At 40.9% G+C, this 103,958-nt stretch overlaps 5 protein-coding genes across 14 annotated transcripts; all 5 read right to left on the bottom strand.

Annotated features, from left to right (window-relative positions):
• Positions 1 to 422: 422 nt before the first annotated feature.
• On the bottom strand, positions 423 to 20,440 carry ZNF684 (zinc finger protein 684). 5 transcript variants are annotated; one of them, XM_054691724.1, is made up of 6 exons: positions 20,400 to 20,440; positions 12,551 to 12,638; positions 9,606 to 9,643; positions 6,039 to 6,165; positions 5,481 to 5,576; positions 423 to 2,087 (listed from the first exon to the last, which is right to left on the bottom strand). In XM_054691724.1, the coding sequence occupies exons 3-6, from the start codon at positions 9,636 to 9,638 to the stop codon at positions 1,183 to 1,185; spliced, it is 1,161 nt and encodes a 386-aa protein (XP_054547699.1). In that variant the 5' UTR covers positions 9,639 to 9,643; positions 12,551 to 12,638; positions 20,400 to 20,440; the 3' UTR covers positions 423 to 1,182. The 5 variants fall into 5 exon arrangements, with proteins under 5 accessions (XP_054547699.1, XP_037356030.1, XP_054547701.1 ...); XM_037500133.2 differs by lacking the exons at positions 12,551 to 12,638; positions 20,400 to 20,440 and adding exons at positions 10,731 to 10,771; positions 11,202 to 11,317; XM_054691726.1 differs by lacking the exon at positions 12,551 to 12,638 and having other exon boundaries at positions 20,400 to 20,431.
• Positions 15,592 to 20,438, bottom strand: EXO5 (exonuclease 5). The gene is made up of 2 exons (XM_037500074.2): positions 20,400 to 20,438; positions 15,592 to 17,736 (listed from the first exon to the last, which is right to left on the bottom strand). The coding sequence occupies exon 2, from the start codon at positions 17,707 to 17,709 to the stop codon at positions 16,588 to 16,590; it is 1,122 nt and encodes a 373-aa protein (XP_037355971.1). The 5' UTR covers positions 17,710 to 17,736; positions 20,400 to 20,438; the 3' UTR covers positions 15,592 to 16,587.
• Positions 20,441 to 24,919: 4,479 nt separating the features above from the next.
• On the bottom strand, positions 24,920 to 37,544 carry ZFP69 (ZFP69 zinc finger protein). 2 transcript variants are annotated; one of them, XM_037500328.2, is made up of 7 exons: positions 37,147 to 37,544; positions 36,157 to 36,261; positions 35,525 to 35,999; positions 34,448 to 34,533; positions 30,099 to 30,225; positions 29,669 to 29,764; positions 24,920 to 26,281 (listed from the first exon to the last, which is right to left on the bottom strand). In XM_037500328.2, exons 3-7 carry the CDS (start codon positions 35,649 to 35,651, stop codon positions 25,149 to 25,151), a joined length of 1,569 nt encoding a protein of 522 aa, XP_037356225.1. In that variant the 5' UTR covers positions 35,652 to 35,999; positions 36,157 to 36,261; positions 37,147 to 37,544; the 3' UTR covers positions 24,920 to 25,148. The 2 variants fall into 2 exon arrangements, with proteins under 2 accessions (XP_037356225.1, XP_037356224.1); XM_037500327.2 differs by lacking the exon at positions 36,157 to 36,261.
• Positions 37,545 to 43,012: 5,468 nt separating this feature from the next.
• Positions 43,013 to 57,048, bottom strand: ZFP69B (ZFP69 zinc finger protein B). Of its 4 annotated transcripts, none has more exons than XM_037500162.2 (6): positions 57,019 to 57,048; positions 55,542 to 55,977; positions 53,010 to 53,095; positions 51,363 to 51,489; positions 51,035 to 51,130; positions 43,013 to 45,900 (listed from the first exon to the last, which is right to left on the bottom strand). In XM_037500162.2, exons 2-6 carry the CDS (start codon positions 55,666 to 55,668, stop codon positions 44,732 to 44,734), a joined length of 1,605 nt encoding a protein of 534 aa, XP_037356059.1. In that variant the 5' UTR covers positions 55,669 to 55,977; positions 57,019 to 57,048; the 3' UTR covers positions 43,013 to 44,731. The 4 variants fall into 4 exon arrangements, with proteins under 4 accessions (XP_037356059.1, XP_054547697.1, XP_054547698.1 ...); XM_054691722.1 differs by having other exon boundaries at positions 55,813 to 55,977; XM_054691723.1 differs by having other exon boundaries at positions 55,859 to 55,977.
• Positions 57,049 to 63,007: 5,959 nt separating this feature from the next.
• SMAP2 (small ArfGAP2) lies at positions 63,008 to 101,976 on the bottom strand. 2 transcript variants are annotated; one of them, XM_037498644.2, is made up of 10 exons: positions 101,489 to 101,976; positions 78,476 to 78,609; positions 76,527 to 76,612; positions 75,145 to 75,223; positions 71,998 to 72,084; positions 70,876 to 70,957; positions 69,765 to 69,874; positions 68,800 to 68,965; positions 68,040 to 68,356; positions 63,008 to 64,392 (listed from the first exon to the last, which is right to left on the bottom strand). In XM_037498644.2, exons 1-10 carry the CDS (start codon positions 101,589 to 101,591, stop codon positions 64,267 to 64,269), a joined length of 1,290 nt encoding a protein of 429 aa, XP_037354541.1. In that variant the 5' UTR covers positions 101,592 to 101,976; the 3' UTR covers positions 63,008 to 64,266. The 2 variants fall into 2 exon arrangements, with proteins under 2 accessions (XP_037354541.1, XP_037354542.1); XM_037498645.2 differs by lacking the exon at positions 101,489 to 101,976 and adding an exon at positions 95,956 to 96,082.
• Positions 101,977 to 103,958: the final 1,982 nt, after the last annotated feature.

The raw sequence follows: 103,958 nt of genomic DNA, 5'->3' as shown, positions 1-103,958 counted from the left end.
GCTTATGCAGACATACCTATGAAAAAGAGGAATATTTGAAGTGCAAATGTTTTATTTACATTTTAATTTAAATATTTTTTTAAAGATTTATTTATTTATACAAGAACTGGGGTACAGGTCAGAGGCACAGGAGGGTGAGAGAATTCACCAAAGAGAGCAGGGAGCAGAACAGGCAGATGGATCGAAGACACTGCTGAGGGGAGCAGAAGGCGAGATAGTAGAGGTCTGCCACGCCATGTGGGTTTCTCACCGGCCGGGAATTGAACCTGCGCCCTCGCTGCAGAGGCTGCGGGAGGTCTTTAATTTAAATACTTCTTTTCCTCAACTCAATATAGTTGCTTTCCCCGCCCCCATTGTTAGCTTGTTAAATTTTTATTTTTGGTGTTTATATACATAGGAAAATATCCTTTTTTTTAAAGATTTATTTATTTATTTATACAAGCACTGGGTACAGTCAGAAGCGCGGGAGGGTGAGAGGATTCACCAGAGACAGAGCAGGGAACAGAGCAGGCAGACTGATGAAATACACTGCTGAGGGGAGCAGAGGGCGTGACAGGAGAGGTCTGGGCGCCATGTGGGACCCTCACCGGCGGCTGGGGATCGAACCGGCACAGCAGAGGCTGCCATCAGCTTCGCAGCCCAGCGCTCAACCGCTGCGCCACTGGGGAGGCCCAGGAAAATATCTTTATTAGCATTTTATCATTAAAGAGGAGACTGCCATGCCCATTAAAAGTGCCAGCAAATTATTATAATATTTAAATGCACACTATATATTAAACCAGATTTACTCATTGCACATTGCTAGGATGGGTAGAAAAAATGGTGATATTTATTTCAGAAATCTATTAGATGTACTTTAATGTATACAATTTAATGTATAGATGAAACACACACTTGCATAATTGTATAATTTATTATATAAATTTAAAAAATCAGGCTTGGTATAGTTTTGCTTGCTTGATTTAATTTGTTTACTTTCCAAGGACTTATTACTTATAATTCAATGTTTTCTGTGATCTTTCCTGTGAAAACTTGGTTACCATTTCCAGAATGACTGGCATTTTATTTTATAAGCATCTACTCTTCCAAATTCATCTAAACTGTTGGATTTTTCCCCACTGTGAGTTATCTGCTATTTAATAAGATTTCTCTAATATTTAAGGCTTTCTCATAAAGTGAATATTATATATGAATTTTCTGATGTACAAGAAGGTTTGACTTTTGGGAAAATCCTTTACCACATTTGTTACATTCATAGGGCTTTTCTCCTGTATGAGTTATCTGATGTCTGAGGAGATGAGACTTCTTGATGAAGGCTTTGCCACATTCCATACATCCATGAGGCTTCTCTCCTGTATGAATTCTTTGATGTGTAACAAGCACAGATGTGTTGCCAAAGGCTTTGCCACACACAATACATTGGTAGGGTTTCTCTCCTGTATGAAATCTAGAATGTTTATAAAGCGATGAACTGTACCTGAAGGTTTTCCCACATTCCTTACATTTAAATGAGTTCTCAAGTGTATGAGATTTCACATGTTGCGAGAAGGAGGAGTGCCAAGTGAATGACCTCCCGCACTCACTGCATTCATAAGGTTTCTCTCCAGTGTGAAGTCTCTGGTGGACCATGAGTTGTGCTTTATGCATAAAATCTTTCCCACATTCGTTGCACACAAAGGGTCTCCGGCCATTATGAATTTTCTGATGAGTTTCAAGGTGTACCCTTCTGCTGTAGGCTTTCCCACAGTCATTGCATTCAAAGGGTTTTTTTCTCGTATGATTTTTTTCATGCCTAATGAAATGAAACTTCTTTTTGAAGGCTTTCCCACATTCATTGCATTTATAAGCATTTCCCCCAGTTAAATCTCTATCATAATTAAGTACATCTAAAGTAGGTTGCAAAGTCTTCCCATATGACTTATATATACATGATTTTTTTCTTGCAGGATTAAGAATTGTGTTCATATTATAACCATGGAGTTGCTCCATAGTCAGAATTTTACTGAATGTGAACAAAACTGATTTTAAAAAATTGCCTTTGTTTTCCTGGTGCTGCTCTGATTCATCAATATGTGGACAGTCAGCTTCTAAAAAGAAGTAAAATAAAATATTCCTGGTTAATTTTTCCATCAACATATTATAGAAAGAAACTTAAATGATTTCAAATCTAGTGTCTTATTCTGAAACAAATCTTGTATTTGCTCCAAGCCTAAGCTTTAAATATAATACTGCTAAAGAGGAAATATAAGCAAATGAATGACAATGAGAACAGATGCTTAACTTGTGATCTGTGGAAAGACAGTAAAATAGGCATAAGGCACAATGAGCAGGGTACGGAGAATGTCAAAAGGATGCTCAAAACAGTTGTGTGGCTAGCTCATAGAATGAAGAGAGTCCATTGTAGAAGTCTGATTATTGGATAGGAGAACAGGAGTCAGGGGAGAATATCAGAGGATAGTCTAGGTTTGAAGAAGGCTTATCAGACTCAGAGTCCGCATTACCTATTTCCTAGATTACCCAGGTAGAGTACCTCATTTTCCTCATTCATATCCTTTTTTTTTTTCTTTTAATCATCTAAGGAAAATGTCTATTCCACTCAGGAACATTCTTTTATTTCCAGTCTTTTAACCCCATCCAAACCACAGCTGAGACATATCTGTAGACAAGACTCCAACTCAACTATAGCTAAGTTTCAGTCTTACCAATAAGTCCAGGAACACAAATGCCTAGCAGGTCACTCAAGGGAAGTTCATCCTTAGCCCAGGCACAGATTCGTCTGCTCATTTTCATTCTGGCTAGGTCTCTATATGTCACACTAGTTGTCATATTTGTATTTGACAAACACTATTCTTACATACTAAACTAGTCCCCAGAAAGCTGCTTTGCTCCTGAAGTCACTTTTTTTTTTAATTCTAGCCTTAAAATCCTATAAATTGCAAATCTGTTGCTCCATTAAAAAAATTAGGAAGAAGTGGTTACAATTCCTGAGTTTTTTTCCATGTGGAGTATTAATACAACATCCCTAGTCTCTTGCTCCATACCTTATCCTTCTCTGCAAAGCTGCACTGAGTAGTTTGCTACAGCCATTAGTAAACATTTCTTTATAGAGTGATTCTAAGTATGGAGATTTGGTTTGTTTCTTCTTTCCTCTCTATTACAACCAGCTGGAAGCAGCACTCTGCTACCTCAACCAATAACAACCAAATGAAAAATCCAGAATGATCAGCCTGGTAAACAAAGCTAGGCGATATGATGAACTCACTCATGGTTCTTAAGCATGCATTTCACTAGTCCTCAACAAATACCCTCTGTTCCAAGGATTCTAGCCTCTACGTAACTACAATCTCTGGCTCATGTTCCTTTTGCACCTTAACTTGCCCTCCTCCAACCCCTCTCATTCTATCTAGTATGTATATATTCTCTAGGAAGGAGATCTTAAGATCTCAAAAAAAAAAAGGTAAGAATCTTTGCATACCCATACCTTAAACTTAAAGTTCCATTTTCTCTGACTTCTAAGCTAGTCACTGCTGTTGCCTAAACCATTCATTTTGACTATTAACTAGAACAAAATTAAAATGTTATCGTACTTTGAACAAATGTTCCATGCTCATCAAATTTTAAAATACTTTATAAACTGCAATTTACATACATGGAAATGGAATCATTTTCATTTTTTGCATTCCTTGAATTCTTCTCAGGAAACATATTTAACAGCATATTGGTTTTTTTTTTTTTAAAAAAGCTTTATTTATCTATTTATACAAGTACTGGGTACAGTCAGAAGCGCGGGAGGGTGAGAGAATTCACCAGAGCCAGGGCAGGGAGCAGAGCAGGCAGAAGGACCAAAGTACACTGCTGAGGGGAACAGCGGGCAGCAGGAGAGGTCTGCGCGCCATGTGGGACCCTCGCCTAGTGCCAGGGATTGAACCGGCGCTGCAGAGGCTGCGGGCAGCTTCGCAACCCAGTGCTCAACCACTGTGCCACCAGGGAGGCCCAGGAAGATTTTATTTTAAATTGGTTTAACAGTAGAAATCAAAGGCATTAAGTCACAACAGTATTTAAGGAGAAACTCATGAGAGTTAAAACAAACTGCTTACCACAATGATTTTGAGACTGCAAAGCAGTCATTATGATTCATTGTAACATAAAGATAAACGGGAAGCTTAAAGAATATTGGTTACTATGAAAAAACAAACAATAAGGCTAAGTGAGGTAAAATTCTTGCAATGGAAAGTGGAGGGAGGCAAAGATGCTGGTGAAAGCATAAAGCAAGTAAGTTTAGTATTCAGAGCAATGAAATTTCTGAGGAAGTTGCTGTGAAGAGTTCTGGAGAGGACAGAGAAGCAAGAAGCAAAAAGTAAATAAGCAGTAACAAAGGGTGAGGACAGATATGCAAGGAACCAACTCAAAGTTAGAAGGACCTTCTAAAACATATCAACAATATCAAGTGAAGCAGAAAGATGCACTAGAAGGCAAATAACTCATTAGCTATGAACTAAAGATGAGCAAGGTGGGGTATGTGATTCAAGAAAAGGAATGAGTTGGGTTTTTTAATTTTTAATTTTTTTTAAAGATTTATTTATTTTTTTTTATACAAGAACCAGGGTACCAGCAAATACCAAGGATGGATACACAGGAGGGTGAGAGGACTCACTTGAGACGGAGCGGGGAACAGAACAGGCAGACCAACCAAAATACACTGCTGAGGGGAGCAGCGGGCGCGACAGGAGAGGTCTGCTGCACCACATGGGCATCTCCACGGTCGGTGGGGATAGAACCAGCACTGCAGAGGCTGCGGACAGCTTCACAGAGCTGCACTTAACCACCTGTGCCATCAGGGTGGCCCCCAGTTGGGTTTTTTAAAAAAGGAAAACAATTACAGCATGTTACTAAAAGTTTGGGTGTGGGGGAAACAACATATGCTGAAAAGTTAGTATTTGCCAACTATTTGAAGGGTTTTGCATGTATTAACTCATTATAATCTTTATAATAAGCCTGAGGTAAGGGTTAATACTATGCTTTTTTTTATAAAAGAAGTTTGTATAATTTGCCCAAGGTTAGATAGTGATTGTTGGAGTGAGACTTCAAATCCACACGATCTGACCACATTGTAAGAACTAGCTGTATAGAAAAGAGCTACGATCACCCTAAGGTGTAAAGCAGAATGAGGGTTTTAGGAACAGAACAAAGCAAGAACCTAAATGAAACAGGCCGTGTGAGGAGCCAGAGCAGAGAGGAAGGGGATATCCCTTCACACAAGAACTGAGCAAATACCAAGAGCAGCTATCTGAGGAGAGTGAAAGTGGAAGTGTCATCTGGGGTTCTGAGGATGTTATGTCAGGTGTACCCCATCATTTCTAAAGGCGTTCATGGCTTTTAAGAGGTGCTTCTTGAAAAATATTCAAAGATGCCTGTCTTTCATGGACCAATTGTGAACTCTATTCCAAATACTCCCATCTACCTGGTTTTCTCTCGCTCACCTGGATAGCTCCAACATGCGTTCTCTCCCTGCACCGTCCATGGCTCTTGTCCTTGCTCCACCTTCAAGATCACTTCTGTTTTAGTAACTGGGGCCCCTGTTTATGGGAAACAACACAAAACTGGAAGACAAAAGTGCCAAAGACGAATAACTACCTCACAACTCAGCTCTGCCTCCTTGACTCTCAGGGCCTCGAAAGGATGACAGATGGAACTTTATTTTTATTTATTTATTTATTTTGGTGGGACCCTCGCCGGTGGCCGGGGATTGAACTGGCGTTGCAGAGGCTGCGGCAGCCTCGCAACCCAGCGCTCAACCGCTGTGCCACCAGGGGAGGCCCGACAGATGGAACTTTAGAAAAGATCCTTTGCCTCCAGTTTGGAAGCAGAAGCATAAACTGATCCCTAAATGGGATTAAGAGTTTGACCACTAGGATTCAGGGCCAAATTCAGGACCAAACTTAATGCTTCAGAAAGTTCACAGCTTTCAAAAGTCTTATAGGGAGAGCACTACTGGTACAATCTGTTATACTGAGAAGTTAACCATCCACTATCCTTACCCACTGAGATGAGGTTTCTGAAGTTTTCCAGCATCACATCCCAATACAAGGTCCTCTGGTCACAGTCAAGCAGCTGCCACTCCTCTGGGGTGAAGGCCACTGCCACATCCTGGAACGCCACTGATTCCTGTAATAGCACATTCATCTTCAAACTAAAGAGTGCATCATTTGGGGACTTGCAGGAGAATCAAGGCAATCGAGACATGATATTATAATATGTTCACTGTTGAGTTTTCAGAAAGTCATAGGTGATAACTCTTGTACATTTGGTTCAGAAATATACCTTATGATAGAAACACAAATGATATTAAAATTTTCAACTAGCAACAGGACAATTCAGTGATGGAAAGAACATTCTTTTTAACAAATGGTGTTGGGAAAACTGGATAGCCACACGCAAAAAAATGAAGTTTGGTTCCCTCTGCCTCACCTCATGTACAAAAATGAACTTAAAATGGATTAGAGACCAAAATGTAAGAGCTAGAACTATAAAATTCTTAGAATGAAACATAGGCATAAGTCTCTGTGACCTTGGATTAGGCAATGGTTTCTTTTTTTTTTTTTTAATTTTTAAGATTTCTTTATTTATTTTATACAAGCATTGGATACAGTCAGAAGCGTGGGAGGGTGAAAGAATTCACCAGAGCCAGAGCAGAGAGCAGAACAGGCAGAAGGACTGAAGTACACTGCTGAGGGGAGCAGCGGGCGGCAGGAGAGGTCTGCGCGCCACATGGGACCCTCCTCTGGTGGCCGGGGAGCAGCCGGGGATCGAACTGGCACTGCAGAGGCTGCTGGGCACCTTTGCAACCCAGCGCTCAACCACTGCGCCACCGGGGAGGCCCTATGGTTTCTTGTATTTGACAAAAAGTGTGACAAGATAAAGTAGATAAATTTGAATTCATTAAAATTTTTGTCTTCAGGGCCTCCCTGGTGGCGCAGCGGGTAAAGTGCTGCACCGTGAAGCTGTCCGCAGCCTCTGCAGCATGAGTTCAATCCCCAGCTGGCCAGGGAGAAACCCACATGGCGTGGCAGACCTCTCCTGTCTCACCCGCTGCTCCCCTCAGCAGTGTCTTTGGTCCTTCTGCCTGTTCTGCTCCCCGCTCTCTGGTGAATTCTCTCACCCTCCTGTGCCTCTGACCTGTACCCTAGTTCTTGTATAAATAAATAAATCTTTAAAAAAAATTTTTGGCTTCAAAAGACACCATAAGAAAGTGAAAATACACAGTCTGCAGAGTGGGAGGAAATATTTGCAGATCATATATCAGATAAGAGAGTTGTTTTTGTATCTAGCATATAAAAAGAACACTTACAACTCAACAATAAGACAACTTAATTTAAAAATCAGCAATAGATTTGATCAGATATTTCTCCAAAGACATCAAAGGTCAATCAACACACAGAAAATAAGTTCAACATCATTAGTCATTAGGAAAATGAAAATTAAAATCACAATGAGGTATCACTTCACACGAAGATGATTAAAGTTAAAGACAAATAGTGACAAGTGTTGGTAAGGATGCGAAGAAACTGAAAATCTTGTAAATTGCTGGTAGGACTGTAAATGGTACAGCAAGTATCGAAAACAGTTTGTCATGTTATCAAAATGTTTAACAGAGTCACCCAACAATTCCTCTGAGATATGTACCCAAGAGAGTAGAAAACATATGTCCACACAAATGTCTATACACAAATGGACTTTTTTAAAACGTGATAAGATATACCCTCTCAACCACAAAGCCAAAATCAAATTAAATTTTAATTACCTTAAACTGAAGTCAAAACACGGAACTGAAAGGCATGTGGCTATGTGTCTATCACAGAGAAATAGTTAAGACAATATAGAATAGGGTCAGCAAACCAAAATCCAAAGGTTGACCTCCTATTTTTGTAAATCAAATGTCACTGGAACATAGTTACACCCATTTGGTTTTTTCCACTGGAAGGGCAGAGCTGAGTAGTCACCATAGAAGTTCTATAGTCTTCAAGTCTAAAATATTTACTATCTGGCACTTTAAAAAGTTAAGAGAGTGGGTACAGCTTATCTCAGGAATGCAAAGACAGCTCACTATTGGGAAATATAATAGACAATATATGATTTTTGACAGGTATAAAAAGGAAGAACATGAGAAAAATGTTCCCAACTTATGAAAACAGTCTTCATAAGCTAAAAATCCTTAAGTTGACTAAAAACAAAATCAAAAACGAAAAGGCAACAGTGAAACACCAGGAGCATTCCTATTAAAATTGGAACAACAAAAAAGGATATTTGCCTAGTTATTATAATAAAAATGTAATTATTAAAATCCCTGGTCACAGCAACAAGACAAGGTAAAAAACAGACATAAAAACTTGGCAGTGGGCCTCCCCTGCTGGCGCAGGTGGTTGAGTGCAGTGCGGTGAAGCCGTCCGCAGCCTCTGCAGCGCCGGTTTGATTCCTGGCTGGCTATGGAGATTCCCACATGGCGTGGCAGACCTCTCCTGTCACGCCCATTGCTCCCCTCAGCAGTGTATTTCAGTCAGTCTGCCTGTTCTTTTCCCCATGCTGTCTCTGGTGAATCCTCTCACCCTCCCGCACATCTGGCCTGTACACTGGTTCTTGTATGCATGAATAAATAAATCTTAAAAAACAAAACAAAACTGGGCAGTAACTGACAAAGCACCATTTGAAGAATATGTGAAGAACACTTGCACTTAATAATAGCTCTCTAAGTTGATATAAATTCAAATAGGTAAATTCATACTTTCCCATTAGAACAGCCAATTAGAAATTAAAAAGAATCCATCCCATTATCAACAGCAAGTTAAAACATGTTAGAATCAAGGTAATAAAAATGTACAGAATTATATAAAATGATATAACTGTAATGAAGGACCTATAAAAGTTTAATAAATAGAAAACTTATTGAAAATGTATGAATTCTCTCCAAATTAATCTAAAGTTTAATGGAATCAAATAAAAATACCTAACACCCTCCTTTATGGACCCTGACAAGCTGATTTTAAAACTGTTAAAGAACAGTTGGAGACACTAGAAAAAGTCTAAGGTGTACTTATGGTTCCAGATGAACATTAAAAAGGCTATGTATCTGCACCTACAAATTGAGTTCATACAGTTCTGGCTGGCACTATGTTTCCTGATTACCCTAGGGAACACTCTAAGAAAGTCATAGGAACTCTGATGTTCTATCTATCACAGGTTGTTGCTGTAAATATTATTTCTAACATTATGGAACTCCAGTAGAAGATATTTTCTTCTAAGAATTGTGCCAGGAAAAAAATTACTTATCTAGAAAAATATTTTGCTTTATGCTCGTGGACAATGCCAATACTTTAATTGGGTTGTTACCTACTTTCTATATCATCAGAAAGACTGGCCATACATTTATTGTTCAAATTTACTCCAACTATATGGAGACTTTATAACCTGTCTAATAACTTAACAATTTTACAATTTTCTAAACTTTCCTTTTGGACATCATCTCTTCAATGTACATTTCCCCTGACCATACATTTCCTTTTTATGTGGATTTTGAGAAATTAAAATGACTGTACAAATGGATGCCTTACCTGGGAGTTGATCATTTTCTGCACCTCTTGCATAGAATCTATGAATAGATGGAGAGCAGTAAGACATGAAAAACCAGGTCTGAAAAGTAGAACCCTGCTGTATCAGAACAGAGGCACCCACATGTCAGACTCAGAACATACCACTTAGGAGAATGCTTGAAGCAAGTCAGAAAAGTCCATAATGTTTTATAAGCATCAATCCTTCTCTGCTTGTGATTGTTACGATTAGATAAAATTTAGGTAAGGATGCACATTTCTGTCCTGCTGGCATAACAAGTTGTTAACCTTTGAATCAGTGATATTAATTTTTCTCCCAGCAATGTATTTTTGTATCCTTACATTAAAAATGAGTTAAAAGCCTTGATTCTGAAGCTCAGTATCTCTAGAAGTAATTCCTTCCTGTAATTCTCTAGTATCTGCTCTGAAGCTAAGGAAAGAAATCTCAAACTAGCATGGGTTTTCTTAAGAATACTGGATCCAAGGATGCAGATACACCTTTTTTTTTTTGGTGGTGGTGGTAGGGTTTTTTTGTTTATTTGTTTGTTTGGTAAGATAGAGTGTTCTTTTTAGACTCCACCTCTGTCTCTGTCTTTAGAAACTTACTATCTCCTATAAGCCAGGTCTGGGCTTTTTGAAATGATAACTAGCACGGCTGTGTGGTTCCTGGAAAGGTTAAGATGTGCAAGAGAGATTTACAGCTTTATTTACAGTTTTCACTGGGATGATCTGCAGACTCACCAAGATCTTTAAAAATAAAATCACAAAACTTTAGAAAACCCAAATAAAGGACCAGGAAAAAGACTAATTATAATAAAGTAAAAATCAAAATCAACAAGCAACTAGAAACCACAGACACACTAGAGAGGGAGGGAGTAGGATCAAAACAAGGGGGATGGGAATTGTATGGGGACTATAACCAAGATGAAAATGCATACATTGTGCAAAAATGAAAAATGATTTAAAAATATATAAAAGGAAAAAAATAAAATCACAAAACTTAGCATTCATTGCTCAAATATTTCAAAAGGAGAAGAAATCCAGTTTCTTTCTTTTTATAAGGTGCTATCTTGCAAATAAAATTTGAACACAACTCATCTAGGTGTGAGTTTCAGCTCTTCCACTTACGAAGCGGTGTGTGTCTAGGCAAGTAACTTCATGTCTGTCAGCTTCAGTTAATTCGCGTGCAAAACAGAGAACATACTTATTTCAGAGGATTGCTGTCAGAATTCCGAGAATGCAAAGCAGTTTCTCTAAAATGCTTTCTCCCTGGTCTCTGGAAAAGGCTTAAAATTCCCCGCTGCAGCCTCTGGTCGAGGCAAGGGTGCTCTTGAAGCAGGACAGCAGAGTCGGATGCACAGACTCCCACAGGGACCTGCACGGAGACTGCGCCCGGCCCAGCCTCACCGCGATCTGGGAACCCACCGAGTGGCAACTCCTTTCTCGGGACAGCCCCGGGTCGGAAAGGGCCCACAAACCCAAACACAAAGCCAGCGCACGTGGGGGCCGTGAAGTTTTTATCTTCGGTGGGCTAAACCAACAGACTGGCACCTACCTTTCTAGCCTTCCCTCACGTCCCCCCATCCCAGAGGGTCCTACCTGCCACCCTTTCACTGCCACGCTCCTAGTCTGCCTCTACACCGAAGATCAGGTTACAGAGCCAGCCACCAGCTCCGCGGCCGGCCCCGCCCACACCTCACGCGGCGCTCGGGGGAGGACGGCAGCAGCCAGGCTAGAGACGCACTGCGCATGTGCGGAAGTAACTGCCCACCCAGAATCCCCAGGCCTCCCCGCGGTGAAGGGAATTTACCGGGACTACATTTCCCACAAGCCTTGTGGAGCCTGTTTCCGGAACCCGTCAGAGGGGCTGCCTCTTTTTTTTTTTTTTTTTTTAAGTTTTATTTATTTTTGCATACAAGAGCTGGGGCACAGGCCAGGGGTGTGGGGGTGAGAGGATTCACCAGAGACAGAGCGGGGAGCAGAACAGGCAGACTGACTGAAATACACTGCTGAGGGGAGAAGTGGGTGAGTCAGGAGAGGTCTGCTGTGCCATGTGGGTTGCTCCCTGGCTGGCTGGGAATCGAACTCGTGCTGCAGAGGCTGCGGACAGCCTCATAGGTGGCATCTTAATCCTTTGCGCCACCAGGGAGGCCCTGTGCTGCCTCTTTTGGAGGAGAGCCCCTCAGTGGTATGGGTGGGGCTACCCTGAGATCGATGCTCATTTTGAAAAGGGTAGTGTAGATATCATTTTCGTTTAAAAAGATAAACATCCGAATTTTTGATACTAGAAAATCTAATCCTTAATGCTAAGAGAATAATTTACTTAGTGGGATTTCTTTTAGAAATATACTAGTTTAGGTCAGGGGGATGAGAGCAACCAACAAGGAAGACTGAGAAAGAATAACCTGGGGGGATTATGGAAAAGTAGGAGACCTTGGATCGTCAAAATCAAGAGGCGATAGAGTTTCCAGAAGGTGGAAGTGAAGTGATCCACTATGTTAAGTACTGTTGATAGGTCAAGTAACATGAGAATTTAAGACTTGACCATTGTATTCAGCAACGTGAAGTTTGTTGGAACATGCAGTTTTGTCAAGTGTGTCAAGTGTGGAAGTCTGATAAGTGGGATGAAGTAGGAGAGGAAGTGGAGAAAGCAAATATAGGCAGTACTTTTTTTTTAAGTTTTGCGTTTTAAAGATAGCAAAAGAGAAATCTGTCATTGCATGTGGATTTTGGGTCCAGAATTCTTTTAAGATTTGGAAGAAATTACAGTATATTTATATCGTTAAATGATACAGTAGAGAGGGGGAAATTGACAATACAGGGGAGACAGTACAGTTGCAGGAGGAAAGTTCTTGAGAAAAATGAAATCCAATACATAACTGGAACGATCATTTCTAAGTAAGTGTAGACAATGCATTCATTGAAATAAAAGGGTATGCAGAATTTACAGGCACAGATGCAGATAGGCACACGTATTTGGTGGTGGTGAAAGGATGATGTGCTTTTCTAAGGACTTCTGTTTTCTCAGACGGAAAGCTGAAAGTAAAGATAGGGAGAGGTTTCAGAAGTGAAAATAAGGAATACATCATTACATTGACACTTTTTCCCATATTTCAACACCTGTGAAGTTGCTTTTACAAATGATGGTTTACCAGTTCAATTGGCAGCATTTTTTCCCCTCTTAGTATGTAAAATAATGATGTATCTTACAATCAAAGTCATGTGAGATTCTAATGTTACTTAGGACTGTGGGAGAGTGAGTGGATTAAGGAAATGGACTACTGTCCAGCAGCATTAAGAATTCAATTGTTACTAGGAACCATTGACTTTACCGGCATTATCAGGGACATAAAGACATTTGTCTATCTCATGCTTTAAAAAAATCATTTCTTGGGACCTCCCTGGTGGTGCAGGGGGCTAAGTCTTAGCACTATCAAGCTATCCGCAGCCACTACAGCAGAAGCTCCATCCCCAGCCAGGGAGGTGATCCACATGGTACAGCAGACCTCTCCTGACTCACCTGCCGCTCTCCTCAGCAGTGCATTTCACTAGATCTGCCTGTTCTGCTCCCCATTCTGTCTCGGGTGAATCTTCTCACCAACCCCCCTCACACCTCTGGCTTCCACCCAAGTTCTTGTCCAATCTGGATACCTTTTTATGTTTTCCTTGACTCAATGCATGAAATATATTCACCACTACAATGAATAAAAATGGTAATAGGCAACATAACTGCCCTTTTCCTGAACTTACGGGGAAAATATTGTCTTTCACCATTGAGTGTGATGTTGACTGTAGGGTTTTTTGTAGATGCCCTTCATGAAGTTGAAGTTCTCTTTTAATTTTCCAGTAGTTTTTTATGAAGAATGAATTAATGTTTTATCAAAACATTTTTTCATCATAGAACTATATGGCTTTTCACTTGTGAATTATGCTGATTTTAAAAATGTTAAGCCAATCTTGCAGTCCTTGGGTAAATTTCGCTTGGGGATGGTATATTGCCCTTTTTATGTATTGTTGGACTGTATTTACTAAAACTAAAAATTTTTTTGCATCTATCTTCATGGGGTATACTGGTCTACGGGTTTTGTGTGTGTGTGTAATATCTGGTCTGGCATTATAATATATATACTATCTGCCAAAATCTCATTGGCATTATACAATGAGTAGAGAAGTTTCCTCCTCTTTTTCTGGAAGTTTGTGAGCCTTTGGTATTACTTCTTCCTTAAAGAATTCAGCCGAGAAGTCATCTGGGACTGGAGTTTTCTTTGAGGAAAGGTCTTTAGCCAATTTCTTTATTAGATATATTACTTAGGTTTCTTTTTGAGTAAGCTTTGGTGGTTTGTATCTTTTTTTTTTTTAAAAGATTTATTTTTATTTATTTATACAAGCACTGGGTACAGTCAGAAGCGCAAGAGGGTGAGAGAAATCACCAGAGCCAGAGCGGGGAACAGAACAGGCAGACTGACAAAACACACTGCTGAGGGGAGCAGCGGGCAGCAGGAGAGGTCTGCGCGCCATGTGGGACCCTTGCCCCATGGCTGGGGATAGAACCGGTGCTGCAGAGGCTGCAACCCAGCGCTCAACTGCTGCGCCACCAGGGGAGGCCCGGTGGTTTGTATCTTTTAAGGAATTTGCCTGTGTCATCTAAGTTGTCAAATATATTGGCAAAAAATTGTTCATATTTCCTTATTAGTCCTTATTAATCTATCTGTAATAATTGTAGTGATGTCACCTCTGTCATTGCTGGTACTGGTCATGTGCCTGTACTTTTTTTTCCCTGAGTGGTCTAGCTACAACTTTTCAATTTTATTGATCTCTAAGAATCATCTTTTGATTTCATCAATTTTCTCTTTATCTGTTTTCTATCTCATTTGTTTCAGTAATGGTATTTCATTTTTAATGTTTCCTTTGGGTTTCATTTTCTTTTTTAGTTTTAGGTTGACACTGAGGTCAGTAATTTGAGAGCTTTCTTCAATTCATAAAATACAAATTACCAATAAAGGATAAATATTCATCTTCTGAGGTTAATCTAAATAGTGCAAATTAATATAATACTAAATATATTAATTATTCATATTGGCATTATTTAAGAATTATTATAATACTAGAGTCAGGGTGTGGAAGAACATACTTTTATATACTATTCTCTGAAAAATGATGAGTTAAGTTATCCAACACTATGACAAGTACAAAAGATTCTTGCTAGGTACACTTCTGCAGGGTAATCTGGATGAAGATGTATTCTAAATGTAAACATCTTCTATCCCAAAATTTCTAGGCCTAAGGAGGAAAATCAGAAAATATTTAGAATATCTTATCTATCTATCTGGGCTATATACATTTATGTCTCTATATCCAACCCTTTAAGTATGCTTAACAGAGAAGAATTAATTAAATGATGAATTATATTATACATGTACATGGAAACAATGTATTATCAGCTGTTAATATATGAAAATATATCCACTATAAAACTTGACTGATACCAGAATGTTAGAGGATTTGTGTCCAATCATATACACTCCAACACACACATATTTGTTTTATGCTTTGTTTATATAACCATAAAAACATTTTGAAGAACCTTATTGATTTCCTATAAATGGTTATCTTGGGGTTCAGATTTAGTGGGTGTGTCTATGAGAGTTAACATTTAGTTTCTACTGAATATATATAGTGTTTGCAGTAGAAAAAGATAGAAAATAACCTAAGTACATAGAGACCTGGTTAGATACACAACAGTCTATTTTTACAAGGGAATACTTTCCCGTTGCTGAAAGGAATGAGGGGTGATGTCAACGTCATTCTTTCCTCTGGCCTCTTTGTTGATATTTGCAGATGGCTCCACTGCCTTCTCAGATGACCAAGATTCCCATTACCTTTACATTTTTCTGAATGTTATTTTTTACTTTATAAAAAGAGTATTATACTATATATAACTTTTGGGGATTACTTTTTCACTTACTATTGTGGTAAGATTTATCCACATTGTTGAATGTCTTCGTAGCCCATCTGTTTTGGCTGCCATAACACATCATGCCCTTTTCTAATGATGGGCACCTGGATAGTTTCTAGGTGTGGTTTTGCTATTGTGAAAGAGCTATAAAGTATATTCTTGTTCCTATTTCCTGTTGTAATATGTATGATATTATGCATATACATGTATAATATGTATAAGAATTTCCTGTTCTATTTGTGTAAGAAATGGTATTACTGGATTACAGTATATAAATGTCCTAAGTTATTCGTATATTGTATTCTCATAGCTAATACTTTCATGTTTTAGGACTTCCTGTTGCTATTTTATTTTCCTTTATTTCTTTGTACACATTTATTATGTTTAAATTCTTGGTCACTCATTCCACTAATTCTGCTTTAGAAATATGTTTATGTATATACTTAAAAGCTTGCAATAACATATATGCAACTATTCATAGTGGGTGTCTTTGAAGGTGTAAAGTCATTAAAAAAGCCATCAGTTTAAATGACCTGGGCAGCATTTTATTTTGTGTAATTATATAAAACAAAGACTTGATTAAGAAAAAATAGGAAAGAGACTTCTCAGAAACCGAGAATCTTCTTAGGAAAACAATGATTGCTGAAGGATACCTTTTCTCCAGTCATGATGATCATCTTGGGATGGTCGTCTTGGGAACTGATGGTGAAGTTCCAGAGACAGTAGAATTCCAGATCTTCCCCCTTATCCCTCTTTTTTTTTTTTTTGTGGAACCCTCGCCGGCAGCTGGGGAACGAACCGGAGCTGCAGAGGCTGCGGGCAGCCTCGCAGCCCAGCGCTCAACTCCTGCGCCACCAGGGGAGGCCCCTTTATCCCTGACTCTTGGTCCTGGATTTGTGTGGTTAAAGGTGAGGAAATATGAAATGAACTAAAATGAGAACACTCTGAATGCCAAGCTCAGAAATTGGTCCCCTTTACTTCTGCTGAGTACATAAGAGAGATCTAAATCTCTGAAGGCCTACCTTCTGTTCATTTGGCTTTTTTGGCTTGAGGCTCGAGCATGGAGCTGCGCATCCAGCCACCCTTCTTCCATTCACAGATATCTGCATAGCTACATGTCTGGCACTTCCAAGCCTCTTCCACATCAATTCCTTGAGGTTCTCGGTGGCCCATCCAATAGGCCATATAGTGCTGCACCTTGCTTCTCACCTCCTTCTCTTCAAAGGCCACAATCTCTGTACCCAGCAGAGTGGCAGTTTCTTGATGGATATACTCAATCTTTAGGTTATCAATAACTGGGAGGTCAGACAATGTTAGAGACAAAAAGACCAGCTCCATGAGGTCACCTAAGGACTTCACAGAAAAGCCTCCCTGCCTGGCATGTCTCAGCACCGAAGATCCCAGTGGTTTTTCTGGATGCAATTTTGCATGGTGGACTAGGCTGGCAGTGGTCACTTTCCCTTGTACCATGGCATCAAAGATATATTTGTATAGGCTGACCTGGAAACAATCTTTTTTTTTCTGAGCTTCTACAGGGAGCACAGGGCGCCTCCGTGTCTTGAGCTCAGCCAGTTCCAGCTCCCCCTTGTCTGTATAGTGCAGCTCATCAATCACTCCAACAAGAAGCACACCCTCTACTTCTCCAAACACTGGGAACTCTCTGATGCGTCCTCCTGACTGCAGCGTAGGAATCATTGATAATATGTTCAGAAACTTAACCGCCCAAGAATCTTCTTTACTGGTGATAGAGATAGTCACAAGATCATGAACTTCTAGTTCTTTGGCTAGGTGGATGCTGGCACCAGTGTTTAAGACAGTGGCCTTCTCGGGTGTCAAGAAATCAGGAAGTTGCTTCTTATATACTATTTGCTGTTCACACCAATCCTGAGTAGACAGATCAGTGACATACAAACATTTAAGGTGAAATAGCTCCAGGGGTGATGAGATGCCCAATTCTCTTTTCCTCTTTGGTAAGTCTGTGAACCTGTCATCTTTCCCAGGGAGTTCAGAAGAAGGGCCAGGTTTGCTAAGCGAAGAACTTGACTCTTGGGTATCTTCCAGGTCCAGAAAGTCTAGAAATTCTGAATCACTAAAGTCTGAGAACCCTGAGGCCTCTGCTGACACTGATTCCTCTTCCCCAGTCTCAGTCATAGCACAGATGTGGGTCAGAAGAGAGTCCTGCATATCATATCATGTTAAAGAAATTATCCAAATAAAATAAAATAAATTAAGTATTTCCCAAATGCACTTTCAAATTCCAATAAGAATCATGACTCATTATTTATTCTTTAAAGAAGCTTACTTATTACCAATTAGTAATGTTACAGTGATGTAGTACAGGTACAATTTATAATAGCTTTTGTGTGAACACTGGGCAAAATTTTCAAAGTGAAAAATAGTTTTATTCCTGAATCTGGCACTAAAATATTATGTACAATTTTAAGCATGTCACCTTCCTTGACCTCAATTTCTTCAGATTCAAAATGCAACTGGATATTATTTATTGTTTTAAGGGAATATAGATCGTAGATCTTTATAAATGTTGGAGCAATGTTTGGCAGTTTTCCATGGGCCACTTCTACAATTCCTTTGATAAAAAGTCCTTGACTGGAAAAATAAATCTCAATGACAAACTGTTCCTTGAGAAAATCAGCTCTACAATGATTGTTTTTAAATGTAGTTCACATCTTTTTCTTTCTCCTTTTCTTAATAAACTTGTCCTTTTAAAATGTAAAAAAAAATTAAATGTAGTTCTCAAGAAGATATTATGGCAAAATTCAGACCTATATACATACATAAAGACCTACTTATGTAGATCTTATATACATAGTCATAGCATGAAGTAATGAGAGAGGATGTTCAAAGTAATACATGAAAATCAGCTGCCTTCCATACTTGATATACATGATGGAAAAAGCAGCAGCTCTTAGTAGGTATTAATTTACCCTAACCAACTTTATAAATGATCTTCCTAACATTCTAGAAATTAGTATTCACCACTAAGTTATTTTTTTGTTGTTGTTCGACACCAGGAATTCAAACCACTAAATTTATTTTCTCCCTCAAAAAATTATTTTAGGATGGAAAGAAAATATAGATAGAGGGCCTCCCCAGTGGAGCAGCGGTTGAGCGCTGGGTTGCGAAGCTGCCCGCGGCCCCTGCGGCGCCGGTTCAATCCCCGGCTGCTCCCCGGCCACCGGAGGAGGGTCCCACATGGCGCGCAGACCTCTCCTGCTGCCCGCTGCTCCCCTCAGCAGTGTACTTCGGTCCTTCTGCCTGCTCTGCTCCCTGCTCTGGCTCTGGTGGATTCTCTCACCCTCCCGCGCTTCTGACTGTACCCAGTGCATGTATAAACAAACAAACAAACAAATAAAACATGCCTCTATTAAAAAAAAATTAAAAAAAAAAAAGAAAATATAGATAGCTAGTAAAAAAGTTATTTGCAATGAACAAAAATAATATGGTGCTAAGATTTTTGCTCATACCTATATTGTTTTGTAGGCGACTACGGTAGCAACAAAACACAGAATTGTACTTTTACACAGGGGTCTTAAATTGTAAATGTACCATAAATGATGACAATTTCAAAATAAGAAATTTTATTTGAACTATAAAATCCCTGAATGTTGGCGAATCTTTAGCCTCCACCAACAAACTAAAGCTAAATGGTGGGCCTCCCTGGTGGCGCAGGTGGTTGAGCGCTGTGCCTGAGGCTCTCCGCAGCCTCTGCAGCGCAAGTTCTATCCCAGCCAGCCCGCGAGGGTCCCACTTGGCAAAGCGGACCTCTCCTGTTGCCCCTGCTGCTCCCCTCAGCAGTGTATTTCGTTAGTCTGCCTGTTCTGTTCCCCACTCTGTCTCTGGTGAATCCTCTCACCCTCCTGTGCATCTGGCCTGTACCCCGGTTCTTGTATAAATATATAAATCATTAAAAAAAATAAAGCTAAATGGTAATTAACATGTATACTTTTGCTTTTTGTTTTTTCCATGGGGGGGGGATTAAATCCAAATGAGTTGATTTTGAAAATATTTTATATCAAATATCTATATCTGGGCTGTTCAAATATAGCCACTACCCACATGGGACTTAACTAAAATTAAATCAAACTTAAAATTCTTTTTCTCAGTTGCATTAGCCACATTTCAATTGTTCAGTAGCTACATGTAGCTAGGAGGTACATAGTAAGGCAAAGACATAGAACATTTCCCTGAACAGAGAAAGCTCTATTTAACAGTAATGATTTAGATCATTTCATATGTATGCATTAACTCTTGTAAACTCTTACAAGATATGGACTTTCTACTTGTTGTATACGTAAGATTGAGAACATGAAAGCCCTAATCAGGTAAGTGAAATGTCTTGTAGAGAAGATACAAAAGTAGGGCATTCCCTGGGGAAATAGTCATCTAAAAGAAGAAAATAATATACTAGGGACGCGTAATTTTTATTCAGTCACCTGGACTTTCTTGTGCAGACAAAATCCAAACTAGAGCATGACGCAGTTCATTATCCAAATTGCAGTGTATCTTTGTGATACAAAATGATTTAACATGGTACATGGGCCAACATTTTTAGTAATATTTTGGAATAAATATATAGCTGTTTAACATGTCCATCACACACATAATTTCATAAATGGTGTTTCTGAGATGTTTTCTTTTTAAATAAATGTGAGAAAATAAAAATAAAAGAATAACAATATAGGTAATACATAAGAGCAAAAATCATTAAGTGGTAAGTGAATAAGATGTTTGGGAAACACCAGCATACTAGGAAGAGATAAGACATGTATCTAATTCCTCTGCTAAATAAGATCAAGTTTTAGGAGAAGAAACTTACACACCTGGAATGTGGCTGGTCTTCCTCTTCACAGGGACAGGCAGAATACTGAAATGATAAGACTGGGGGAGGAGAAAGGAGCTCTGAAAGACGAGGTCTGCATAGAAGAATCCAGATGAGCAGCTTTGGGCCTTGCTGTGATAGAATGAGAGGGGAGACTTTTGGTCCTTTCTCACCTACCAGGCCTCACATTGTGGCGCTTCCTCCTCTCTGATCCACACAGCACAGACTGTTGCCCACCCTAGAGCCTAGGTAACGCTTGCCTTTCTCCTGGGGCAAATTCTCCATGATTTCTTCATTTTCCCCATACCCTGGATGCAGTTACTTGATCCAAACCCCTGCTCCCTGAAAGTAAAAGGATCAAAAATATCCAAGGTCCCCCAAGAGTTCTTTTTTTTGTTTTAATTAATTAATTTATTTATACAAGCACTGGGTATAGCCAGAAGCGAGGGAGGGTGAGAGAATTCACCAGAGCAGGCAGAAGGACCTAAGTACACTGCTGAGGGGAGCAGGGGGTGGCAGGAGAGGTCTGCGCGCCATGTGGGACCCTCCTCCGGTGGCCGGGGAGCAGCCGGGGATCGAACCCGGCAAAAGAGTTCTGAGATCAGTTCCCTCTTCCAGAACCAACCTCAGCCCAGAAGTTCGTGCAGAGCCCTGGATGCAGAAGCAACCATCTCTGCAGGGTTGCTACCACCTGCAGAACTGCCACTACCTTCACCCTTAACATCCGATGTCTTCGGTACAGCCAGGACTCGCGGGTTCCGAGTACTGCCGTGGGCGGGGACTTCCCCACGGTCTCCAAACCACCCTCACTTTCTAGTTCCTCGAAAGCCCTAAGTTTACTGAGCACTTTCTACAATGCCCTGGAGGAGCCAGGAATGAGAACAAGGGGTCGCCGGGCTCGGGATGAGGTCCCAGCTTACCGCAGGGTCTTCCAAGGATGAAAAATCCAGAAGCTACAGGGCCCGGGTCTGCTGCGGGCCGCTCTCACCGCGGGAAGGGGCTGGACGCGGCAGGCGCAGGCCCGAACCCTGGGCTGGGAAGCGCAGGCCCGAACCCTGGGCTGGGAAGCGCAGGCCCTCGCCTCGGCGGTGCCACTCTCCGGCCTCCCCCTGACCTTGGGCACGCCCGCGAACCCCGGGCTCCAGCCCGCGCCTCCACGCTCTCGGAGCTGCTCCCGGACTCTTCCCGGACCAGGGGGTGCAGGATGCGGAGACGCTCTCCCCGCGCCGACTCACCACGCAGACGCCGCAAGACCCAGCCCAGAAAGCAAAGCGGCCCCCCAAGTCCCGCCCCCCAGCCCCTGCGGCGCCGCCCAGTCCTCGCGCACTTGCGCCTTCCTGCTACGGGTCGAACCCGGGTCCGCCTCCGGGCGCGCTCGCCCAGCGCCCCTGCGCCCCTGCGCCCCTGCGCCCCTGCGCCCCTGCGCCCCTGCGCCCCTGCGCCCTGCGCCCCTGCGCCCCTGCGCTGCCTGCGCGCTTGGGCTAAGCCCCGAGGGCACCGCGCTACCAGCTGACCCGCCCCGAAGGGCTGTCTCGGCTACCCCCAGGCCTGCCCGGGTATGGTCTGGGCTTCTCTTTTCCCCGATGCACCCGGCCTCTGCGCCGTCAGTGCTGCATCTTGGCTTTTCCGCTTTGGGTTCGGTATCCCGCTCTTGCACCTGCGTCCGCTTTCTCAGCTGAGAGAACAACCATGTACTCATCCTTCAAAGAGCCCTCACCTCGTCGGTGCATTATTTTTTCCTACTTGCTTATTGTTGAGAAATCTAACACAATTATATACCCAAGTATAAAATATAGTAAGTATTGACTAGACTTGTCACTGGCGCGTAGAAAAGTATCAGGCCCTTCCGTGCTTTATTTTAGTTTTATCACATACTGGGTGATAGAAACTGAAATCTGGAGCTGATGTAACCATAATTTGCAATGAGGTATTTAAAACAAACAGAAAAGCCAAAATGAAGAAAACACAAGTAGAGGTGAGAGATGGAGAGAAAACTGCCTAGGTTTTCCAAAGTGCATCAGGTTCTGGTCACAGTCCTTGAAAAATCACAAAGGACCTTAAATACTGGAGTAGGGCTGGGCGGCGGGGAAATGCATCAATTATTTCACAGAATCACTAATAAAATATTACCAGATCAAAAAAGAAACATGGACTAAATCATTGTGGTCCTGGTGTTCAGTTTTTGCCACACAATATGCATTAACTAATAAATGCTCATTCATTCATGTTTATTAATTAGATCATGCTCCTCCTCTTTCCTGCCTCCCTCTGTGTGTTAACTGTTACACACTGGCATAACCATCCTCTAAAATGTTATGATTAGTTGGCTATTTAATGCAGTACCATGATTCAACTGTCAGTTTCCCTTTGCTCCAATCAAAAGGGTTGCAGTCAAAATGATATTTGCTAAGGCAGTTGGATCAGCCTCCTTAAAAGACTGTCAGTCATCAGAGTTCCACCCTCAGAAATTAGGGACTAGAGCAATTGGTGGAAAAGTGTCACTTCTAGAATTCTCCAGCTGAAATTTTGGTGGGCCTGGCTATTTGATAAAATTCAGATTCTTTTCTGGCTCTGGGGATGGCAACTGCTGTTTCTGGGATGTACGGCAGTAGGTATTTCTAAGTTGTCATTAAAACAAGCTGATCCTTCCTTCATGGTTGATTGGGCTGCTGGTCCAGGAGACACTTCAGCCCCAGATTCAGCTCTTAGTTTTGTATCTTTCTGGTGGGAAAATAAATTGCTCCAGCCATTGAGGGCCAATTTGGTAATATCCACCATACACATGTTTATACCCTCTAGCTGAGAAATTCTAGTTCCAGGAATTTACCCTACGTATTACTTACATGTATGAGAAATGAAAATGTATAAGACTATTTATGAAAACATTGTATCAACAGAAGATTGGAATGCCAAAAGTCCTTCCACAGTGAACTGGCTAAATGAAGTACATTCAAACCAAGGAATACTCCACAGCTATTATAAAGAAGTGAATAGGAAATCAAAATCAACAAAAAAAACTATGAACCAGAGACACTTTTTGGGGGGTGGGGGGCGTTAGGGGAAGGATTGGGGTCAGAATGGGGCGTTTGCAATTGTATGGGGATATATAAAAATAAAATTTAATATTTAAAAAAAAAAAAAAAAAAAAAAAAAAAAGACATTTCTCCAAAGAAGAAATGCAAATGGCCAACAGGCATATGAAAAAATGTTCAACATCCCTATAACCAGGCAAATGCATATTAAAACCACATTGAGATGCCACCTTACACCAGTAAGAATGGCACATATCAATAAAACCAGCAATAACAAATGTCGGTGAGGATGTGGTGAAAAAGGAACTCTCCTGCATTTGCTGGTGGGGGTGCAGACTGGTCCAACCACTATGGAAAGCTGTCTTGAGGTTCCTCAGTCTACTAAAATGGAGCTACCATACGACCGGCAATCCACTACTAGGGATCTATGCAAGGGACACAGAAACATTGATTCAAAGAACACTTGTACCCTATGTTTATTGCAACACTATTTACAATAGGAAAAACCTGGAAACAACCCAAATGCCCAAAAGTAGATGACTGGATCAAGAAGATGTGGTATATGTACACAATGGAATATTATTCAGCAATCAAAAAAGATAAACTAATGCCATTTGAGCAATGCAGCAGAAGGAATTATGTTCAGTGAAATAAGCCAGAAGGAAAAAGAAAAATATCGGATAGTTTCACTTATAGGAGGAACATAGGGAACCCAATAAGACATCAGTGTAAAAAAAATAACAGTACAAAACACAACAAAGCAAAAACAGACAATTATAAATCAGAGACATCCGGCAGGGGAGGAGGAGGGGAGGACCAGGGGGAGGGAGGGAGGATCACAGGGGACTGAGGTGAGGGTGCACAGGTGCACTGGTGAAGGAAACTCTATGGGGACTACACCTGAGGGGGTAGGGGGAAGCAGATATTATTTAAAAATGAACAATGATGTGAAAAAAATTAAAAAATAAATCTAAGGTGTGTCTTTTGTAAAATAAAAAAAAAAAAAAAAAAAAAAAAAAAAAAAAAGAAGTGAATAGGAAAAAAAAAAGTGAATAGGCACTTTATCAACTGATGCTGGGAAGACCTCCATGATATATTATAGCATTAATTGGCAAAAGTAATATGCAGATGCACTTGTGTAGGAAACTGTCATTTATAGTTAAAAAGAAAAACTCTGTGTTTGTATTATCTTAGCTACAAATACAAAAATCTCCGAAAGGGTACACCAAAAAATAGTTATAAAAAATGATTGTATCGCTCTTTCATAGGTTTTCTGGTGATATGGAAAACAGTAAGGGTGCTTTTTACTTACACAACTGCCTTTTGAACAATATACCACATGACAGTTTTGCGCATTAAAATTTTTTTCACTTAAGAAAATAGAGGTGGTGATATTTTAAACAGCAATTCCCAAAATGCTAGCCTGTAAATCAATGAATGCCCCTGAAGAATAATTTAGTAATCCACCAAGAAAACAGAAGAAAAATACGTGAATTTTTCACATTGTTGAATTTAATGTGATGAACCATCCTTTATTTTTTATTAAGTACTTCATAGGGGTTAAGCGAGAGTAATTATAAATGCAATGGTTATTTACACAATGGGCAAAATTTTAAGTTGGGATTATATCACTTCCTCAAATTTAGAGTGCTTAAAATTTAAAGCCCAAGAGCCCTAATTTAGACTTGGCTTTTGCTTTCATGTTGAAAAATCTGTCCTCACACATTGTTTCGGAAGGGGTTCCTCCTGTGTATTTCATGGTGTCGACTAAGTGATGAATTATAGCTGAAAGATTTTCCACATTCATTACACTCATAAGGTTTCTCTCCAGTGTGATGTCGCTGATGTTTCTTAAAGGATGAATCATGCCTATAGGCTTTCCCACAGCGGTTGCATTCATATGCTTTCACACCAGTATGCACAGTTTTGTGGTTGCTGAGGTGTATCCTCTGCCTAAAGGCCTTGCCACATTCCTTACATTTGTAGGGTCTCTCCCCAGTATGGATCCTCTGGTGATGTGTTAGGTACGCCCTGTGACTAAAAGTCTTGCAACATGCACTGCACGCATAGGGCTTCTCCCCAGTGTGAATTCTTATATGTTCACTAAGGTGTCTAATCTGCCGAAAGGTTTTCCCACATTCATTGCACGTAAAGGGTTTCTCTCCAGAATGAGTTCTCAAATGTTGGATCAAGCTAATGTTCTGGCTGAAAGCTTTCTGACATTTATCACACACATAGGGTTTCTCCCCAGTGTGGGTTCTATGATGCTGATTGAGAGAGGAGCGATGTCTGAAGGCTTTGCCACATTCTTCACATTCAAAGGGTTTCTCCCCAGTATGGATCCTCTGGTGAGTAGTAAGGGATGCACTTTGACTAAAAGCCCTTCCACATTCCTTACATCTGAAAGGCTTCTCACCAGTATGTATTCTCATGTGTTCAGTAAGGTGAATGGGTTGTTTGAAAATTTTTTCACATATAGTACATTCATAGGTTTTTGTTCTTATGTAACTTGTTGCATGATTAATAAAGCCTAGTTTGTATTTGTTCCTCTTTTTAGGTGTGTTACACTTATGGTGCCTTTGTTCTAGAATAAGATTTGAACTCACAATATCGTCTTCAAATTCGTTACTTTCTTGGTCTCTCCTGTTGTGGGTCAAGATGGCTTGTCCTACGTCTCTCCCATGGGTCTCCTGGTGCCTTTCTAACTCATTGTCAAATTTGGAGATTTCTCTCAATGTGGAGTAAATGACATTATCCTTTACGAATCTCTCCATCATATCATGATAGAACTGCTCCTGTAAGATGCCACTCGTTGCAGCTGATGCATTTGTTTCTGTTTTACTCTTCAAGTCTGAAAGAAATGGAAAAAAAATACAAATAACTCATTCATATGCTTTCAAAAATATTGTTGTGAATATGGAATAGAGATTTAGAGAACAATACACATAAAATATACAACATTTCTTACTATATTTACACATGGGTATTCAGTCTGGAGAGAAAATAGTAAATCAAATTAAGAAATAATAAACTGTAAAAACATGATATTTTATAGAGAGTAAAATTTGAGTATTTTAGTACTATTTCTCATAATACTAAATAATGAAATTCAAAACTATAACTCAAGAATATGTCTTTTTAAATTCACAATTACTTTTGGAAAACAAACTTGGCAAAATTAACAGATGTTCCTCTCCCCACTCCAGCAGCAGCAAGAGAGAGAACTTAGAATAAATCATAAGAAAATTAATCTTATTTTATTTTATTTATTTTTTACATCATTTTTCATTTTTGCACAATGTATGCATTTTCATCTTGGTTATAGTCCCCGTACAATTCCCACCCCCCTTGTTTTGACCCTACTCCCTTCTCCCTCCTGTCTTTGGTTTATAGTTGCCTATTGATTTTGATTTTTACTTTATTATAATTAGTCTTTTTCCTGATCCCTTATTTGGGTTTTCTAAATACCTGCTATGAGTGAGACCATCCGGTATTTTTCTTAATCTGTCTTTTACTGAAAATTGTACAAATATTTGTGCATTTTTCTGTTTCTATACTTAATAGTTTATCCCTGGAAGTATAATTTATGCAATAATCCAGATGGTGATGCTACTATTGATATGCTCTATGGAAAGATCCTTAAACCTTTAAACTTCTAATTCATTGTACAATTACTAGTATCTCAACTGACAACTCCATATTCCTGAAAGTTTAAAACCTCTTGTAAGATTATTTTTTGTCAACAAAGAAGGATCATTAGAACATCCAAAAATTCAAATTCTTAACAAATATACATAGGCGATAATGAAGTCTGTGTTCTGCAGGCCCCTAATTCTGATCTTAAATAGGGGAGGAGGAATTAAAGAAGACAGGGGAAAGAGAAGCCTTCTCAGCCCTCCTTCCCTTTCAGTGTCCAAGTCCATGGCAGGCCCACACTAGGGCCTGAACTTTGAGTGAAGTCAGCAGTTTTTATTTTGGCACTAAAATAAACATTTGATTAAAATTATACTATTATTATTTAAAAGGACTAGAACACTATGGGATAGTTTAGATATTTCCTCCAGAGGCAGAGAAAGAACAAGACAGCTTTGTTATTTTCATTACTCTAAGCTGAAAAAGAGAAACACAAGAATATACAAATTATTGGAATGAATAAGAGTGAAAGAGGTGGCTGGCTACTAAATCAATATGTACCATACCAAGGGTGTTATTACATATCAGCAACAAACAAAATACCTAATTTAAAAATATATACCATCTAAAATAACAACAAAATATAAGTCTTTAGGGTGAATCTAACAAAAGATATACAATATAGGGGCCTCCCCAGTGGCACAGCGGTTGAGCGCTGGGTTGCAAAGCTGCCCGCAGCCTCTGCAGCACCAGTTCGATCCCCTGTTGCTCCCCGGCCACCGGAGGAGGGTCCCACATGGCGCGCAGACCTCTCCTGCCACCCGCTGCTCCCCTCAGCAGTGTACTTCGGTCCTTCTGCCTGCTCTGCTCCCCGCTCTGGCTCTGGTGAATTCTCTCACCCTCCCACGCTTCTGACTGTACCCAGTGCTTGTATAAATAAATAAATAAATCTTGGGCCTCCCCGGTGGCGCAGCGGTTGAACGCTGGGTTGTGAAACTGCCCGTGACCTCTGCGGCGCCGGTTCGATCCCCGGCTGCTCCCCGGCCACCGGAGGAGGGTCCCACATGGCGCGCAGACCTCTCCTGCCGCCCGCTGCTCCCCTCAGCAGTGTACTTCGGTCCTTCTGCCTGCTCTGCACCCCGCTCTGGCTCTGGTGAATTCTCTCACCCTCCCGCGCTTCTGACTGTACCCAGTGCATGTATAAAAACAAAACAAACAAACAAGTAAAATAAATAAATAAAGCATGCCTCTATAAAAAAAAAAAAAAAAAATAAAAAAAAAATAAATCTTAAAAAAAAAAAAAAGATATACAACATGTGTAAGATTTTTATGGGGACAAATCCTAAAACTTCTTTGTTTCTAAAAAAAAAAGGAAATATCAACACATGGAGCAATATACCATATTCCTGGACATTGAGACTCAGCCTAACAGTAATTCCCCCAGAAATTGATCTGTAAATTCAATTCTATTCCAATTAAAATGCCACCAGAGGGGGTTGTGTGTGTGTGTGTGTGTGTGTGTGTGTGTAATTTGATGCACTCATGTATTTTGTATGGTAAAGTAAGAGGCTAAGAATAGACAGGACAAATTTGAAGAATTAAGTCGAAGAACTACCTCTACCAGATATTGCGTGTCACTATGAAACACAGTAGTTAAGCCAGCGTGGCACTGGAGTATGAAGAGAAAAATAAAAACATGGAATAGAGAAAGACCAGAAACAGACTCATGCATACAAGGAAGTCTGACAGGGGACAGAGTAGCATTAACTGCTAAATAAATGCTTCCTGGTTGGTTATACTCATGGACAGAGTTAAACTAGATCCTCACTTCACAGATTCCAGGTAGATTAAACATAAATATGAAAAGCAAAATTATAAAATATAGGATAATTTGTTATTTTTGCCTATAAATCTTTAAAAAGAAAAATAAGCAAGCAACGAATATGAATTTATAGAAGAGGAATCCTGGATATATGGTTGATAAACATGAAAAATAAGATACTATGTACACCCAGTGAATTTTCAAATGTTTAAAATTTGACAATGCCAAGTGTTGACAAAGACACCGAGTTCTGGAAACTCTCAAAACCTCTTGATGACAGTGTACAAACTGGTGCAACTGATCTGAAAAGCAATTTGCTAATACCATGCAAAATGACAGTTCATATACTCCATGCACAATTTTGCTTCAACCAAATATCTCAGAGAAACACTCATATATATATACAAGATTAATACACAAAGATTTACTGCGGCACCTTTGTAGCCCCCGAATTAGAAACTGGAAAATAGATAAATAAATTGCGGTCTATTAATTCAATGGAAATGCATGAACTAGAACAACATGGATAAGTATCAACAGCATGGAATGAGAAAAGCAAGTGAAGAAGGATATATACCACTTATGTAAAGAGTAAGAGCACACAAAGCAAAGCTATACAGTGTTTAAAAACATACACTTATCATAAAAGTATGAAGACACACATGGGAATAACATTTAAACACAGAAAAGTTGTTCATTTCAAAAGTTAAGAGGCGAACAGAAGGAAAGACTTTGGGCATCCCGGTCTAGGTTACCTACGAAAGCACTCTGTCTCAGTCTCACCTGCACTGGAATCTCCCGGGCCTTCTTTCTCCATCATCCATGGCTCTTCTCCTTTCTCCAACTGGGAAATCACACTAGGTTTGGAAAGTTGATATCCTGCATAAGAAGTTAAAAAAAAAAAAAAAAGGAATATGAATGTTTCTGTTGAGGTATAGGAACCATCATCAGAATTTAGTTCCAGCTCTCTGGTATTTAGGGTCCCTGGAAATGGGAAGGGACACCACAGAGTGTCTTTCTATTCTAGCTCCACAATGTAAAGTTGTCCCCCAGGAAGGAGAATCAGATATGCCCCGTTTTGGTTTTCAAAGGAATGAGACATCTCTAATATGGAACCCAAGACAAGCTACAGGGAATCCACATTTCATCACTGGTAAATAATGACTCTCCAGCAATGGGCAGGTTTCTGGATGTATGCTCAGCCCCTCCTTACCCACTGACACCAGGTTCCCGTAGTTCTCCAGCATCACCTCCCGGTACAGATTCCGGTGGGCAGGGGCTAGCTGCCCCCACTCCTCCTGGGTAAAATCCACAGATATGTCCTGGAAGGTCAACAGTTCCTACAACAGCAGATATATCCCGGGTCAGCCAGAGACTGCCTCTATCAAGGTACAAGGAGTTCTTACTGTATTCTAAATACTGGGACAATCTAAGCTAGGTTGACTAGGAGTCTCCTCTGAATCTGTTTGGAAATTCTCTGGAGATGTAATACTTTATTTTTATTTTATTTATTTATTTATTTATTTTTGTGGGACCTTTGCCGGTGGCCGGGGAACAAACCGGCACTGCAGAGGCTGTGGGCAGCCTCGCAGCCCAGCGCTCAACCGCTGCGCCACCAGGGGAGGCCCATGGAGATGTAATACTTTAATATATAGAAAGAAATATGGTAGTAAGTACCTTAGGAAAAAAATTAAGCAGGATAAGGGAAATAGTAAGGACAGGGAGTATATTTTATGTAGGTGATGAGGAAAAGTCTTTCTAAAACAGACCAGAGACATGAATACATGAATTCAGTGAGCCAAAGGCAAGAGCTTCCTTGGCTTCTCTGAGGCACAGAAGGCTAAGCAGCTTGGCTGGAGGCAGGTTAGAGAACCGCAGAGGGAGGATGATGATATCAGAGAGGCTGGGAAGGTGGGGAGAGAGGGAGAGGCCTTTAGCACTCATTGTCATAAAAACCATTCATTCTCGCTGAGCTTAAATTCTGGGGCCCTACTGGAATTGAATGCAAAGATTAGTAAAACTGTCTGAAACTATAGCTTAACACTTTCCTAGCTGAAACATCAAAAATATTTAAAAAAAAAAAAAAACAGTCCTGAGCAATAGTGGCACAGGAAGTTGGCAGGTGGATTAATCAAAACTCGTAGGTATTTACCCAAAGGACACAGAAACATTAATTCCAAAGAGCACCTGTACCCCTATGTTTATAGCAGCACTATTTACAATAGCTAAGCTTTGGAAACAACCCAAATGCCCAAAAATAGATGACTGGATCAAGAAGATGTGGTACATATACACCATGAAATATTACTCAGCAATCAAAAAAGATAAACACATGCAATTTGCAGCAACATGGATGGAGCTGGAAGGGATCATGCTCAGCGAAATAAGCCAGAAAGAAAAAGAAAAATGCCAGATGGTCTCACTCATAGCAGGAATTTAGAAAACCTAAATAAGGGACTAGGAAAAAGACTAATTATAATAAAGTAAAAATCAAAATCAACAAGCAACTATAAACCAGAGACACACTACAGGGGGGGAGGAGGGAGTAGGATCAAAACAAGAGTGGTGGGAATTGTATGGGGACTATAACCAAGATGAAAATGCATACATTGTGCAAAAATGAAAAATGATGTAAAAAATATATAAAATAAAAAAATAAAGAGTTTTGAAAAAAATAAATTCAATCAAATTAAAGATGTAGTTCAGCCAAAGGTCAGCCACACCTTCAGAAACAATGTGAATAACCAGTCCCTCACTTTAAACCATCAGACAGAGGAGAGTGCTTGGAAATAAACAGAATAAAACTAAAGAAACAAACAATATCTAGATATAGACACACACTTCATCTTCCACTGTTCTTTATACACTATATATAAACTACATTGAAAAATTACTATCCATGTGATGCAGGAAAATGTAACCTATAACCAAGGAAATAAAAATCAATAGAAGCAGACCCACAAGTGACCAAGTCACTGGAATTAGCAGCCAGAAAATGAAAGCAACAACTAAAATATAAGTTCAAGAATTTATAAGAAGTAATGGATAAGATGGATGAAAACATATGTAGAAATACTTAAAAAGAATTAAATGAACATCTACAAATGAAAAATATAGAATCTGAAAATTCATTGCCTGGAATTAACAGCAGATTGGACCCTGAAAAAGACAAGATCAGTGAAACTTAAGGTAGGGCAATAAACACTATTGAATTAAAGTACCAGGAAAAAAAATATGCAAAAAAATCTGGGAGAATATCAAGTGACCTAATGTAAAAGTAATCAGAATCTCAAAAAAGATTCTCTCAGAAGAAAGAATGGGTAGAAAAAATATTTGAAAAATTAAAGGTAGTAAATGTTTAAATTTGATGAAAAACAAAATGAACGCACAGATCCAAGAAGCTCAGCAAATCCCTCAAAATACAAATTTAAAAGAAAAACACACCTACACAAATTATAGGAAAACTGCTGAAGAGCAAAGATAAAAGGGAAGACAGCAAAAGGAGCCAAAGGAGGAACAAAAAAAAAAAAAAAATACCCAGAAAGACACATCACGTAGGTAAAGAATAATAGCTGATTTCTCATCAAAAACAATAAAAGGTAATGGACCATCTTTATTTTTTTTTAAAGATTTATTTATTCATGTATACAAGAGCTGGAGCACAGGCCAGATGTGCAGGAGGGTGAGAGGATTCACCAGAGACAAAGCAGAGAACAGAACAGGCAGACTGACAAAATACACTGCTGAGGGGAGCAGCGGGCAAGACAGGAGAGGTCTGCCTTGCCATGTGGGTATCTCTCCAGCCAGCCGGGATCGAACCTGCGCTGCAGGGCCTGCATACAGCTTCACAGTGCTGCACTCAACTGCCTGTACCACCAGGGAGGCCCAATGGACCACTGTTAAAGTGATTAAAAGAAAAAAAGGCAACCTAAGAGTCTATATTTTATAAAAGATCCTAAACAGGAATACAATAAAAAGACATTTTTAGATCAACAAAAGCTGTGAGAATTTGTCATCAGAACACATACACTATCAAAAAAGTTAAATGGCCAAAGGGAAATGATACCAGATAGAAATGTAGAACTAAAGGAGAGAATTAAAGTGCCTAAATTGGAAAATATGAGTAAATATGAAAAACTCATTTTTAATGAGACAATTTACTATTAAAAGCAAAAATAGGGCCTCCCTGGTGGTGCAACAGGTTAAGACACAGCACAATGAAGCAATCCGCAGCCACTGCAGCACGAGTTTGAGCCCCAGCCAGGGAGGTGACCCACATGGTGCAGCAGACCTCTCCTGACTTGCCTACTGCTCCCCTCAGCAGTGTATTTCAGTAAATCTGCCTGTTCTGCTCCCCACTCTGTGTCTGGTGAATCCTCTCAACTCTGGCCTATACCCCAGTTCTTGTATGCATAAATAAATAAATATTGAAAAGAAAAAAAATCATAAAAAAATAAAAGCAAAAATAAAAGTGGTGCATTATGGGGTTTATAGTATGTAAAGTGAAATGTATGATGACAATACAAAAAAGCAAAGGTTCTCATACCAATTCAAAGCAACTGTGATTATGTCAAAACTGCATATTGTAGGGCCTCCCCTGGAGGCGCAGATGGTTAAGCGCTGTGCTGTGAAGCTGTCCATAGCCTCGGCGCCAGTTTGATCCCACCTGCCCGGGGAGGGTCCCACATGGCGCTGCAGACCTCTCATGCCTCACCCGCTGCTCCCCTCAGCAGTTTATTTCGTCCATCTGCCTGTACTGTTCCCCACTCTGTCTCTGGTGACCCTCCCTCGCATCTGTCCTGTACCTCAGTTCTTGTATAAATAAAAAAATAAAATCTTTTTTAAAAATGCATATTGTATAGACAGGAGCAACCACTAAAATCAAAGAAGTACATTACTAAGAATGTCTGAACTCTCGTCTCAATTACAAACTTTCTTTTTGAGTTAAAAATACTCCAAAAACTGGGGCCTCCCTGGTGGTGTAAGGGGTTAAGACACAACCTATGAAGCTTGATGCAGCCACTGCAGCATGAGTTCAATCCCCGGCCAGGGAGTTACCCACATGGTGCAGCAGACCTCTCCTGTCTTGCCCACTGCTCCCCTGAGCAGTATATTTCAGCCAGTCCGCCTGTTCTATTCCCCACTCTGGTGAATCCTCTCACCTCCCACAACTCTGGCCTATACCCCAGTTCTTGTATGTATAAATAAATAAATCTTTTTAAAAAATACTCCAAAAACTCAGGTAAGGCTTATCTTAGATCCCAAGAGGTATCTGTTGGTTTTTAGGGGTTAGAATTATATCACTTACTTTGCTTTTTCTATAGAAATTAGCACAATGTTAGATCCAGAGGCTGGTTGAAAACAAGAGTGATGTGGAGACTGGTCATAATGAGCAGGGTAATTATCACCACTTACAGCCTAGTTTTTTGTAGTACATCAACCTGTCCTCAGCTCCCTAGGTTGAATTTGTTAGTCTCAACATCCACCCTCCCCTAAAAGGGCAAGCTGTAGCCTTAAAAACCAAGGAGTATGCCAAGAAGATAAGAGGAAATTTCAACCCACCTCAGGTTCTGCTATTAGAGGTCCAGGAATTACTTCACCCTCTAAACTTTCTCCTTGGGCCTCATCAGCATCCTTAGATAGCAGAGCTGGAGAAGGAAGAGTCATGAGATTTGCATTTCCCCAAGTCCCCAATAGGAAAACAGCCTGCTCCTCTCTCTTAACATTCACCTCGAGAGGCATTTAGAGGGACGCAAGAGTCTGAAGCTCTTGAAGAGCGACAGTGCACTGTCTGGGTGTTACCATTTCCCAAGGGTCACTGCTGGTCCAAAAGCATAGCTATACCAGATCACTCCTTTGTTCAAAGGTTCCAGAAAAAAAAGAGAATCTCAACACTTGCCATAGACTTCAAGGCATCTACAATCCACCTGCAGTATAGTTCCCATCACTAGTGTCCTCTAACCAGCATCCTTTGTATGTGGGACACCTGCCCCCACCACATTCTTCAGTTAGATTAGAAAAACCCACATTCTTTGGACCACTCTTCAATGTATCCCAGGTAAAGAACATTACTACAGCATTTTTTTAGGTTGCCTTCTACTATTTTGATCTGGGTTATAGCCAGCTGTCTTTCCTGACCTGACCACTACAAAGTGTGTTATCTTCGACTTGTTTCCCACTGAACTGCCATATTTCAAGGTAAAATGAGAGTCATCAAGCATGTCAGTCCTTCCTCTCAGCAGAAGATGAAAAGAATGAACTACTACTTGTGAGAAATATTGGTTTGGAGCTAAAATGACTGAAACTTGTGAAGGGAAACCATTGGAGGGCTTAAGGAGACAGAAATCGCTGACGCCCCGTCTGTGAACTGCACTCACATCCTCAGGAGCGGCTGGTGGAGACACCCTGAATCCTGTCTTCCTGCCCTGTTTTATCAGAGGACCAGAGGGGGAACAGTACTCAGCACATGCAGCCAGGAGCCCAGGCCAAGAGCCCAACATTTTCTCTCTCAGCTTTCCCTTCCAAAGGCACAAGCATGGGTCCCAAAACCCTGCTTTCCCCCACCTTTCTCCCTAAAGAACACACACAAAAGAGACCTTCTTTTCCCCCACCCCTCACCTGATATCAGTCTGTTCTCACCTTTTCCTTCAAACATCTTAGTCACATCCTCCCACAGAGGGGCCCCCTCCTCGGCCTTGTTTGGATGGTGCAACTTCACCCAGGTGCTGGCCTCAGCGGGCAGGGTGATGAGGAGCTGTTGCAGCATGATGCCCGCCTGGCTGGGCTGGTCCACTTCTAGCGAGGCAATGGCCAGCACCTCGATGAGAGTCTTCACTGTTGTATGGAACTCCTCTGTCCATAGACCTAGGCCCGCAGGACTCTGGGGCGCTGTTGAGGCACCAGAAGCAGGGGGCTCCTAGAGGATGGTGTGACTTTAACCACTCTGAAAAACTGGCTCCCCTCTTAAAAGAAGAGCTGCCTCCTTGGAAGATGGTCCTTGAGTAGTATGGAGGACACGCCTCTATGTCCTAGAAGAGCAGAAGGCAGGAGAGGAGGGAACCAGACGCACCGCCATACCATCAGAACTCCAGAACTTGCAGAAATAGATTTAAAACTGCGAAAGATCCAGAAACAAAGATTTGACATCAGTGTGAGCATAAGTATAATCAATGCTCTTGAAAGTGGCTCATTTTCCCAGTTCCACATGTGCAAACAGCCAAAGGCACACACTCACAAGGACACACATGCACAGATGTTGCCTTGATGCCCACCTTGCAGGCTGCATGCAACATCTGTCAGCCAGCCGCATTAGAGTCCTGACAGTTGCACTTCAAATGTCTAAGGCATGTCAGTTCGCTGAGCTTCAGTTTCTTCGTCTATTAAATGGGGATAATAATTGTACTTCATAGGGTTGTAGTGTTGGTTAAGACAGTGATGGGCATGAAATGAACTCTTAGAGTAAATACTCTTTTAATCTCGTGCTGCATCATAATCTTTTAAAATTATTGTAAAAGCAATTGGAGATTTGCATTTCCCCAAATCCCCAATAGGAAAACAGCCTGCTCCTCTCTCAAAACATTCACCTCGAGAGGCATTTAGAAGGACGCAAGAGTCTGAAGCTCTTGAAGAGCCACAGTGCTCTTCACATAGATGTGTTTTCACACAGGCAAGTGAGAGACAGTCACCCACGTGGATGCCCAGCAGCTAGCAAGTTCTTTTAATCTCTTTTAGGATGCTTTCTGGCTTCAGAAATGTTAAAGTGGGGGGAAATATGGTCCTTTGAATACAAAGAGGACTACTGCAGAGCTGTTTTGTAACAGGCAAATTTGGAAACAATTCAAATCCATTCTCTCATCCAATCCCCTTGCATCTGAGCTGGTGCCCTCCACTGCCACCAGGTCAGTGTATCCGGACCCCCAAAACAGTCCTAGCTTCTGGAAGGGAGTCAGTCACCATTAAGTTTGTGGGTGAGGGTAAGTGGCTTAGAGGCTTCTCCTCTGCCCCTCCCTCCCCCCAACTCTGACAATTCCAGGGAAAGGAACTGCATCCAGTGGCTTGCAGCATGTGGAAAACAGTCTGGCCCTGAACATACAAAAAGTAAAAGTCTTGTTACCGAAGTGGAGAAACTTTCGAATCTGACATAGGAAACATTGAATGAATGACCGAGAAGCTTTAAGTCCACGATGCCCCTTCTCACAGCTCCCTGACATGCCTCCCTCGGCCTCAGCGACTAGACACAGGCAGACTCGCCTCCTACTCACCAGCTCGGCCTTGGACGAAGGTGAGCCCAGAGATGGGGGCGTGAGCGCGCTTGCTTGAGGCTTGCAGCTCCAGAGGGTGTCCCTTTGGAGAAGGACTGGGTGCTAATAGATTTTGTTCTCTCCCAGCCTTTTACAGGCAGACCACGTCCCGGTCACTCAACACAAAGCATCCTCCTAAAACGCCTCCCCAGCGTCTCCGCAGCCCAGAGGACCCCCAGCCTCCCAACCGGGTCTTTTCCAACAGCCAGCGAGAGGGGCCTAGGGTGGGGGCTGCTGCCACCATCAACCCGCCCAGCCCATGACCGCGGCCTTTCCAGACGCACCCAAGGGAGCGGGGCTTTGGAGGCCGCAACGGCCCCCCGAAGAGTGCCCTGAACCGGCTGCCCGCAGACCCGGGCGAGGAGGCTGCACCTCGCTGGCGGCGGCCGGCCACAGCCCCGGGCGGAGGGAGCGGCCAAGCCCACCCCGCGCCGCGCCTCCTGGGCCGCAGCCCCGCGCCCCCCCGCGCCCCTGCCCTGCGGACGCGCCCTGGCAGAGCCCGCGCGCCGACTGCCCCGGCACCCCCGGGTGCGGTCCACCCCCGCGGCCCGGCGGCTCCCGGGCCCGGACGTCTTCCCGCCGGCTCCTCACACCCGCGGCCGGCTCCGCCCACGGGGGGCGGTCGGGGGGCCTGTCCTCTCGGGGGAAGCCGGGTGCTCCCGAAAACCCGGAGCCCGGAAGCCGCGGACCTTCTCCCCTTCCGCGTCCATCCCCCCAACCCCCACCAGACCCGCAGGACGCGGCCACCCGCGCACCCCCCGCGCGGCCCGGGGAGCGCCGGCCCTTCCAGGGGGGACGCCTTTCCTGCTGTGCGTTCCCTCACCTCACCTGCCTCCCCTGGGCCTGCCTCTGCGCCCGCTGCTCCAGGCTGGGGAAGCAGCAGTTGTCAAAGCGCAGTTCTGCTTTTTAATTTCGGTGAAATTAAATGGACAAGGATAAGTAGGAAAATAAATAGGTTACACCTCAGGTGATGGTCGTGGCTCTGAGGAGAAAGGAAGCAGCCTGTGAAGGTGGGGAGAGAGGCTGACCAGTTCCCCTTTCTCATAATAGTGAACTAGGATATTTATTTTAGCCCCTTGGAAGACAACAATAAAACTTTAAAATTTGAAGTCATTATTTTCAATGTTCTCAAAGGAGCAACTAGCTTGCTAGGGCTGTCATTACGAAATACCATGAACGGGGTGACTTAGAAATTTATCCTATCCCAGTTGTGAAGGCTGAAAATCCAGGCACCAGGTCTCAGGAGGGTTTGTCCTGAGGTCTTTCTCCTTGACTGGCAAGTGGCTGCCTTCTCTCTAAGGCTTAGTCTTTTCTCTGTGTATTTGCATGCTCCTGGTGTCTGTGTGTTCAAATTTCCTCTTCATCTGTCAAATTGGAATAGGGCATACTCTAATGCCTGCTTTTAACTTCGTCACATCTTAAAAGTGATTAGACTTACTTCAAGATGTGATTAAATACAGTCACATACTGAGATACTGGGGGGTCTAGGGTTTGACATATATTTGCAGGGAGGCAGGTGTGTGTGGGGAGGCGGGAGAGGGGTAGGGAGTTGCAATTCAGCCTGTAACAAGGTGTCTAAGATAAGATAGTAGGAAATTACCATACCAAAAGTAGGGAAGTAATTGTTCAGGAAGGTAGTTCAACTTGGAAGATGCTTCTGCCCATTTGCCAGTTACCTAGCTTGAAACAATCTTCCTTTTAAACCTCAAAGAAGAAAAAAATGAATAAAACACTATGTTAAGGAGTGAAATAGAAGGCCTCCAAACAAAAACTGGTACCCAAAGGACTACACTCCCAAGATGAAATGGAGAGCTTTAGAAGAATTTAAAGACTGTGGTCAAATTGCCTATCTCAAGTCTTGATCTTGGTTTAAGCTGGTCTCTGTTCTGCCACCAGATGCCTGGCAAAAGCAAATACAAATCCTCTCTGGATTAAAGCAGCATAATTGTAGGCCTTAAAATGTTCCTATACTTAAGTTTTCATAGAAATATTAAGTACAGAATTAAAGGCAACCAGATACACAAGGAAACCAGATCTTTTAGTGAGTGTTTCACCAGAAATACAAACAGAAATAGACCTGAAAGACCATTGCTGTGGAATTAATCAGATGCAAATGATAAGATAATTTGTTTTCTTTGTTCAAAGAAGTAAAAGGTAACAGTTTGGGCAGGTACCTGGAAACTATAAAAAGTGATAGAATAAATATTTTTTAAAGAACTAATAGAAATTCTGACTGAGAAATACAGTAACAAAATTAAGAATTCAGTCCGTGCAATAACAGCAGATTAAACACAGATGAATAGAACTCAGCATTCAAAAAAGATAAACACATGCAATTTGCAGCAACATGGATGGCGCTGGAAGGGATCATGCTCAGCGAAATAAGCCAGAAAGAAAAAGAAAAATACCGGATGGTCTCACTCATAGCAGGAATCTAGAAAACTTAAATAAGGGACCAGGAAAAATAATAACTATAAGAAAGAAAATATCAAAATCAACAAATAACTATGAACAAGAGACTCTCTATGGGGGTGGGGGGCGGGGAAAGGACGGCTTGGGGTAAAAATAAGGGGGTTGTAATTGTATGGGGAATATAAAAATAAAATTTATTTTAAAAAAAAGATGTCATGGCTAAAAAAAAATAAAAAAATAAATTTACCACAGCAGCATAAAAAAAAAAAAAAACCACAGATGAATAGAGAATAAATGAAATGGAAGGTAAGATGATCTAAAATAAAGAAACAAAAAGACAAAATATATAAGAGGAAAAGAGACATAGATGATACAGAGAGAAGATATAACATAAGTTTAAGAGGAGAGAAACATACAGTATTTGAAGAGAAAATGGCTGAATATTTTTTCAGTGCCTATGAAGGAACCAGATCACAGATATAAGAAGCCAATAGCTCTCTAAAGGGGTAAATAAAAAGAAATTTACACCTAGACACATCATAGTGCAAATGAAAAAATCTTAAAAGTGACTGTGGTGGTTTTAAAACATGCCTATTCCTCCCTCCAATAGGCAGAGACTTAATCCTCTCCTTTTGGAGGTGAGGCAAACTCACTTCTGCAGAATGTGGTAGGAGTGTGTGATTTCAGGAGTTAAGTCATAAAAGACACAGCCATTTCTGCTTTGCACACTCTTGACTGCCTGCTCTGAGGAAAACCAGCAGAATAACCAGCGCTGACTTGCCATTGTGTCTTCTAACCCCAGTCAAGCCTTTGGATGACTACAGTTTTGGCTTGTGTCTTAAATGCACCCTCAAATGGACTGCATCCCAAGCCAGCACTTTCATCTAAGCAGTTTCTGAATTATTGTCCCAAGAAAAATGTGAGATTGAAAAAATGTCTTTCTTAAGTCATGACAGTTTGAATTTATCATGTGACAATCACTAATGACAACTCACTTGTCATCAACAATAATGGCAGTCAGAAGATAGTGGAGTGAAATCTTCAATGCAGTGTGAAGAAATAATTGAGAACCTAGAATTCAATGCAAATTTTTAAAAATCCTTTAAGAATAACAGCAAAATAAAGATATTTTCAGGCAAACAAAAAAATGAGTTTACCACAACCTGACAACATATGAGGAAATTCTGAAGACTGAAACTCAGGTAGAAAGAAAATGATTTCATAAAAAAAGAACAATGATGCCAAAAAGGAAAGACCAACACAGAAAATATGTGACTAAATCTAAATAGTCATTCACACTATAGATTAAAATTTTTAATAATTAATGAAGTTATTTCCTACCCTTCATTTTCTTTTCTTTCTGGAGATTGGAAGCTCAGTCTACATGGGCCTGACATTTGGGCCACTGACCTTGATTTTCGCTGACAAATGTGCCCTCTTATTGGGCCATCCATTTTCTCCTCAGGTAACTCCTCCAAACTCCTTATGGGGTTGGAGGTCACATCTGTTGAGGGGGTAGAACCTGGATTTCACTGGCAAAGTGGTCTGAGGGTCCCATAGGTCAGTATCAATCTTGCATGAGTTTCCATTTTACCTTCACTTCTTACCCCGAGTCTCTGCTGTTTGTGGTTTTGACCCCAGAGCAACTCTGACCCTTCCCAGATAATAGACCTATAGTCTCCTTTGGGGTGAGGGAAGGTGGTGATGGGACAGAGAAAGGCATGAGAGGGAGGAATGTGTGGAGTAGGTGTGAGGACCTTAGGATCTAACTACAGAATTTCAGCCAATCTGAGTTTTCAGTCCCGGATCTTCCTGATGCCCAGATGTCCCCAAAGCATCAACCTTCCCAGGACCTTCTCTACTTTTCTGTAGTCTCTGCTAAATTATTAGCCACTTTATTTTTTTCACGCCTAAAATGTGTTGACGTTTCCAATGTGCTGCCATATTCTGCTCTTGCTCCACTTGCTGCTGTATGGTGTTTTGTTCTCCCTAATTTTAAAAATAAATTTGCCTCTCATAAAACAAAGATAAAATTGTTAATCAGCCACATTGAACTTTACTTGTAGCAAATTAATTTAAAATTAGGTCTTCTATCTTAAAAGTATGTCTGTTATGATTCACAGTTCCTAAATGCCTATGCAGTCTCATCTATTTCCAAAGATTAAAAAAAGCAGATAAACAAAAAAAAGATTTTCCCATTTATGAAATATAGGAAGGAAAGTGTAGGGATTGCCTTTCTCTATTTTCATCATAGGTACATAATTCAATTCAGTTGAAATAAAAACAATTCAACAAATATTTATCGAAGCCCCACTGTGTGCCAGGCACTGTTCTAGGCACTTGTGATACATCAGTGAACAAAATGACCCATGCCTTCATGGAGCTTACATGCTGGTGGGGGAAACAATAACAATAAGCATAATAGATATGTAAAGTATCTACTAGGTTAGGTGATATATGGAAAAAGTAGAGCAAATTAAGGGAGCTTAATCATAGGTAAAGGGCAGGTTATAGGATTAACTAGCACTGTTCGCAGGCTTCAGTGGAAAAGCAAAGTGAACAAAGATCAGAAGGTAAGGGTGTAGGAAATCTGAAGGAACCGCTAGTGCAAAGACCCCATGGCAGGAATAAGACAGGGGTTCAGGAGGGAAGCGGGGCTAGAGACACAAATTTGGCAGTTAGGTACAGACAGTATTTTTAAGCCACAGACCATGTAGGATCACTAAGGCTGGGGTTGTATATAAAAAGTGATAGTTATGCCTTTTGCTGTAAGAATCAATTAGACATGGTTTCACTTACCTGGGAAATATAAAAAAACCAAACCAACGGTCAGGGAAAAAGACAAAACTTGCAAGCTGACCATAGATCTGAGGCATACAGCAAGGGACAGGGAGGGAGAGGAGTCAAAACAGGGGAGAGGAGAACATAAGGACTGTGATGATGGATCACAGGGGCTAAGGTGGTGGGAGAACTACAGGGGTTACACCTGAGGGGAAAAATCAAGTATTGTCTAAAAATTAACCAAAGATGTAAGAAAATAATCAAGTAAAAAAAAAAATCAGAGAAACCCAAGTTCATGGGAAATCTAAGGCATAGAACATATTTAAGGTACAGTGTATATATCCCTGGTCTTTCTGCCCATCAAAGTTATACAAGAACTTAAGAGTGTGAAACCAGTTTTGTTTTGTTAAAGAAAGGGGAAAAGTCCAGATGATAACGATACACACACACTCACACTCAGACACAGACACACGCACACACACACATAAGTGGATTTACAGCATATAAATGGATTTACACACATATAAATGGATTTAAATCCATATAAATGGATTTACTTTTGGTAGTTTGCACAATGATCAGACAATTTAAATTTTCTGCACATGAGAGTAAGCAGTTGACCTTGACCTATGTCCAGCTTTGCCTGGAAGGATGGAGTACCTCTAAAGTACAGTGAAGTGCTAAGGTCAATTCTGACACTTCCTCTCATATTTCCCTGCCTCAATATGGCCTCTGTAGTTACCTTCTACTTGGTCCTCTTTGGTGGGGCTCTACATGTATTGTTCTGGGGTTATCTCAAAGAGCCTTCCACTCAACATAAAGCACATTTTCTAACCTACAACTGCATGCTTGGCAAACGGAAATTTAAAAACAATCAAAATGATAGCCACCAATATTTATTAAGAAATTATGGACTAATTTTTAGGTATAATATTAGCATTGAGGGTATGTTTTAAAAGTGCTGACCTTTTAGAGCTATATCCCAGAGTATTTATAAACAAAAAAAGCATTAGGGACTGAAGTTTGTATAAATATCTCCACAAAAAATTCCTAGGTTTCCAGAACAGCATATACATGTGCTTTTTTTTTTTTTAATTCTTGCAACAAAATACCAAAAGAATTGATAAGGAATTACAGACAGACTTGACTTATAAATACAAACATACCAGTAACAAGAAATGATACTCTATTGCCATTACTAATCATTTTACATACTGTGTAGCAGGAGTGGCAAACTATAGCCCTGAGGTTAAATGTAATTAACATCTGCTTTTAAATGACTTTTATAGGAACACAGCTACATCCATTTATTTATATCAGTGGTTCTCAACTAGACAAAATGTTGCTGTCTAGGGGATATCTGAACATGTCTAGAGACAGTTCTGGCTGTCACAATGATTGGGGTTAATACTGATGTTCTGTTGCAAGGGATGCTCGTAAACATCGTACTATGCACAAAACAGCTGCTCATTACTGAGTATCAGGCCAAATATCAGCAGTACCAAGGCTGAGAGACCCTAGTTTATGTATTGTCTGGACTTCTTTGCACTAAAATGGCAGAGTTGAGTGGTTCTGACAGAAAACATATTATAGACAACACCTAATATATTTACTATCTGGCCCTTTACAGAAGAAGTTTGCTAATTCTTCTCTACAGGAAGCCATAAAAATAAATGTTATATATAATAAACAATTTTTGAAAACTCCCTTTAACATGTCTCCTAGAAATGAGTCAATGGATATTTTATTTATACCTCTCCTAGCAATATAAAGGGCTATAGCAAAAGATTACATTTTATTCTGATTCATTGAAGGGGAATTTAAAACAGTGATTCTCAAAAATGAATCCATAGATCACTGACCTGTCATGACGAAGTTTTCACTGGCCCTTAGTGAAATGAGAAAAATAAAGGCAAATTTAGGAGATTTTCAAAGAGCTGACTTAATTCAAAGTAAAGAGCTATCTTTTGATTATATCCCTTCTCTATTTTTAAGTATCAAAATATCCTTTCTTTTAAAATATGGTAAAATTAGGGCCTCCCTGGTGGTGCAGTGGGTTGAGTGCAGTGCTATGAAGCTGTCCACAGCCTCTGCAGTGCAGGTTCAATTCCCGGCCAGCCAGGGAGAGTCCCACATGGCGGGGCAAACCCCTCCTGTACCCTGGCCTGTACCCCAGCTCTTGTATGCATAAATAAATAAATCTTTTAAAAAATAAAATAAAATATGGTAAAATTAATAGTTTTAACATTTGGTCAAGCCATTAAAAATTATTGACTCTTGAAATCTAAGTCAAAATATCACAGATTAAGAGGCTTTTGCTTAAATATGGGGATTCTTTGCTGTTGAACACAGTTTATGTGTCATTGCTGAAGGTATTTCTTAAATGTGTTTTGCAATGTCTAATAAGTGATGAACTACAGCTGAAGGCTTTTCCACATTCATTACAATCATAAGGTTTTTCTCCAGTATGAATTCTCTGATGTTTAGCAAAGGATGAATCATGTCTAAAGGCTTTCCCACAATGACTGCATTCATAAGGTTTTACTCCAGTGTGGACTCTCTGATGGATAGAAAGATGTATTCTCTGGCTAAAGGCTTTCCCACATTCCTTACATTTATAAGGTCTTTCCCCAGTATGAATTCTCTGGTGTTGAGTTAGGTATGTGCTATGGCTGAAGGTTTTACTGCACACATTACAAATATAGGGTTTCAAACCAGAATGAATGATCTCATGTTGCCTAAGGTGTCTAATCTGGAAAAATGCTTTCCCACAGTCTTTGCACGTAAAAGGTTTCTCTCTAACATGAGTTCTCAAATGCTGGATCAACCCAATGCTCTGGCTGAATGCCTTCTCACATACACCACATTCATAGGGCTTCTCCCCAGTATGAATTCTAACATGCTGAGTTAGAGATGATGGATGTCTGAAGGCTTTCCCACATTCCTTACATTCATAGGGTTTCTCACCAGTATGGATTCTCTGATGTGGAATAAGTGATGAACTTTGGCTAAAGGCTTTTCCACATTCTTTACATCTGAAAGGTTTCTCTCCAGTATGAATTCTCATATGTTCTGTAAGGTGAATGAGTTGTTTGAATATTTTTTCACAAATACTACATTCAAAGGTTTTCATTCTTCTGTAACTCCTTGAATGATTAATCAAATCTAGGTTGTATCTACCTCTCTTTCCATGTATGTCATATTTATGGTCTCTTTTTCTTGAAGAACCTACTGGTCCTGGAATAACTTTTGAGCTCACATTAATACTTTTCTCAAATCTGTTAGATTCTCGGCCACTTTCCTGAGTGAGCATTTTCTGGCCAATCAAGGGGACGTGCTCTTCACCCATGTCTTGGTTTTCCTGGTGGTTTTCTAAGTTGTCATGTTTGGTAATTCTTCCCAATGTGGAATACAAGGTGCTTCCTCTTGTGGACCTTTCCATTATCAGGCCATGATGTAATTCATCCCAAGAAATGTCATTCTTTAAGGTTGATTCTTTGGTTTCTATTTTGTCTCCCACTTCTGAAAAAAAAAAAGTATATATAAATAACCCATATTCACTCTACTTTAAAAAATAAATGGCCACAGTATGAACAGAAGGGGGAAAACAACATATACCAGGTATAGTATATGTTGGAGTGTCTTCAAAGGTGATCTTGAGACTTAGCTGATATAAAAGGAAATGAAGAAATGCTCAAAAGAAAGAAGCTGTTAAAAGTATGTGAAGTGACTAAGAAATTGGGAGAAGCTCATCTAAGTAAATTTCAAGAGTAAATAGTCTATGAAGTGAGCATGGATTGTAAAGGCAAATATCAAGCTGTAACATTAAGACAAGATTCTAACACGGTATCATCTCAAGCCCCTATTTCTATTACAAAACTTTAAAATGTTTGAAATATTTATCTCAAATACTTTTTAAACATTAAAATAAAACATTAAATTAGCATGAATTCACTAAAAAGAGACAGCCTCTCTTCATCTCATCCATATTCTCTCTAGCACCAATATTTTAGAAGGCATCCATTCAGATATTTCCTGTCTGTCTACCTATCTGCATTTATATAATGACAAACATCTATACCTAAAAAAGGGATCATAGTGTGTATATATGTAGTTCTGCATCTATTGTGTTAACTTCACAGTATCTTTTGGGTCCCCTTCTCTGTCTATACATTTAGATTTATCTCATTCTTTAACAACTGCATTAGATTCCATTTTATGGATATTTAATTATTTGAATTTTCCCTGATGAAAAACAGATAGATTTTTCACCTTATCATTATACATCACTTTAGTACACACCTATCGGTACTTCAGAGGATTTACTAAAGAGGAATATTGGGTTATGGGTATGTGTGCTTTCGTGAATGTGGGTTTCCCTGTAAACTCCTCGGATTTTTATCATTCTTTATAATTTTTCCCTCTAAATGAGGTAGAAAATGGTTTCCTAATTTGTGACAAACAGTAACTATACTGTAAAGTCTTAAAGGATAGAGGCTATGTAAATTATTTATTGTATATATGGCATATTTTTGGATGAGAGATTTTTCCTTATTTTCATTTTTTCTATTCCTATCCATCCATTCTGGACTCCCCCATCCTAAAGTACCAATCTTTCCCATTACAGTGAAATCTTATTCCCTAGGATTTCTTTTTATTTAAAGATTTATTTATTTATGCATACAAGAGCTGGGGTATAGGCCAGAGATGCGGGGGGTGAGAGGATTCACCAGAGACAGAGCGGGGAACAGAACAGGCAGACTGACTGAAACACACTGCTGAGGGGAGCAGCGGGCGAGACAGGAGAGGTCTGCTGCGCCATGTGGGTTGCTTCCTGGCCGGCAGGGGATCGAACTCTTGCTACAGAGGCTGCGGATTGCTTCACAGTGTGGTGCTTAACCCCTTGAGCCATCAGGGAGGCCCCTCCCAAGGATTTCTAACCTTACTTTAGTAATGGCACATACAAAGTGCTCAATAGTGGTTGGATAAATTTTGGACTTAACAAGAAAAAACAAGCAAAAATGTTTAGAATATGGAGTTGATTAAGTTTTCTTTTTAGGATAAGAACAAGATAAATTTCACATTTCAAGTTGCCAAATCTGTAACCTTCAAAAGTATTTAGAAAGAGAAAATAAGACATCATTAAATGCAATTGAAAATTATGGTAATAGCCATGAGATGATGGGAACTTGGCTTAGAACTGTATCAACAGAGATGAAGAGTTGAAGTGGCTCTAAAAGAAAATACCAAAAAAGAAAGTGAAAACATTGAGAATAAAAACCACAACACATTCTTGTTGATACCCTGATTTCTAGTATTAGAGAGACTAAAAGTTTTAAACAGAAAAAAATTTAGGGGAGAAAATGGTTTCTGTTTTAGGAAGTACTGGGTTTGCAGTGACAACAGCACCTCTGTATAGCAATATCTTAAATACCAGGGATATGTGAGAATAGAGTTTACACGTATGTATAACAAAGATGAAAATATGGACAATAATAGGTGTCAACTGGATAGCTGAAATTGTTGTCATGCATGTGTGGGAGTTTGTAAAGAGAACCACAGTGTAAAAAGACAGAGACCCAGGGGCCTCCCTGGTGGTGTAAGGGTTAAGTCTCAGCACTGTCACACTCACCCATCCCCGTGGCCTGAGTTCCATTCCTGGCCAGGGAGCTACCCACATGGCGCAGCAGACCTCTCCTGTCTCGCTTGCTTCTCCCCTCAGCAGTGTATTTCAGATCTGCCTGTTCTGCTCCCCTACTCTGTCTCTGGTGAATCCTCTCCCTTCTTGCCCCCCACACCACTGGCTGACATCCAGCTCTTCTACACAAAAATAAATAAAATCTTAAAAAAAAAAAAAAAAAAAGACAGAGGCCCTTCAGGGATTGTGGGAGATACTGTTGGCTATTCATTGAAATCTGTTCTACCCATTTTTGGTTGTTGTTGTTGTTTTTTTTTTTTTTTTAAAGATTTATTTATTTAGCATACAAGAACTGGGGTACAGGCCAAAGGTGTTGGGGGTGAGAGAATTTACCAGAGAGAGAGTGGGGAAGATAACAGGCAGATCTACTGAAATACACTGCTGAGGGGAGCAGCAGGTGAGTCAGGAGAGGTCTGCTGCACCATGTGTAGGTCCCTGCCCGGGGATTGAACTCGTGCTGCAGTGGCTGCAGATAGCTTCATAGGTTGCATCTTAACCCCCTGCGTCACCAGGGAGGCCTGAGAATCACCTTTTAAATCAATACCAAGTGGAAGACACTCTGTTATCATAAGAAATGTTTAGAAGAAAGTGAAAAAATTGTGAACACAGACAAATCATAATTTTGATGGCATATGAAATCTTATAACATCAAGGAGATAAATTTGCAATAAATAAACTACTTTTACACATTTACACTTTCAGTAAACAATAACATTTATGGTCATTTATGTTGAAGGTAAGCATTCAATAATACAAAATTTTATGCATACAAGTTTGTTTATTGAGTTATTTTGTAACAGAACTTTATGGGAAATAATCTCAATACTAAACTCTAAGAGATAGGTTGAATAAAATATACATGCATACAATAAAATAATAGCAACTTCAAGATTAAGGATTCTACCCATTTTTGGACACACAACAACATTATATGTTCTAATCTTCCTTCAATATGATTGAGTGAAAGAACAATGAACAAGTGAAAAGGATGGCCCATAAAAACCTCTCAAATGAATTTCTTTGTGTTCTTTTTCTACTTCTGGCTAAATTTAGATGATTGAGGCCCTAGCGAATGGAGAGTGTACCGTATGGAAGGAATCTCAGTCCCTGAGTTGCAAGATAGAAAAGAACTGTCCTTTGGACCAAACACTTCTCCCAGACCATTATATGAGCAAGAAGTTTCTATTTTGTCTGAGTCAAATTCTAGACTCTATTTGCTACAATTGTTTAGCAAGTCCTAACAAAGGTAGAAATGATATATTTGCATTAAAGAGGATATTGTTGAGAAGAATGAAAAGGAAATAGAGGAGACAAAAATTATTAGACTAGCTGGAGGGGGAAAGGGTATCAAGAAGGAGACAAAGTCTACATAAGTCAAATTTGTTGTATGCAGTAACACCGGAAGAACACAAACTCTGCCATCAGAATGATTAGAATTCAATACTGACTCTACCGACTAGTGAATACCCTGCACAAATTTCTTAACCCATGGGCTTTCTTCTGTTCATTTTTAAGATGAGGCAAATATAGCTAGAGGACTGACAGAGGCCAGCTGGGTAAATAGCTGTCATTATTACCTTTCCTAGAAATTGAAAATATGATTGTTAAAAGTCACTGGATATGGGAGCCTTCCTGGTGGCACAGGCAGTTGAGCGCAGCACTGTGAAGCTATCCACAGCCTCTGCAGCATGGGTTCCAGCCTGGCCAGCTGCAGAGATAACCACATGGCGTGGCAGACCTCTCCTGTTTTGCCCGCTACTCCCTTCATCAGTGTCTTCGGTCCATCTGCCTGTTCCCCTCTCTGTCTCTGGTGAATCCTCTCACCCTCCCGCACATCTGGCCTGTACCCCAGTTCTTGTATGTATGAATAAATCTTTTTTTTAAAAAAAAGATTTATTTATTTATTCATACAAACACTGGGTACAGTCAGAAGCGTGGGAGGGTGAGAGAATTCACCAGTCAGAGGGGGGAACAGAACAGGCAGAGTGACGAAATACACTGCTGAGGGGAGCAGCGGGCAGCAGAGAGGTCTGTCGCGCCATGTGGGACCCTTGCCGGCAGCCGGGGATTGAACCGGCGCTGCAGAGGCTGCGGGCAGCTTCCCAGCCCAGCGTTCAACTGCTGCACCACCAGGGGAGGCCCTGAATAAATAAATCTTAAAAAAAAAAAATCACAGGATATGGTAAGAAGGAATTCTGGGGCCTCCCCAGTGGTGCAGCAGGTTGAATACAGCACTGCAAAGCTGTCCGCAGCTTCTGTAGCATGGGTTCAATTCCTGGCCAGCCAGGGAGATTCCCACATGGCGCGGCAGACCTCTCCTGTCACACCCACGGCTGCCCTCAGCAGTGCTTTCGGTCATCTGCTGTTCTGCTCCCCACTCTATCCCTGGTAAATCCTCTCACCCTTCCGTGCATCTGGCCTGAACCCCAGCTCTTGTATAAATAAAAAATAAATCTTAAAAAAAATCTATTTTTAAAAAAAAAGAAGGAATTCTGTGTTGAGTTCTCAAAGATTCATAAATTATGCCCCCCCACCCAAAAAAAAAGGTTTCAATCACACTGGTTAAAAAGAGAATCAGAAGTGAAGCTAAGATCACAGAATAAGATTTAGGAAAAAAAATCTAAGTGGCATCATAAGAGAAAGTAAAATATATGATAAAAGGACACGAGAAGGGTGCTAGTTAATGAAAAGATCCATGTGTATCTGATTGTATAGTAGAAGTAAATTATGATCAGGGTAAGATCTAGAATGCTGGAGAAAGTAAGAAAACAGTGAACTCAGGTCAAGAGAAACAATGAAAGCTAACCTCCATGAGAGAGACTAACATTAGAGCAGGACGGGGTGACAGAGTGGTAATCAGGTTTCTTCTGGGTCCCATCCAGGCTTTGGCCTTCCCCACATCCTGGAGAGACTTGAAGTGGGAAACACAACAAAGACTCCCATCTCTTTTTCTCTCACCTGAACTTGGACCTCCTGAAATGGCGTTTTCAATCAGCCATGGTTCTTCTCCTTTCTCCAACTGTGAAATCACACCAGGCTTGGAAAACTGATATCCTGTGCATAGAGAACAAAAAGACTGTTTGTACTGAGAGCCAACCCAAGCACATAAAGATAGTTTATGGGTATTCAGGCCTTCTAAAGGGCACAGCAGAAAGACCAGGCCAGAAAAGACTATGGCAACCGTTACTCAGTGTTCAAAAGGTTAGAGAACCCAGAACCCAAAGCCTAAGTATAGCACTTGATTTAGAACTGACTTCCAACAGGCAATTCCAGAACTTGTCCTTACCCACTGACACCAGGTTCTGGTAGTTCTCCAGCATCACCTCCCGGTACAGATTCCGGTGGGCCGGGGCTAGCTGCCCCCACTCCTCCTGGGTGAAGTCCACAGATATGTCCTTGAAGGTCAACAATTCCTAGAACAGCAAATATGCTCCTTTCAGTGAGTGTTTGGGAAGTTGTTCTGACCTTGCCAAGTGAAAAGAGATCCCAGTCAAGTTTTCCTGAGCACCCTCTTAGAAACTGTTTGGCTGATACAAAGCAATTCAAAGAGTATATATGTTATCTTTGGCAACTGACAATTTGGCTGAAGACAAAATACTCATGAAATATTAAAGAAGGTCACAGAACAGTGTGTAGTAATTTAGATTAAGGATAATAAAGACCAGGGGTATATGAGAAAGACGAGAGTTGAAAGGGGTTAAGGCCACAAGAGAAGACAGACACCTCTTTTGTGCTGAAAGAATTAGTTAAAATGAGAACATTTCAGCATGGGCAAACTATGCTTAGCTGGGTATTTCTGCTAGTGAGAAAAGTGTGAGAGAACAGGATGTTTTTGGCAAGAGTAGGAATTCTGCCTTGTAAAGACTATCCCTTGATGGAAACAGACACCCTGTTAAGTACAAAAGCTGTTGCATATGACCTACACAAATTAAATAACCATCTGATAGTTATTTATAAAAGTATTGCCACATGCAAAGAGAAGCCAGAAGCCTAAGGTAATAAATTCCGTAAGGATGGAGACTATTTCAATGATTGTTATGTACTGGCGTAATTGTGGAGTGCGTTCCATGCCCATTAGGCTGATAATAGTATCCACATTTAACTGCTGAGAAAAATAAATTTGAGGAAGGTTTAAACACATGGGATTAAACCCTGTACCATGTGGCTTTGGAAGCTTGTTATCACACCACTTTGAAACTCTCCTGTTTTCTACCAGCTGTTTCTATATTGGTTTTCTCTGATCACTCTGTAATCTTGAGCTTCTCTATGCTTCTGGGGTTGGGGAGCACACAGCTGTACCAGTTGCCAGAGCTACTGGTTTTATGATCAGCTCATTTAAGATACACAAGTACTATGAAGCAGCTCTTAAAAGTTTTCCTTCCTTTTCTGTTCAGTCAATTTAGTTTGTGCCCCTCCTGACCAGCCAGAAGCTTCTCATTTCTTTCCAGCTACAGTTCTGCTCCAAGCATGACCAAAAACACTCTCATAAAGGTCATTAATGAAGTGTATATATTTCCAAAAATAAGAGAGTCTGGTTCTGTTCATTTTGAAATGTTGTTTAAAATGTTTTACAGATAGCAGAGATGCAGTGGAAGCCTGCTAGGCCCATAACACGTTTTACAGTGTTTGTCTTTCCCCCAGATGACACCCGTGAGTTTATGCAGAAACTGCATTACATGCTTTTTCAGCACATGCATACCCCCAGCACAATTTTTAAACTTGCTGAATAAATGGCTAGAGGATTGCTAGAAATAAGGTTATTGAGAAAGGAGACTACTGCTAGGAAAATTACCTTTGAAAACCCATCAATGAGGCCTGTTTTCAAACAGGTTAAGAAAATCCAATTCAGTTAATCATGTCACAGAAAATCATCATCCGAGTTCCTTAAAATCTAAGAAATAATTTCAAGAAAGTAACAGAAAATCCAACCCACCTGGGATTCCACTGTCAGGGATCTAGAGGCCACTTCATCCTCTAAACTTTCTCCCTGTGTCTCACGAGCATCCTGAGATAGCAGAGCTGGGGAAGAGAAAGAACTATGGGGTTTGCATCTCCTCAAAAGCCCCAAGTAGAAAAACTGCCTGCAGACCCACTGAATGCAGACTCCCTTAGAAACATTTGGGACAACTCAAGAACAGCCTCCATAGTGATGACATGCAGTGGGCTGTTTTGGGGATGAATGTTGGTCAGTGTCAGTCCAAAATCACACATCTATCGGGTTACTCCTCTGTTCAAAGAATTTTAAAGTTTTCCCACTGATAAAAAAGAAAACTCCAAGCATTTCATTGTGGATTTCAAGTTGCTTTCTCAACCACCAGCTCCTCTATAAACACATCCTTCACCTGCTAGACACATACCCACATAATCCTTAGCCACCATTCTTTGAGCATACCAGGATAGCACCTACCTTAATACTTTTCCCAAGTCCTACTTGGTGAAAAACTGAGGTACCCTTCAGGAGCAGTTCAAAAGAAGTATCCTCAGATATGAGAAGACAGCTTCCTGTCCCCTGTATACTCAAAAGCTTGGTTTTTTATATCTCCTCTAGTATCGATCTTAGTCTGTCTTCTATTATATTTATTTGTATAATTATCTCTCTCCACTGAGCATTAGTATGAGTAGAAGGGTAGAAACTATCTTGCTCATTTTTTCCAAACCTGTTAAAGTGTTAATCATAACACCCTGCCAGGTTGTTGGAATTCAAGAAACACTGGCTGAATCTGAGGTATTAAAAATATGAACTAGAATTTAAGGCACACAAATTATTATCCTTGTATTTTCCCCAACTTTTTAAAAAAGATTCATTTATGCATGCAAGAACTGGGGTACAGGCCGGAGGTGCAGGGGATAAGAGGATTCACCAGAGACAGAGTGAGAAGCAGAACAGGCAGATTGAGTGAAATACACTGCTGAGGGGAGCAGTGGGCAAGACAGGAGAGGTCTGCTGAGCCATGTGGGTCAGCTCCCTGGCCAGGGATTGAACTGGTGCTGCAATAGCTGCAGATAGCTTCTTCATAGGGCTGACGCTTAACCCCTTGTGCCACCAGGGAGACCACTTCCCCAACTTTTTATCATGAATATTGAACACCCATATATCCACCACCTGAATCCAATGATCACTAATAATTTGCCATATTTGCTTCATCTATCTATATTTTTCTGAACCACAAAGTGCAAACATCAGACTTTATCTTACTTTATAAAAAATCTTCTCTTGCATCACCACAATACCATTTATCACAACTAAGAAAGCTGATATGATTACATAGGACCATCTAAATATTCAGTCCATATTCAGATTTCCTTAACCGTTCCCAAACTGTCTTTCATTCTGGATTTTTTCTAAATCACGACCCAATCAAGGTCCACATATTCAAAATGGTTATCTCTTGTCTGTCTTACTCTAGAATAGTACTTCTCTTTTTTCATGACTTTGACTTTCTAAGTGATCAGAGCTATTGAACTATATCCTCACAGTGGAGTTTATTTCTCTGTCCCTTGTATTTTCTGTAAACTAGAAATGCAGAAATATTTGGGGCAGAAATACTTCAAGGGTGATACCATGTGCTTTATATGACATTATCCAAAAGGTACGAAATAGCAAGTTAGCCCATCCGTGGTGAAAGGTCTCCTGGGACACTTGGTTAAGGCAGTGACCACCAGATCTCACCACTGCAAAAGTCTGTTCTTACCTTGTTGGCATTTAGCAAGTAATCTGCAGGGTCAATACTTTGATGCCATGTGAATGTACAGTTCCCTATTAACCGTTCAATTATTTCATGTACAGTAAAATATTCTCACTTTTTTGTATTTTCTGTAAAGAACTTTCCTTAAACTGGAAATGATCTAAAAGGAAAGTAAATGCATCATCCATTCCCCTAATACTCAATTTTCAAAGTAAGTAATCAGTTTATTAATCACTTCCAGTGTTGGTGAGTTTTTCTCACCTACTCTTCCTATTTTAAGTTCATAATGAACTTGTGGAATTTTGTTTATTCAAGGTGTTACAATCAATGTGACACAAACTGTCCCCTATCAGTACAGGGGAAGTCCCTGGACTCTAGCGGTAGCATCCTTCTCATACATGCCACTCGTCTTTGAGTTTGGCTGTGCTTTCAAGTACAAGACGCTCCAGGCTCACCTGGGTCCTTTCCCTGCTCCCTTGTACCTCTGACTAAGACACCAAGTACCTAGGCAGGTCTCTTATTTCACTCACATTTTCTCAGAAAATAAGGCAGGTCCTCCCTGCCCCACATCCCCACAGGGAAGATGAAAAGAAATACCAGACAGCGCTAACACTGGCTTTAGGTTGAGGTGGCCACCACTAGGACTCAGGAAAAGCCCAGGCCAAGAACCATCATCAAGAATTCCAGGGACCTTTTACTTCATTGTCTCCTCAACAGCTGCCTTTCTTCTGCCAACAGAGGATGACATTTTTCCTCCCTCCCACGATGTCTATTCTCACCTTCTCTTTCAAACAACTTAGTCACATCCTCCCACAGAGGGGCCCCCTCCTTGGCCTTGTTGGGATGGTGAAACTTCACCCAGGTGCCAGCCTCGGCAGGCAGGGTGATGAGGAGCCGCTGCAGCATGATGACCTGACCACTCAGTTCTCAGGGGCTATCTGGCCTCAGCCCACAAGGCAGAGTCCTGGATGGTCTTGGCCACTTTTGACGAGGAAACTGCCAGCACCTCTGCCTGGAGGCTTTGGGGTTGTAAGGCTCTCCTCTAATTACCGACTCCTGTTACTCAGAGTCTTCCACGCTCAGGAAACCAGCGTACACTGCAGCAAGCCTGGGGCCCGAGGCCTTCTCCTGTGAGGATCTTAACACCTTCCATCTGGAGCACCTTCTGTCAGCTGGGGGGTCCAGGTGCTTAATCTCAGCAGCAACCTTGGGTCCCTGGCGATGCAGGCAGAAAACAGAGTCAACAAAAGAATCTAGAATTCTAAAACCTGAATTTTAGGGAAAAAATTTGCAAAAGATAAGATACATGGAGATTTTATATATACACAGCCTACCTGGTCCAAAATATTTTGTGCAGTGTCATGAAGCATAATTGGTGGAGTAAATCCCAAATCTTAAGAGTCTGAGATTTGGGGGCCTCCCCGGTGGCGCAGCGGTTGAGCGCTGGGTTGCGAAGCTGCCCGCAGCCTCTGCAGCGCCGGTTCGATCCCCAGCTGCCCCCCGGCCACCAGAGGAGGGTCCCACATGGCGCGCAGACCTCTCCTGCCGCCCGCTGCTCCCCTCAGCAGTGTACTTCGGACCTTCTGCCTGCTCTGCTCCCCGCTCTGGCTCTGGTGAATTCTCTCACCCTCCCGCACTTCTGACTGTACCCAGTGCTTGTATAAATAATTAAAAATAAATCTTTTTTTTAAAAAAAGAGTGAGATTTGGGATCAAAAAGGATTTTTTTTTTTTAAAGATTGATTTATACAGAACCAGGGTACAGGCCAGATGTGCAGGAGGGTGAGAGGATTCACCAGATGTGCAGGAGGGTGAGAGGATTCACCAGAGAGAGTGGGGAGCAGAACAGGCAGGCTGACGAAATGCACTGCTGAGGGGAGCCGCGGGCGAGCCAGGAGCGGTCTGCCGCGCCATGTGGGTATCTCCCCAGCCTGGCCGGGCTGGAACCTGCGCTTAAGAGTCTGCGGACAGCTTCACAGCGCTGCGCTCAACTGCCTGCGCCACCAGGAAGACCCAAAAAGGGTTTGGGTTTGAATCACTCGTCCGCTGTGGCAAATCACGACACCCTCTTTCCCCGTGCGTCCGCGCCCACGACACGGAGGGACAAACCCTCGTCCCGCGAGGCCCCGCCGGCCCTGCCCAGCCGCCTTTGTCTGGGTCCGACTCTGGGGTGCCGACCCACTGCGCCCCGGGGAGGCCGCTCGCGCGGCGCTTCCTCACGCGTCCCCCTCCCCAGACCCGAGAGCGCGCCGCTCACCCCTCTTTCCGGCCTGACAGCTTGCCTGCGCCCCGCCCCCCCGCAGCGCCCGCCCCGCGCAGCGCGGAGACGCTCCACGTCGCGCGGCCCGGGCCGGTGCGCCTGCGCGGCAGCGGGCTCGGCGCCTGGTTCCCGGCATCCTCCGGGGCAGCAGCGCCGCTCGCGGCTTCTCAGGGAGGGTCCCCCCCGCCCCCGCCCGGACCCCTGTCCGCCCGCGGGCGGCACCCCCAGACCCCCAACCAGGGTGAGGCCGCCCGGCTCTGCTGCTGCGGGAGGAAATTGAGTTGGGTCTTCAACTCCACCGCCGCTGACAACGGCGTAGAACTAGTTCTCTGCAGAGTGCGCACGTGAATGGTTCCGTGGGCTGTTTGGAACCCTCAACAAAAGAGAAACATCTTTATCACTAATTTGTTGAGACAGCGTTGTTATGAAAGAATCTATACCGCTTCTCCTTAATAATAATTAGGTGGTCAACAAGCAACTATTAAACCAGAGACACGGGGGGGGGGAGGGGGGAGAGGGGGATTAGGGTCAAAATAAGGGGGGTGGGAATTGTATGAGGACTATAACCTAGATGAAAATGCATACATTGTGCAAAAATGAAAAATGATGTAAAAAAATACGTAAAATAAAATTTAAAAAAATAATAGGTGGAAAAAGACTGGAAATGGAATGGAATCCAGTGTAGTTTTATTGTTCTGCAATTCAATGAAATTCTTATGCTAATTGCTTTCCTTATATTGCTGAAATGCCAGAAAATACACAAAAAGAAACATAACCGTCACCTCTAACCATGGGGCAGGGATGAGGGGCATTCCAGAACCCCAAACCTGCCAGCTCTAAATAGGTTCTGCGATCTGCCCCATCGAGCCAAAACATACTCTAGTGTGCAAACACTTGAATGGAAAGGAACTTTAGTACAAGTAGTGCACTAAAGGGAAAGAATAGATAAAATCGTCCAAATCAAGCACCCCATTTACCCATCTCCTCATGCGTACATGCCCAAACAGGGTTGGCCCACAGCAGGGTCACTGAGGCCTGAAAGCTTACTGTAAGTCTAAGGCACCTGCTGGTGGGGACTCATAGGAAAGGGGCAAGACAAGCCTGGAAGGAAAAGAACAAAATCAAGATAAAGTCTGCCATTGTTAACTTCCCCATATGTCTCTCACCCACGTCTGTTTCAAGAGTTTCCTTCCATGTCCTCCAAGTTTCTGGCACAAGTCCAAAACCCACAAGCAAGCACAGCTTCTTCACCTGTCCCTCTGTTCCATGTGTCTCCTCCAGGTCTCCGAGCTCTCCTTCCCTCTTCCAGCTCTGCTTCTCTCTCTTCCAGGCTCCTCTTCAGCTTATCCCTGCTGCTCAGCTCCATCCTTCCCTGGGTGGGGCAGGAAACCTAGAACCTCCCCTTTCCCTGGGGACAGCCCTTTTACATAACCTCACCAAGCAGCAATCACCTTGCTAACATTTGGTGCACAGACCTAACTACACACACACACACACACACACACACACACACACACATTTTTGTTTTCTGTGCATTTTGATGGTTTCTGCAAAAATTGTTATGCTGTGATGCTATTTTATTGTTGAGTTTTATCTCAACAGGAGTACATCATAACAATTTAGAAAATAAAATTAAACTATAGTGGTTGCTAGCTGTTATAAATTAAATGTGCCCCTCCCACACACATCCAAATTTTTATATTGAAGTATATATATATATACTACATATGCATATGTTTTAAAGATATTACCAGATTGCTTTTCAGAAAGGCTGATTGATGCACAATTCTATCAGCAATATATGAGAATATTCTTTCACTGCAGTCCCACTTGTAATAGCTTTTATAGTTTTTTTTCTTTTGCCCAATTTGGGTGTAATGTGGTATCTCATTACTTTTAATTTTCATATTTGGCTATCTTTTCATATGTTCATTGACTACTTGACTTTCTCTACTTCGAATTGTATTATATCCTTTGCCCATTTTCCCATCAAGCTATTATTTTATCTCCCCACCCCACCCCACCCCTTTCATATGGCTGAAGCTGACCTAAAATCATAGCTGAGATATCAGTGTCATAGAACCTGAGTGTGTACATTGTTGTTACTGGATGTGTTGAGTTTAATTACTATTTTAAATAGTTACAGAGTAATCTGGCATTGCATGAAAAAAATTATGTTCATAAAAAGGTACAGAAACAGCAGTATGAGATGTGATATAAATGGATGGAAATCCTAATTCACATTCATGCAGTGTATAAGGGCAAGACATTTAACTGCAGTCTCTGATCTAGAAACCAACCAAAATTATGAGAAATTTTTGTAATAAACTATTATTTCAAGAAGACATCTAATTTAATGTCTAGACTCTGTTCTTCAAAATGTGTCAAGTTACTTGGTTTTATCTACAAGATACTAGAGAAAGGGGCCCCTATCTATTCATCTCTGCCATCAGTTTTGGAAAATCCCTGCAAAAACATTTTATCAAGTCTTTCAAGTGTTTCTTCATAATCTTCAAAATAATTTCAGGGAGTAGTTCAGATGAGTTAATAGCCACATCAAACCCAACCCACCATTGCAAAGAGGTACACCCCACAATTTGAGTTCTTCAACAGTGTAATTCAATGTACTTGATCTCTCAAGTGGAAAACTGGTTTAAACCTAGCCTTGCTCTAGGACTAAATTTAGATTGCTCAAGTGATAAATTTAATTTGAGCGTGTTCCAGTTAGGCACATGCTCTCACAAAATATATGCAATCCAGAAGGATGAAATTACTTTAACGACTGGGAGAGACAAATGGGTGATTCTTCTGCAGTAAAACCAATGAGCTTCTGCACTAAACAGAAGCTACTTGAAATCAATGCCCATCTCTTCATGAAATTGAGAAAAAGAGAATTTAGTGACCTATTATATAAATGGCAATCTTAACAGTTTTGTTATGTGTTTGCCTTAAATCTTCATGCCCAGGCTCCCCGTGCAGAATCACAGGGGGAATTTCATTCAATAAAATAAATTTTATTCAAATCACCACTACTATTCACATATCCATTACAATTTTCAGTCTCATCATTTAGACATACCATTTTCACCACTGATTTATGAAAGGGTTAAGAAAAAATTAACCATCAATAATGACAGGCCCAAATCCAATTTATTTAATTCTACATATTTTCCATAACAAATGATTGTGAACTTCCAAGGGAATACTGAAAAGAATGTAGGAGGAATCTGTCAGAATCATTTTACTATCTATGATTTAAAACATTTATGAGGGAAAGTTTAGTTACCTGTGGCGGATGCTTTTGTGTCCTGGGTATTTCCTTTAGATCTTCCAGTGAGCTGCAGTGGATGCGGGTAAGAGAGTCTGCATCTCTGTGCTGGGTTACCTCAAATGCAGAGAATTGACACTGGCCCTCAACCAATGACTCTCCCCAGTTGGTATGAGAATGCTCAGCCTGCTCACTGCTATGTGGTGTGATTCTGAGGTGCTTTCTTTGTTATGCAGTTTCCCAGAGTTTCAGTGAGATTCAGCTGTCTCTTCAGGCGGTAACTAGTTTAATAGTGTGCCATTTACTGGCTTGCTTTCTCTGTCTTATTTTCCTACTCTGTACTGCTATTTCTCTGATAAACTTGCACTTCAAGCCTTGTCTGGGGATCTGCTTCTGAGAGAACCCAACTTAGACAGTCACCGAACTTGTGAACAATGATCCTGTAAGTGGAGCAGTCCTTGTCAAGGTGAGTTATCATGCCTTACCAGCCTACCCTGCCCTCATCCCAAGCGATACATCCTTGAAACCCCATATTTCATGAACCAGGTGTATTTCTTCAAATACACATGAAAAAGAAAGACTTAGGGCCTCCCCGGTGGCACAGCGGTTGAGCGCTGGGTTGCAAAGCTGCCCACAGCTCTGCTGCGCCGGTCTGATCCCCAGCTGCTCCCCGGCCACCGGAGGAGGGTCCCACATGGTGCACAGACCTCTCCTGCCGCCCGCTGCTCCCCACAGCAGCGTACTTCGGTCCTTCTGCCTGTTCTGCTCCCCACTCTGGCTCTGGTGAATTCTCTCACCCTCCCACGCTTCTGACTATACCCAGTGCTTGTATAAATAAATAAACAAATAAATCTTTAAAAAAAAAAAGAAAGAAAAAAAAAAGAAAAAAAAAGACTTAGACCATTGGTGAATACATTTACAACTTGTATACTTTCCTATATGTAGGATATACTTCAATTAAATAGTTGAAAAGATAAATACATAACAAAACTATCTTTCAAAGTCACAGTCCCTATTCAGTTTGTAAATCATTTGCCACTCCACTTAAATAATCCAGAATCTTGCTGGTGTCCTTTCTCTTCAAAGAAACCACCTTAACCAGGATGTTCTCTTCTCTTGTCCACTCTGGAACCATTCTCCAGGATCTTGGTGCTCTTTGTAGCCACTGGTTCCACTTCACCCAAATGATCATGGTAATACATGTATATTACCCTGATTTCATTCAATAAGGAAGTATCTTCTGATAGAAGCTGCAATGGGTATCACACCTAATGAAATTAATGATAATCTACTATCATTCTCCCAAACTATCTATCTTATGCACTAGCTAGATTAACAAGTTTAGTGGACATGATGAAATCATCACTGCTGCATCTGTTAAGTCACTAATGGTAAGACTAAACCCAGAGATGTAACACTGCCACTGATTTATTTACTATTTTGGAGGGACTCCAGGAGCTTCCTTTTCTCCATTTCCTTTTTTAACAGTTTTTTTTTTTTTAAAGATTATCTATTCATGCATTCAAGAGCCGGGGTACAGGCCAGAGGTGCAGGAGGGCGAGAGGATTCACCAGAAACAGAGTGGGGAACAGAACAGGCAGACTGACTGAAATACACTGCTGAGGAAAGCAGCAGGTGAAACAGGAGAAGTCTGCCACAACATGTGTGTATCTCCCTGGCCTGCCGGGATCAAAACTGCGCTGCAGAGGCTGCAGACAGCTTCACAGCGCTCTGCTCAACCACCTGAGCCACCAGGGAGGCCCATTTTAACAGTTCTTATTTCAAAGGTCAGCAAGCTGATGTGGGAATTGTATCAATTACTAAGCCCATCTTTTCCATCTAGACCCTCAACTTGAACTACTACAGGAGGGATTTAAAGTTCTCTAGGTCTGTGGTTAAGCTGACTTGGGACAAAACTCCACCTGTACTCATATGTTCCATCTCTGACAAGCTGACAATATGCACATATGGGGTATTTATAAGCTCCTTCCTCAAGCATTCCCATTACTCAAAAGTTCTAGCAAAAGAATGAAGGGCTACCTTCCTATCTTGAGATCTGTCACCAAACCTGGAGAAATTTTATCTACACAGATCAAGTAGGAGTTTAGCAAGCTGCCATTTATCTGGGATTGTATCCAAATTATTTCCAAAGACTTCTGTATCCATTCTCATTACCAATAATTGCAGGCAAACCACTGCTAAAGGTTACTCTTCAAGAATTAAGTGCCCTAATACTGTGCTAAATGCACTACTGGAATTGCTTCATTCTACTTTAAGTTTTACCATTACCTGTATTTTACACTGGGACATGGGGTTCGGTAGCTTGCTGAGATCACAAAGTGAGAAGGGATGTGCATATTGGCAGCCTGATCCAGAGTTCACTTTCTTAGACAATGTGCTATATTCTCACTTCCACCTGGAAGTATTCAAAAGGTGTACCGAAAGGAAGATAGTTGGGGGGAGGGGTGCTTCTGGTTCCAGTGTTCTGTGTCTCTAGCTGGTGCAGATCTCCATGGTTCTCTCAGCTCACAACTCTACACACCACAAGAGAAAGACCCCCTTTCTGACTGCCCAAGCCTGGGCCTGGCCCTTGGGTATGCCCACATGGACTTTTTTTTTAAATATAGAAAGTTAAAGAACTGCCCCCAGGAAAGCAGAAAATCTGGATGCAGCTCACCCTTCTTCCAAGAGTGATACCCAGTAACAGTCAAGCAAACAGTCCTTCCCTGCAATATTTATTTAGGATTTACACATACACAGGAGAAAGGCAACCAGGAACTGTGGTTCCCACAAATGAAATCTTTTAAGCAAAGTTCTCGTTTTAATTCCAAGTGGGGTTAACAACGACTGAGAGGAAAGCTGTCCAGGCTCTCTGCCTCATACACCTGGGAGAGGTGGGGAAACAGAGCAGCCTGTGATACACAGGCATGAAAGAGTGATTGGCAGACTGGGAGAAGGAGGAGGAAGGGAGCTATCAATGAGATTGCAGCTTTTTTTTTTTTCCTTTTAAACTGTAAGAACAGTTTTAGGCTGCTGATAAATTAATTCCTCTCTGTTGTAAACCTAAAACTAAAACAAAACAAAACACAACAAAAAATCCTCAGAGCAGATGGGGAGAGAGTGGGAGGTAGAATACACACACACACACACACACACACACACTCAGCACGCACATTAAACTCTGCATTCCCACTGGAGGGGCTGGTTCTCTAGCCAAGGAGCCAGATCTGACTGAAGGCAAGATGGAGGTGGGGAAGGGTGTGTGTTTTTGTGTGTAACCTTCATAAAGTCTTTGGTGCTAATAAAGGCTGGCTGAAGCATTGAGTCCTGAAGGCTCAGATCCAGAAAGCAATTCAGGACAAAGTAGAATAATATTTTTGCTCATCCTCATAGGAGGGGGCTTTCCTCATCCCAAGGCTAGGGTCAACCCGATCTAAGACCCAGGGAGTATTTAATTTGATTTCAGCACTTTCTTCATTCTCATAAATCATGGGAAGCATGATGCCTCCCCCTTTACAACCGAAACTTATACACATAGAAATCGTTTATTAACACATATAGAAGGACGTCCGAACCCTCCCCTTTGCCTAAAACACAACATCCACAGACCTTCTGGAGAGCCTGAGAGGAGGTTTAAACTTGCAGGAAAGGTACTTAAAGGTGTGCAAATTTCTCCCAGTTTAAGTGCCTTCTGCTAACAATTCTAAAGGTGCTGGTGCCAGGAGAGGACTGGGGCTGAGGCTACAGAGGAAGTCCGCATGGCTGGGGGACATATACAACATAAAGCAACAGAGAGGTTTGTGTGTTTGGGAAGTGGCTGAGCTGGGCAGAATGCCAGACTCCAAATAACAGATTGAGCAATTTCTAAACCAAACAGAGAGGTAGGACAAAGGGGTGGGGTGGGGGAAGTTGGGGAAAGAAGATAAGGGGTGAGGGTGGCAAGGAGAGTGGTAGCCATACAGGTAGCCATACAGCTTTTATTTCCACATCTGAGGGCTGAGAGTCTGATTTGCTGCCTGTCCATTTCCTCCATTCATCGACTGTCCATAGCTCAGCATGCCATTGGTTCCACAGAAGTTCATCCCAGCCATCTGCTGGGTCATCTGAAAGGGAGAGAGGAGACTTTCAGATCAGGCTGCGGGCATCCTGCCAATCAGTGCAAAAGGAAGGGTAGGAGTCCTCCTGATTGCAGAGTGGGGGAGAATGAGACAAAGGGAAACTCTGTTATGATACAAAACTGCCCTGAACTGTAACAGATCATTTCAAGGACACCAGACCACATAAATGAGGGACTTTTCAGAAGGGAGATGTTGACAGAGACTAACACTAGGGGAGGGAAAGAAGGAATCCTGGAGCTAGTCAATAAAAAAGCAGCATGAGAAGTTATTCTCTTTATCCTTTCCAGTCTTTTATCCTGAATAGAAGGGGCCTATTGTTAACTCGACACAGGCAACCCTGAGAGCATAAAGTGAAGGCCCACACCAGTGCTGCTGTCTTATCTCCAGCAGTTATTACTGTCAGTGTCAGTGAAAGTGCTTGTGCACATTCAAGCTGAGAAGAAAAAGAAACTGGACTATTCAGAATGAACAAAGGCAGGCAAAAACAAAACAATAAAAACACCAACCCTTCAGTGCATGAAAAGGGAAGCTGCTGGGAAAAAGTCAGGGACTGGGGCCTGGATGGGGTAAGGGCCACTTTATGAATTAATGGAAAGACTGGCCTTTCTGGCAGTGAACTTAAGAATCTATTTTTTTTTTTAAAAGACTTCAATTTCACAAGTCTAGTATATTTTCGATATAAGTTATTTTTCTTTTTTTTAAAAAAGGGTCTATTTTTCTTCCACCAAGTTTTAAAGAAAATTTCAAGCATACAGAAAAGAGTACAACAAAACCCATATATCCTTTTCTTAAATTCACCAATTATTAACATTTTGCCTATTTTCTCTCTGATATATAAACTTAAGAAAATATATCTATTTTAAATATATAAGATATATAGTTGTTTCAAGTTTATATATATGTAATTAAAATTTTTTATGAAATTTAAAGTTGCAGATATGATGGCATTTCACCCTTTAAGAAGGCAGGAGATTTTACATAAGAACACTAGAATTAATATTAACATAACTCAAGAAATCTAACAATGCAATATTCTAATGTATATCTATCTAATATACATTACATCTCATTTTTTCTCTTCGGTTTCCTTGAATATACAACAATTCCCCTACCATTTTTTATTTTTATTCTGGATACTGTTTTAAGAATACAGGTCAGTGGTTTGCATAAAATCCTTCAATTTTGATTTATTTCATGTTCTGTCATAATTGGATCAGGTTAAATACTTTTGGTAAAAAGTATGTCCTTCTTGGCACAAAATAACCAGGAAGCATATGACATTAATATGCCATTGTTGATAATTTTATGTTGGAGCACTTGGCTAAAGTAGTATTTAGGTTTTATTATCATAATTAATAGTAATATGAAAGGTATTTCTTTGATAATGTGTGAATATCTTGTTCTATCTATAATTTTTAGTTGTCAGTCTTCTATATAAAAGACTTTCTCACTATATTTCACATCCATTTAACAGAAAACATCACTATGGACTCATGGATTTCTTTTTCCTTCAGTGTGTTATAATTTATTAATGTCACTCTTTGATGTGCAATTGTCCCATATTTGGCCAGTGCAGCCTCCAGAAGCTGCTTCCTGTGACTTTTCAACATGTTCCCATCAGTTTTATAGTACCTCATCACTTTATAAAATAAAAACAAAAGAACAAAAATATGTGAATTAAAATCACAACTACAAAAGCTAGGAACAGAAGAACAAATCAAATCAAAAGAAAGCATGTGGAAGGAAACAGTAAAGGTTAACCAGAAATTAAAGTAGGAAACAGAATAATACAGACTGAATCAAAATCCTGGTTTTTTAAAAAATTAATAAACAGACCATAAAGTTAAGTTCATTGAAAACTGGGGGAGCAGGAAGGAAAGCACAAGCATACAAAATAAGAAATGACAAGGGAGAAATAACCAGTAAAACAAAAAACATTAATAATTCATGAGACTGCCTAAAATAACTTTTGATGTGTGAATTTGAAAACCTAAATGCCTTATTAAGGTAAATAGTTTTCCAAAACTAACTTCCATAGAAGAAACAGAAAAAGCTATCAAAGAATTGATACCCAAAAAAGCAATAGGCCCATACACTTTTTTACATGACAATTCTACTGGTTTGCTTTTCTCCTTTGGAAGTTTCCAAATATATTCCTCTTAGGCATGTTTGGCCTACCTTCTATATTAATTTCTCCAATTCTTTTTCCTGATCCCTATATTTAGTTTTCATTCTCTTGGTGGTTTCATGCCTTTCTTACTTCCCAAATACATTTTCCAACTGAGCCTACAGTACTCTGGCAAACTGAATTCAGTCATTATTTCTAAGGTAATTGTATCTTTTTCAATTTCTTTCCTAAGTTAAGTAAAACTTTCATTTTCAACTTCCAGTTTGCTGTCATTTTGGTGCTAAGTTTTTAAATTTCTGATTCAAGTTGTTTAATAGTGTTTGTTAAAGGACATTTAATTCAAGTTAGTGGATTGTGTTAGTATTCTTCTGCTTCATGACTATTTTGGGAGAAAATTTTCATTTCCTGAAATATTTGGATTTTATAGTTTCTTCTTTACAGTAATTTTCATGAACGTCATCTGTCACTCTCTGTTTATGTTTTCAGTGTCTTATTTTTCTGAATCAGCAATAATAGGGACAGGCTTGAAGGTAAGGTTTGGGGAGACTGACTTGATTTCTTATTGAAGAGCGCCCTCTTCTGTTAGAAATAATTATGGGGGAAAGGGAGGTGTATCTTTTGATTTTTGTGATTTTGTTTTCCACTTCTCACTTTCCCTTCACCACTAGGTCTCCAAAGAGCATTTCCACCTTCTAAGTCTCCCCATCTCCACTAGAAACAAGGCTTGTCTGAGGCCATTTACAATCCTACATACTTCAAGCCCCGCATTTTTTTTTAAAGATTTATTAATTTATTTTTTATATAAGATGCACGGGAGGGTGAGAGGATTCACCAAAGACAGCGGGGAACAGAACAGGCAGACTGACGAAATACACTGCTGAGGGGAGCAGCGGGCGTGACAGGAGAAGTCTGCTGTGGTATGTGGGACCCTTGCAAGCCGACCGGGATCGAACCTGCGCTGCAGAGGCTGCAGACAGCTTCACAGTACGGTGCTCAACCGCCTGCACCACCAGGGAGATCCCCAAGCCCCATATTTTTGACTCTTACTTGAGTTTCCAATTGAGGGTAGGTTTCTCTCTCTAGAGGGCAATTTTATGGTAGCTCTACACAGGGTCCCTTTCCGCTTTACACAGGGTCTCTTCTATGATGTTGTCTCTGCTGGATAAAAGTTTTATATGCCTATTGCCATTCAGTTTGAAGTTCGTAGTATTCTGCCTACTAGATGCAGTAATTGTGGGGTATGGGTGGTTTTATTTGCCTGTCTTGTTTATCTGTGTGCATTGTCATGGTTTTTGCTAAAACCATGATAAATGTGTGGAGAGATTTCAATTTTAGGTAGTTACTTCTGTTTTACAGGAAGCCAGAACTCCTTAGAAAGTCTGACATTCTAGGAAACTTAAGAATATTTCTGACATCATCTCATTTACACTGGAAGGCTTCAAAGGAAGGGTGAGATAAGGTAATACAGTCTTGAAGAAGGTCTGAGTAAGATGGGGTCACTTACCTGAGTAAGGTTCCACTGCAGCTGCTGAGCTGGCTGAACCCCATACATTGTCTGGGGCATAGCTGCCATGCCTGCCATGTAGCCAGCCTGCTGGGTGGTCATCATTCCATTTGGCACACCCATCATTGATGCCTGCATGCCACCCATATAGCCTGCAGGCATGGCCATGGGGGCAACCATCCCAGAAGCTCCTGGCTGGGCTACCATGCCCACTGGTGGGGGCATCATGCTCCCCATTATACTGTTAGGAGGTGTAACCCCAGGGAAGCTGGGGTAGGCTGTGGGATACGCCATCTGAGCGGGAGCCATGAACATTGCTGCCAAGAAAACATACATATGGGTCTGTTAAAGAGGAACACATACACGTCAGCACAAACTCTCATTGGCTACTACTTTCTAGCTAGAGTTTCTGTGAACTACTCAACTCAGAATGCTGTTTCACAAGCAAAGTAATTCGGGAGGTTCTCTGTAAGATTTGCTTATCAATGAGCCACTGACCCACTTTTCTTTTAGGATCCGGATCCAGACCTCACAGAGGTGTGACATCAGACCCCACAGAAGTATAGCTGAGTTACAGTGATTATCTGTCTGTATTATACTTTGTTGCATCACAAGAAATGCCATGTTCAGGCTGATTTGGGGCATGATGTCCAGGCCCATAAAACAACCAACCAGCCCCTTGTCACAAGTAATTCCAATATATCAGACAGAGTCCTCATGTCTCTATATGTCACACTGCCAGAAGCCCCATGAAATCTACCTTGTGCAGGCATTTGAGGTGTCTGGGATCCATACAGTGAAAGGATGGAGTCTTTAGAGAGCTGTTTCTTGCCTGTTTCTTCTGATTTGCTTCCTGGCTCTGGAAATAGGTTCAGGTTTTCAGGAACAGAGCCAGCACTCCCTGCAGTTGGCATGGAACCTACAACCTTAGGGAAAGTAAGCAGGGGGAGAAGAGAATTGGAGTGGTTCTTACAGGGGTCTCTGTAAGGACTGCTCTTCCTCCCCCATATTTCTGTTGCTTCTAACATTTGCATTTGCAATTCATTGCCCAAATGAATAGCTTTCTGACATTTTTTAAGCATACAAATACATGAAAACACCTGATAATGAAGCTCTGGCATAATTCTTTGTGGTTTAGCAAAATACTTTGTGATTTGGTTAAAAAAGACAAACAAAACAACCTACAAATGATGCACTTAGAGGACTAAGTTCAAATCCCAGCATGACCATCTATTTACTGGTTGTACAACTGGTCACTTTTTTTGGACTAACACTTCCTTATTTATCAAATATCCATTTATCAAATATCCATTTTGCAGGACTATGGTAAATATTTTTTAAATTATAAATGAAATATACAAAATGGCATACAAAACCACCAAGCATCGTGTCTGGTACACAGCAGGAATTCCACAAGTGACCCATTAAAAGTTTCCTCTTTCAAGTCTACAGATTCTCTGGCAATCACTCAGGCTAAGAAGCTGACTTAAAGTATCAGGGTTACAATGTGCCACACCTGTGCTAAAAGCCATTCAAAAGGCTAATCTTTTGAACAACAGACAAAATGAAGGAACAGCAATCTTAGGCTGAAAAAAAAACAAAAAAACAAACAACACAACAACAACAGTCCAATTCCACCAAGGAAACTGGACTTGGTTCATGATGAAGTTAGCAGTTTTAAGTTTTCAGAATGAGCTCTAATCCTGAGAAGCCTATAAGACTTACCTTTCTAGAAACTGAAGAAGACGGGGATGGAACAGAGGCCAAAAGATCTAAGTCCTTCTCTAGGGTATTGCTTGTCTTAGTATTTGTAATACAGCAGGCCACAGGAGCATCTAGAAAGAGAGATCAAAGTTAAAATGTGACACTGATCACTAAGCCCATGCTGTCCTTCTACTCTAGACACAAAGCAGACGGCGGAAGGCCCATGTGCTCCATCATGGACCTGGAAATCCAGGCTTCTGGGACCATCTAGCTTGGATGGGGCACCTCAAAAGAGACTTCATCCCACATTCCTAGAGGACCCTGGAGAAGATGGTAGACCCTAGTATCAGGCACACGGTAGGAGAAACCCAGGCCTGAAGGCTATATCAACACGACAGCAGGGGACTAGCTGGCTTCCTTCTGGCTATTTGAGGGGAAAGCTATGTAGGACTCACTTGCAGAGAAAAAATGAAAGATACAAAAAGTAGAAGCCTAAGTGGCCAATAACCTAAATCAGCAGAAATGAACTAAAACAAAGTATAATCATCGACACAGTGAAAGGTAAAGAACAGGTTCTGCTTCAGAAAGGGGCAGAATCACTAGTTCAGGATTCCAAAGGTTTAGAGGAAAATGACCACAAGGCAACAGGTCATATCAGAAACATCTGAAATAAGGGGGGGGGGGCGGGAGTGGGAAGAGTGGTCCTCACAGGTGCTGCTTTAGTAAAAATTGTTAACATTTACTGACTGCTTAGCATGAGTCAGGCAAGTGGCTAAGAGCTAGAGGCATTACCTCCAACAATACCTGGGAGGTAAAGCCTTCTCCTATTGCACAGATTAGGAAAGCAATATTCAGAAGTTAAGTAAGCTGCCCAAGGTCAGAGCATGAGTAAGTGGCAGTGTTGGTTCTTCAGTTCCAAGGCCATATTCTTAACCACCACGCTGTGCTGTCACTCTGAAAAGTTTCCAGTAAGCACTTCATAGAACAATTGCTTAGATGTAAAACAACTTGAAGAACATGGGGGAACCATCTTGGTGACAAAGACACAAACTGAAGAATCCCACTTTCCCAGGGTCAAAGAGAAGTCATCAAAATTTCTAAGATTAGAGGAGTGGAAAAGTCTAACTCTTACCTAGGCCCAACAAATCCATGACAGGAGCTGTGGATTTCGGGGAGCTTTTCCGAGGTAGCTGTGGGTCTTCTTTTTTCTGTGGCTAAGTGAAATATGTTATAGAAAGAAATAAGCAGGTATTTTGAACCCCCTTTTCCCCATCTCCACTTATTCTTATAATGTGGTTGCTGTTATTCAAAGAGAATCACTTAAGAAACAGAACTCAGGAAGTACCAGGTGAAAGAATCAAGCCAGGAGGCATAAGTGCACAAGCCAGAGCTAAAGAGAAAAACAAAGGTATCATCTGTAGTTGTTTGACTTTCTGAAGAGGCAGGTCTTTCTGAAACCAAGATAAACACAGATTCAACCAAAGTAGCAGTTTTGGTCCCAGAAAAAGTCAAGAATAAAGGTAGGTGTCTGATGGTTCAAGAGCTGAGTGTCAACAAATCTCCCAGTGTTTAGAAAAACCCTTAATGCTTAAAGGGAGATCATTTTAAAGACTACTTATCTCACTCTGCCAATTATCACTGAAGACTACATTCTGCAGACAGTATAATTCAGAATGATGACAGAAGACTCTCCCTTGGGCACTTAGTAGCAGTCCTCTCTCCTAAGATTCCAAATTTTTACAACTAGAATATCTACTACTACAGCCACAACACATCTGTGGAAAAAGAAAGGTGTCTACCTCAATAAAACAGAGCAAGAACAGAAGAAGGAATTGTTTAAAATGGACTAGAATGGTCCAGCTCTTGAACTGTTCTTTGCTACAACAGGAAAATGAGGTACAGAAGATCTAACAAGAGAAGGACTAATGAGGAGGTAGCATCTGCTCAGAAGGTGTCACATGGTATCCTGGCACAGAAAGTGCCTCTTGCTTAGGTGGAACAGATGCAGTTCTCAAGCTCCCATCTGGCCACCAAGGGACACGTTACAGAGCAGCTCAGGCAGTAACAAGGCAATGGGAAAGGAGCAGAAAAGGCATCAGCAGTCTGATCTGGATGTGGTGCCCTTTCACCCCAGGTGTGATGATGCAATATGTTATCACCTCTACCCCGCCAGACATGCACCTCCCACCCGTCTCCATCACACAGATAAACACACCAGAGACCATCCACACCATGCAAACACTTCCCCTCTTACCATTTTAACTTTCTCAAAAACAACAGGTTCCATTTTTTTCTCTGGCGCTGACTCACTCCCTCTTTTCCACTTGTCATCTTTTTCTTTCTATAAGGATTTAATAAGACAAAACAAAGAACATGGGCTTCATGGTGATTAACAGTTCAGTAAATTATAACTGCAAATGTCCAAAAAGGACACAAAGAATCCCTATGGTATCTAATACAGGGATCTGACAAATTGGCGTGGGGCATGAGAGCTGACCTCTTTCATGTCAGTCTCGATGCTGTAGGCAGCATCCTCAAATATCTAAGCAGCTCCTCTCCTCCTCTGTCTAACTCACCTAAGACTCCTAAAATGAGCTGTCTGGACTAGCTGCAGAGGTTAAAATGTTTCACCAGTTTGCTGTCCTTTTTTGACCTGATTTAACTTGTTCATGCTTTGAGCTCCTATCTTGGTATCTTCTCACTCAACATATATCCTCTTTGAGTTCATAAACTCAGTCACAAATTTTCTCAATCTTTATCTCCCATTTTAAAATCAGAAAATAAAATTTAATTTGAAGCTTAAAGATTAGAAATACAAAAAGTGAGAAAATAAAACAAACAAAAAAAAAAAAAGAGGAAAAGAGGATTAAAGTATCTCTTTCAGGGTACCCTGAATGAGTCGCCTACATAAAACCAAAAAGCATATCAAAAATAAAGTATTAGAAAATCTCAGTTTTTCTCTTTACCTTCAGGAACAGTTTCATAATACTTTCACATTATAATGTTATTGGTCACAGTTTTAACATCTAACATTTAGAAGCAAAACAAAACAACAATAAGGTAAACTTAAGAATATAGGCACATAAAAGAAAGCATGGCATACATACAAAAAGATGCTTGGTCCTGCTAATAGTAACACCTAATAGTTATAGGGAGGAAGTAAAACTAGTAAGTAGTCCTACACAATGCTGAGAAGATGGTAAAAAGTAGTATAACTTGCAGAAAGTACAGTGAAACACTTTGACCCAGATAATACATTCTATAATATGTCTTAAGCAAATCATCCTAAATATCAAAAAGGTTATATGCATCAACAAGTTCACCCCAGACTTATTTATGCTTAAAAAAAATTATGCCACAGCAAACTTTATGCCACAGAAAGAGAATGGTAAGATAAACTATGGCCTCGCTTTTCTTTTTTTTTTTTTTTTTTTTTGTGGGACCCTCGCCAGTGGCTGGGGAACAAACCGGCGCTGCAGAGGCTGCAGGCAGCCTCGCAGCCCAATGCTCAACCTCTGCGCCACCAGGGGAGGCCCTGACCTCGCTTTTCACTGAAAGATGATGAAACAACTAAAAATTATGAAAACTATTTAAGTAACACAAAAATCCATATGGTAAAGTGAATAAAAGCAGGAGACGTTCTACATAACCGTATCATAACTATGCCTCCAGAAAAGTGACGGCAGTATGTAGAAAACAGAGAACACACCAAGATGACACTCATCAGCAGAGATGGTACGAGTAGGCATGGATTTTTCTTTTTCATATTTTCTGCAAAATGTCATGATCACAAAGAATGCATGCAGCTATATTTGCTTCATACATGTTTTGAAGTATAGCACTTTCCTACAAAACTATTTATTTCTTGAGGTTACAAATATTTTACCTGCCCTTTAAAAAAATGATACTCTTATTTAACAAAGCCAGTGTCTTTTCAATCTCATGTTAAATGTCTTCACTTGGCAAATATTAATTTTTGCCATATAAATCTTCATGAAAGAATTTTCTGAAACTCTATGTACATTAAATAAAAATTTTTTGAAATAAGATTTTTCATACACAGGCAATATTTCCTTTCTAAATGAAAACGTGGTAAGTAAAACAGGCTATTTTCATGGGTAAGGTACACCAGGAACATAATTATGAGTACAGCCACTCTTCCCTCTCCCTCCATCTTCTGGATTACCTCAGATAACCTTTTCTGAGCTCACTGGATTGCCTATCATCAAGTACAATGAACAGCGCTAAGCAGACAGACCCGTTTTCTACAAATAAAAGGAAATGTGTGTGCTTTTTTGATGATGCTATCCAAGATGTAGCTGTAGACCACGCTAATTCTTTCTTGAAACAGTTACCACTTCCAGGTCCTTGTTCTGGAATACTGGGAGCTAGGGGTACTTCATACTAAGTTGAGAAGGAATTATCTATACCTAACTATATGTATTATTCTGTACTTACTCGCCTGCCTTGAAATTCACTTTTTCACAAAAGTTCAAAGGATAAATCTGGTGCTGATTCCAATGAGATGGGTTTTTAATTACCTAGAAGAACTTATAGCCTCCACATAAACTTAGTGTTTACATAATCCTATCTAGTGTTTACATAATCCTATCTAGTTATATAAATAACTGGATAGGTGGTAGATAGAACTTATTTTAGGACTGGGGAATTCCAGACTCTCTTCTTCTGTAGCTAGAGAAATAGTCAATCATTTCTAAACAAATTTACTATACAATTTTGTCAAAGGCATTTTAAAGATCTAAATAATCATATCCATTAGCTCTCCTTTGGTTATAATTAGTCAACCTTACTTTTTTCTTTCAGAAACCACGTTGTAAACCTTCTAGTTATCATTGAATTCATGACACACTGTACTTAATGATATCTAGGATGGACGAGTACTTGGCAACTTGTAGTTTCCAAGGATACCATGGACAATCAGTCTATCAACACACTAGAAATATACATTGATCAGACTGAAGGAAACTCTGGTTATTTAATTACTACACCTAATTTATTTACTTCATTTATAGAAAAAGAAATGCACACATGCACACACGTATATGTGTATCGTATATGTGTACATGTAATTATTCTATTTGAGCTAGTATGCCCAACATATTAATTTGAAGAAATAATTTGGAACTAGAAATAACTAACATCTAAGTGCAGATCAAGGCAAATAATTCACTGATGGTTTGCCCCGTCCAGTCAAAAGTTTGCTCAGGGATGTCTTGTGGTCTTGATTCAATAACTGGTTTGGGTTTTTGTTCTTTTTCTATTTTTGTATTTTCACAATGATGGCTTTGGAGTATTTCAGTGGTTGTCCTTAAAATTCTTCCCTGGCCTGCAAATCAGCAAATTGCTATTATGAAGAAAACCTGAAAGATTTACAACCAACCCTAAAGGCATTGATGTCCAGACTTCGGTCCATGTATTTCTTCTTCTCATATTTGTCTCGAATAAATCCTTCAACAGCTCTGCAAAATGCTTATTAAGGATAAATCAAACAAATCTTTTCCACAGAATGACTATAAAATGTCAGTTTGTATCTATGAAATGTGTTCTCCTCTCTCCCTCCTGCCTGGTTTCCCATATGGTTGTCTCTTCACATGCGGCCCTGACCAAAACCTTGAAATGCTTCCTCTACAGTTTCTGTAGGGAATTAATTTAAAATACCATTTCCTGTGATTTTTCCTTCAGAGTAATGATAGCAGCAAATGAGATTAACCTTTATACTGACACCAGAGGAGCCTGTGGCTATTATAGAATTTAGGTTTCCCCAGCTATTTGAAAGTAGAATGTTCTTATTTGGTATGATTTGATAGGTTATTTTTGTAGCCTGAGAATGCTACCAAATCACACAAAATAGGAACATTTTACTTTTAGACAGCAGAGGACACCTGTACAGGTAAAGCCATCAATTATTTTAAAGCTCTTAGGGTCAACAGGCCTTAAACAAAATAAAGTCTTGTGCTCCACTGCCCAATTGTGATCTGAGGACTTCTGCAAGGCCCCAAATCTGCATTTTAATAGGTTCTACCTGAACCCACCAAAAAGTAAACTTTAACAAAGTGGTCTACAAACCACATTTTGAGAAGAAAATTATTAACTGGTCAACATCTGTTAATTCTTTCACAAAGGATATAAAAAGACATTAAAATGAATGGTAGTTTTGCTGAAGCAACATAACACAGTAGACTATTCTTTTTATTAAACAACAGTTTCAGGGCCTCCCTGGTGGCACAACGGGTTGGGATGCAACCTATGAGTCAATCCACAGCTACTGCAGCATGAGTTCGCTCCCCGACCAGAGAGAAACCCACATGGTGCAGCAGACCTCTCCTGACTCATCTGCTGCTCCCCTCAGCAGTGTATTTCAGTCAATCTGCCTGTTCTGTTCCCCACTCTGTCTTTGGTGAATCTTCTCACCCCCACACCTCTGGCCTGTACCCCAGTTCTTGTATGCATAAATAAATAAATCTTTAAAAAAAAAAAAAAAAACAACAGTTTCAAAGTCAAAAGCTATGGAGATGTCACTTTATGGGAAAATTCACAGTGAGCCACTGCAGTCTTAAGTCTTGAATGCATGTTCCCCCATGTGATACCATATTCTGACATTAGAAAGTACACATGTGCTTTTGTATGTCTTGGTTACAGGAGAGAGAAAAAGCAAGACTTTGACTAATCCACATAGAGACAGCCCAGTCAGATCATGGGACTTGAGTCTTGTGTGACTCTCCCAGTACTACTTAGCCTTATAAGTTGCATCAGAAAAGATACGGGTCTATTTGTGGTCGCCGAAAGGTCTCAGGAAGGTAGGCTTCATAAAGTCGGTTTGCCTTTCCATTCCCCATCTCTTGCATGCACTGCAATCAAAAAGATGTGGAAACATGAAATGTCATATCAGGAAAGAACTGGAAAACTTCTCACCCAATGGCAGCATTCTATAATTGAGGAAACACCTAGACAGTGGCAGAACCAAGATTTATACTTGTGTGTTCTGATTTCTAAGCTATTCTTTTCTCTATTCTCTACCACGAGCTCCTATAGTTTTCTTTCCCCTTCCCTCTCTAAGTTGCTTTTAGTGAAAGATTTGTCTGACAAGACCCATTTAATTCAGCAATAATTCAAGATCCCATTTGAAAGTCTAGGATACAAAGCTACCAACCAAAATGTCTACCTGGCAGGCAATAAACAGCGCCTAATCAAGCAGGCAATAACTACAATTCTGTACTTATGCTATTAATTAACTCATGGGATTTTATTACCAATAAATCTTTCCCATTAGAATTTGAAATAGACTCCTTAATGCTTGTGAAGGATAAATCTCAAGATCTTTTTAAATCTTCAAATTCTCACATAAATTCATGGCATATAACTTCCTTCATAAAACCCAGTTTGAAAAAAAAAAGGTACAGCAAAGCGTAACTGAAAAATATAACTAATCTTTTAGACTGCTAACAAATCTGTAAAAAACAGTATAAAGTAACTTCTAAAGCCATTTTCTAATTAAGAGTAACCTCTAATTTCCATCACCAACTTTAGCATCTGGTTTTCTTTGGGGCCTCTCTTTTCTCCCCAAGGGGGGAAAAATGTATCATTTTTAAAAGTTTCAATGCAAGAAGAGAACAGAAAACAATGAGGCCACATTAAGATGCAGATCTCAGGCCAGTTGCACTCATTAGCTTAAGTGCCTCATTCCCAGTCCACTAACCTAACAGCAAGCAAGACTCATACATGTGTTTTACCAATTAAATATTATAAATTGGGGCCTCCCTGGCGGTGCAAGGGGTTAAGACTCGGCACTATGAAGTTATCAGCAGCCACTGCAGCAAGAGCTTGATTCCCAGCCAGGGAGCTAACCCACATGGGGAGGCAGACCTCTCCTGACTCACCCATTGCTCCCCTTAGCAGTGTATTTCAGTCAATCTGCCTGTTCTGCTCCCCACTCTGTCTCTGGTGAATCCTCTCATTCCTCCCCTCCCTGCATCTCTGGCCTGCACTCCAGCTCTTGTATGCATAAATAAAAATAAATAAATAAATCTTTAAAAATAAATATTATAAATTCATGGGCTAAGGATATATATACACATATATATATGAATATCTAACTGCAAATGTTAGATCTGCAAATGCCGGGGGACTCAGAAAATGATTCAAAGATTCCTCTTTATAAATTCATGGACCAGGCCTCCCTGGTAGCAATCTGCAGCCTCTGCAGCATGAGCTCGATCCCTGGCCGGCCAGGGAGCAACCCACATGGCGCAGCAGACCTCTCCTGACTCACCCGCTGCTCCCCTCAGCAACGTACTTCAGTCAATCTGGTTGTTCTGTTCCCCACTCTGTCTCTGGTGAATCCTCTCACCCCTTCCCCCTCCCTCCCCACCCCCATAGCTCTGGCCTGTACCCAGCTCTTGTATGCATAAATAAATAAATCTTTTAAAAAATAAATAAATTCATGGACCCAGGGGGTCCTAGACTACAGACTATTTGTGTTTAAAGAAGGTAAAATATAGGTAGAATAACCTGCTTCTTAAATAGAAAGATTAAAAATTTCTCTAGTAAGGTGTGAGCATTTAACATAAGTGTCTGACAACTAAACTTTCCTTTATCTGCACTTTGTGCCCAAATTGAATATCTTGTTCTTTCTATAGTTACTGTAATTCATGTGGAAGCACTTTTATGTGGAAATAAGGGATCAGTTAACTCACTCGAGCCGAGTTAAGTACCTGAATCTGTTCTTGAGTCCACTGGTCGAGGTTAACTGATTTTACCCTGGATATGTGCACTCCCAGATTCCTGTGGATTCCGGCACATCGAATGCAGATGAACACACCAATGTTCCAGGAGGCCCATCGTGGCCCTGTGAAGATCAGGAACAGGGCAATAAAGTAGAAATTAAAACAGCATTAATGCCCAAACTAGAATATTTAGATTACGAGGCAACATTTTACCAAGATCCTAGAAGTGACAAAATTGTTACCACAGTTACCTTCTTGTTGGTGTTCGTTCATTCATCCATGGATTAGCTTTTTTTTTCAGTTTAAAATTTTTAAGTGTACAATACAGTGCCTTTTAGTATAGTCACAGTTATGTAACCATCACCGCTATCTAATTCCAGAACATTTCCATCACCCCCAAAAGAAACAAAACTCATTAGCTGGCACTACCCATTTCCTTCCCTGTAACCACAAATCTCCTTTCTGTCTCTACAGATTTGCCAATTCTGGATATTCCATGTAAACGGAATCGTATAATATGTGGGGGTATTTGTGTGCAGAGTAGGTTTTTGGAGTGTCTGATAAATAAGTGTTGAAATGCAGGTGTTATAATACTGTTACTTAAATACCGAAAGCTACCAGAAGAGTGCAAAGCTGTTCTGTTTAGTATCTCACATGAATGGTCCTCCCCCCAAGAAACTTTTCAATGGTGGTAGGACCTGGATTCAGTTCCCCTGCTAAGAAAAGAGATACAGACATGCCATGGCAGCCTCAGACTCCACTTGAAATTTAAGACTTTGTTTATCTTCCCCTCCCCATAGGCCTATAAAATATGCATCCAGATTAATTTAATAGAATCCTTTCCCCTTCGACTGATGTCCCTATTTTACCCAACTACACAATGATCTAGACTCAAGACTGTCAAATAATAAAGATAACTATTTCATAAAAAAGAAACCTCAGATATGAATTTTAATAAAAACCTGTTACATAATCTCCCATTCCGTGCCAACTTTGCTCGCCCTATGATTACTCTGCAAAGTTACCAAACTCCTCTTCATAATTTTTATACAGGAAAAAAACTGACTTACTTTTTATATAACATCTGCCAAAGTCTTACTGAAAAATCACTAGCAGTTCCTTCTCCACCATTCCACTATGCAGAAATTTACCATATAAGCATTATATTAAAGTTAGAGGGTGCAATAAAAAAGTGAAAGACACACTACTTGATTTTCTATAAAGATAAATACAACATGTGTTTAGAACAACAAAGGGTACAAGACTTCAGTTCTGCCAGGCACAATTTGTTTGTCTGCAAGTTTTTGAGAGCAGTTTTAATGAAGGATTAGTATGGCAGAAAATTATTTTTAGAAATTTGAATCCATGGTTATTACAAATAAGAATGTGATTTTCTGACAAACATCACTCATATACTTTACATCACTCATATACCATACATCATTCATATACTACAGCAAATACCACGTCACAGAAGGTTCCAATCCTCTTAATAGCCACCAGGTGGTGTTCTCTAACTGAAATTTTATCCCAATACCTTCAAATTACTATTATCTTGATAGGCTCAGGTTTATCTTCTGAAATGACCTTCAGTGCCTTCAAATACCTTGCTAGTTTTGCACAGTAGGTGTGCCACAGAGTCAATAAACACACAAATGATTCATATACTCAGGTGGTGGAAAGTCATGCAAACAGAAAAGGGAAAACCTAACAGATGTGGGTGAGGTTTCTCAGGATGCTCTATATCTATTTTAAATACAGTTTCAGGGCCTCCCCGGTGGCGCAGTGGTTGAGTGCTGGGTTGCGAAGCTGCCCGCAGCCTCTGCGGCGCCAATTCGATTCCCGGCTGCTCCCCGGCCACCAGAGGAGGGTCCCACATGACGCGCAGACCTCTCCTGCTGCCCGCTGCTCCCCTCAGCAGTGTACTTGGGTCCTTCTGCCTGCTCTGCTCCCCGCTCTGGCTCTGGTGAATTCTCTCACCCCCCACCCCCGCGCTTCTGACTATACCCAGTACTTGTATAAATAAATAAAAAATAATAAAAAATAAATCTTAAAAAATAAATAAATAAATAAATACAGTTTCATATGGGAACTCTGATAAAATCTAAGTTATATAGGATTAAAAATGGAACCAAAAGTTAGTATTTCATGTGTCTTTACTATTTTCCCTTTGCTCTAGAGTCTGAAACTCAAAATAGAGTAGTTAAAATATATGTGCTTGTTGACAAAATCAGAAGTCAAAAACACTAAAAGTTAGCCATGGACTATTACACTATTTGCTTCCTGGCCCCAGTTCTGGAGAAGGCAATTCCCAGTCATCTACACCACTGTCGTAACTGTCTCCAGATCCCATTCCAGAGCAGTTAGTTTCTTTGTCTCTGATGAATATGAGATCAAGACCTGATATTCTGAAGCCAACTCCAAAGGCTGCAGTACAGACACACAGGCAACGCAATTTTCATGAAAAATCAGAGGAGCATCTCCTTTCATCCCTCCTCCCTCTCTCCCAGCACCTATGCCCAGTGAAACAGTGACAGTCTATCTTGGACATTAGGCCTCCTTTAATTTCAAGCCACTGGATTTATTAGTCAGTAACTGAAGGCTCCATAAAAGATTAGGAAATTGGAGAAGAGAAAAACACAAGAGACAAACGTTGTTTATATGACTGCAAATGTGGGGAAATGGTGTTGTTATTAAAAGAACAATCTGCAGTCAGAAAAAAGCTTAGGATTGAATGTCAACTCCCTCGATGACTAGGTGAAACCTTCAGAAAGATACTTAAACTCCCTAAGTCTCAGTTTTCCCATCTATAAAGTGTGTGCAATATCCACCTGACAGTAGTTAGAATATAGAGGCATAATAATAAAAGAGAGCTGCAGAAAAAAATATGGCATAGGGGCTCCAAAGACAGGATTTAAGTACGGATGAGAGAAGCTGATTTTAGCATACTCTGGGGAAGGATTTTTCTAACAGTTAAAGTTGTGTGAAAACAAATGTAGCGTATCGGGAAATAGTACAATCCCAGTAAGTGCAGGTATTCAAGCAGAAGCTAGATAATCAACTCTCAGGCATGGTAGAAAAATGATCCCTGTAGTGGGTATGTGAACAATGAACCCTGAGGTTCCTCTGCTACTACAGTTCTACTAGTTGATCTGTAGGTAACTTTCAGGTCCCACCTTGCTTGACATCCAATGGTTCTGAAAATGCAAAATGAGGTAGTCAACTTATGAAAATATAAGGTCTTGAGCAACCTAAACGGCAAGTAAATTCAGCTCATGGCTCAGATACAACATGTAAGGAAGAATTTATAGCAACAAACTTTGATTTTAAAAAAAGGTTAATTCTCTTTGACCTTGCTTGTCACAAACTCCAACACAAACTTTGGGAGTAAAAGAGGAAGCAGAGTTTGTTTTGAGTACAAATCTAATGCAAGCAGCCTCCATTACACTCATTATATACCTTTGTCCCCCAATATACTACAGAGAAAAATACGCAGAAACACCAGGGCCACCTTGGAGAAATTAAGTAAGGCTGCTGAGAGGTATGTTTACCAGGCTATTCTCATCTATACAAGAGATTTCATCTAACCCAAAATAGCAATAAACAGTAACTTTGAACTTCTGTAAGTACAAACATTTTAAGGAACCATGAAACCAAAATAAAGACTTACTCAATCAACCTCTGCCTTCCGAATGCTCTACAAGAGAAGTCCTTTTCCATTCAGTGCATCTTGCAAGAAAGCTGTTTCCTTTTGTCAGAGATTGTACACATTTATATGTTTAAGAAAGCAGAAGTTAAGCTTTTGTAATGTCTGAGACAAGGTAAATAGAAACATTTATGAGAATGATCACAAAATAAAGGTACTATCCCAAGAAGTTTCAATTTAGAAAATCAGAGGTGGTAAGTACCTCACCTTCCATTGAATGGAGAGTCTTCTGCAAGCAACCGCTTGGTTTTGCCTTGAACAGGTCTAGTAGTATGTGAGGTAAGTGTCAGGTAAGTGTCATTTCAAAGGGTAATCAGCTTTTCTGCTAGATGGCACTGCTTATTAGAGATGCTTTTCCTATTCTGAGTCCCACTGATCTGCCTTCTTACCAACTTTACCTCCTGGTGGTAGTTTTAGTCTCCTTTTTTACATTTGCATAAAATATATGCAAAGTATGAAAGATAAAGATAGAGGTTTGGAAATTTCAGCAGGCAAGAGCAGTTAGTCATATACTCAACCCAAATACAAGCCAGTTGAGCCAACTTAATCCTTGAGGCAAATGACAGAGCAGATTAAGCAATCAGATTGCTATGACATCAATGGATGTGAGACAAAGCAACATTATCCTTCTGCAGATAACCAGAAAAAGACTGGTGAAGTAGGATACTGCTGAGCATTCACTGATAAAATCATTGGTCTACATCTAAACCTATTTCAGCAGTCAACGTAAAATGTTTTTTCTCTACAAACATTGTTTCTAACACTGGAAAATCACTAGGGAAGCAGACTGGGGACTAGTGGAAGAAAAGAAGGGGACATTCTTCATCTTGCTCTAGTTGTCAACCATCTTACAGACAACAATCTGTCTTGACTGTGTTCAGCCTGTATGCAAGGTCGGACCACAAACAAATACAACTGCAAATGAACCTACACAAAGGAGTAAGCTCAAAGCACTAAAACAGTCCAGGCCAGCGGCTAAAACAAGACATAGCTACAGATGAGGGCAGCAGCTTTCCTAGCTCCGCTGTACACTGGCTATTCATTTCCTTTCAAATCCTAGTGAAAACCGTCCTTGTTCTAAATTAATACAGTACCAAGCTTTAGCATAACTCATGTTATTTACTGGCCACCTGTTTACAGTTAAAGGTATGTTACGTTAAAGTTATCTAAGGTGCGCCACGAATCAATTGTGTGACTTTGGGCAAGTCTATTCACTTTTCTGAATCAATTTTCTTACCTTGAATAGATTATCTCTAAAAATTTACCTCCAAAATTCATTAAACCACTCAGAAAAGAAGGATGGAAGGGCAGTTAACTTTCAGTAAATTTAGCTCTACATCAGTCTTATTTTCTGGGTTTGTTATTAGTAGATATAAATTTTCTGTAGGCGAGGCTATCACTCTTCCTGCCCATACCCACAGTAGATGGTAACTAGTGTATACTTAGGTGATATTTTTGGTAATAAAGCACTACCAAACCAAACAAACCTGTACTATTATTACCAACTCTACCCCTCAGACTACTTCTACATACCAACAAAGACATCATTTCCCCTTAAAACTGAGTGTACAGATGCCAGCTGCTATGTTCTAGCCACATGGAGAAACCTGAGACCGTGAATCCTACCCACATACATCCAAAGATTCGGGGGTGGGACACCATCAGAAGGACTCCTGGGCACAGTGAGTCCTATTCCAAACAGAGGTCCTCATGGCTGTGACAAACATGTCCTTCCAGTCAGTCTTGGAGTAGCTGTGCAGTGCTCTTGGTGGTGCTATCTGAAAGCTTGAGACAAGGTCCAAATCTCTTGGGGTTTCCCTGGGAATTTCTAGTATGTGCTGCTGTGATTTTTTTCTTTTAAAATAGTAAAGAACCAACATATTTCAATGACAGGACAAGAGCTAGTTAAAAGATTTTCTGCCCAGGCTAAAGAATCTCATGAAGTGGGTTAGATTAGACTAATTGGTTATGCAAGCTGATGCCTCCAGTGGAGACCAGGCCTGTGACGTTACAAACATTAAATATGGCAAATCCCATCGCTTCTCGACCTTTTGGCGAAGATCAAGTGTAGTAAATATGGCAAATCTTAATACAAATCTGAGCAAGTCCACCTATCACTTGAGTAGATTTTATCGAAAAGGAACAGAAAAGTAAGCCCCCTTGCAATATTGTGTTTTATAGGAAATATATGTATTTGGTCATTCAGATGACCAAGTTATACTTCTCATACATATTTGGTCTTTGTCCACAGTTTCTAGCTTACAACTTCCAAAAGTCCTTGGAATTTCCTAAGCGATGTGAGTGACAAGGGTGAGTTTTGCTATGTTAATGAGGTAACCTTTTAGAAGCATCTGAAGATGGAAGCTTATTGCCAGAGAATCCAACATGTACAAGGGTTGGAACTTCCAGTCCCACCTGCCCCTCTCTACCTCCTACCTTCAGGAAAGGGACAGGCACTAGAGGTTGAGTTCAGTGGCCAGTGGCTTAATCAGTTATGCCTATCTGATGAAACTCAAAAGGAGAAGGTTTCAGAGAATTTTTGGGTTGGTGAACACATGGAGATTTGGGGAGAACTGTGTACCCAGAAAGGGCATGGAAACTCCGTACCTCTTCCCCACACCCGCCCCTTACCTCTCTTTCATATGTCTACTGATTTGTATTCCTTGTAATAAATCAGTGATCTAGTGAGCAAAGCAGTTTCCTGAATTCTGGTGCCATTCTAGCAAATGAATAAAATCTGAGGAGGGTGTCCTGGGGACCTCTGATTTACATATAGGCAGGCAGAAGCACAATAATATAATCTGGGCTTGCAATAGATACCTGAAGGAGGAGGACATAGGGACTTCTATACAGCCAGGTGACTACTGAGGTGGCTCTATAAGTAGAGCCAGAACATCTGTCTGTAGCACGGTTTTAACTGGGGTGGCCAGCATCTGAAGCGGAAGGTGTGTTGGGAGACTGAGCCCTCCATCTGTGTAATATGACACTATCTCTGGGTGAATAGAGTCAGAATTGAGTCGAATTCTTGGACACCTGGCTGGTGTCTAAAAACTACTTGTCAGTGTAGGGAAGTCCACCCACATCCCTGCTGGAAATTGATCTCGGGACACTACCAACACACACTAAACTTTCACTGCATGGAGATATGACAGCTCTTTCAAGGACAGACATGGTCACTGAGAGATGCATCAAAATCTCTCCAACCCCTGGTGAATGATGCCCAAAACAAACTAAAAGCATCTCAGAAAATGCAAAGCAATTTCCAAGGGAAAGAAAGAATGTTGGTATGGCAGGAAATGTTCATGTTCAGGAAAAACTAGAACTGCTTTCCCAAGAAGCCACAGGATGTAAGTGAAGAGAGCTGAAGGGGGGAAAAAATGTAAATTTCCATGAAATGCTTAAAAACTTCAATGAAACAGGTTGAAAATGATAAACAGAGCCAGTTAAAAAAAATCTATGATCAAATCTATGCCTGCTCTTCTAAGAGAAGATAAAATGAATGATGGTGATTTGGGATTAGACAAAAAGAATGAATCAGAAAATGGAGACCACCTAGACTATGAGTCAAGTCAGTTCAAAGAAACTCAGCAACTTATTGACATGTTCCCTTAAAAAGACTCAAGGAAAAAAAAACAAGGAGCATTTTAAAAATTATGTGAAGAAAATCAAATGGAAGAGCATAAAGATCAAATAAGAAATTTCCAAATTGAGCATGCATCTTTGTAGTTTGAATATTCATAGTGTGTAAATGAGATTCAAAAGTTTCCACTGAAACTTCAACTATTGACTGAACTGTATCAGGAACATAAACAAAGAGAAAATTAATTAAGAAGGGAATTTACTTGTTAGAAATGAAACTTCCCAAAGTATACAAAAACATCAGTGGTACACACCAGAACTGCACCATATTCTGGGTGGGGTGGCATTAGATAGCACCTCTCACATGAAGGAGGAGGGCCTGGTGCTGAGAAAAAAGAAATCAAGCAAGGTAACTAAAAAGCTACAAAGCCAAGAGGCAGAGACCTTAGGATTATGAAGCAGAATAGGGGCTGGGAACAAGTTTAGGATCAGCAACTAAACCTGAAAGGGTGACTTTTTCAGTTTTGCATAGTTTGTGATGAAGTCCTTTTTTGTTCTCTCCCTTGCACTCAAGGTTTTGAACACTCTTGAGCAGGATTAAGGGGAAAGAATCAAAGAAAATGATTTGTGTTCATACATGAGGCCGAAGCTTCAGAACAGACGCAGTAATGTAATGAAGCATTGATATTGCAGGAGAAAGAACCCTAAGTGGGAAGAAGCAGGACACACAGAGGCTTCCTGGGCAACTTTTCATCATTTTGTGAATTCTCCTTCCTAAGTTCATATTTTGGAGGACCAATAAGGGAAAACTGGACTACTTACACTTTTCTGGTCTAAGATCTCTCCCCACTAGCTTTACATGGGTGACTACTATTTGCAACACATTACTTTGTGAAAATGTTGCTCCATCTACTTTTTCTACCAGTCTTTTCTCCTTCATATTCTGACTCCCACAGTACTTGATTGTTGTCCTATGGACTCATCTAGAGTTGTTCCGCTGTTGGGTTATATTTTTGGTTTTGTTTATTTTTGTAAGCACCTTTAAGGAACAATGTAGAATACTTTTCTTAAAACCCTAGTGGGAAAAATAAATAAATAAATAAAACCCTAGTGGGAGCATTTTTCTTGTATGGGTTTGAGGCTTAAATCATTTATTAGTCAGAAAATCACAACGGTGGGCCTCCCTGGTGGCGCAGCGGTTGAGCGCTGGGTTGGCGCCGGTTCGATCCCCGGCTGCTCCCCGGCAACCGGAGGAGGGTCCCACATGGCGCGCAGACCTCTCCTGCCGCCCGCTGCTCCCCTCAGCAGTGTACTTCGGTCCTTCTGCCTGTTCTGTTCCCCGCTCTGGCTCTGGTGAATTCTCTCACCCTCCTGTGCTTCCGACTGTATCCAGTGCTTGTATAAATAAATAAATAAATAAATAAATAAATAAATAAATAAATAAATAAATAAATAAATAAATAAATAAATAAATCTTAAAAAAAAAAAAAGAAAATCACAACGGTAACTCAAATATCCTACAAAGAAAGTTAGAGAAAAGGGCATCCCTAATGTTCCCTGTCTCCTGGTTAGCCTATGATATTTTGGCTCTAGCCAATTTCCTTTGTACAAAGACCCTACTTAAAGCAACTATGAATCAGCTAGAAGAGTGGCGGCTGAGACATGGTTTCTCTGAAAGGGGGAGGGAGCAGATAAAAAATAGCTGCTTTCATTGGGGGCAGGAAGGAGATTATTTCATTAGGAGCTGAACAGTGAGACTATCTCAGAACAAACAATTGTTTGGCTTGAAGGCTCCATGTGGCCAATTACTCCAGCAAAGGCTCAGCTGGAATAGAACACAGAGCCTGCCAGAATTGACAGGAGGGACTGACACAGGCCCAAGTGTCTCAGTCATGGCTTTGGGAACCCAGAGCATCCCAGGAAAGATGCTCACAGAACATAATTTACCCCAGGCAGTGTCATTCTGCGCCTGACCCACTCAAAACTTAAAAGAGACAAAGAAAAGATGGCACTGGGGCTAACACAGAGTTATTCTAAACTGAAATTTATAACAAACGCAGCAAGTATAAATATTAGATCTCATAAGAGCTCTAATATAGTTCACTGACTACCTCAATAGCTAATGGCAGGCTGGAGAGAGAGGTGTAGAAGAATTGCTAGGCTAAAAGCTAGGCAATTATTTCAAAGTCTACTTGTAACAGATGAAACTCACATTTCAAAACTTGCTATTCTCATTTAACTTCTTATCATTCATGACCTCACTTCAGGAAACAGAAGCTACGCTGGTTCACTAGAACCAAGTCTTTACCCACTTTAGGGGGCATTTAGTTCTTTACATTTCTTAGGTCACTTCAGTTTGAAGCCTTAACTTCCTCTTTGAAACAACCAGCATCTATACATATTCTGAAAAAATATACTGAAGATGCAAAATGAGCTTGCCCACTTTAGGGGATGTTTATTTTAAGCAACTAAAGGATGTTTATTTTAAGCTACTAAAGGATGTTATGGCCACTGACCTATGAGATCCCTCTTCATCCTCCAGCCCTAAGGTAGGTAATAAGCAGAAGAGGAACAATATGAAAATGAATATTAAAAATAGCCCATATTCAAGCATTAACACTCTTCTCCCAGCAGTCGCTCAATAAAATAATTTCTCCTTCAAAGGGCAACGTCAATGTCTGGAGACATTTTTAGTTGACAGTGCTACTGGCATCTAGAGGGCGATGCCAGGGACTCTGCTAAGCACCCTGCAATGCCCAGTACAACTCTACAAAAAAGAAATATCCAAAATGTCAATAGTGCTGAAATTGAGAAGCCCTGCTCTAAAAGAACCATGTTGAAACCATTTACTTTGGGACGTGTAAGATACAAGAATACTCCAACTCTACAGAAAAGCCTCCTTTTTTGTTCTATAACAAACAGATAAACACATACAAAATTCCAAAGGTGGAAAAAAACTTTAAGGATGATTTAATTGAAGCAGTTAGGGAAACTAAGGCCTAGAGTGGTCAAGTCATTTACCCAAGTTCATGGAAGAAATCGTTGGCTGGCCTGGAATTAGAATCATCTTTACACACCCCAAATGTTTGTTACACATAGTAGGTGCTGGAAAATAGTCACCAAAGTGATAATCTTGTTCTCTTGGTGTTCTTTTCTATTACACAATACAATTTCCTCTGCTACTGGGAAGGCCGCCATCTAGGACTGCACATGAAGGTTTATTCACATACTGTCCCACCATATTCCTCTTCCTTAAAGGAAGCCTAGAAGTGGAGAAGAGCATAACATATTAGATTTAAAGAATATGTGGCCAGGCAGAATATGGAAAGGGAATGTTTGAACGGAAGCTCATGTCTTTTACCCAGAGGCTTTACACAAAACCTTCTGAGTCAGCAAGTTAACCCTTGTGCAAGACCTCCGACACGTGACCTTCTTTCCACAACGGAGTGCAGGAACTTTCGGAGCACATTAGAGGGGCCCCTACCAATGGCAAACAGACCAAAAAAAAAATCAGAGTCAATTTAATTGAATCGGGATGATATTCAAATAAGCTAGACAACTTTCATTTCTAAAGAAACAGCAGGACAGAAATGAAATCTGGGATCAAAGTACAGATGGTTGGTTTCGTGGCAAGCTGAATGTTTATCATCAAAAGAGTCCTGGCTTATGGGCCTCCCCGGTGGCGCAGCGGTTGAGCGCTGGGTTGAGAAGCTACCAGTAGCCTCTGCAGCGCAGGTTCGATCCCTGGCTGCTCCCCGACCACTGGAGGGGAGGAGGGTCCCACATGCCTGTTCTGTTCCCCGCTCTGGCTCTGGTGAATTCTCTCACCCTCCCGCGCTTCTGACTGTACCCAGTGCTTGTATAAATAAATAAATAAATCTTTAAAAAAAAAAAAAAGAGCCCTGGCTTAGGGAGCAGAGCAAAAGGTGCTTTGAGCCCTTTGAGAAAGAAAATATTCACAACAGTGTTTCAAAACTTAGTTGTTTCAGAATTGGGTGACAGGTTAGAAGGTGTGGTGCAAGGGAGTGGGACAAAGATGCCAGCCATGTAGATAGAAAGATCCTGCCAAAAAAGCCAGGGCAGGTGTCTAGGAAAAAAATCACAGCTCCAAATGAGCCAAAGCAAGGTTCTTCAAATTAAACAAACCTATTTCAAGGGGTATAAGGAGAGTTTCTAAAAGTGCTGCAAGGTTATTATTAATTTCTATAGCACCTGAGAACAGTGTCTAAATATTTACTCCCATTCCACAAAAAGGCTGTAGGACTGCTATTTCAGCCTCTTGTTTCACACCCCATGCCACATTTTCTCCAAGATGATGTGTCACACTAAAACCTCCTACTGAGAGGGCAGAGTACCAGCTTTATGACTGGCTCCAGCTTTCAACGTGGCACAGATGCAGAAGCACACAAAAGAAGTGGCAAAAAATTACTACAAAGCAGCCCTGAGATTCACCTGCTCGACTTTCTAGATTGTCACAGATCTTCAAATACCTGAGTTAACAGTATAAAGGTGACTTTCAAAGCAAAACAAAATAGAATGTGATCTTTTTAAATAACAGTGTTCATGATGGAGACAGAGACATTATGTGCCAGACACTGACCATTAGACATATAGACATACGTGGGATACAGTGCCTGGACTCCTGGAATTTACAGTCTAAGGCAAGTCCTGCAAACAACAAAAGCAGTAGCTATTATCTCCTTTCTACCAGTGGAGGGCCTCTAAGCCACCTCCTCAGTGGACTAATTAAGTAAAGGAGGCCTGTACAAACAATGTAAGATGCTGACAATGGCACAATATAGAGTGTATAATGTGGAAGACCGTGCATGACGTGAGAATTTATCATGGCCTATCTTGCTATGAACATGTCACATAAAGTTGTTCTTTATGGTCAAGGCAGGATTCTCCCAGTTCTCTACAGATATCCACTGTAGTGAAGTAGGTCAGAATGATAGCACCCACAGCAAGGCCTTCTCTACATGGGTACAACTTAGAAGAGTCCCTCCCTGACACTTTTTAAAATTGAAGATCCACATGACTATTCAACTCTGAATACATAAATAACCCATCAGTCTAACAGCAACACAAAAATCACATTGTAACATTAATAATAATACTGAAAAACTGGGCCTCCCTGGTGGCGCTAGGGTTTTTAAAGCACGGCACTATGAAGCAATCGCAGTCTCTGCAGCACGAGTTTGATCCCCAGCTGGCCAGGAAGCAACCAACATGGCGCAAAAGACCTCTCCTGACTCGTCCACTGCTCCCCTCAGCAGTGTACTTAAGTCAGTCTGCCTGCTCTGTTCCCCACTCTGTCTCTGGTGAGTCCTCTCACCTCCTGCATCGCTGGCCTGTACCCCAGATCTTGTATGCATAAATAGATAAATCTTTAAAAAAAATATTGAAAAACTAAAAATCCAAATGTCCAACAATTGGACAAGAGTTAAAAATGACATATTCAAGTGACTGAATACAATAAGTGTTTAAATGTTAAACAAAACTTTGATTATATAAAATTATTATGGTATAAACAAGTGAAAAATGGGTTATCACCCATTATTATTAGGACTGTGAGAAATATCTTGTGTCATTATACTTTTCATACTTTCCAATGATTTTTTTTTATCATGAGTGTGATATAATTTCCATAATCAGAGAAAAACAGCTTTTGCTGTTTTTTTAAAAAAATAGCATTTAATGATATTTAGTTAATAAGCACTCAAGGACTCTCCTGCCTCTCCAACCTCCAAAATCCAATATACAACTGGTCTGGAGTCTGTTCCCATGGTAACAAATCTTTTTTCCCCCTTAAATTTCATAAACGTGTGTCTATGAAACTCCATCCTATTTTTACTTTGCCCACAATATGGACCCTTGATTTCAGCCACTTGTGTCAAGCTGCTTCTGTTCACAGACTAGGCTCAGAACCAAGTCAGAATGCTCAGAGGAGCTGATTTGGAGTCTTCCAGATGCCAGTGCTGCATTTAATGAGGCATCCCTTCTCTCACATACAAGCTGGAACGTTAACATATCACTCAAACTGTAAGAAAGACCTTGTCTCAAAATTCTCCTTGGTGTAAAACAATTGCTCTAACCAAACTGCTCATGCTTACCTGTAGAGAGACAAAGTCACTGGTTCCAAAACAGCTATTCTTTTAGGAAAAATGCTTACAACATAACAGAAAAGCCTAAATCTTTTAATTTTTCTTCCTCATATCAGCTGTCACACATAAATTGGCTTTCATTAGCTCTGCTATTTTCAGTTACTTTGAACAAAAACATCATGGTAAGAAAAATTTTCCTTCCTGTCCTTGTTAAAGGGCTTGTGTCGGTTATAACCTAAGTGGTAAAGTAGCAACAAGAAAAAGATGCCAATGCCCTACAAGCTTCATACTGCAGCATAAGAAAAATTCAGTAAAAAGTTATTTTTTGAAGACATAAGAACAAAACAACTATCCAGACACTTTTAAGACAAAATTTTTAACTTCAGGCACTAGTGAACTCATTTCTAAATCCACACTGGGGGACTTTCCAGTAAGACAAGAAAAGAGGAAGACGTTAAAATTTACTTCATGTATATTTCAGGAAGTAACGTTGTAGGATTAATGTAAACCCACATATAAAGACAAAAAGAGTGAGGCAGAGTTTTGGGGATTTACGGTCTTTCCATCACTAACAATTTCTGCAAAAAAAAAAAACAAAAAAAAAAAACCCCAAACAAACAGAATGGCTATTTAAGAAAAGAAAAGCTGCTCTATTTTCTCAAATTACTCTGCTAGGACAGCTACAGCTGAGGGTAGGTTTCTCTTTCTCCCTTACTTCCTTTACTATTTTCAATAAATCATCATAAAATAAACATGTTGCATATTTTTTTGGAGGGGGGAAGATTGGAGAAATGACATGGAGTCTGAAGGATTAATTTCTTCTTTTTTTTGGATTAAGAAAATTCATTTTGAAAGTTTTGACTTAAAATTTTAAAAAAGATAAAAAAGTATTCTCCATGTGGGCTGTAAAATCCAGCACTTTCTAAAAAACTATACTCTCTGTATATGGCAAACCAGATTACCCACATAAAATAGGCAACTGGCAGGTGGGGGACAAGAGCAAGGGTCAATCAAATGACCAAAGAACTACTTAACATTACTTGAAAAGGAAAGAAGCAGCCAATAATAAAAATCCTATTTCCAAAAAGTGGTATGTCACCAAGGTGGGATTTCAGGGCAAGTTTCAGCCACATGTGAGGGAGGATGATGGCGTAAGGGTAGAGTTGGACAAAATGAAGACAACCACCAGGGCAAGCCTTATGCTGATGGGTGGCCACAGCTGAAGGCAGAGTTGGCTCATCTTTGGGGTTTTCCACTGGGGAAGGACCTGCAGTTCAGCCATCAAAGATCAGCATCCACAAAGCCTGTGGGTGGATACAGGATCCAGAAGAGTGGGGGTAGGAAAAGGGAAAATTTGGAAAATGGAATCGTCAAATACGGTAGAGATATGTTACAACTATTCAGCATGAGTCTTCAAAGATGCCTATATATGGGCCTTCCTGGTGGCCTATGAGTTAAGTCTTAGCGCTTTCACCCTGAGGGCCTGAGTTTGATCCCCAGGCAGGGAGCTAACCCACATGGCCGCAGCTGACTTCTCCTGTCACACCCATCCCTCCCCTTAGCAGTGTATTTGAGATTTGCCTCCCACTGTTCTGCTTCCCACTCTGTTTCTGGTGAATCCTCTTATCCTCCACACCTCTGGCCTACACATCAGTTATTCTACCCAAAAATAAATAAATAAAATCTTTTTTTAAAAAATGCATAGATGTACCTCTTAAGTTGAAATGAAATGGCTGAAAAGGACTGGCACCCTGGGAAGCAGTCCGATATGCTTTTTAAAATACCAAATCATATTTTAATCACATCTGTGGATAATAGTCATACTGTTAGGGGGAAATGATGTCCTGAGTTAATCCCATACAGGCTTTGTGGACCCCACCCCCACTCCAGACTAAAGCCATCAGGACATTGGGAAAGACAAATCCCATCACCAACAAAGGGAGGGTGGCTGGGACCTGAGGGTAGAGTTGGGCAGCCAGGTTGGATACAAAAACCAAACACGTGGGCCTTGGGGGACTCGCGATCGCTCGCCTCCTGGCTTCAGGGCTCCTGGCTGGCGGCCAGCTCTCAGAGTGCCATTTTGGGATTCCTGATCGGCGGATCGGGTAGGACTCATTTAAAACTTTGTCTCCCACTTTTCTCCCTAAGCTGTACATTTCCTCATTTCCCCTTCCCTTGTAAATAAACCTTTTATTAACCTTTCGCGTGTGCCTGCAGTAGAGCATTAATAAGTCCTTTTAAGCGCGCGGGTGAGGACCCACAGTCAGGCACCCCGTTTTGTATCGGGGTTGCTCTACAACAATACCTGCCAAGGGGAAATTAACTTTTGGAGAAAAGAGAAAAACAATGAAATCTATGCAGTTTTCACAGGTGGTAACTTTACTTAAACAATCAGCGCTCCTTATCCATGGCCTCTGTAGAAAATAACAGCCTAAAAGCAAAACATATTCACACACCACTGAAATCATTTGCTGGCCTAGTTCCACCAATTCCATTAATGTAGCAGGGGCCCAAAGGCAGGTGAACTGATTGACAAAAAAAGCACCTCTAGGAAGTGCTGAACTTATAACTCATTAGACACTTGAAAATCAAGGTGAAAACTAGTAGCAATACTTCAGAAGTTTTGCATTTAAATGGAACAGCAGCAACCTTCCTTACTAGACCAAGTTCTTTTCAAGCTCAGTTTAGAATTAAGTGAATCTAGTGGACCCACCTCCCTCTCCCAGTGCTACCGGACCTGAAATTATGGGGTGGGTGTTGGTTGGGACAGAGAAGCCAGCAAAAGTATGTTGGCACCAGGGAAATGAGTCCACCATCATTACCTTAACTATTAAGACTAATCTGTAGCATATTTTAAAGCTGCAATCCTCAAAGCTTTTTTGTACATCTTCTGAGTTACTGACGCAAGTCATCCAGCTGTAAAGGGGACAAGTTCCATGTATATACATCATGCCTAAGGCTTCCCAGAATTGACAGGGTGGTAACTTATCTCCTGAGTAACCAGATGATAATTCACTCCCGGCAGCAGCCAACAGTCAGATACCAAATCAACAGAAGCAATTTTCCTGTTCACAGACCCTAATTAGATAGGCAATGACTGAGTAGTTACATTACTTCCTGGGACTAATTATTGTTTCAGCAGCAGATAAAAATCCTTTAAAAGCACACAGGTTGTATCTGCCTGAAAACCCTTCTGATCTAAAATAATTCAACTATTTACTTATAAGGAGAAACAATTATAGTGGGGAAATTTTTTAAGTGCCCTTGCCGGTGTCCACTTGCATCCTGTCCTTGCCCATTCCATCATAGGGAACCACATCTCCCAGGCTCCCTTGCCAACTGGTGTCTGGCTAAGGTTCATCAATGGGAGGTACCGATAAGGATAAGCAGCAAGAGGAGGGGAGAGGGCAAGGTAATGTGCTATCTCTCTCCCTCCTTCCCTCATACCGCTCTTCCTCTGTGTCTGAGCTCCAGTTGCCACCAGACAGCTATTCTCTCCAGGTTCCTGGCTCATACCAGATGGCTCAGGCTTCTGGCCTTTGGAGACACCAGCAGCCTCTGTTTTCCTTAGGGGCACGGCAGCTCCAGGTGTTGCTAGTCTCTGGGTAGTCTCACCAGCCCATTTACCTTCTCTGCTCTTACAGCGACCTGGTCCATATATTAAATTCCCTTTGCTTGTATGACCTACAGTGGTTCCTGCTTCCCTGACTAGCCCTGAATATAAAATCCTTTTTAAACTTATTTTCAGAAAATGAATAATTTCCTAAGAATTAAATAATTATTAAGATAACCTTAGACTTCTTCTAACAAGAAATAAAATATTTATAGATTGCAAAAGCAATCCATTAGTTTAAACAAATATTTACTGAGTGCCTAATCTGTGCCAGGCGCTGTTTTAGGTGCTAAGAATACTAGAGTGAACAAAACAGACACAAATCCCTGCCCTTACGGAGCTTACATGTGGCAAATTACAGCTCAAAAAAAATGAACCAATATAGAAATATTTCTTTAACAACAGAGGAGTTTGGTAAAATGAATTAAGCTTAAGATGTTCTGCTCTAAATAGGCTTGATTCCTACCTTTTCAATGTGGTATGCTGAGTTTTCACATTCCAGGGGCCAATACAGAACTTCTTCAAAGCTAGTATCTACTTAAACTGGCCACTTGCTCAAACAGAAGTATAACTGTGATAAGGAGTTAAGCAGACACAACAATAAAAGTTAGGCGTCGTATACTTAGAATGTGAAACGTGTGTTTTATGCAGATTCTTGCATGGCATCTTTTTCACTGGGGATACCATTTGGAGGAATTGAGTCTGAGTCAATTTACTAAGTCACTTTATCCCTTTTCTGTGGCACAGGTAGATTCCATCAACATAACATAAAGACAGCTGCAATGTACATGGTGAGTAGTGCTGCAGTCACCAAATGCATGGCACCGTTTCTAAGATGGTATTTTCAGGCAGAAGAATAGAAACAGATAATGACTCATGTGTTGAATAGTTATACAGACAACTGTGCCCAAGAAAGCTGCCACCTACATACCATAACGACATCAGATGAAAAACGCAGAAAGGAGGTAGGTTTCTGACTTATCTGAAAACTACAGATAAGGCATTGAAAAGTGTATTGAGAAATGTGACTGTAGCTACCTGTTTACACATCCCAAGCACTGAACAACCAAGAGCACACATCAAATATTCAGTGCTCTTCAACTGCTTGAATATAAAAAGCATATTCAGCCTCTCCAAAGTCAACTTCATCAACTCCAAAAACGATATAATAACTACCACTGGCATTTCACTAGGCTTTTCTAAAATAATTCAATGTTCTTGGGAAGGTACATTTCCCAGGAGAGCTTGTGGGTACAACACTCAGACCTTCCTTCCTCTTAACAATTACAAAACATTTCATGTCTGCAATACTTATAATTCTATTTGAGTAGGTGAACTTCTCAGACTATGGGCTTCTGGCACGAAAGGGGTCTAAAGCATATTAGCAAGTCAACTTCAGTGCTTGGATTTTCAGTTTATTGGTCCCTGCCTACCTGTCAAAAACTTTATTCCTTTGTACTCCCCAACATGTAATCAAAATATACTAAAGAATCCCCTCCTGTGCACACGCGCGCACACACACAGACACACACACTCTCTCACACACACACATGCACACACAAATACATGACACCGCATACCCTGGCACCTTGGCACATTGTTTCTTCTGTCTATAATCAAAGCCCCCTAACATCACCCGGCAAAGTCATGCTTATCATTAAAGTCGCAGTCTACTTCTTGCTTTAAAGCCACAACTTCCTGAGGCAGACTTGTTTATGTCTTCAATGCTTTCACTTCTCCCTTCACACATTGCCTTAATGTTAATTACTACATTGCATCATATATGTTTACTTATCTGCTACCCATTAAACTGTAAAATCGTTGAGACCAAAGGCCCTGTTTTAATCTATATAACCTGATACTGTGTCTAATACAAAGTAGGTGCTTAAGAAATATTTTCTAGTTGAATATATATAGTACAGTATTGCAGACTTGCAAATAGTTTCTCTAAAAAGAGATGGCATTTTGTACATTATCCCACTGCCCCAGATGATATTTAAAGGACACGGAGAACAAATAGAAAAGTATCTCCCAGGGAACAAGTTTAACAAGTTGATATTAAAAGACAATCTAATGGGGACTCTGAAAAATTACTTTCAGTAAAACTGTGTCACCCTAATGACAATTGTCAGAGTAAAGTGCATTAGCTCTAAAACCCCAGCAAATTATTTGATCTTGGCTGGAGAAGGGTGTTTAACAACTGGAAATGGAAGAAGAAACTCCATCTGTTGTCTAGATCTGTTGGAATTTTTTTTAACTCTAAAATGTGCCACAGATAAAGCTAAAATAATTAAAAATTGATGGGAATGTTCATGTTCTATGGAGTGTCATTTAACAAGTAATGATTTAGCTATCTATGGAAAACAAATACAAAGCAAAGCTAGAGATACGTTTACTGGGGATGAAATTTAGAACTACTATTAGAAAATTTCTACACAAGGGATCCCTCGTCTCATCTTTCCTACATGTTTGAAAAGTCAGGAAACATGCAGAGACCATGCTCAAGGGTACCACAGAGAACATTTGCAAAAAAAAAGCCAGAACCCCTATATAAAGGAAATGGCTTTGACTTAAAGACTAGGGGATTGATGGGTGAGTCATTCTAACCAGGGCTTCCAATAACCAGAGTATTTAAGAAAATAAAATCAGAAAGTGAAGCAAATAAAACAAACATAAAATAAGAAGACCAGTAATGGTAACAATAAATAATGCTTACATTTGTCTAACACGTTACTTTGAGGCACTTTGATTTTTCAAATGAGGAAAATTAAACTGAAAAAGTCAGGTGATGAGCTGAAGGTCACAAAGCTAAAACAGGCAGGATAAAAGAGTTTAACTGGATGTTCTCCAGTCCCTCCACAACTGCTTGTCACCTGAAACATGGGCTTATAAGAATTAAGGATGGATCTAGGATACTTTCTCAAAAACCTTCAATGAAAACAGATGTCTTCCAAGTCACTTAAGCAAATAGTTCAACTGGACTAGATACAGATAACCTAGATAACCTAGATACAGCCTTAGAAAATACCTTGAAAGAATGAGGAAGTTCCTCAATGTGCATGGAGAATCTTCGTGCTCTCCATGTTATGCTGTTGATTGAAAAATTCAAGGTGTCATGAACTATGGGTGATATGCTACTATTTGCATAAAAGCACTGCAAAATATAGATTTAACTGTAGTTGTCTGTCTATGTATATATTATCTCTTAAAGCCACAAAAGAAATTACCAACTGTGGTTACTTCTAGGAAGGAAAAATGGTGGCTAAGGAATCAGGGTCAAAAATAAAACTCTTCACTATACACATTCCCTTTTGTACCTTTTGAATTTCGAACCACATGGAAGTGCTATCTTGTCCAAAAAGCAAATTTAAAAAAGCAAATTTATATATAAATTTAAATTTTATATCCTTTCATGGCACAAAGGTAAAGCCAATGTTAGGTGATTCAGGTAAAATATTTCAGAAATTAGATGTGGCAGAAGAAAGAAAAGTGAAAAATTATTACAAAGTGTTGTCAGACTCCAGAATTCTTGTGGTGTTTGAGTCTAAAGTAAATATTCCTGAAGACCATCAAATTTCTTCCATTTTGATTCTTTGTTCATTAAGCAGCTCTCAATTTTTTACAAGACTTGATACCGAGTAGTGTTCCAATAGCAGACACAAGTATTCAGGTCACTAGAATGGGAGATCCTTTCATGGTAAATAAGTTAGTATTTAATTGAAACCAGTCTGAAAAGGTTGATTACGAGTCATTCCAGGCACACTGGTAAAATGTGGAACTGAAGACCTAAAAACTAAAGCTTGAGCAACATCACCAAGGATTTATTCAAAAACCAGGCAGGCCCATATGTAGAATTACTATGAACATATTTGAAATTTTCAGTATGTTTGTTCTCTGTTGTATCACTACTTAAGTTATGCCTAAAATATTAACCGAAAGTCACAATAACTTGATAGTTTGGGGTGATGAGGAAACCACATCTTTGGACCTATGGCAAGCGATAGTATCTTTTTTCTTTAAGTCATGATCTGATAGTTGTTCACGTGATCACCAAGACAACCAAAATTAGGGAAAAGGAGAGGAGTTATAGAAGGGGCTAGATCATTCACAATTTGGGTAAACTGAGGCCTCAATAAATGATTTATTTAACTGAACTAAAAGATTTTTGTTATTATGACCAAGCCACTGAAGCTACCAAATTAAAATATAAAACTTATTTGTGAAAAGCAATTGTTTTAGGAAATAGGATTCTACCATGAACAGCAGTTAACAAAGTTGACATGCCAGCAGTTACTAGTTCTCATTAAGTATTAACTAATGCTTCCTTACCTGATCCCCAGTAATGCTATTGATAAAAAGCAATGGAAAATTTGGAGGAAGTGACGAATCAACCTCTCTCTCCCATATGCCATATTTTATTGGAATATGAGTAAGTATCAGACTGGCTTGAGAAATGGAGGCTGGGGGTAGTACGAATCATCAAAATGGCATTTGACACCCTAAATGTAACAATGCTCACTCCAATTGGTTGTTTCACTGTGACTCAAGATCTGTCAACTGAGGACACAGGATTTTTAGTAAAGCCAAGAGAAACACTCCTAAATTTTAAACCAAGTCTTTCAATAGACCTAATACAAGATCTAACAAAAGTCAGTTAAAACAACTTTACCAAGTAAGCTGATTTTGATTTTCAAAATCCATTCTTCCTAAAACAAAATTCAGGAAAGAAGTCTGGGAACCTGTTTTCCTAAAGTGCACTAAACTATATTAGCAGGTATCCAAATCAATGTTTCATTCCCTTATTCTCCTTAAATGACCTTATTTTTCTAAAATAAAAGATAAATGAGTGAAAGTATCAATTAAGCATCTACTTCCTTTCTCAATATTAATAAATACAAATACATGTGAATCTTTGCTGGGTACTATACGTTCAATAAGCAGATGGCCAACAACCTTGGCAAATCCACTGCATTATGAACAAAAGTAAATTAACAATAGCTCCCCAAATGCAACAATCTCTTTTCCCCTAATCAAGCAGAAAAGAATTATCCCAACTCCTTCAATTATATACCAAAGAATGCAGAAAGAAAACAAAATATTTACAGAACTTGGTATGTGTACCTTTTGAGGGCAAACATTTCTCGAATAATCAAGCTTTCCTGTCATATCAATTTTATCAAACCATGAACCTTTGAGGCCACAGAAAACAAAGGTTAAATGGCTCTGCCATTTTACAATGATCCTATGTCACCTTTAGAAGGGTAATCACCAGGGAAGCGACAAATTCGATGCATCCCTTGCTTCCTTTCCCTCACTGGTTAAGCAGATCCTGCACTACAGCCACAATCTGCTAGTTTCTCCCACCACGCACACATAAGGCCTCCAACGCACTCCACAAACCAGGGCCAGGCTGTCTAGAAATCCGCACTGTGTCACTGCATAAGGCAGCTTCTGACTGCACACATCCAGGAAGAAGGGCTCGGAGGCTCTGTCAGATCTCAGAAAGGCTGTAAAATGACAGGAGCTGCTAATTAAATAGCAGCAACAATCACCACCTTTAAAAATCATTTAAGCAGTTTTCCTCCTGTGTCTCACTTTCTCCTCTCTCTCTCTCTCTCTCTCTCTCACACACACACACACACACACACACTGCAGCTCACCCCCCAGCTTTGCAAGGGGGCATGCTGAGAGCTCCGGGCTGCCTCTGGGCTGCCAGGTGGCCCAGCACTCATTCAGAGCCCTGAAATACAGACATTCTCACCTACACGTTTCCCGACACTTCCACCCTCACCACCCCCTCCCCAAGCACACACACTCGCCCTCGCAACCTCTCCCCACACCAAAGCAGGCGCTGCAGAACACCCACCAGCCTCATTAGCAAGAGCAGCACGCGTTTCCATTTCAGGCGGCCCAAGCCCCAGACACCCCCGCCCCAGGAGGGCCCCCTCCCCGGCTCGGCCCCGCGCCTGGACCCCTCGCCCCCAGGGAGGATGCGCTACCTTTAGACTGGCAGTCCGCGCAAAACTTGTTATCCTCCTCCAGCAGCAGGTTGGCCAGGACCGCTTGGTACCGATCCACGTCCTTCACCGACTTGCCGGTCATGGCCAGGGTGCCGGCGGGGGCAGAGGGCGACTCGCCCTCCTCGCCCCCAGCAACCTCCGCCGCAGTTCGGGGGTGAGGATCCCGGTTCCCTGCCCAGGGGCACCTCCTGAGCGAGAGAGAACCGCTCCTCGACGCAGCCCCGGCGCCCCTTCTCCGGTCAGCGGTGCCCGCCCCCCACTCTGCAGCCCCCCAAGTGTGGGCCCCTGCCCCCCCCGCAGGCCCAAGACAAGAGGAGGCGGCCGGACCAGGGGTCCGTCACCCAGACTGAGGGGCTCCCGGGCCGCCTGGGTGGGGGCAGCAGAAGACGACTCCCCCGCCTGTCTGCGGGCCGCGCGTCCCGCGCCTCGTCTCCCTGGCAGCTGCCGCCTGCTCTGCCACCACCTCAGCCCCCTACTTCCGGCAGCTCTTCCTCTCGCCGCCACCCAGCCAGGCCCGCGCATGCGCCCCGCCTCCCCGGCGCCGCGCCGGCTCTTCCCGCGGCCCCGCCTCTCGGGAACCCGGGGCTAGATGAGGGCGGCGCTTGGGCTCGGACGGAGGAGCAGCGGGCACGCCCCTGCATGTCCTTGGAAAAGAATGAATGAAGCCTTGACGGAAGGGAGTGGAAAGAGGGCCTCCCCGGAGGCGCAGCGGGCTGAGAAGCTGTCTGCAGCCTCTGCAGCGCGGGTTCGAGTCCCGGCCAGCCAGGGAGATACCCACATGGCGCGGCAGACCTCTCCTGTCTCCCCCGCTGCTCCCCTCAGCAGTGTATTTCAGTACATCTGTCTGTTCTGCTCTGTCGCTGGTGAATCTTCTCACCCTGCCGTGCCTCTGACCTGTACCCCAGTTCTTGTATTTAAAAAAAAGGGGGTGGAAGAAAGGAAAGGGAAAGAACAATTAATATATACTGAGCTCTTTCTATGTACCAGGCACTGTACTAAAGCGCATAACAAGATATCCCAATATAATCCTTGGACCCTTATATAACCTGAGCATGTGGATACCTCCAAACTCCTGATGGCATTTATTCCCTTCAACAGTCCCTAACCCACAAGATATTAGATCCTTCCCAAATTTTCAGAGGATTCTGGTCACCTCTCACTTGGAATACATTTTTCCCCACTGAATTCTCAGCCCCTGTAATCATTAGCTTTCCTTTTGCAATTGCTGCCATCTTTGGACATGGTTTTGCCTGGTGCCTAGATACTTTGTTCTTTCTTTCCTGAAACCTTCTCCAAACAGTGCAGTTTGGTGCAGCAGATCTTTACTGAAGGTTATTCGGGGGAGTGGCAGAGGGATGAATACAGCATAGTACAGAATAGGCAACTATTTTTAAATAATTGTTAAACGTCATTGTCCAAAGTCACCCTTGCTGCAGAGAATTTCTCAGTGGCTCTTTTTTTTCTTAAGGATCCTCCTGTCATCTGACAAACATTCACTCATTTATTCATTCACTCATACCTTTTAAGAATCAAGAACTTGAAACTTCTAAGTATCAAGGACCTTCTGGGGGAGTGGGAACATTATGATCTGATTTGTGGCTTTAAAAGATCACTGAGGCTACCATGGATAGACCAGATCAGGAAAGTTGGTAAGAGTAGATGCTTAGTTACTTAATCTCCAGTGAAACCCCTTCTTCTGTGTTTACCTTCTCTCAAAACCAGACTGCACTCAAAAACTAAGAATTTCTGTTTCTTAATCAAAACCATTTAATTCCGGCCTCCTTGGTGATGCAGAGGTTAAAGACAGTGCTATCAAGCTACTGACAGCCACTGCAGCACAAGTAGATCCCCGGCTGGCCAGGGAGCAATTCACCTGGGTGCAGCAGACCTCTCCTGCCTCCCTTGCCTGCTGCTCCCCTCAGCAGTGCATTTCAGTAGAGCCACCTGTTCTGCTCCCCACTCTCTCTGTTGATTCCTCTCACCCCCCCACCACCACCTCTGGCTTACACCCCAGTTCTTGTATGCATAAATAAACAAATCTTTAAGAAAAAAAAACATTAAATCTCCATCTTCCCTTCTAGTCATGCGTAGGAAACTTGACTTTCATAAGCACACGTGTATTAAGGTGTTTTTCCTAAACAAAATCTCAGTTATTTCTCTAGCAAGAATTCTGCCTTCCCATCTAAGCTGATTTTCTCAACCTGTTACAAGTTTGTAGTATTTTTTTCTTTAACTTACTTTTCTTACTTTAACACCTATGTTATAAATGAACAGACTGAGACTTAGGATAATAAGCTCCCTCATTTAGGAGTAGTAGAGCTGGGATTTTTAACCTAGATCTCTGTGATTGCAGAGCCTTAATATAGTTAGAGTCTTCATTAATGCTATCTTTTATAATCCTTAGAAAAACCCACCTACAGGGTAAATAGTGGGTGTTACTATAACCATT

The sequence above is a fragment of the Talpa occidentalis genome, unplaced genomic scaffold, assembly GCF_014898055.3.
Source record: "Talpa occidentalis isolate TD23 unplaced genomic scaffold, MPIMG_talOcc4v2.1 talOcc4.9, whole genome shotgun sequence".
NCBI lineage: Eukaryota > Metazoa > Chordata > Mammalia > Eulipotyphla > Talpidae > Talpa > Talpa occidentalis.
This window is presented reverse-complemented; position numbering and strand designations above follow the sequence as displayed.

Coding starts and splice junctions, on each gene's coding strand:
- ZNF684 (XM_054691724.1), bottom strand. CDS start 9,638: ATGCAAGAGGTGCAGAAAATGATCAACTCCCAG. Junction 6,166..9,605: donor AGAAAATGATCAACTCCCAG/GTAAGGCATCCA, acceptor GTGCTATTACAG/GAATCAGTGGCGTTCCAGGA. Junction 5,577..6,038: donor CAGAAACCTCATCTCAGTGG/GTAAGGATAGTG, acceptor TCCCATAAACAG/GGGCCCCAGTTACTAAAACA.
- EXO5 (XM_037500074.2), bottom strand. CDS start 17,709: ATGACTGAGACTGGGGAAGAGGAATCAGTGTCAGCAGAGGCCTCAGGG.
- ZFP69 (XM_037500328.2), bottom strand. CDS start 35,651: ATGCTGCAACAGCTCCTCATCACCCTGCCCGCTGAGGCCAGCACCTGG. Junction 30,226..34,447: donor CTCTAATAGCAGAACCTGAG/GTGGGTTGAAAT, acceptor CTGCTGTTGTAG/GAACTGTTGACCTTCCAGGA. Junction 29,765..30,098: donor CGGGAACCTGGTGTCAGTGG/GTAAGGAGGGGC, acceptor CTTCTTATGCAG/GATATCAACTTTCCAAACCT.
- ZFP69B (XM_037500162.2), bottom strand. CDS start 55,668: ATGCTGCAGCGGCTCCTCATCACCCTGCCTGCCGAGGCTGGCACCTGG. Junction 51,131..51,362: donor CCAGAACCTGGTGTCAGTGG/GTAAGGACAAGT, acceptor CTCTATGCACAG/GATATCAGTTTTCCAAGCCT. Junction 45,901..51,034: donor TTCAGGAGGTCCAAGTTCAG/GTGAGAGAAAAA, acceptor TTTTTTTTTCAG/AAGTGGGAGACAAAATAGAA.
- SMAP2 (XM_037498644.2), bottom strand. CDS start 101,591: ATGACCGGCAAGTCGGTGAAGGACGTGGATCGGTACCAAGCGGTCCTG. Junction 76,613..78,475: donor GGACTCAAGAACAGATTCAG/GTACTTAACTCG, acceptor TTTTGATTGCAG/TGCATGCAAGAGATGGGGAA. Junction 68,357..68,799: donor ACCTCAAATGCCTGCACAAG/GTAGATTTCATG, acceptor TTTTCTTGGCAG/CAATGTTCATGGCTCCCGCT.